Below are 144,179 nucleotides of genomic sequence, written 5' to 3'. Positions count from 1 at the left end.
AACCTGCCTTTTTCTGATATTAAAAACCAGCTGAAAGTTCAAGTTTGAAAAGGTGCACATGGAAGTCATCTGAAAAAATGATATGGCCTTTCAAGCTTCTATTATGTTTAACATATTTTAATTAATTCTCCTAAAATTATGTAAGTTATCAATTTATAAAAATCAGTTACTCAGATCCTCCAGAGTTAATTAGTCCTCTAGGTTTGGGGTGATAAGGGTGAAAAATAAAAGTTAAATAGAAGCCCACAAAATCAGAAAAAGAGAAATTACTCCCACAGTTACTACCTTTTTCATCCTCTACAGACTTAAACACCTTTCCATACAGACTGATGCTTTACTGTTTCTCAAATGTTCGGTCAGAACCCCAAAGGCCACCTTTGACACTGGTATTATAAACCCCTGTATGCCTTTACTAGTCATCTGCATTTTCACTATTAGAACTAATATCCACTTAAATCATTCATTGAGAACCAGTAATGTGTGCTACCACTTTAAGGTTTGGGATCAGATTAAACATTCAACTCTGTTGAGAAGTCTGGTTTGTTTTATAATTGGATGCCTTTCCAACTTTTGTTTATAGCACTTTTATAAATTAATGCCATTTTTCATTCTTTTAAAATTATGTCTATTTTTCATTCATTCAGCAAATATTTATAGGCCTTTTACTACATATCTGGAACTGTTCAGGATAGGAATGCAGCAGTAAAGAAGACAGACAAGATTATAGTCTTTATGAAGTGTATATTCTACTTGGGGGAGGAGTGGGAGTGGCAAGTACTAGACTGGCAAAATAAATCACCAGGTTGAAATTTTGCTTGACATAGTATTTTTCATTATTAAATAATATATTGTTAGATATAATATATTATTATATATTAATTGTTAATGACGTAATTATTGTTATATATTATAATATTTTCTTATTTAAGGATTACTATATATACATCTATATATTACTCAGTTCAGTTCAGTTCAGTCGCTCAGTCGTGTCCGACTCTTTGCGACCCCATGAATTGCAGCACGCCAGGCCTCCCTGTCCATCACCAACTCCTGGAGTTCACTCAGACTCACGCCCATCGAGTCAGTGATGCTATCCAGCCATCTCATCCTCTGTCGTCCTCTTCTCCTCCTGCTCCCAATCCCTCCCAGCATCAGAATCTTCTCCAATGAGTCAACTCTTCCCATGAGGTGGCCAAAGTACTGGAGCTTCAGCTTCAGCATCAGTCCTTCCAATGAACACCCAGGGCTGATCTCCTTTAGGATGGACTGGTTGGATCTCCTTGCAGTCCAAGGGACTCTCAAGAGTCTTCTCCAACACCACAGTTCAAAAGCATCAATTCTTTGGCACTCAGCTTTCTTCGCAGTCCAACTCTCACATCCATACATGACCACAGGAAAAACCATAGCCTTGACTAGACGGACCTTAGTTGGCAAAGTAATGTCTCTGCTTTTGAATATGCTATCTAGCTTGGTCATAACTTTTCTTCCAAGGAGTAAGCGTCTTTTAATTTCATGGCTGCAGTCACCATCTGCAGTGACTTTGGATGCATCTCTTAATACAGGTTTGTAATAAAGTTGCAATATACTTTGTTCCCTTTTGTAAGTGTGTCAGGTTAAACCACTCACATTTGACACATATATATCTTATAATTAGTATCTTAAATAATAGTTTAGAAATTTCTCAAAGACAGGTTGCACTGCACTAAAAACTGAGATACATTTATATACTTAATGCCATACTCATTGAAACAGGAAGGGATTAACCCTCACATATTCTCAAATCAAGCTAATGCCATTTGGTTTTGTCTTTTTTTTAAATAAAAGTTACATAGTTTACAATTAAATACAAAAAAAACTAACTTTGCATTGATTTGATCTTGCACTCATGAATATTTAATGAAAATTATGATATTTGTTTTCTATAAAGGGGAGAAGATTCAGTTAAGAAAAACCCATACTATCCACTTACAGTTGACTGCTTTGTATTACGCTGAAGGCATTAAGCAAAAGCAAACTGGAGATGAAAAGAATTGCCCCAAACTTTTTTCCTCTTTGATCTATGTATTGTAGCTCAAGTGACAAGGATGTGATGCCACCTTAAACACAAACGTACCCTTCCCAACCCAAACACCGAGTTGGCAGGGTAGAATGGACAGAACATTGTGTTTCTTTCCTGGCATGACATGCCAAGAAAGAAAATCTCTGCTACACAATTTCTGCATCTTCAAAATAAATCAAGTTTTCAAAGAAGAGATATTGTCACCCCTAGAAAAGTTTACCCATCAGAATAAGAAATCCCCACATGTTGTTGGTAGGAGTATCATAAAAGCCTAAAAATGCTTAAACACATAAGTAAGTGGTTCAACTTTTAGGAACGTAAGAAAATAACCTGATATTTACAAAATGATTTATGTATGGTAGTTAACAACAGTGTTGTTTATAATATTTGTAAATCAGAAACAAACTAAATGACTAATAGCAGAGATTAAGTATAGACCATCCGTATTCTGGAACTGATAATCAGATATACAAGAATATTTGAAGGTGTGAGTAAATATTCACAATATATAATTAGATTAAAAAATAATGTTACAAAGACTTCCCTGGCAGTCTGGCGGTTAAGACCCCATGCTTCTATTGCAGGGGACAGGGTTTCGATCCCTGGTCAAGGAGCTGAGATTCCACAAGCTGTGTGGCAGGGCCAAAAAAAAAGAGTGTGTTATAGAGATAAGATCCCAGTTGTATGTGTGTGTCTTGGTTGTTCTTGTTCAGTATGAGTATGTAAATGAAATGTCAAAATACGTATTCCAAAATGTTGTTAATAGTGATTTTCTCAAGGTGGGTATTTTTTCTGCTTTTCTATGTTTTTCAAACTTTTAAAAATGAAAAACTGGTATTCCTTTTATCATCAAAGAAAAGAATTGTAATTTTTTTCAAATGGAGTTCTACTTTACTAAAATTACATCATTCTTATTTCAACTTGTTCTCTCCTTATGTTACTTTCTGAGTATCTATTTACAGTCTGTACCTTTTTAATATTATCTGTCGATGTCTGATATTTATCACGGTTTCAAAGTTATAGAGGATTATGAGCTTCTAATTTATCTCACTGTATCTGTTTAACAAGTGTTTACTAAATTTAAATGAATACACCTATAAGGATAATTCTGAGACAGAGTTGCAAGGTGGAACTCTCCCTAATGGGAACTTGTGGGAGCTATAGATTAATATTATGCCAAATACTAACAGCAAAGCCACAGGCATGATACATTTGTTTACAAAACAATATTTTGAGGATGCAACGCTCCAGGCCAGGAAGAGATAGAAAATGTTCTCGAAAGGAGTGTTCCATATTTCAATGTTCCATATTCAGCCAACTGAATATGGAAATGTTGGGGATGAACTCTAGGAGAAATGTGCTTGACAGGAGACCAAAGCAGCCTTTCCTGCCCTGGTTACAGCCCTCCCCCTAGAAGACACCTTAAGAAACTGGGATGCCTTTAATTATTTCTTTTTCGCACCCTCCTTCCTCCCTTCCAATCTTCCTCCTCCCTCCCCCTTCCTTCCTTCCTTTCTTACCTTTTTAAAGTTATTTACTTTTTTTTTTTTTTTTGCAACTGTATAGTAAGAAAGGTTTTTTCTCACGGCCACCCCATCCCAGCTCACAGGTTTTAAGGTCTCAAGCACGTGAAGAAGTGAAGAGTGTTTGTGCTCTGTCAAACACTCAAGACCAAGCGCAATGTATGTACGCAGGAAAGAGTAATGGAACTGGGTTCTCTACTCCTGGGAAACAGTAGAAGCCCTCTGCAAGTGGAATTAGTAAAACGATAAGACCTATGGCTCCGGAGAGAACAAGAATAGTGAGAGTTACAGATATGCACAACAGAGGCTATGTGACGGTTCATAGCCCCCGGAGACAGAGCTGGGGCACAATCCACAGACAACTTTCATCAAAAAGCAGCTAGCTACAACTCTTGAGGGGAAGGCAATGTGCTGGCAGTGACAACAGCACCTCCTTCCATTGAGGGAACATAGAACTGAAAGCTGCAACTTGTACTTTTTCTATTCAGTGCTTTGATTTCCAGCAAGTCACGTGTTGACTAGACTTCTCTTTATTTAAAAACTGGGTAAATACTTCTTTCTCACCTTACAGGTACCTCTTGAAATTTAGTCCGCACAAAGCTGTGCTCCAGGTACTTTTGTTTTTTTAAGAACAATCCCAAATCAGCATTTTTCATCAGTCACACTGGAACAGATTGAGAGAGAACGACCAACGTTTTCCAGCTGCCTTGTTCCCCTTTATGACCAAGCAGGAAGTTTCAGAGCAAACCTCCACCTCTCAGGAAGTGTACGTCAAACTGGGTACTGACATCCTGTTTAATACAGTCTTAAATTTTTGTCCTCAATTCTGGATGCTCAGTATTTGAATTAAGATGTTTGAGTAATCTGTCCTGAAGTTGTGTTTCCTTTGACTTTCAAAAGACTCCGTATATCTGTTTCTAATGACAAATGGAGTATCTCTATGACTAATAATGATAAATGTTGAAGTTTTTCTTAGCACTAAGTGCCTATAATTATAACTATTTATTGCCCTATTCCCTACCCCTTATTCATCTGATCTCTCAAGTAGGTCCTTATTAACCACGTTCTGAGTCATTAGGTATACAGCTTCTACACTAAAAACAAGCAAATAAAACCTTTCAATGGCACATCCTGGGGCTTCCCTCCAGGACATACAATGTGATATTGAAGTAAGGGAAGTGATAGGACAGTGGTTCTGGATCTTCTAGAAACTGGCTGTATGGCTTTGGCTAAGTTCCTTAACCTTTCTGGCTTCGGTTTTCTCACCTTAAATGTGAGGGATGGGTTAAGTCTTAAGCACATCCTGCGCAACTGTACTGTGGGGAAGTGGAAATCTTTATCTCAGATACTGTCAAGTCATACTTCTTAAGTTAAAAAAGTTGATAAACCATAATGGAAAAAACATTTTAAAAAACCGATGTACATATATGTAAAATGAATCACTTTGCTATACAGATGTAATTAACAAAACATTGTGAATCAACTATACTTCAATTTTTTTTTAATTTTTAAAAAAGAATAAAGGAGAAATATGATTTTTTCTTCCTAGATGTACTGACAAGGATTTCTTATGGTTGCAAGTAATAGAAATCCAAATGAATCTTGTTAAGATACGCAGATGAATTTACTAGAAAGGCATAGAAGGATCTCCCAAACCAAAGGACAGGAATTCGGTTGCACATAAGAAGCCAGGAATGTCCACAGGACTCTCCCTGTCCTGTGTCTCCCACTTTTTGTACACCTGCTTCACCTTACCTTTTCTCTGTAGACCAGGTTCTTTCTGCTACGCCTGATTACATGATGGAAAACAGGACACCCTAGATAGTTCTTGAGTTCATAAGGTGTAGGCACATGAAGAGAGACAGCTCTCAGTCCACATGCCTTTTTTTTTTTTTTTTTTTTTCAGAAGAAGGTGCTAATCCCCTCATTAGGATAGATGCCCACCCCTGGGCTAATCAGCCACCATCCAGGTTTGGGATTGCTTGGACTGAACGTAATAGTTGCCACCACAATCCTGAGCAGGGGGAGTAGGGAAATTTCTAGAAAGGGGATATAAGTAGAATATTCAAAAGATGCTCACATACTAAAATACCACTTTACACTATTGAAGCTTTATTTTGAAATAATTATAAATTCACAGGAAATTGAAAAATCAGTACAGGAGTTTCCACCCAGTTTCCCCCAATGGTAGCATCTTGCATAACTATAGTATAATATCAAAACCAGGAAATTGACATTGTAATCCACAGACTTTACCACTCAGACTCAGACATCACCACTTTTACATGCATTTGTTTGTATGTGTGTATGAAAAATCTACACGATTCCATCACATCTTTGTAGATTTGTATAACTAACTACCGCCAAAATCAAGATACAGAACTATTCCCTCACCACAAAGATCCTGTGCATAAAAACACAGCTAAATTAATTTTCAGGACGTAAATGGACTCATGTGATCCAATTCAAAACACAAAACCACTGTCACCTCGGAAGACCTCTTCATACTCCTTTGAGTTACTGCTGTCCCTTCAGAGTAAATCACATATCATGTACTCTTCAGTATCTGGCCTTTTTTGCTGAACATTAGGTTTGTGGCATTCACTATCTTGTTTTCTGTAATTATGGTTCACTCATTCTTCCACAAACTTATGTTTTTGAATAACTTTATTAGGATATGTGAGGGGCTTCCCTCATAGCTCAGTTGGTAAAGAATCTGCCTGCAAAGCAGGAGACCCAGGTTCCATTCCTGGGTCAGGAAGACCCCGTGGAGAAGGAAATGTCAACCCCCTCCAGTATTCTTGCCTGGAGAATTCCATGGACAGAGGAGCCTGGAGGGCTACAGTCCATAGGGTCACAGTGAGACACAACTTAGTGACTAAACCACCATACACCATACATTTTAAGTGTATAATTTGATGAGTTTTGACATACGTACATACTATTGGCAATACCACAATCAAGATACTGAGCATCTCTATTCTGGCAAAATATTCTATAAATTTTCAAAGCTAAAAATAGGTCTTGAAAGACATCTTAGGACTATGTTGGCTTCCAGATCCTTTGTGGAAAGTTGGAATAGGTAATATTTACTTTTCTCTATTGTTAGGCAGACTTTAATGAGAAAGATTTATATGATATATATTCTATCAAAAAACAAATCTAGCTTCACAAGACCATAAATCTAAATAATTATTCTAAACCACCTCCTAAAGTGGCTCTGTGAAGTACTGTTATCTGTGAGAAACAAATGAGAAATCCTGACATGAGAGAAAAACAAAATTTACGTACAAACATGCACACACCCATGCACACATGTGTGAAAGAGCTAACTAGACCAAATTTCTGGATTAACCAAAAGGTCAAAATCCAACACTGTAGATATAAAAATGCTGTTTAGAATGACAAAGACTAAAGAGGATTTATCTATTTTGTATACACATAAAATTTACACAGCACTATTCTTGCCTGGAAATCCCATGGATGGAGGAGCCTGGTGCGCTGCAGTCCATGGGGTCGCTAAGAGTCCGACAAGACTGAGCAACTTCACTTTCACTTTTCATTTTCATGCACTGGAGAAGGAAATGGCAACCCACTCCAGTGTTCTTGCCTGGAGAATCCCAGGGACGGGGGAGCCTGGTGGGCTGCTGTCTGTGGGGTTGCACAGAGTTGGATACGACTGAAGCGATTTAGCAACAGCAGCATTCTTTTCTTAAATGTGTACAATGTCTAGGCAGTTGTTATAATGAATGGTTTTTCACATTTATTCACCTAGCCTCAAAACTTTCTTGGCAACCTTATTTAACTACCTTGGCTCATTTTGTAGAGAGTATATAAAGAATTTAGACTAAAGTTTAAGAGCAAGTCAAATGAGTAATCATGAAATTTAGTTCTTCATTTCATTACTTAGGCCATGAAGAACTGCCTCTTCATCTTCAGACCACATTTGCTCTCCAGAAGTAATAAACACAAACATCTGTGAAGAAGATGTACTAAATGAAGTGAGTGAAAATCTTTATATACCCTCTTTTGTTCTGTTCTCTTCATATAAATGATCTGAAAGGTAAGGTTCTCATTTATACAAAGATTTACTGAATTCCTCCTGCCCCAGGTACTGGGGATATAAAGACAAATAGTACAAGGTTCTATGCTCAGAGAGTTTATGCTCTAATGAACATATCTACTTAGAATTATACAAAAATAGTCTTTGTATTTTAATTAAAAGCATAGTGCTATCCATGCACTAGGTTTTTAAAGTTTTTCCTTACTGAAATGTGTCATAAAAACTAAGAAAAACAAGTTGAAAAATCTAAAAAAGTACAAAGACATCTTTATATCTAAAGAATGAATTTTATCTATATTTTATGTATTTTTCCATAAAAGTATAACATTTAGAAATGTCTATGGCATCTCATCACAGTTAAGTGTCTCTTAATCACTTAACAAATACCAATTGGAAGTCTAGCATGAGCAAGTCTTCCTAAGAGGAGAATAACCATTTCTAAAAATCTCATTTTACATTTAAAAGTCAGTTTTTAAATTAAATTAATCTGTGTCCAATATCTATATATTCTTTTTTTTTTAATTTTTTATTTTTTTTTAATTTTAAAATCTTTAATTCTTACATGCGTTCCCAAACATGAACCCCCCTCCCACCTCCCTCCCCACAACATCTCTCTGGGTCATCCCCATGCACCAGCCCCAAGCAAGCTGCACCCTATGTCAGACATGGACTGGCGATTCAATTCTTACATGGCAGTATACATGTTAGAATTCCCATTCTCCCAAATCATCCCACCCTCTCCCTCTCCCTCTGAGTCCAAAAGTCTGGTATACACATCTGTGTCTTTTTTCCTGTCTTGCATACAGGGTCGTCATTGACATCTTCCTAAATTCCATATATATGTGTTAGTATACTGTATTGGTGTTTTTCTTTCTGGCTTACTTCACTCTGTATAATTGGCTCCAGTTTCACCCATCTCATCAGAACTGATTCAAATGAATTCTTTTTAACGGCTGAGTAATACTCCATTGTGTATATGTACCACAGCTTTCTTATCCATTCATCTGCTGATGGACATCTAGGTTGTTTCCATGTCCTGGCTATTGTAAACAGTGCTGCGATGAACATTGGGGTACATGTGTCTCTTTCAATTCTGGTTTCCTCGGTGTGTATGCCCAGAAGTGGGATTGCTGGGTCATAAGGTAGTTCTATTTGCAATTTTTTAAGGAATCTCCACACTGTTCTCCATAGTGGCTGTACTAGTTTGCATTCCCACCAACAGTGTAGGAGGGTTCCCTTTTCTCCACACCCTCTCCAGCATTTATTGCTTGCAGATTTTTGGATCGCAGCCATTCTGACTGGTGTGAAGTGGTACCTCATTGTGGTTTTGATTTGCATTTCTCTAATAATGAGTGATGTTGAGCATCTTTTCATGTGTTTGTTAGCCATCCGTATGTCTTCTTTGGAGAAATGTCTACTTAGTTCTTTGGCCCATTTTTTGATTGGGTCGTTTATTTTTCTGGAATTGAGCTGCATAAGTTGCTTGTATATTTTTGAGATTAGTTGTTTGTCAGTTATTTCAGTTGCTATTATTTTCTCCCATTCAGAAGGCTGTCTTTTCACCTTGCTTATATTTTCCTTTGTTGTACAGAAGCTTTTAATTTTAATTAGATCCCATTTGTTTATTTTTGCTTTTATTTCCAGAATTCTGGGAGGTGGATCATAGAGGATCCTGCTGTGATTTATGTCTGAGAGTGTTTTGCCTATGTTCTCCTCTAGGAGTTTTATAGTTTCTGATCTTACATTTAGATCTTTAATCCATTTTGAGTTTATTTTTGTGTACGGTGATAGAAAGTGATCTAGTTTCATTCTTTTACAAGTGGTTGACCAGTTTTCCCAGCACCACTTGTTAAAGAGATTGTCTTTACTCCATTGTATATTCTTGCCTCCTTTGTCAAAGATAAGTTGTCCAAAAATATGGAACGCTTCACGAATTTGCGTGTCATCCTTGCGCAGGGGCCATGCTAATCTTCTCTGTATCGTTCCAATTTTAGTATATGTGCTGCCGAAGCGAGCACTCTATATATTCTTATATCGTGGAAGCAGAGTAAATTTATAATCTCCACAAAAGTTTAAGAGCACCAGTACCCAAACCAGGCATGTCCCTAATTGTGCTTATCACACTAAAAGTCTTTCACCAAATTATTTATTAAAAATCATCAGAACTGTAGATTATACTTCTGTTGTCATATCTTTTAAATTAATGGTAGGAGTATAAACTATTCATATGTAAAAATAAGGATTTTTAACCTGAAAAGTGATCATTGTGATTAAAGACCTAGTCACCGTTGATTGTGTTGGTTATATATTGTGTGTCTATTGCCAATATGTACTTGATCAAAGATCTCTACGTTTTAGAACAAAAAGTTTCCTATTTCTCCTCTAGTCACCTTCCAACTTCTTTGTAGACTCGTCAGGAAGCTCTTAAGCCAAGCAATTAAATTAAAAACAATGGATTTTTTTTAAACAATGGAATTTATTTTGTACTTTACCATTGATACAGCCTCCACATATACCATCTACCCCATTCCTCTCACATAAAGAAACTGCTCTTTGTGTTCCTGACTATCAGTCGCTGAAGAGTTGAACCTGCCTCACAACCTAGCCTGGACCAAAAAGGTTTCCACGTGAGGCCATTCCTGCTGTACATCGTCACAGTGAGGATCTGTAACGAAGAAAAGAAGGATCAAAAGACTGTAAAGCCAGAACAAGGCAATTTTTAACAAAAGAAGGAAACTATAGTTGGCATACTGTATTCTGGCAAACTCAATATTAGTATCAGGAAAATGTCTAGACTGGATTTTCACTGGTGATTTGAGAGCTCTTAAGGAGGAGACGATGATCACTTATAGCCAGCCTGCGTTTACCCGAAAAAGTTACACTACACTATTTCTTTCTCAGAGGGTATTGGTAGATTGGTAGTCAAGGAGAATGCAATACAAAGAGCATAAAACATTGAGGTCCTTTTGGAGAAGATGAAAAACTGTGGATTAGTTATAACACAGTTAGATTTTGTTTGAAGGACTTAGACCTAAGAAAGCAGATAAATGTTCTCTTGGACAAGTCCTTCAGTTAGGCTGCTGGGCTCTGTCACAGACTACATCACACTTAACATTTTTATTAATGATTTAGATAGAAACTTATATGTAATTAAGTGTGTAGATCACATGCAGTTAAGAATTATTAACGTGCTCATTGACATTAAAGAGTCATTTAATAAACCTAGTTGTAAAAGCCAGTGTTTCAATGAAAAATCAACTTTATAATTATAGTTCAGGTAAACATGTCCTTCAGTCATATTTGGAAAAACAAAAATTTAACAGACTACAATCATGTTAATTAAAATTCAGTGCTTACAGGGAACTCAGCTGGGTGCTCTGTGATGACCTATAGGGGTAGGATGAGGGCAGGTGGGATGAAGGGAGTCTCAAGAGGGAGAGGATATCTGTATACTTACAGCTGATTCACATGGTTGTACAGCACACATTAACACAACATTGTAAAGCAATTATCCTCAAAAAAAAAAATCCAGTGCTTAGAATCAGAGGAATATTGGCTCTACCTACTCTTGCTTGATCCACTCACACAACATTTTCAAATTAACACTGATAAACCAAAGTTTTCCATAGGAGGCCAACCAAGGTAATAGGATTTGGAACTATCCTATTAAGCTGGTGAAGAAATGGGTTGTTTTGGGAGAGAGTGGGGTCAATACATGTTCATGTATCTGAAGGAGAGTTATATGGCAGATGTTAAACTTAATATTTGTGACTTTAAAGGACAAAGCCAGGCCAATGCACAAAAACCAAATGTAGGCAAAGTTTAGGTCAAACTTTCTAGCCATTAGGATGTGGGCTACTTTGGGGGTGTGGTAGACTAATGGCCCCCAAAGATGTTAATCCCTGGAGTCTCTGCATCTATTGCCATAAAAAGCAGAAGAGACTTTGTAGATCCAATCAGTTAAGGCAATTATTCCGGATTACCCAGATGAGTCCACTGTAATCACAATGGTCTTTAAAAGATGAAAGAAGCAGAAAATTTGAAGAAAATATGACAGTGGAAGCAGTGGGTCAGAAAGGAAAGTGTGAAGATGCTATGTCAATGGATTTGAAAATGGAGGAAGGGTCCATAGCCGAAGAACACAGGCAGTCTCCACAGGTGGAAAAGGCAAGGAAGCGAGTTCTACACCAGAGCCTGTGGGGGGAACTCAGCGCGACCAGCACCTTGATTTTGGCCCCATCTTCATGACCAAGACAGTCATGATGATGTGATCACTAATCTAGATCCAGACATCTTGGAATGTGAAGTCAACTGGGCCTTAGAAAGCATCACTACGAACAAAGCTAGTGGAGGTGATGGAATTCCAATTGAGCTGTTTCAAGTCCTGAAAGATGATGCTGTGAAAGTGCTGCACTCAATATGCCAGCACATTTGGAAAACTCAGCAGTGGCCACAGGACTGGAAAAGGTCAGTTTTCATTCCAATTCCAAAGAAAGGCAATGCCAAAGAATGCTCAAACTACCGCACAATTGCACTCATCTCACACGCTAGTAAAGTAATGCTCAAAATTCTCCAAACCAGACTTCAGCAATAGGTGAACTGTGAACTCCCTGACGTTCAAGCTGGTTTTTGAAAAGGCAGAGGAACCAGAGATCAAATTGCCAACATTCGCTGGATCATGGAAAAAGCAAGAGAGTTCCAGAAAAACATCTATTTCTGCTTTATTGACTATGCCAAAGCCTTTGACTGTGTGGATCACAATAAACTGTGGAAAATTCTGAGAGAGATGGGAATACCAGACCACCTGACCTGCCTCTTGAGAAATCTGTATGCAGGTCAGAAAGCAACAGTTAGAACTGGACATGGAACAACAGACTGGTTCCAAATAGGAAAAGGAGTATGTCAAGGCTGTGTATTGTCACCCTGCTTATTTAACTTCTATGCAGAGTACATCATGAGAAACGCTGGACTGGAAGAAGCACAAACTGGAATCAAGATTGCTGGGAGAAATATCAATAACCTCAGATATGCAGATGACACCACCCTTATGGCAGAAAGAGAAGAGGAGCTAAAAAGCTTCTTGATGAAAGTGAGAGAGGAGAGTGAAAAAGTTGGCTTAAAGCTCAACATTCAGAAAACTAAGATCATGGCATCCAGTCCCATCACTTCATGGGAAATAGATGGGGAAACAGTGGAAACGGTGTCAGACTTTATTTTTTGGGGCTCCAAAATCACTGCAGATGGTGATTGCAGCCATGAAATTAAAAGACACTTACTCCTTAGAAGATAAGTTATGACCAAGCTAGATAGCATATTCAAAAGCAGAGACATTACTTTGCCAACTAAGGTCTATCTAGTCAAGGCTATGGTTTTTCCTGTGGTCATGTATGGATGTGAGAGTTGGACTGTGAAGAAGGCTGTGCACCGAAGAATTGATGCTTTTGAACTGTGGTGTTGGAGAAGACTCTTGAGAGTCCCTTGGACTGTAAGGAGATCCAACCAGTCCATTCTGAAGATCAGCCCTGGGATTTCTTTGGAAGGAATGATGCTGAAGCTGAAACTCCAGTACTGTGGCCACCTCATGCGAACAGTTGACTCATTGGAAAAAACTCTGATGCTGGGAGGGATTGGGGGCAGGAGGAGAAGGGGACGACAGAGGATGAGATGGCTAGATGGCATCATGGACTCGATGGACATGAGTCTGAATGAACTCCGGGAGATGGTGATGAACAGGGAGGCCTGGCGTGCTGCGATTCATGGGGTCACAAAGAGTCGGACATGACTGAGCGACTGAACTGAACTGAACTGAACTGATACTCATTTTGGACTTCTGACTACTGGAATTGTAGGATTGTATTTTTGTGTTGTTTAAGCCACTAAATTCATGGTAATTTGTCACGGAGACAAGAGGAAACTGATGCAGGAGATAATGAGCTTTCATCATCACAGGTACAGCAGTAGAGCTGAACTGTTTTGTTCTGGGGCATTGAGAATTACGGAAAGGACTGGACTAGAATTATCTATAAAGTCTTTTTCCACTTGAACTGAGCTATCTTTTTTCATTTTTGGAATATTTTCCCACAACTTAAACAATAACCTCTTGATCATATCCCAAATTCATATCTCTAGCTCTAATTTCTCTCAGTTTCTAGCTCCACATATCTTATTTGCTGACATTTTAATTTGGACATGCTGAAATACCTTTAAAACCAATAATGCCTCCGGAATGAAAAATAAGGGGATTGAGAGTTTAGAATATGGACAGATAAATGTGGTCTTTCCATGAAAGAGGAACAATAAAGCCAAGCTGCCTTCCATGAATGAACAAAACTCAGCAAAATCTGCCATGAAGAATTCTGATGACAAAGTTTCAAGTGCTTTGGTGCAGCAAACTACACAGAGGCTTTTAAACCTCAAAGAAAATAAAGTTAGAATGTTTTCCCTTAAGTTATACTTCTTAAAAATTTTTTTAAAATATTTATTCTTCACAAGAAAAAATAGACTAAATACTATCTGGACCTGATATGCATGTCTTCAGCCATCTCTCTCAGGGCTGAGTCCAGTGAAATGATAGACAATAAGCATGAGTTAAAACTGCAGGAAGCCATGTCCTACAGTGGTATAGAATGAAGGCTCTGAAGTCTGCCTAAAATAGAGTCATATTTACTGGGTGGGTAACCTTAGACAAGCTGGTTAACCTCCTTTACCTCAGTTTCTTCTATAAAATTCAGATAAACAGATTGTCTACTTCATAGGGTTGTTATAAAAATTATGGGAGATAATACAAAATAAAGTGCTCAGAACACTGATGGCACGTATCAAGTGTCCAATAAATATTAGATTTTTTTTTAAAGGAAGACTTAAAATGGAAAGCTTTTGACATCAAGTCAAAGGTAGATTCTAGTTTCTAAGTGGCATTTGTTGGCATACAAGATTTAATACAAGGATACGTTGGCATTTTCCCTTGGCAGCCTGACTCATCTTGGTCCCTAATTACTGCCCTCGTAGGGCATCATTTTTGGTGTCCTAATTTCCTGACTCATTTTGGTGCTTGACTTGATGTCAACATTCTCTCTGACATCCCAATGACTAATGCTGAGCATACCACAACTCCCTTCTGGTTCTTACCTTACCTGCTTTACTCTGGCGACCTGACCCACCTGTTCTTCAGGGCTTTCAGGAATGCATCACTCCAGTAGCCCTCTACTGCCTTCACCTTTCATCCATTTTAATAGTGCAACATTCCAGCTCTGACCTCAGCTCCAAAGGACTCTTTGATGGTTTTGGAAAGTTGTTAGGAAAAAGAGTTGAAATTGAGGGAGAGGCTTTGAATATAAGTGCTTCTGTGTCTCTGTATCTTATTGACTAAAGTGTCTAATATGTGTCATTAATGATTAAATTGGTCATGCTTCTAGGACTATTATTTTTTTCAAAAAATAGATACAATAGAAAAAATTGGTTAGCTTATAGACTAACTATATTCTCTTATCCAAATCAGAGAATATGCTAGAGAGTAAGTCCATAAAACAGGCACCACTATCCACTTGGTGGCACCTGAATTGTAAAAGTCATGGCTCACAGAAAATAATAAATTTTCATAAGGTTGGCCCTACCAAAATTAAACCTATAACATGACCACAAAAAGTCATTTTAAAGTGGTGTCCAGTGATCAATGCAATAATGTAGAGAAAAGGAAAAGTGTCAATATTGATTGTAAAGGTAAAGAAAAAGAAATAAGTGGTTATGGGAATAAATGGTCACAGTATAAGTTGTGAACAAAAGACAAATTTGTTGAAAAATTAATATTTATATAGCACTTTACAATATACTTTTTTATATACTCTACCTCATTTATTGGAATAGTATTACAATACTGATGCTGGTTATACATTGTACACTTTCATTGTACAATAAGAACATTGTTCTTATTTTAAAGAATTTTTGGAAAGACAAGAATTTAATAGGCTAAATTAAGGGAGGGGGAGGTTAGGTGATTTCCTCATGTTGACAACTTAGAAAGAGGCAGAACCGGTACTTAATTACATTTGCTCTGATTCCAAGTTCTGGACTTTCCCCATTATATCACGCTGCTTTCCTAGCACATGGACTACATTTACAAATGTATTGAAAAACTATCTAAATAATCTTTTAAAACCTCCATTCTTACGAATCTTCAAGAAGAGAATACGTTTTACATGATTTTATCCAGTGGGTAAGCAGACTCTTTAGGCATAATCATCTTGAGGTTCTTTTTAATTTTTGATGACTATCAGCCTACTTCTCACAAAAGTTTGTGACTTATGATATCCACCCCACACGTATATATTAACAGAGGGCGGCCAGAGCATCTGCTCTGAAAGGTATCATTCAATCAAAGGCAGGCCTGTGTAGGTGTCTAGGTAGGTAATCCTCTTACTAGGTCATAACCGTCTGACCAGGCCATAATTCATAACCTCACAAGAGGTTGGGTTGTCAACGTGTTCAGGGCCTTTCAGCTCCCCTACCTGCCCTAACCCCACCCCCGCCCCCAGCGACCCAGCGACCCAGCGACCCAGCGACCCAGCCTCGCTTGCTGCCCCGACTTCTGAAGATTTGCTGGGGGGAAAGGCAGAGTTAAGCTTCTGCAGTCTTTGGCGAGAGCCACTCCACATGCAGAAATCCTGTCCTAAAATAACGGTGACCTGAAGAGATCTGCAGGTCTCTTGGGGGCTCACAGTCACCCTCCAGGGTCGGGGCCCACGCCAGAGGCCTGGCCCTGCGGGAGCTGGAGCTACGCATCCCCGCAGACCGCCCGGCTTGGTTGGCGCGGAGCGAGGGCCCCTGTCGCCCGGCGGCGGCTGCCGGGAGCCGCGAGATGCGCGAGTCCGCGGCTCAAGAGGAGCGGCGGGCTCTGGGGAGGGCAGGGAGGATGGCAAGGCCCGCGGAGCAGTGGCGGCCCCGGGGCAGGATGCGAGGACCGCGTTTAGGGCGACCCAGGCGCGAGAGGTGAGCGCCGGGCCCGCGGGGAGCGCAGCCGCGCCTCCCACCCGGGGTGAGTAGCCAAGTTCTTGGGTTAACGCAGGGCAGAAAACAAAACTGATGTGCTGCGAACAACCAAGGAATGCCTTTATTCCGCAAGAGCATCAGAAGACTCCTCTCTAGACTCACTTTCTAATTATAAAAATCCTTAATGGTAGAGGCCCGGCTGGGGTCTTAACACCACTTGTTCCCAAACCTCTTGCTGAAGCACAGTGCTCATCTCTAGAGTTGACTTCTCTTCTTAACAACCTCTGTTTTGGTTGGTTTGTTTGTTGGTATAAATTCAGCCCATGGTCCAGTTCTTTTTTTCCTCACACTTTATGTCTTGTTTTATAGGCCCCTAAGATGCTGTGGTGGAGAGTGTAGTCAGCCTATGATATACAATCAACAAAAAAATGTCTATTGAATTAAAACTTACTTTTTAAATTGCCCACAGTGTAGTCATCTTTTTAACAATATAATGTTAAATATTTGCTGTGGCGGCTCCATGAACTGTAGCAGGCCACGCTTCCTTTTCCTTCACCATCTCCCAGAGTTTACTCGAACTCATGTCCACTGAGTCAGTGATGCCATCTAACCATCTCATCCTCTGTCTCCCCCTTCTCCTCTTGCCTTCAGTCTTTCCCAGTATCAGGGTCTTTTTCAGTGAGTCGGCTCTTCACATCAGATAGCCAAACTATTAGAGTTTCAGCTTCATTCAGCACCAATCCTTCCAATGAATGTTCAGGGTTGATTTCCTTTAGGATTGACTGGTTGATCTCCTTGCTGTCAAAGGAACTCTCAAAAGTGTCTTCTCCAGCACCACATTTCAAAGGCATCAATTCTTTGGCGCTCAGTCTTCTTTATGGTTGAACTATCACATTTGTATAGGACTACTGGAAAAACTATAATTTTGACTGTACGGACCTTTGTCAGCAAAGTGCTGTCTCTGCTTTTTAATATGCTGTCTAGGTTTGTCATAGCTTTTCTTCCAAGGAGCAAAAATCTTTTAATTTCATGGCTGCAGTCACTGTCTGCAGTGATTTTGGAGCCCAAGAAAAGAAAATATGTTGTTTCCCCGTCTATTTGCCATGAAATGATGGGACTGGATGCTATGATCTTAGTTTTTTAAATGTTGAGTTTTAAGCCAGCTTTTTCACTCTTCTCTTTCACCCTCATCAAGAGGCTCTTTAGTTCCTCTTCGCTTTCTGCCATTAGAATGGTATCATCTGCATAGCTGAGGTTGTTGATATTTCTTCTGGCAATCTTGATTCCAGCTATGAGTCATCCAGCCTGGCATTAGGTTTAAAACAGAATATAAGATGTAGCTATTTTGTGCATGCTCAGTTGTTTCAGTCGTGTCCAACTCTTCACAGCCCCATGGACTGTATCCTGCCAGGCTCCTCTGTCCATGAGATTTTCCAGGTGAGAATATTGGAGTGGGTTGCCATTTCCTCCTCCAGGGGATCTTCCCAACCCAGGGATCAAACCCACATCTCTTGCATTGGCAGGCAGTCTTTATCACTGAATCACCTGGGAAGCCTCAGTCATTAGGGCAACACAAACCAAAATTACAATGATACTACTTACACTACTTTAAACTCACTGGGATGTCTCTTATTTTAAAAAAATAATAGTAAATATTGGTGAAGATGTGAAGAAATTGGAATTCTCATGCATGGCTGGGGGTTGTAAAATGGTACATACTGGGAAACAATATGGCAGTTCCTCAAAAAATTAAACAGAATTGTCATCAGTTCAGTTCAGTTCAGTCGCTCAGTCGTGTCCTACTGTTTGCGACCCCATGAATAGCAGCACGCCAGGCCTCCCTGTTCATCACCAACTCCCGGAGTTCACTTAGACTCACGTCCATCGAGTCAGTGACGCCATCCAGCCATCTCATCCTCTGTCGTCCCCTTCTCCTCCTGCCCCCAATCCCTCCCAGCATCAGAGTTTTTTCCAATGAGTCAACTGTTCGCATGAGGTGGCCACAGTACTGGAGTTTCAGCTTCAGCATCATTCCTTCCAAAGAAATCCCAGGGCTGATCTCCTTCAGAATGGACTGGTTGGATCTCCTTGCAGTCCAAGGGACTCTCTAGAGTCTTCTCCAACACCACAGTTCAAAAGCATCAATTCTTCAGCGCTCAGCTTTCTTCACAGTCCAACTCTCACATCCATACATGACCATTGGAAAAACCATAGCCTTGACTAGATGGACCTTTGTTGGCAAAGTAATGTCCCTGCTTTTGAATATGCTATCTAGGTTGGTCATAAGTTTCCTTCCAAGGAGTAAGCGTCTTTTGATTTCATGGCTACAATCACCATCTGCAGTGATTTTGGAGCCCAGAAAAATAAAGTCTGACACTGTTTCCACTGTTTCCCCATCTATTTCCCATGAAGTGATGGGACCCAGATGCCATGATCTTCGTTTTCTGAATGTTGAGCTTTAAGCCAACTTTTTCACTCTCCTGTTTCACTTTCATCAAGAGGCTTTTTAGTTCCTCTTCACTTTCTGCCATAAGGGTGGTGTCATCTGCATATCTGAGGTTATTGATATTTCTCCCACCAATCTTGATTCCAACTTGTGTTTCTTCCAGTCCAGCATTTCTCATGGTGTACTCTGCATATAACTTAAATAAGCAGGGTGACAGTATGCAGCCTTGACGTACTCCTTTCCCTATTTGGAACCAGACTGTTGTTCCATGTCCAGTTCTAACATCACTTCATGGCAAATAGATGGGGAAACAATGGAAACAGTGACAGACTTTATTTTGGGGGGCTCCAATCCATTGCAGATGGTAACTGCAACCGGGAAATTAAAAGACACTTGCTCCTTGGAAGAAAAGCTATGACCCCCCTAGACAACATATTAAAAAGCAGAGACTATTTTTTGCCAACAAAGGTTCGTCTAGTCAAAGCTATGGTTTTTCCAGTAGTCTTGTATGGATGTGAGAGTTGGACTATAAAGAAAACTGAGCACTCAAGAACTGATGCTTTTGAACTGTGGTGTTGGAGAAGACTCTTAAGAGTCCCTTGGACAACAAAGAGATCAAACCAGTCCATCCTAAAGGAAATCAGTCCTGAATATTCATTGGAAGGACTGATGCTGAAGCTGACACTTCAATATTAGGCCACCTGATGAGAAGAACTGACTTAATAGAAAAGACCTTGATGCTGGGCAAGATTGAAGGCAGGAGGAGAATGGGATGACAGAAGCTGAGATGGTTGGCTGGAATCACCGATTCGATGGACGTGAGTTTGAGCAAACTCTGAGAGTTGGTGATGGACAGGGAGGTCTGGTGTGCTGCAGTTCATGGGGTCGCAAAGAGTCAGACACGGCTGAGTGACTGAACTGATTGAGCTGAAAGTCTCTTTTTTTCAACTTAAAATCATATAATTCCCTCAAGCAGTAGGCCTATTTCTGTTTGAAATATTTCTTTCCACAACCTCCTGAAGAGACTCTGCAGGTGAAAAATACAGATAATTTTATTATCAAGACAGAAATTTAACATCCTTGTTATTTTGGGCTTACAGTTAGAGTGCTAAAGGCTGACTTGGCTCAACAAACATTTATCAACAAGTCACTTGTAACATATTTTATCATCTGTCTCAAAAATCTGTCTTTCCCTACTTCAGAATAGTAGAAGGGGAGGGAGTTAATTATGATGACTGAAAGGCTAATATTTACTCCATGCCTGGAGCGCATTTTATTTGATCCTTAGAACAACCCTCTGAGGAAGGCACTAACTCCCATTACTGATCAGGAAGTAGGCACAGGATCAGGAAATAAACACAGATACACATTGTTTAGTTGCAGCTATTAAAATGCCAGAGTTAGAATTCAAACCCAAGCCTGCCTGACTTCAGGGTGTAAGTGAGAAACCATCACACAAACTGCTCTCTTATATGCTGTTGTTCTTTGCTACACTAGAAAGGAAAGGTACCTTCCTGCCTGCCTCCGTGTTGTCAGGGGGATAGTGAAGACTCAGATTTGAAATGGTGCTTGGAAGCTGCTGACTAAGCAATTTCATCCCTTGGGCTTCTCTGGTAGCTCCGTGGTAAAGAATCTGCCTGCAATGCAGGAGACCCAGGTTTGATCCCTGGATTGGAAAGATCCCCTGGAGGAGGCAACTCGCTCTGGTACTCTTTCCTGGAGAATCCCATGTACAGAGGAGCCCAGTAGGCTGCAGTCCATAGGGTTGCACAGAGTCCGACACAACTCAAGCGACTAAGCAGCAACAGCATTGTGTGTCTGTGGTTGTGGGTTTTGGTTTTTTATTTTGTTTTGTTTTTATAAAACACTCTGCTTTCCTCCAGGAACATGTGAAAAAAAGAAGAGTGAGGGGAATGGTCCTTTTCTAGGGCCTCTGCTCTAGTTTTGGAGGAGGGTTTATGGGCTCAACCATAAACCATGGAGTATGGGCAACTCACTCCAGTACTCTTGCCTGGAAAATTCCATGGATGGTGGAGCCTGGTAGGCTACAGTCCATGGGGTTGCAAAGAGTTGGACATGACTGAGCAACTTCGCTTTCACTTATGGGCTCAACAGTGCCTAGAGGGCCTATTTAAATGCATGCTTTCTTTTCTGTCTTTGGCATCCCTGCAGATAGCTGAAACAGATGAAAATATGGACATATACCATCCCTCAAATATATTATCTATATTAACTATATCTTTAAAAAAAACCTGTTTTAATTTATTTTTTAAATTTTTGGCTGTGCTGTGTCCTCGTTGCTGCACAGGCTTTGCTCTAGTTGCAGAGAGCAGATGCTTAGTTGCTCAGTTGTGTCTGACTCTTTGCGACCCCGTGGACTGTATAGCCCGCCAGGCTCCTCTGTCCATGTGGATTCTCCAGACGAGAATACTGGAATGGGTTGCCATGCCCTCCTCCAGGGGATCTTCTCAACCCAGGGACTGAACCCAGGTCTCCCACGTTGAAGGCGAATTCTTTATTTTCTGAGCCACCCGGAAGCCCAAGAATACTGAAGAGGGAAGCCTATGCCTTCTCCAGGAGAACTTTCTGACCCAGGATTCAAACCAAGGTCTCCAGCATTGCAGATGGATTCTTTACCAGCTGAGCTACCAGGGAAGCCCTATATTATCTGTATCTTTATATTCTGAGCTCAAGACCTGATTATAGGCATATAATCAAAACTGTGTACAAAGAATAACTGAGAAAGGAGAGTAAGAATATTTTTCTCTAATAACTTAAATGTTGAGTAATCTCAGTTTTCCTAATAAAAGAGATTGAAAATATAAGTATATCTTTACTTCACTATAATTGTCAGTAAGTCACCTTTCCCACTTCAGTATTGGCTCAGTTGCTGATTATGGGCAAGTTTAATAGAATGTTGAGATTATACTACTACTTTCCGGTAGGTTACTGGTTTTTAACTGCTGGGAGGAAAAAACCAGTAGAATAAATAGAATACATTCACAGCAATACGAAATTCAGCCTGTAACTTTCCAACACCAAAAAAAAAAGGTAATTAATCATTTCTTGGCTGTTTAGAACGTTTGTTATCTGTAACTGCATTTAGTACTTATGATTTGACTATTTTGAATACTGTTTGGAATCAACTGTCTAATACTCCAGCTTGTTTGAAAAATTGGGAACGAGGTGGAGTTTTTCTCACTTTATCCTTGATCACCTTTTCTGTGGCATCTTTCTGCATTCTCCACTGTTCCAGGGACTTGTGTTCTGCCGCTGCTCTCCAGACTGCCTACTGTCCCCATTGCAGACTCATTAGCTTGGAAGCTGTCCTTTCTTTCCCTTTCGGCACTGAGCTCCTGTTTCCTGCAAGTCTTCTTCAGGTTGGTAACTGATAAACTAATTCAAAACTAACATGTTAATGGCTGACAGCTGCCTTGGGAATCTGGGGAAGCGGTTTGGGGAAGGTGTCTCCCTATGGCTTTCAGATCCCACCTGGGAAACAGATTAATTAGCTTATCTCTAAGAGGGGTCCTGTTCCTAACCAAATTAATTGACAAGTACTGTATGTTTGGAAAGCCTGTATTGTTTAAATATAAAATATTTCTTTATTAAGAGGTTATTTGCTTAGATTTGATTGTGTCTTCCATGTGGGAATTTTTTTTTTTTAAACATCCGGATTTGAAGTGAGAATTAGGAAACTGATCCCAAAATCATATAGCAGAAACTCATCTCTTTTCTGGCTTTGTTATTATTAGATATATCCCTATATGCAGTCTTATATTAATGTTTCATAAAATAGGAATAAAATGTGGTCATATCCATAGAAATGTCATGGAAATTAATGATTATTCATTATATTATAAATATAAAATAAATAATTATAAATAAAATAATAATCTTGTGGTTTCTACAATATTACCATTTATAAATATAGCAGGTTTAAAGGATAAATTTATCCTTTAAAATGTGTATAATGTTAATTCATATCAATATTAAATCAGGATGGATAAATCTTTGGAAATGTTAGACCCTCAAAATGAATTTGCTGTAGAATTTAACTTTTGTGTATGTGAACTTATTCCCTACTTAGCAAGTCAATAAAATAAGAAAATGATTGGAACTTTAGCTCTAATTATTGGTTCTAAATCAATACTGCTGATTGATACAAACTGAGCTATAATTTTGTTTCATATATATATTTCAGTATATATATATTTATTTTTCAGTATATATTTCAATTGCAGACCTCATGAATCTGGTTTTAAACTGTAGTACCTAATTTGGATTTCTCCTTGAGGGAGAAATCGGGGGAAATTTTTGCATTGCTCTGAAAGCAGAATTGTTTTCAGATTATGTTGAAAGATTCTTGTATATTTTTACTACCATCCAGATACTTTAATTAACTTTCAATACTTTGTGGACAATTTGTTGTTGTTTTTTTTTTTTTTTTTTTGACAATTTGAATCATATGTACTTCTTTCAGTTAAATAAAAATATTTTTGGACTATCACATGAGCATGATTAAACATTGTGCATCATTTTAGCAAACATTTTATTTGCTCATTTATTTTGCTTATGTGAATGATGAATCATAACTTTTTGACTAATTGGTAATATAGACTGAAATGTGCAGACAATGCGGTTGCTTTTTCATTATTGCATCAAACTGTAAAAATTAAATTGGGTCTATATTTTCAGAGCTTAATAAATCAGAGATAAAACTCAGAGGTAATTTGTGAATTCTGCTTATTCTTTCCGATCCATTTTAAGTAGATTTTTCCGTTTACTTGTGAATTCTTTAAACATTTGCTGTACAATAATCACTCAGTTATTTAGCATGGATTCATTAGGTATCCTTTATAGGCACAGCACTTGGCTAAAGGATATTTGAGTATAATAATCCTATTTTCTAAACCAAAACAAAGAGGACTCATGCTCAGACAAATATCTCTGGTGACTGTGCTTCTGTATCATAGAAATAAAAACTAACTAGGACAATCTCAAGCACAATGCTGCCAAATACACATTACTTAAAAAAAAAAAAGACATCTGTAAGGTAATAATCAAGTTACTTATTGAATATCAATTATATATCAAGCACTTTGTATACAGTGTAGTGTACCTAATTTTTACAGCAACCCAGCAAGATAGGTGCAATTATTTCCATTTTATACTTGTAGAAGCTGATGTTTGGAAGTGGGAGTGAGATGGTTATGTAATTAGCCTGCTATCAAATGGCTGATCAGTGCCAGAGCTGAATGTCAAAGTCTGATCTAACATGGCCTATGGTGTCCCGGTATCTCAGTGTATTGATGCTCATGGTTAGAAAAGAATGAGGAACTCAAATATGATACTAGATGTGGGTAAAATGTTTGATAAATGAAGCAACTAAATTAAATTATGTTAATAAACAATTTTGAAACTCTGAAACGCACTATTAATATTCACATTTTTCTTTTACTCAATAAAGGAGGCTTATTTATGAGAGACTATTGTTGAACCTTCTTTTCTAGAGTAAACCTTGTAGAATTTGTAAAAAAAGAAAGAAAGAAAGAAAGGGACGGAAAGGATGGGAAAGGGAATCAGGAGTCAGACAAGTCTGGGCTGACTATTGGGTATATGGCCTCCACTACTTAGTAGCTGTCTGACTTGAGCAAGTCAACTTAACTCCTCTGAGCCTTAATTTTCTCACGAGTAAAATGGGTTTAATAATACCTATATTGAGGGATTATGAGGACTGAATTGAGATAATACATATATAGCACTGAATACAATGCCTACACATAGTGAGCATTCAAAAAATGTCATCTGTTATTTTTTGTTGTTGTTGTTATTTTTATTATTATTTCATAGTAACAATTCAAAGAAGAGTGACATTGATATATGCTAGTAAAAATGTTATTGCTGGTGAAAATTTTTATAACATAGATCTTCTGATCTCATGTAATTCTCTTTTATCAGATTTAATAATTACTAATAAAATTATTTCTGTCCATTGAGTCGGTGATGCCATCCAACCATCTCATCCTCTGTCGTCCCCTTCTTCTCCCGCCCTCAATCTTTCCCAAGATCAGGGTCTTTTCCAATGAGTCAGCTCTTCGCATGAGGTGGCCAAAGTATTGGCGTTTCAGCTTCAAAATCAGTCCTACCAATGAACACCCAGGACTGATCTCCTTTAGGATGGACTGGTTGGATCTCCTTGAAGTCCAAGGAACTCTCAAGAGTCTTCTCCAACACCACAGTTCAAAAGCATCAATTCTTTGGTGTTCATCTTTCTTTATAGTCCAACTCTCACATCCATACCTGACTACTGGAAAAACAATAGCCTTGACTAGATGGACCTTTGTTGACAAAGTAATGTCTCTGCTTTTCAATATGCTATCTAGGCTGGTCATAACTTTCCTTCCGAGGAGTATTTAGCCAGTTCAGTCGCTAAGTCATGTCCGACTCTTTGCGACCCCATCAACTGTAGCACACCAGGCCTCCCTATCCATCACCAACTCCCGGAGTTCACCCAAACTCATGTGCATCAAGTCGGTGATGCCATCCAGCCATCTCATCCTCTGTCAACCCCTTCTTGTCCTGCCCCCAATCCCTCCCAGGATCAGAGTTTTTTCATGAGTCAACTCTTCACATGAGGTGGACAAAGTACTGGAGTTTCAGCTTTTGCATCAGTCCTTCCAAAGAACACCCAGGACTGATCTCTTTTAGAATGGACTGGTTGGATCTCCTTGCAGTCCAAGGGACTCTCAAGAGTCTTCTCCAACACCACAGTTCAAAAGCATCAATTCTTCAGTGCTCAGCTTTCTTCACAGTCCAACTCTCACATCCATACATGACCACTGGAAAAACCATAGCCTTGACTAGACGGACCTTTGTTGGCAAAGTAATGTCTCTGCTTTTGAATATGCTATCTAGGTTGGTCATAAGTTTCCTTCCAAGGAGTAAGCGTCTTTTGATTTCATGGCTATAATCACCATCTGCAGTGATTTTGGAGCCCCCCAAAATAAAGTCTGACACTGTTTCCACTGTTTCCCCATGTATGTGCCATTAAGTGATGGGACTAGATGCCATGATCTTAGTTTTCTGAATGTTGAGCTTTAAGGCAACTTTTTCACTCTCCTCTTTCATTTTCATCAAGAGGCTTTTTAGCTCCTCTTCACATTCTGCCATAAGGGTGGTGACATCTGCATATCTGAGGTTATTGATATTTCTCCCGGCAATCGATTCCAGCCCAGCATTTCTCATGATGTACTCTGCATATAAGTTAAATAAGCAGGGTGACAATACACAGCCTTGACATACTCCTTTTCCTATTTGGAACCAGTCTGTTCTTCCATGTCCAGTTCTAACTGTTGCTTCCTGACCTGCATATAGGTTTCTCAAGAGGCAGGTCGGGTGGTCTGGTATTCCCATCTCTTTCAGAATTTTCCATAGTTTATTGTGATCCACACAGTCAAAGGCTTTGGCACAGTCAATAAAGCAGAAATAGATGTTTTTCTGGAACTCTCTTTCTTTTTCCATGATCCAGCAGATGTTGGCAATTTGATCTCTGGTTCCTCTGCCTTTTCTAAAACCAGCTTGAACATCAGGAAGTTCACGGTTCACGTACTGCTGAAGCCTGGCTTGGAGAATTTTGAGCATTACTTTACTAGTGTGTGAGATGAGTGCAATTGTGCGGTAGTTTGAGCATTCTTTGGCATTGCCTTTTGGGATTGGAATGAAAACTGACCTTTTCCAGTCCTGTGGCCACTGCTGAGTTTTCCAAATTTGCTGGCATATTGAGGGCAGCACTTTCACAGCATCATCTTTCAGGATTTGAAAGAGCTCCACTGGAATTCCATCACCTCCACTAGCTTTGTTTGTAGTGATGCTTTCTAAGGCCCACTTGGCTTCACATTCCAGGATGTCTGGCTCTAGGTGAGTGATCACACCATCGTGATTATCTTCGTCGTGAAGATCTTTTTTGCTCAGTTCTTCTGTGTATTCTTGCCACCTCTTCTTAATATCTTCTGCTTCTGTTAGGTCCCTACCATTTCTGTCCTTTATCGAGCCCATCTTTGCATGAAACGTTCCCTTGGTATCTCTAATTTTCTTGATTAGATCTCTAGTCTTTCCCATTCTGTTCTTTTCCTCTATTTCTTTACATTAATCACTGAGGAAAGCTTTCTTATCTCTCCTTGCTATTCTTTGGAACTCTGCTTTAGGTCTTATTTAAAAAAAGAAAATCTACAGCATGGAGAGCTGCTAAGAGAGAAGGAAGAATAACTACAGGTGGAGCAAGAGGGCATGGAACTTTTTGAAGCCAGGGATGATTGGTTTGCATTTGGATGCTGTCCATGGTGGTGGTAGGAAAATTAAATTTGATTTGAGTGATATTTAAAAGAAACAAAAAGTTTTTTTATGGCATGGATCATAAGAATTAAAGGACAATGAAGTAAGTGGTTTTACCATGAAATATAGGCATGCTTTAGAGATAAAGTAATTTGGGAGCTAATTGTATTCACAACCACCACAGCAATAAATCAGAACAAAAATGCTCCTAGAATGTAGCTGAAGACTAAATGCTATTAACAGATAAAATATTTTATCTACACATTATTGACTATAAAAAGCATTAGTAAAAATCTAAATTATTTCTGTTTTTTGGTGGTAGCCATGATGTGGAACATTTACATGTCTTCTTATAAAATTTGAAATGGTATGTTAGATGTACTTTCAGATTCGCACATGCAAATTGTGACTGTACTCTTCCTAATGATGCATTAATCTTGGATCATCTTTCATCCCAGCATGGTAAAAACCTTTGCAGGTATTAAAATTCACAACCCCTCTGACAAACATTAGGTAATTAAATGCTGTGATCTCACTTGATATATGATTCGTGTGTGTGTATGTGTGTGTGTGTTCAGTGGCATCTGACTCTTTGCAACCCTGTGGATTGTAGCCCGCTGGGCTCCTCAGTACATTGAATTTAGGTTGCTATTCCCTACTCCAGGGGATCTTCCCAACCCAGGAATTGAACCTGAGTCTCCTATGTCTTCTGCACTGGCAAGCAGATTCTTTACCACTGAGCCATGAGGGAAGCCCCAATATATTAATCAGTTCCTGGTTAATATGCTCTCTTACCTATTTAGAGTGAAATATTAAAATTTAAATAACAATAATGACACAAGTCACAGAGAAATGCAAAGGAGTCTAAAATAACTAGGAAAACTCCTTTATTCAACAACAGAACTCCTTTATAAATATGTGAAATCTTAAGCTTATACTAGTTCACGGTGGACCTAAGACACTGAAAATTAATTCATTCTTCAAGAAATATTTATGGATGTCTATAATGCATCAGACATGTGCTGGAGGGGGTAATACAAAGATGCATAAATACAGCAGCACTGGCCCCTGTCCTTGAGGAGCTATGAGGGGAGCCATCAAGTAAGCAAATAATTACACTACAAAGTGACAAGTGCTATAACAGGGGTGTTTACAAAAGTGCTATCCTACTGATGCATAAGGATATTGTCACGTGAAAACAAAAAATACCTTCCTGAAAGTGATAACAATCACTTCAGAGACTCTGTTTATGATACTAATTTTTCTAAAGCACGAAGCTGTTTTTGTACAATGAAATAATGTGAGGGGCATCACAAAATCTATGAATAAGCTGGTTCTGTGTCAAGCATCTAATTTAAACCTCTGATTTTATAGATTCGTTAACCCACCACTGAGAAAACTGAGTGCCTACCACTACCAGAAGTTTAGTGGATAGAGTTAATAACAGAGACTAAATCTCTCTGGAGTGGGTAGCCAATACCTTCTCTAAGGATTCTTCCCAACCCAAGGATCAAACCTGGGTCTTCTGCATTGTGAGTCTTCTACTTTGCAGGCAGATTCTTTATCATCTGAGCCACCAGGGAAGCCCACTGTTTAAAACATGTACTTACTTCAACCTTGTTCTTGATTCAAGAAAGGAAAAACTACTTCAAATTTCTTTAAGTTCATACAATAGAGATGCAGAAAATACAGTCCAGATTATTTCTAGTGTTTATTCGTTCATATTCCTTTGCTCAAGATATATTAAATGGGGTCAGGTCTTATTTTAGGGGAGGAAGGCCTACTCCCATCCCAGGAATACTGACGTTACAAACAAGTGGATACAATGTGTTACAGGAGCTCTGTAAGAGAGTAAGGACAAAAAGAAAGAGACTTTCAGCATTATGGGTGTTTGGGGGCGGGAGTACAGGAAGTGCTTCCTTGAGAAGATAATGCTTAGTCTAATATGTATTCTTAATCTGTACTTGCAAAACAAAGGCTTGGTCTATGCAATTATATCTGACTTGTACAAAATTTGGAGGCAATAGTTGCCTTTTTTCGGGCCAATTTAAGTTATGTAAGAACTTTCCTAGGTCCTGCTTATTTTGGAAATTTTGGCCCTAAGTTATTGCAATTTATGTTTTCTCTGACTGTTGACACACACTAATGAGCTTTTGTTCTTGAACAGACTGGTTGCAACAGCTTTGGAATGTGTTTGTTAAGTTAAAAGACAAACAGAAACACTACAGTTCAAATTTAGCTTTCTATTAGACCTGCTACTTTGCTTCAGACTTTAAACTGTGCACAGATAATGCAAAAAACAGATAAGTGCAAGCTGCTGAGAACCTTCTGTGCTGATTGCCTTTTGGGAATCAACATTTGAATATACTTCCCAAGGTCTGAACATACAGTAGGAGTGGACTCCGGAAGATACAGGTGCCTACCTAGTTGTGAAACCCATTATTATGAAGAACAGAGTCACAGCCAAGTGAAAGTTTAGGCTGTCCTTGAGGACGTACATAGAAAGTTATGTTACTAATAGATGATTTGTAAGCCTGAAGCCGTTCAAAAGATTCAGGCAAGATTCAGGCTAAAACAAAAACTGCTACTTTGTTAGAATACAGAGAATATGCTTTTTGTTGTGAAGCTAAGTCCTAGGAGAGTCAGAGACTAAATAAATATAGATAGCAAGTCCCATAGAATCTTACTTTTATACTGAGTGGCAATGAGCTATACCATCTGAACCAAGGTGGCAGCTGTTTAGCTGCTCAGTTGTGTCCGACCCTTCTGTGACCCCGTGGACTGTAGCCCTCAAGTCTCCTGTGTCCATGGGATTTCCCAGGGGAGAATACTGGAGTGGGTTGCCATTTCCTACTCCAGGGGATCTTCCCAACCCAGAAATCGAGCCCACATCTACTACATTGGCAGGCAGGTTCTTTACCACTGAGCCACGAGGGAGGCCCAAGACGCAATGATTTTCCTAGAAAAGTGAAGTGTTGCTGTTGCTATAGCATAGAAGCATCAGAGTGATGTTTTTAGTGAGTTAGATCGGGGTCTTACAGGAACTCTGAGGAAGAACAGAACCAGCATAGGAATAGAGCTGAAATGTATGAATGGGGGTGTAACTTTGAGGGGAAGACACTAGAACAACGTATAGACAGGGTTGGGCCCAGATTGTGTTATAATGGGTGCCTGCACAGCCTTTTTTGACCCAGCATTTTTTAAAAGGTAAAATCAAGTTAAAATGAACATGAAAGCCTAAAAGTAGAAAAGAGATCTCTTAGGCTGCAGAGATAAGGCATGATTAGTCCACTCTTGGTGGAAGGGTGACTAAAAACATTAACCACTGATTTTGCTCCTACGTATAATAGAAAGGGCGGCGTGTCTATAGTAGAAAAGTAGTGAGTTCATGACGGTATGGGCTTCCCTGGTGGCTCAGGAGTAAAGAATCTACCTGCAGCGCAGGAGCTGCAGGAGACCTGGGTTCGATCCCTGGGTCGGGAAGATCCCCTGGAGGAGGACATGGCAACCCACTCCAGTATTCTTGCCTGGAGAATACCGTGGATCGAGGAGCCTGGCGGGCTACAGTTCATGGGGTCACAAAGAGTCAGACATGACTGAAATGACTTAGCACACACAGGATGGTATGATAATTCGATTTAGAATAGAAAACTTGCATTCCAGATAGGGCAATGAACCCATCTATCTCTATGTGTTGTTTGTTAAGTCGCATTTTTCATTGGAAAGAGCATTCTAGGTGCATCTGGTAAGGGTCTGGCACACCACAGATTCTACAAGTTCTTTTTCTTAGCTTCCACTGGTGGGGTGTGTAACATCTTAAACTTTTTATTTTGAAATTATGGTAGAGTCACGGGAAGTTGTTTTAAAAATGTACAGAGAGATCCTATGTACCCTTCACTCTCAGTCTGGGCACTTTGTGAGTGGGATCTTTCTTCCTTTATATTTTGCAAATGGTTACTGCTACTCTGTGGGAAAGTTCTCTTGTAACCAAACATTTTTCTGAAACTCTCTTAGTAGTAGTAATAGTTTTTTAGTTGACTCTTGGTTTTCTGGTTTTATGTCATCTACACATAGTCATATTCTCTCTCTTTTTTTTTTGAGACTATAACTCTTATTTACTTTTTTTTAATCTCATTTATTAACTAGCTTCCTGAACAAATATGAGGAATAGCAACAATTATGGGGATTTTTTCGTTTCTATTTTGGTGGAAATGTAACCAAAATTTTAATGTTAAGTTTGAATTTTTGAAAAAAAGATGAGTTTTGCTTTATAAAACATAAGCTTTATTGTGTCTTCATTTACCCTTTTGTTTGTTTACAAACCAGGAACAGACATTGAATCTGATCAAATCCTCCTTTGTTCTGTCTCAAAGCACTCTTGGATTTTTACTCTGTGGATCCATTAATGTGGTGAAATTAATTTATTGATATCCTAATGTTGAACCATCTGTTCATTCTTGAAATAAGCCCCACTTGGTTAGGGCATGTTATTCTAATACTTTACCACTGAATTTGGTTGCTAGTATTTTATTTGGGAATTTTGGCATCAGTTTTCATAAATAGTGTTAATCTGCTGTTTTCTCTTTTTTGCCACTTTATTTTTTTTAATTGAAGGATAATTGCTTTACAGAATTTTGTGGTTTCCTGTCATACACCAGTAAGAATCAGCCATAGGTACACCCATGTCCCCTCCTTCCTGAGTCTCCCTCCCATTTCCCTCCCCATCCCACTCTTCTAGATTGTCACAGAGCCCCTGTTTGAGTTCCCTGAGTCATACTGTGGCTTTCTTTTGTGTGTATGTGTGTGTATGCTGTGTGCCTCAGATTTTGCTCTCAGATTATTCTAACTTTATAAAATGAATAACAATAAAGCTTTCCATAGCATTCTGTTTTCTAAATTAGATATTACTGATTGTAATCTACGTATACCTCAAAGTTTTGGTTGAATTTGTGTAGAAATATTTATGAGCCCGGAATCTACCTCCACTCTTTATAGATAAGGAAACTTCATTTCCCAAGGCTTGGTGTACCAAATTGAAAATTAAAACTCCCATCTTACCAAGGCATTTTCTATCTGCAACAGCCTGTTGTTTCTCCAGCATGATGAATTATCCTGAACTATTAAAAGGATATCTGGCAAATAAGGGATTCTTCTCATCTGATAGGATAGACTTTACCAGAAGCTTCAATAATCTGATGTGGAGGGGAAATGAAACTTCTGTGTTTGTGAATTTCCCATATATGATCACCCAGTGGTTAGCTGTCCCTCCCATCCCAGCCCCCATTTGCAGCTTCACTTTTAGCCAATGGGGGAGAACCAGTCAGGCTTATACTCTCTCTTGAAAATACTCTTTCTGGCTTTGAGACTCTCTGCTGCTACCGAAAACCACTAGAAACTGACTGAAGCCCATTCTTTAAGCTAATGCCTTCTCTCTCAACAGTATACCTCTGGCTGTATCCTCCTTGTTCTTTTAGATGCCACAAAATTTACCTAGGAAGCTTTGAAACATAGACAAATTTCTCTAACGCCTATTAACAAAATAACATTTTCTCTATATTTGCTGGCCTTAATTTGAGTCAGTAGAAACAATAACTTTCTTTTGCTGTACAGAGAAACTTTGGGTCTTTTCTTGCCTTGCTCAGAGAGCCCAGAAGCAAAATTAACGCACTTTTAATAGCAGTTCTTTAGTCCCCTTCCACCTAACAAAAATTATTCTGTTTATTTCAACCACTTACTATCAAAATCTTTTAAAATGTAAAGAATTATCACCAAAGAAAAATCTAAATGGCCAATAAACTTATAAAAAGATAATTAACTTCATTAGCAATCAGGAAAGTGTAAATTTAAGCTACAGTGAGGTGTTATCACATACTCACCAGAATGGCTAAAAAAGAGACAATACCAAGTATGAATGAAGGTATGCAGTTACTAGAACTTATATAATGCTTCTAATGAGAATGCCAATTTGTATGACTACTTTGAGAGAGTCTGACTTATCTAATAAAGCTGAAAATATGTATGTCCTATTTCACTCTTATCTGCACACTCACATGTCCAAGAAACATGCATAAGAATATTCATAAGTAAAAACTGCAAACAACCAATATTAATCAACAGAAGAATGGATAAATTATGGTGAATGCCATATAGTGATGAAAATGAATAATTATGTATGTACACACTGAGACTCTTGAACAGTATGTTGAATATCATTTTGTCTTTTCTTAATGATTTAGAGGCACTAAGTTGTTGTAGTACTGGGCTGAAATAAACTTGATTTTTGTGGAACTTTTTGTCCTACCATTAAATGACTCCAAATCCATGCTTTTTAAATTCTTGTATCTGGTTCTGAGTGTATTACTTGAGTCAGAAGCAGTCTGAGTCACCTTCTGAGTGGTAGAAATGATATCTGACTTTTATACTAGCTTGTAGTTATCTCTACTTTTCAGTAAAATGTATGATACAGTAACTATGAATATGTATTTTCTTGTTTGTAGAAAGCTCTTAAGATGTAAAAGGAAAAATTCCTCTAGATGATTTCAAGAAAAATTTAGCTAATTTTCTTATTCAACATCTTACTGTGATGACAGGAGATGGTCCTAGTCTCTCTTAAAGATACTCTTATGGATGTAGAAATATAGTTCTTTTAAAGCCAGGATAAACGGACTTCTTATCAGTCAAGGAAGGAGTTTTCAGGAGTGGTCAGAATATTTAAATGTTGTAGACAAATTGAGAGGCATGAGGACTGCCAACAACCTTTGGAAGGAAAAAGAGGTAGCAGAGGGTTAGAAGAGTGCTGTGGAATATGGGGTATGGTGTGGGATGAGAAAAAGAAATGAAAACAGGGACATAGAGTCATCTTTCAAGATGAGACATGACATGTATATTTAATGTGGTTGGATGGATCAGTGAAAGAGGCAATAATGAAGATGGGTTTCAAAGACTTGTGATAAAGGTGATAAAGATCAACAGCCTCAGTAGAAGGGTTAATCTTGGGAAAATAAATTCATCTTTATGTGTGTAGTTGGTGGCAGGCGAGAAGACAGAGGCGTTGTCAGCTAACAAATATTAATGCCAACAATGCAGGGATCTTGTTTTCTTCTCTGATGAAGCCCAAGTCTCTAGAACTGTATCTAACATATAAAAGGCACTCAGAAATATTTATTGAATAAATAGACTTTGATATCTAATCGATCTGAATTCTAATCCCAGCTCTTCTACTTATGCAGAAGAGGGCTCTTGGGTGATTTCTTTACCCTGCTATCCCTCAGCTTTATTATCTCTAAGACAAGAATAATAATATGGAGTGTAGTTCTCCTATACATGTTTGTGACATAAACCTTTAATCTGAGTCATTATGACTTTCTTATATTTAAATGTTAAGAAAGGTCAGTGCTTGGCAAAGACCTTTACACCTAAAAGTTGCTCTCTAAAAGATTTAAATTTAATTTTTATACTTAATTAAGAGGAATAAACTTGCTGTATTATAGATCATTATATCTTTAGATATTTTTCAGGCGTTTTCTAGCTGTGGGGCCTTAATTTTATTGAGATAACATTAAATACACACTTTATTTTTGTGAAATTACAAAAATAACTTTTTCTAAAAGTTGGTTATACAGTTAGTTTTCACACAGTTCATTCTTTAGCTCTTAAATCCAAATAATTAGCAATACATTCCAGCATTTTCTCTAACTTCATCAACAATTAGAAAGGCAGTATAGTGGACAAGGGTGAAAGGTATCTATTTTTTTTAATTAATTTACTTTTTAACTGAAAAAAGGTAGCTTTTTATGCTAGAAGGAGAATAAGGTATATGTGTAGAGCAGAGAGGGGAAAGCACTGTCAACTTTCCTGATAGAAAATTCTAAAATGTAAATCACTTTTACGAAGTAAGATTAATTGTATCTAAATTAATAATGGAAAAAATTAGTATTGTCATGATGCCTTCTAAGTTTAAAACTGGGATGCCCACTTCTCGTGCATCTACGCTTGTTGCTATAGGGATCGCCCAAGACTCGTGCTTATGTTCTTAAATGAGTATAATTGCTATTGTTACAGACATCAGAAAAATTCTGACTTATGACTAAGAGATAACCATCACATGACAACTCTAAGTGCAGTTACAATTTTAACTCCTTGGAAACAGATAAAGGCAAAGTAGTGCTACATTATTTATTGTTTCTTAGAAGTCAGCCTCCCAAATCTCACAATTATTTCTTGATTAATCACAGCTGAAAACATTTTATGATTAATTTACCATATAATTTCTGCCCTACTGAAACTTAAATTTTGGAGTCTGCAAGACAAACATATAGGATATACATTAATAAAAATGCTCTAGTGAGAATTCAAGCCACTATCAAGATGACGTGGTAAAGTTTATATTAGTAACACCAAAAAGGAGTAATAAGTTGATAGTTCTGAGGGAATCAAAGTGAAGGAAAAAAAGGTTTTTTAAAGGACAACATGGGCTTGAATTTGTTAGCACGTCAAAAAAGGAGCAACTGAGGGGAGATACTAAAGAAACAAGCATGGGATAAGATCCTAGAGGTTGAAAAAAATATGGTCAAAAGCACAGCTGTAGCCTTGGAAAGAAGACAACAGAGGAGGAAAAGAGGGTGAGGTGAAAAGAAAATTTGGGTTGAGAACAGAAGTCATACTGAGTGGCCCAGATTTTGTAAATAAATGAGGAGGCAAGATGCAGCTAGGAAAGGAAGATGAGGTTGGAGTCTTGAGAAAAATGAAGAGGTTTAGAAAAACTGCTGTAGCGTGGTCAGCAGAGATGGCTTTAAAAGACATTAGCGTGTCTATGAGGTCCTAAGATTAGAGAGCATGTGTTTCATAACACCTTCCAATGATAGATCAGGGAGAGGCAGCAGAAAGCAAGTGCTGGGGCTGATTCATGGTGCGAATACCAGTGAGGAGCTCTGGAGTGCTGGTGAGGGTCTAGAGCATCCTAATGCTTGGGTTGAGCACCTCAAGAGCAGAAAAAGAGTATCAAGAGTTTTATTTATTTAGTATTATTTACTTTTGTATACCCATCAACTTTGTGTGTGTGTGTGTGTGTGTGTGTGCGCACTCAGTCGTGTCCAACTGTTTGTGACCCTGTGGACTGTAGCCCGCCAGGCCCCTCTGTCCACGGAATTCTCCAGGCAAGAATACTGGAGTGGGTTGCCATGTCCTCCTCCAGGAGATCTTCTCAACCTAGAAATCAAACCTGGATCTCTTGCATTTCCTGCAATGCAGGTGGGTTATTTTCCCCTGAGCCCAGTCTTCCCAATACCTGGAGGGCATCACTGCTTTGATATTCCGTGTCTAAAATGCAGTGCTTCATCTTCCTCCCAAACCTATTGCTATACCTGATTGCCCCAACTTTGTTAATTATGACCTTTCTAGTCTCCCATGTCTGAAATTTCTGACTCATCTCTGACTTTTCTTCTCTCTCCCTTGATGTGTAATCAAGTTCTGTCACTAAATACATCCACTGAAATATTTCTCCTGGCTTTTCTTCCTTTCCATTGCCAAGGCAATATTCAGGCTGTTGTCATCCCCTCCTCGTCCTTCTCCAGTGTCCTTTCAACTGGTTTCCCTGCCTCCAGGCGCTACTCAATACAGTCAGTCTTACCTACCACACCTAGATTAATCTTCATAAAATGTCAGTTTGTTGACTCATTCCTCATCTCAAAAAATCTTCAAGAAGCTGTGGTGGAGTCCCCAAGGGAACAGGAAGACCCTAGAAAAGCTCATGTTTCAGTGAGAATAGGGGCAGTTGATATAGTCAGGAGATGTTGGTTTAGAGAAGGCTTCCCTGAAGAGTGACAGGTGAAGAGAATGGAGGGAAGAAAGCTGGGAAGCACCGGGGTTTAGGGAATAGGCTGAAGAGAAAGGTGATGGCAGAGACACTCAGTTCAGTTCAGAGAGATAGAAGGAAAGCCAGAGTAGAGTGTGTCACAAAGCCGAAGGTAGGAGAGGATGCCGAGGAACAGAATGAATAAGGTGGACTCCTCCTTGGTTAGAGTCTATTGAATTTGGCAGTTAGGGGTTTAGAATCAAAAGCAGCTTCAGGGAGGAGTATGGGGAAGCTACAGAAGGTTGAGAAATAAAGAAGTAGAAACAAGGAGCGTAGGTTTCCTTTTTTAAATGTTGGTTGAGAAAGAGAAATAGTGCTGAAGATCAAGAAAGATGTACTTAATCTCCTCCCCACCCCCACCCTCAGGAAAGAAACTTGCAGCTAGATTACAGCCGAAGGGCAGAGATCTCAGTAGTGAAGGAAAGCCTAATATGGATAGAGGGAAGATTGATGGAGCAAGAGCCTAAGGAGGGCTGAGGAGATAGAAACTAATGAGGGGGAAAAGTCTTTGTTCACCGACAATCCTCTTACTATATACTGCTGCTGTTGCTAAGTCGCTTCAGTCGTGTCCAACTCTGTGCAACCCCATAGACAGCAGCCATAGACAGAATCCATTCCTATGCCTCTTTTAGCTTCTAGAGATCACTGCATTCTCTAGTTTATGGCCCCCGTTCTCCATTCCACACCAGCAACATCATATTCCTCTGACCTTTATGCAGTCCTCCCTTCTATCTGACCACACCCAGAAAAGTTTCTCTACATGTGAGCAGTCACATGATTAGATTGGGCCAACCTGGATAATCCAGGCAGCTTGCTGCATCTCTAGGCCCTTAACCTTAATCATACCCGCAAGTTTCTTCTTGAGTCTGAGGGAACTCTGGGAGTTGGTGATGGACAGGGAGGACTGGCATGCTACGATTCATGGGGTCGCAAAGAGTCAGACACGACTGAGCGACTGAACTGAACTGAAGTTTCTTCTGCCATGTACAATAGCATTCAGACTCTGGGAAATAGGCTGTGGACATCTTTGGGGGCTATTATTCTCCCTACCACACTGGAAACAAGAGTGAGGTCTTTATTTTAAGAGGGAAGATTGAAATGGAAAAAAAGAGAGGTATTTAGTATCGAGGAATTTGGTTTTTGTTCCTAAAATAGGCAAGATGTTTATTCTGGGAGGTAAACTAGTTTCTAGATGCCAGGAATGTGGGGTCTAGATGCTAGGAAGTCATTGAGAAACATCTTACTGATAGTTGAAAAAGCTTTTTCAGCTGAAAAAGATAAATTTCACTTGTGCTAAGATAATAAAAGATAGGCGTTTTGGCCTAAACATTTAGACTAGAGAAAAAAGGATAGCAGCATGACTGCTGGGTTCTAGGTATGATGATGGCAATGGAGGTAAGAGGGAGAAAATCCTAAATGTCTTAGAGTAACATAGCATGTTTCACCAGGAACTCTTAGATTCAAATTAAAAGTTCAGAACTGATTTCTGAATTTTAACTGTCTTAATTCTATCTCATCATCCATAATTGCCAGGCAGTCTGTGTATACATTGCAATATGGGGCTAGTTATTGGTGTCAAACTTACAGTATGCTATGAATACCATGCTTCAACCATTTGAGCTAACTAGTGAAAAAGGTGGTGGTCCTAATTACAAATATTATAAATAATAATCATTTAAATATTATAAGGAAAAAATGAAAGAATTTAGCAAATTTCTATAATAGGTTTGAGTGCCTACAGTGTTCCAGGCATGGTAGTAAATTTTTTTTTAAGATTTTTAAAAATACATAGTAATATTTTAAATGATATCTGATGATAATAGGTTGTAGCCTGAACACTAAAGAGAAAGAGGAACAAAGTAGTATATTCCGGTATTTTATATTCAGTATTAACAGAAATTAGTAAATGAGATGGCAAATATTAACGCAACTTTTATCTGGTAGCTATTTACTACAGATAAACTAAAACTTAAAAATTAGTTTTGCAACTGATAAAAATAAGAACCCTGTAATTCAAATTTTAAAACTTTCTACTTGTTCCTTATATGTCTTATTTTTAAAAACAATAATTAATCTATTTGGCTGAATATAGTATAACTTTTGCTGTAAATTGATATAGAGATAATAATTAACATAGTCTAGAGAGTTTCTCGGTTGTGTGTAATCTAAATTCTATTTCTAGGATAAGATGAAAGCAGGCATCCATCCGACTTTGTTCTTTCACTGTAATCAAATTTTGTATTTTATATATCCATTTAACTTCTCATTCATCCAACAAATATGTATTGAACTCCTGTCATGGAAAAAGCACTGTGCTAGGCCCTGTGAAATATTTAACAGACACTTTTTACTTTGTATTTGCAATTGTAAACTTATTTCCAATTGCTGTGTTGAAGACTTTATTATATTAGCTATCTGTCCTGACCTGCCAGCTTACCATCTAATCTCTGTATCTTAAAAATGTTTATTCAACTTTCTACAAGTGAAAAAATCTTCCTTTGATCCCTGTCCCCAGCAACTCTTTTCCCAGAGGCAACCAGTGTGTTATTTTACAGTGTCTTTCTAGATGCATTTTATGTTTCAAGCAAATATGTATATATATTACTGCATTTAATATACACTAAATGCAAATTTCAATGAACTTTTTTGTTACTTTCTTATTCTTTCTTATGTCTGCATACCATTCCATTGTATGAACACATCATACTTTAATTATGGACATTTCTATTAATTTTAAGATTATGCTATTTCTAACAAAGCCAAAATAGAGCCTAATATTCAAATATGGGATATTTTCCTAGAGATGGAGATTTTATGTACATTTGTAATTTTGGATAAATATTACCAATTTGCCCAGACTTACCAACATATGATGATGATCTTTGCAAATCTGAAGGATGAAAAATGTCATCTCTGTGTAGTTTTAATTTGCATTTCTCTTATTATGGGTGAGATTGAGAATCTTTCTATATGTTTTAAAAGCCATTTATGTTCTTTCTTCTGTGTATCTTGGCTTATTGTGATTTATTATTATGACAGGAAAACAGGAAGTTATACATTAGGGAAATCATCCCTTTGTCAATGAGTTGCAAATAATTCTTTTCCCAGTTTGCTATTTGTCTTCCAACTTTGTGGTAGCCTTTGTCATGCAGAGACTTTTAATTTTTATTTTATAGAATTATCTTTATGGATTTGGGACTGTGAGTTATAATACTTAGGCTTTCCCTGCTCTGAGATAGTTTTTAAAATTCTCCATGGTTTCCTCTAACAAACGTTCTTGATCATTACAAGTTCTAAATGCATTGTTTAGTGCATTGGCTCAATTTCCCTGCTTCAGTTTATATCTGAGCAAGATTAGCAAATCAGTCCCTTGGAAATATAGAGTGGTAGTAAGGAGTTTGGACTCCATAGAGTTGATAATTTCATTTTTTCTGCTCCTGGGCTATCTGACCTTGAGCAAGCTACTTAATTATCCTCTCTGAGCCTCAGTGGCTTCATCTGTAAAGTGGAAATGATAAATAGTACTTTGTTGAGAGAACTGCATGAGATGATTCACTGAAAGCCCTTAGCACAATGCTTGACAAGCTAGAAGCATTCATTAAATGTAAACTATTTCTGTGATGATGATGATGGCTACAGACATTCTTTCAACTCCTACTTACCATCCCATAATCCATATCTTTAAGGGGTTGAATAAAAAATGAATTAAAAAATTGCCAGCATTCCTACTTCAGCATTAACAATCCAATCTCCTCTTAGTAGTTCTCAACTTGGCAGTACATTAGAATCATGAATTGATTTTTAAACCCCCAAAACCGGGGTCCCTACCCCAGAGATTGTTTTAATTAGTCTAGGATATGATCCAAGCATCAGTGTCTTTCAAAAACCCCTCTGGTAATTTCAATGGGCAGCTAAGGTCTAGCACCTCTATCCTAATACAAGGCCAATGGTTTTGGGTCCTCATTGCTTCTAAAGAACAATATATAAAAATCTTTTATAGGCAAAATTGCCATGAATTATAAAGACATTAAAAAGAGATCAAGATCCCCTAGAGGAGTGCTTGGCAGTTCATTCCAATATTCTTGCCTGGAGAATCCCATGGACAGAGGAGCCTGGCAGAATACAGTCAATAGGGTCGCACAGAGTCAGACATGACCAAAGCAACTTAGCAAGCATGCATGCATGTTAAAAGAGATCATAGAGTTGAGACAGGTGTCAGAGATACTAAGGAAAGGAGTTATGAAGTTGAACATATTCCTTGAATATATTTATAAGACACCTTTCTCAGCTATCCTCTAAATACTTGTATAACTGCTGCTTAGAGACAAGGGACATTAAGTGTTTATATTTGTTAGATGTGTTTACTGAAGCATGGAGATAGGTCTTGTCAGCTCTTCAACTGGACAAATTAAGGATTTGTATTACCCCGATTGCTTTTCTGGATAATTCTCAGAAACTACTGTTTCTGATCATGAGTAGTGTATCTTACCCCCTTACACATTTTAGCAGTTTAGGAAGGATCTGTAATAGTATTTTAGCTCATTTATAGATACAATGCAAGTAGGGTATACAAGAAAATTAAACATTATCAAATCCATGTCTAAAGAGACTAGACAAGGAGTCAGGAGGCCTAGATTTCAGTTCCTGAACTTCCATTTCTTCAGCTGCAAAATGAGAGAATTGAGTTCCCAAAGCTTATTAAAAATAATTTTTAAAAAATGTGTTAAAAAAAAGAGTTCCCAAAGCTTTCTTTCAGTTCCAGATAATTACTGTCTCACAAAATCACCTAAGTAAAGCCTTTTTTAGTCAGTCAATAGAAGACAGGCAAAGTATTCTAGCTCAAGCTTTAAAAAAAATACATATTTCATAGTCTTATGTTTATCTATCCAAGGCAGTATAGCCTCTCAAATATTAAACTAGTCTTGATGGTATTTAGATTGGTGTACGTCCTGCCTAACTAGTATATTTACACTTTACATTTAAGTGGGGGCCACTGGTTTCTTCATCCAGAGGGGTAATGGAGTGGAGGGTTGCATCTTGAGACTTGAGAGGAGCATATGCTGGAACGTGAGCTTTCTATTGCTGTTCAAATCATGCCCTGTGTATGACTTCATTTAGGACCCACCCTGGGTCCCCCTTCTATATTTTCTTTTAATCTTTTCTACGTCTCCTTTTGCATTGTATTACTCTTGGTCATTAGAACTCACACAATTCTTGTATTAGTTATTTGCCCTTACATCATATCTTTCCTACAAGATTATACATTTTTTGAGGTCAGGATACATTTATATTGTATCACTTACATAAGCTAGTACAGGGTCTTGGCACATAAATGGAGGACAAATGTTTAACTGAATTACATTGATAAAATTTTAAATTAATTTCATTGTTTTCTCTTTTTTTCTTTGTGATACTCTTTCATAGTTTCCTTTACAATGTTTTTAATTTTTTAAAAACACAAAGTCCTATTTCATGACAGTATCCTTTGCTTTCTGAATACAGCAATCAGCTTTTCACTCTCAAGTCTAGAAGTAGTAAAGAAGCAAGAAGGTGATCATGATACTAATATATGAAATTAATAATACATTAGGTAAGTTTTCAGTAGTAAACATGTAGGATAATTTTAGGAGAAGTGTTATTTTGAGGTACCTTAGCCATGCTATTGATTTGATCAACTATAAGCATATAAAAAATAAACTGTGAATGTTAATTATAATTTACTAAACATAAAAATAGTAACTTCTAAAATAGTAACTATGTATAACAATGATTAAATATCAGAAATTAAAGTAAATCTTATGTATGTAACTCAGAGAACTGAGTTATGATGGTACTGAAATTTGGGTATGGTAGTTGGGAAAATTAGATGGTAGTAGTTTGAAGTAGAGTAAAATTTTAATTTTAGGTTAGTATAAAGAATCCAGTTGTTTAAAAATTTGTATTTAATAAAAGTAAAATCAACATTACTATTTTTGATCATATTAACATGATTATTTTAGCTTAGCAAATAGTGAGATCTAAGAAATATAAAGACTATATAATCAGATAAAATTTCATTTTAGCTTAACAGTTAAGGTGGGATTTTGAGTTGTGAGAGTGATGGTTCAATATTGGTTGAAAATTATCCATTCTCTTATCCTCATTTTGAATTTATCTTTGTGGGTTCTAACATTTTTATCTGGGAAGTTACTGTATAGGTAGGGAAATCTATATTATCACTCAGTGTACTAATTGGAGACCAGTTTAAAACACCAAATCTTTGCATTCATAATTTTTTGAAGACTTTATCCAGGCTAAAGAATATACTTACTACTGAGAGCATTTCCAAGCTTCAACTGTACACTAGGTGCATTAATTTTATTAATGATTTTTTAATCACGAAGTTTTATTTTGCTAGCCACCATAGAAGTATCTTAAAAGAAGTTAAAAATAACTCTTGAGATTTGGATAGAATTCTAACATTTTCTGCTCCAATGTATATATGCACTTAATTTGAAAATACAGAGATGATCCCACATTGTTTCTATAACTGAGATCATTTCATAGTATTTCTGCATCCTTTTTTGAATGACTTCTTCAGACTTACTGTCTTTTAGACCCATTCTTACATGTTAATTTGCGAATAAGCAAATGTCAAGGGCAGCAGCAAAAATGACCATTTAATACAAAGATGGCAAACATATTTTGACAATTCTTTTTAATTCATAAATCACATGTATTATATGCATTAAAATTAGTTTCACAAATAGAAATCACAGAGATGGGAAAGTTGTTTTAGGGGAAATTTCACTAGTAAATTCATAATCTTTGAAATTCTGGGTGATTGAACTAAATATTGATCCCTTGCATATATTTTCAGCGGCGTATTCTAAACATTACTTTTTAAAGGTGTGGTTTTTAAATATGTGGGGGTCGTCCTACAGGCATGATGACATTTTCTGACGTATACTTTTCTTTTTGGTCTTTTCTTCTGCTAAATCTTTGAATTATCCTAAGTATTAAAGAGCACGGCTGTCAAGAAAAGTATCTTTTTTTCGAGATGAATGTTTACACTAGCAAAGTATTTTATTTTAGACATGGGATTTCTAATTCTGAAGAAGAAAATTTCAAAAGGTTATTCATTTCTTATTCCTTATCTCTCGTCCCATCCTTAAAATACAAGTTAAATCTTAATCGGAATCCTTTTCCCATCGTGGAACCAAGCGCTGGTGCCAAACTTGAAGAGGAAGTCTTTTACTTTGTTAGCCATGTGTTTATGAAACCCTAGCGCTCTCCCCAGATCTTTGGGCTGATAATCGCAAACATGGAGGATGCTTCTGATTCTTCACTAGGGGTTGCTCCATTAATTAATAATGTAGCTCTCCCAGGCTCTCCGCCGTCTCTTCCTGTATCAGTGACAGGCTGTAAAAGTCATCGAGTAGCCAATAAAAAGGTAGAAGCGAGAAGTGAAAAGCTCCTCCCAACAGCTCTTCCTCCTTCAGAGCCGAAAGTAGATCAGAAACTTCCCAGGAGCTCCGAGAGGCGGGGAAGTGGCGGTGGGACGCGATCCCCCGCGCGGAGCCAGGCCGTGGCAGCGGGAGAAGCGGCTCCCAGCGGTGCGGCGGGGCGGCGAGAAGCGACCCCCCGGGGGGACAGAGCCTCCCCTCGCCGCCTTTGTAGTTGAGAAGGTGGAGAAGTGGCAGCCGGCGTGCTCGCAGGTGAGGGGCTCGGTGTGGTCGCTCGGTAGCTGGCCGGCGCCGGCAGGGAAGTGTAGGCGAGCGGGGGAACAAAGCGGAGCGGCGCCGGGGTCCGCCCGCAGCGAACTCCCTCGCGGCGTCGGGCCGGCCGGCTGCGCGCCGAGCACGTTGTGAGCCCGGCGGCGGCGGCGGCGGCGGCAGGCAGGGAGCGGGCGCTGGGGGAGGGGGCCGCCGCTCCCGCACCGCCCGCGGCAGGGCGTCCGGCCCCATTGTGAGCCGGCAGCCGGGCGTGCGGAGGTGGGGCGGCTCCGCCGGTTCACTACCCTGGTCGCGACAGCAGCCACCTCGGCTCGGGTGGCAGCCGCGGTAGGTCAATCACACAAAAGGCAGCCGAGCTTCCCCTGGCGCGCGGACCGGCCCACGCCGCCGCCGCCGAGCGCTCCCTACCTTACCGGCTTTCCTTTCCCTCCAATTTTGATAGGGAAGCGGGGCCGGCGCGGGCGGCCGAGGGTCCGGGTGAGCCCGCGGGCGGACGCGAGATGCCGCTGCTACACCGAAAGCCGTTTGTGAGACAGAAGCCGCCCGCGGACCTGCGGCCCGACGAGGAAGTTTTCTACTGTAAAGTCACCAACGAGATCTTCCGCCACTACGAGTAAGGGCCGGGCCGGGCGCGGGGGGTGCGAGGGAGTGTGGGGACTCCCTCCCCAGCGTCCTTTTGTCTCTCTCCTTTTCCTCGCCCCGGGCTTCTGGCGGGGCGACTCGAAAGTGACGGGTGGCTGCGGGCCCGTGTTTCTCTGGCCCCCGGAGCCCGACCTGGTGACTGCGCGGGGACCCCCGGCGGCCCGCCCGGCCGCGGCGCGCGTGAGGGACAGCCGGCCGGGGCGGAGGAGACTTTGGTCCCCGCCGGCTGCGGGGACCGCTTCTAGTCGCGGCTGCCACCCGGCCGCCGAGCGGCGGAAACTCCCCGCCTCGCCCCTCCCCGCCGCGGCCACACGCGCGCTCCGGGGCCAGTTCCGGGATCCCCGCCCGGCGGCCGAGGGGATCCCCTCTCGGGTCAGCGGCACGGAGTCGCCGTCCCCCGGCCCGGGGAGGGAATCCCCGCCCCCGGGGGCAGGAAACGGCCGGGGCTGGGCGTCGTTTTCCCCAGTCAGGAGTGGAGCCTGACGTTGGAGCTGCCCCGGGTAGGGGCGGGGGTGCAGTGGGAGCGGAGTTGAGACTCGGGGAAGAGGGGGGTCCCCGACGGGCTGGGGGCCGTGGAGCGCGGGACACCAGAGCCTCGGCCGGCCGCCTCCGGTCCCGTGCGGCTAGGCCTTGTAGTGTGCGAAGCGAGCCGTGCGCTCTGTCACCGCCTCTTCTTGGTGACTAACTCCCGGCCCCGGGGAACTTGGCGTCTCCGCCCCCGGGAGACCGGGTGAGGAAGAAGTCGGGGCTGGGCGGGGGAAAAGGAGGGGGAGAGAGCCGAGCCCTGGGCGCCCCCTCGTTTTCACTTTCCCGTAGCCCGGAGCGCGGCGGTGGGAGTTGGGGGAGGGGGTTAAGACAAGTTCAACTCCAACCCTAACCAGCCTCCTCTTTATCCCCTTGAGCATGTGGGCCGCCTGACATGTGCCACTCGCTATTGTTTTGATAAGAATCCGGAGCTGCTGCGTGTGTAGTTTCAACCCCTAAAATTTTAGTCCCTTGCCTGATGTATCCCAAGAGATCGCCTTGTCCTGTGACACCTAACAGCGGGGGTGTTTCAGATCTCTGTGTTTAAGCAGGATCTCCAAGTGAGAACCTGAATTGATCAATCGCTCAAACAGCCGGACCCTCCCTTTTTCTTATGCTTTATCCTCTCCACTCAGAAGGAATCCTTTTGTGGCTTAGAAACCAAGTGTTATAGCAACCAAATAAATTGTGTGTAGGAGGCACCTTTTCTGAGTGGGGGCTTGATGGAAGGAGGGCTTTAGGCATCTGCACCTGTCTAAGGAATGAGCAGTGGTTAGAAAAGACGTTTCCTTTAAGCTTTTATTTTTAAGCAAGTCCTTTTCTCCAGCTCCACAGGAGTTACACGTAAACGTGATACATCTAAAGAAGTTTTTCAGCACACAATACTTTTAAATAAATAAGAGTGCACATCTTACTCTGCTCCTGTACAGACTTGTTTTGTTACTCAAATAGAGTTCACTCTTGTAACTACTGAAGTGAATTTGGATTAAGTAACTTGACAAGGATGTTGTCTTATTTTTAAAGAAGATTTAAGTTAAAATCCTTGGTAATTCTGAATTTTTTGACACAGTTGTATTTAAAAGTGCCAACAAGATAGGAAATGGGGTTAAATTTCAAACTTTCCTTCTTTCATGTAAGCAGTCATGATTTTTGAGAGGCTCTTCTTAGAAGGGAGCATAAATATGACCATTATCCTCTTTGAATTAAAAACTTTTCAAATACTTAGGTTCTTGATAATTTATTGTTAATATAATCATGGAGAAATCCAAAATGCCAAATAAGGGAAGAGACTTTTGGTATTCCAAACCTACTTTCCATTAATGTTAAGGAACTGCTTCCTTTATTGTCTTATGACATTAAAAAGAAAAAAAAAACAGTTTTTTTTTGGTTTGTTTGTTTTCTGTTTTCTCTGTGCTGAAGTGTTTGGATTTTTGGAAATTACGAGCAGTTTAGGGGATAGGATTGGTTTGGGAACAAAAATATTTAATCATATATCCTGAGCAAAGCAAAACTAGAGATGTTCTTGGCTATTAATGTTTATGACTTTGAATTGGAAAATTGGAAGAAGATTGGCATTTGTGTTAAAATTTATTTGAATTACTTTCTCTTATATGATTACAAAGAGATTTTTCTAAAAATACGTTCATGATGAATGGTATATGGTAGTCTGCAGATAATGGTAATCTGACCCTTGCCACAAGTCTGGAGAAACTGTGATGGAAGCTTCTGTTTTCACTAATTCATTAAATTACATATTGATTTATGTGAATTTGTTTGAAGGTTATCCTTTAAGTGCATAAATTTGAATATTCTTTTGTATTTGTCTGAAGATCACTATGCTTACCTATTTGCTCAGGTTTTTGATTCCTTGAATATAGCTTTAATCAGTCTCAAAGATTTTTGCAACAGCTCCCCACCTCATTCACTTCCCAGGCAAAGTAACTGCCTCTAACTCAGGTTAATAGAGGTTGCCAGTGACCTTTTAATTGCTAAGTAATGTTTTGTCTGTCTTACTTGATATTATAGCCTAACACTTCCTCCTTTGTCCTTCCAGCAGCAGTGGTCACCACCTCCATTTTATCTAGTGTAACATCTGCAGTTATTGCTCTGTAATGTAATGTGTTTGTTGCATCACATTTTCTCTTTTTCTAGACTGAATTCTTTGAGACAGGGACTATGACAAAGATGTATTCTTATCATAAGTGTAACCACTCATGCAGTTCTTTATTTTTGAACTATATACTCTTTAATTAATTGCTAACTCTTGTTTGACCTGCTTTCCACAAGTGAAGAAGAACTAAAAAATAGCACATTAACTGTAGGCAAATGCATAAGCTAGAGTGCAAAAGAATGAAACTGAGCCACTGTCTTATGCCATAAACAAAAATTAACTCCAAATGGATTAAAGGCTTGAACATAAGACCTGAAACCATAAAACTCCTAGAAGAAAACATAGGTGGTAAGCTCCTTGACGTAGGTCTTGGCAGTGATTTTTTAACTCAATACCAAAAGTAAAAGCAAAAATAGTGGGACTACATCAAACTGAAAAGGTTCTGCACAGCAAAAAAGCATTAACAAAATAAAAAGGCAGCCTACTAAATGGTAGAAAATATTTGTAAATCTTATATCTGATAAGGGGCTAATATTCTAAATATATAAAGAGCTCATACAATTCAACAGCAAAAAATAACAAAACAATTAGATTTTAAAATGGACAGATCTGAATAGATAGTTTTCCAAAGAAGAGATTCAAGAGCCAACAGGTGCTTTACATCATTAATCATAAGGGACAAATGAAACCATAATGAGTTATCACCTCACACATGTTAGAATGGCTGTTATTATAATATCAGAGAGACACAGTAATAAGTGTTGGGGAGGATGTAAAGAAAAACAAACTCTCATGCACTATTGGTAGGAATATAAATTGGTATAGCCATTATAGAAAATAATATAGGGGTTCCTCAAAAAATTACAAATAGAACTACCGTATGATCCAGCAATTCCATTTCTGGGTATTTATCCAAAGAAAATGAAAACACTAATTCTTTTTTAAAAGATATATGCTGCCCCAGTGTTCATCGCAAGATAGAGAAACAGTACTAAGTGTCCACTGAAGGATAGGTGGGTAAAGAATACACAATAGGATTTAATTCAGTCTTTAAAAAGAATGAAATCTTTCATTTGCAACAATGCCTATGAATCTTGAGGGCATTATGCTAAGTGAAATGTCTGACAGAGAAAAGCAAATACTATATGATCTCACTTATATATGAAACCTAAGGGAAAAAATATAAGAAAAATGAAACTAATAGATAAAGCAAGCCAAATAAAGTACATAATTTACTCTCCTAAATAAACATTTATTCTATAATTTAGTTAGCGGACAACAATTTCATTAAAAATTTTTTTTGGTCTGTGGAAATGGAACAGTTAGGTCTGAATCCAAGAAATCCTAGTTTTGTAGGATAGGAAAATGATTTGTATTACCTAGTGACTTGACTCTCTTTAATAAAGTGACTTCTCTTTTTAGGCATTTAGACTCTTGGAATGTGTTTCCCATCTTTATGTGAGTCACATTTTTCATACACAATGCAGAAATCTCTTCCACAACATCACTGACAAACCAGCTTTATGTTTCAACCTGACTGCAATGAAAAGTGTGACTCGTTTATAAAACATCCTGTTTTCATTGTTCATCAGCTCTTCCCTTGTTGATTCAATCCTTTCTGTCCTCTTTTTGCAGATGAGAAAGCTGGGATTGGGGTAAGAAGAATTAAGTCCAAGATCAGTGTCCAAAACTACCTGTCTAGCAATTGGTGACAGTAGAGTTCTCAATCACATACCTAAGACTAGAGTTTGTGTTCTTATTTACCAACACATAATGCTTATTATATGTTCCCTGGTGGCTCAGATGGTAAAGCGGCTGTCTACAATGCAGGAGATCTGGGTTCAATCCCTGGGTCGAGATCTCCTGGAGAAGGCAATGGCACCCCACTCCAGTACTCTTGCCTGGAAAATCCCATGGATGGAGGAGCCTGGTGGGCTGCAGTCCATGGGGTCGCTAAGAGTCGGACACGACTGAGTGACTTCACTTTCACTTTTCACTTTTCATTTTCATGCATTGGAGAAGGAAATGGCAACCCGCTCCAGTGTTCTTGCCTGGGGAATCTCCAGGGGCAGGGGAGCCTGGTGGACTGCCGTCTATGGGGTCGCACAGAGTTGGACACAACTGAAGCAGCAGCAATGCTTATTATATGTTCCCTGGTGGCTCAGATGGTAAAGCGTCTATCTACAATGTGTGAGACCCAGGTTCAATCCTTGGGTCAAGAAGATCTCCTGGAGGAAGAAATGGCAACCCACTACAGTATTCTTGCCTAGAAAATCGCATGATCGGAAGAGCCTGGTAGGCTACAGTCCATGGGGTCACATGGAGTCGGACATGACTAAGCTACTTCACTAATGCTCACTAGTGAGAAGTGAATGTGTGTCTATAACAGTGATATAAATCACATATGCTGTGGAGCCAGTGTAATGGAAACATAGACAATGGAGCTGAAAACTGCTGGGGAGATGAGGAAGCCCTCAAATAGGAGATAACATCTAAGTTGGGTCCTGAAAAATGGAGCCGTAATGTTTCACCTTTGTTGATTTGTACTTTAGGCTTTGTGTCTAGGTTTTAAAAATCTATTGCTATTCCTCACCTTGCACTCACGCAAAGTCGCTTCAGTTGTGTCTGACTCTTTGCAACTCTGTGGACTGTAGCCCACCAGGCTTCTCTGTCCACGGGATTCTCTAGGCTAGTATACTGGAATGGATTACCATGCTCTCCTTCAGGGGATCTTCCCAACCCCAGGATCGAACCCTGGTCTCTTGCATCTCCTGCATTGGCAGGCAGGTTTTTTACCAATTGCGCCACCTGGGAATCCCATTCCTCACCTTAGGGTCATCTGAAGATTTTGGGAGTTCACCTTGTATGTCACTATCTTAAGTCTAACTGAGGCAGCATTAAGTGCAAAGTAATATCTTGTTAAAGTATCTTTAAACTTTATATTTTTAATTGAACTCCCCCTCACCAAAACAAACGTTATTTTCCTCTTGCAGCTCTTTCTGTCTATAGGACATGTTTAGTCTACCATGCCCATAATTAGCACCTAATCTGCTCTTGTAACCCCTTCAGTGAAAGCAATTGTTAGACCAACCCATGCTGTCTTTTTAAATAGTTACTACTTTTCTAAGTTCATAAACCATACTTTCCATCCATCTATTGCATGCCATATGCTGTTTTAGTCAAGTTATGTTAGTTTTTGACCTATGGATGGGTTTCTCAGTTACTAATTATTTTGCAGATGGAGGAGTTTGCTTATGTCCCTTAGATTTTTTCTGCAGTTTTGTGCTGAATCTTCCTTGTTGTATGTCTAGTTAATAGTTTGGGCCATTAAGTAAATAGAGTATGCTTTGCATTTATCTTTTCTTAATTGTATTAGGTTTCTGTTTTTTATGTCACTTTGTTCTTAACCTTATTCTACTAGGTTTTTAGTTTTCTGGATACTCAGCAAGTTAACAGAAATGTTGCCCTTAGAAGTGTGTTCTTACCAGTACTTGACCTGGTAACTCAGAAGCAATTTTTCCTTACGAAATAATAGTAAAGGGCAGGGGTCATTGAACAATTTCTTAAAAGGTCAGTTAGTCAGTATTGTAGGCTTTCCAGGCTGTTAGGTGTCTGTTGCACCTACCCACCTCTATGGATGTAGTGAGAAAGCAGTCATAGGCAATACCTAAATATATTGTGTTCCAATAAAAATAGAAAAACAGGTGGAAGTCTGGATTTGACCTCTGAGCTAGTACTATGCCCATTTCTAGTAAAGAGAATTGTTTATATTATATGTATTATAGCAATCAGTTGGAGACATAATAATCTATATTAGTCTAAACTGATACAAAATAGTACTTTGTATTTTATAAATTTTTCTTCACAATAATAAAAATGTGCTTCTTGAATTTTTCATTATTTATAGCCTTATAATATTGAAATTGAAGAGGCACTGTAACCTATTCCCTAGAGTTCCCACACATTTGAATGAGTATGATGAATGGGTGAAGAGCAGAATTGCGCAAGTGGAAGTAAGTGAAGGTATATAATGTTAGAGATGGTGCCATGTTGGTAGGGAGTGTTGAATAGGGAGAGATAGCTTTGGGCTTTATTTTCCCTTGCTTCCCACACCACTGTGGTAGTATGTCCTGCCTCCCTCCTCCTAATGGTGGATTTTGTGCATAGCAGGGCTATAATGTAACAGCAGCTTTGTAGAATAGATACGCACAAAGGAAACAAACAGTAGAAACCCTTTACAAGAGGCTGTGGAAACCTGGTGAAGAAAGGTAGCTCTACATCACTGGTTGTTGTCTATTTACATGTTTAGTGGAGGCTTGTGGTACTTATACCATCCCTCTCCTTGGTGCTTTGAACAGTGATAACAAATCTAAATAATGTTTATTCAGGGAGCTCAGCTCCCTGCTTTGTGATGACCTGGAGGGGTAGAATGAGGGATAGGGTGGGAGGGAGGCTCACGGATGAGGGGGGATATATGTATACATAAGCTGATTCACATTTTTGTACAGCAGAAACTAACACATTATAAAGCAATTATACTCCAATAATAAAAAATTAATCAAAATAAATAAGTAGTGTTTATTGCAGCTCAGTCTAAAGTCTTCCCCCTGCCATGGCTGCAAATACCCCAGCCTGTTAAATACCGACCTACAGTGGCTAGAGCTGTGTTGTCTAATGCAGGAGCCATTGGTTATTAAGAACTTGAAATGTCACCTGTCAGAATTAAGATGCACAATAACTGTAAAATACTTATTGGATTTTGAAGACTTAGTACCAAAAAAAAAAAGTAAAATATTTCACTACTGATTACATATTGCAATATTTTGGAATATATTGAGTTAAATAAAATGTATTGATTTCGTTAGTATTTCTTTAAAAGTTTTTAAATGTGGCCACAAGAAAATTTTAAATTGTATGTGTAGCTACCATTTTGTTTATAGTGTCTTAAACTAGTTGGGCTTCCCAGGTGGCTCAGTGGTAAAGAATCCACCTGCTGATGCAGGAGATGCAGGAGACGCGGGTTCGGTCCCTGGGTTGGGAAGAGCCCCTGGAGCAGGAAATGGCAACCCACTCCAGTATTCTCGCCTGGAATACTGCACATGGACGGAGGAGCTTGGCAGACGACAGCCCGTGGGGTCGCAGAGTTGGACGTGACTGAGCAGAAGCAGAGACTAGTTAATGTTTAAAATAGCTAGATTTGAAGTATATTTTTCCTTAGAGTTGGGGCTTCCCTGGTAGCTCAGTTGGTGAAGAATCTGCCTACAATGCAGAAGACCCCGGTTCAATTCCTGGGTCGGGAAGATCCGCTAGAGAAGGGATAGGCTACCCACTCCAGTATTCTGGCATGGAGAATTCCATGGACTGTGTAGTCCATGGGGTTACAAAGAGTCTGACACAACTGAGAGACTTTCATTTCACCTCACTTCCTTACAGTTGACTGTGAATAAGGAGAGCTGATTGTAAAGTTACATGCAGATTTTTGACTGTGTGGAGATTAGCACCCCTTCTTCCTCTCTCCTCATAGTGCACAGGTCACCTGTGAAAGTGAAGTCGCTCAGTCGTGTCTGACTCTTTGCGACCCCGTGGATTGTAGCCCACCAGGCTCCTCTGTCCATGGGATTCTCCAGGCAAGAGTACTGGAGTGGGTTGCCATTTCCTTCTCCAGGGGATTTTCCTGACCCAGGGATCGAACCCAGGTCTCCTGCATTGCAGGCAGATGCTTTAACCTCTGAGCCAGTAGATATAGCTTAAATTATTAGAATATCTGATGCACAGTAAATATGTGGCTTGGGAACCTACGTTTGTTTCCAAAGGCAAAAGTTTAAAACTTTTTATAAGCTTTCTAAGTGAACTGCAGTTTTAGGCAATAAAAATTGAATAAGACCTCTTCCAAGATCTATCTGTTCATTCATTTTATTCTGCACTGTTGATAACCCTTGATTGGGTCTGTCTCTTGCCTCTCACTTAGCTAATAAATTATTTATCTGACATAGATTTTATTATAAAAATCAGATTATATTCATTGTTTTTTCTCTCTGACATATTTTTTCTTCAACTCTACTTTTCCATTTCATCCTAACTGCCACTTCCTCCCAAAGGTGTTTCCTAGCATTTCTTGATCTTTTGTGCCTGTCTCTCCTTGTTCCCTTCCTCTGAATTCCCAAAGTATATCTGCCTCTGTCTAGTAAAGATAATCACTTTTTACTTTGTATTTTAATGATGTGCACCCATTATCTCCATTACTCAAGTGTACATACTTCAAAAGGATTTTCCTTTGTACTGAATTAGTCTGGGTTTTCCAGATGGCGCTAGTGGTAAAGAACTCGCCTGCCAGTGCAGGAGACCCAAGAAACGTGCGTTCAGTCCCTGGATCAGGAAGATCCCCTAGTGGGAGGGCATGGCAAACCACTCCAATATTCTTGCTTGGAGAATCCCATGGACAGAGGAGCCTGGCAGGCTACAGTCCACAGGGTCTCAAAAGAGTCAGACACAACTGAAATGACTTAGCATGCAGGCACAGTCATATAACTGGGCTTATATGTATTATCTCTGTAGATCTCATTTATGTTAAGGTATGATTAGTTTCTCTTTACTTCTGTAGGTTTTATTTTTTGTTGTTCTTATAGACTACAAATATACAAATGAAACTATCTTAATGGAATTACTCCAAATCTTCTTTGGAAATCAGACTCTACTGTAAGGGTAACCCATACAGATATACTAATGAGGAAATACGCATGTAATGGTTTTTAACAATTTTTAGAATGACAGTAGAAAGAAAGGTGAATCTCAGGAAGGAGAAAAAGTTAGAGAATTGTGAGTTATGTTGGTTACATATAATTGCTGAAAAGGAGACCAAAATATAGAAGAGGGCAAAATATTTACCCAAATCCTGCCACTTAGAGGCAACTATTGTCCATCTTTTTTGCATATTTCTAACCTTTTCCATTTAAAAGTATTTTTGTTAACAAAAACATAAATCAGTTCAGTTCAGTCGCTCAGTCGTGTCCGACTCTGCGACCCCATGAATTGTAGCACGCCAGGTGTCCCTGTACATCACTATCTCCTGGAGTTCACTCAGACTCACGTCCATCAAGTTGGTGATGCCATCCAGCCATCTCATCCTCTGTTGTCCCCTTCTCCTGCCCCCAATCCCTCCCAGCATCAGAGTCTTTTCCAATGAGTCAACTCTTCGCCTGAGATGGCCAAAGTACTGGAGTTTCAGCTTCAGCATCATTCCTTCCAAAGAACACCCAGAATGGACTGGTTGGATCTCCTTACAGTCCAAGGGACTCTCCATAGTCTTCTCCAACACCACAGTTCAAAAGCATGAATACTCATCATAAAAATTCAAATAGGGACTTTCCTGGTGGTTGAGTGGCTGAGACTCCACACTCTCCATTGCAAGGGGCACGGGTTCAGTTCCTGGTTAAGGAACTAGATCCCACATGCCACAAGTAAAGATCCTGCATGCCTTAACAAGGATCAAAGATCCCATGTGTTGCAACCAAGACCTCGAGCAATCAACTAAATACTTTTAAAAATTCAAACAATATGGAAATATTTAGAATAACAAATTTTCTTTTCTTCCTTCCCAGTTCCTCCTTTCTCCATAGGGAACATCTGTTTATGGTATTTGTATAAATGCAAACCTTTGCACATTTTTGCTATTATTATATTAATGCATGTGGAATTATATCATTCAGTGATTGAGTTTTTTCTACTTAATATACGTTAGAAGTCTATCTCTATACTAGATCTCTTGCATTTTAAAAATGACCGAATTAAAGTTTTAAAGAGAAGTCAGTGCCGTAGTAAGAAATCCCAGCAGTGTAGAAAAACACTGAGTAGAACAGTCCCTTAATCCCATCCCCATTCTGTAGCTGTTACCTTGATTTTTGTATTAATATAACATATAATATATTTAGTATAATAACTCCAGAAATATTTTATGCTTCCTTAAGTCATTTCTCTACTTTCCTTCCATCTTTCTTTTTTTTATTTTAACACAGGTGGACCATATTCTATATATTGTTTTGATAAGCTCTTTTTATATATTTACTTATTACATTTTTTGGGGAGTATAGTTGATTTACAGTGTTGTATTAGTTTCAGGTGTGCAGCAAAGTGACTCAGTTATACATGTATGTATATCTACTTTAGATTCTTTTCCTATAATAGGTTGTTACAGAGTATTGAGTAGAATTCCCATGCTATTCAGTAGATCCTTGTTAGTTATCTATTTTATATATAGCAGTGTGTATATGTCCATCCCAATCTCCCAATTTGTCCCACCTGCTTTTTCTCTTGGGAACCATTAGTTGTCTTGGTAAGCTGTTACTCTGAAAAAAATATAGGATGGAAGCAAACTGGAAAGTTGTCTTTCCTGTTTACATATTTAAGAACTCTCATACTGTTTAATGACTGTGAGTTTTCATTGTATGAAGTACTATAATTTATTTAATTTTTCTCTTATTGCTAGACGCAGTTTCCCAGACGTAGATTTCCCAGTTTTTCACTATTATGTTAAACCCTTTCAAAATTCATAGTCAAGTGCTTGAATTCAATGTTCAACTGCTTTGGAATAGAAAGCTTAAAAATTAGAAGGAAAAAGAAAGGCTGAGTTTATTTTGTTTCACTCAGTTTCAAAACTGATAGAAATCACAGTCCAATTTTGGCTGAATGTACCTTTAAATTGAAAACTATAAATGTCTAGTTTAAATATACTTTTTCTTATGTTTGTATTAATGTATAATTTTTGTATGAGTTGTATGCTTCTGTATAATATTTTGCAATAAAGTCTCAATCCTTTGTCAGCTTTTAATATAAAACTTGTGAAATGATAGGTAATGCATTTTTGTTTTTGTTTTTGAATCAGTGACTTTTTTGAGCGAACCATTCTGTGCAACAGTCTTGTGTGGAGCTGTGCTGTGACGGGCAGACCTGGACTCACCTATCAGGAAGCACTTGAGTCAGAAAAAAAAGCGAGACAGAATCTTCAGAGCTTTCCAGAACCACTAATTGTTCCAGTTTTATACTTGACCAACCTCACCCATCGTTCACGCTTACATGAAATTTGTGATGATATTTTTGCGTACATCAAGGATCGATATTTTGTTGAAGAAACTGTGGAAGTCATTAGGAACAATGGTGCAAGGTAAAGTACTTTTAATTTTTTCTTTTGATATACATACATTCCCATTGCTCAGATACACAAGCAGATGAAATGAGGAAAAGCTTACTTTCTGGCTACCATGTTATCCTCCCCTCAAATAACCCTTGTTTTAACAGTTTCATATGTATTTCTCCAAAGCTGATTTGGTATAGACCACCAAAAGCGTGTACACACACGCATACACACACACAGTCTCGTGCTGCTTTCAATGCAAAAGGTAACATACTGAATTTTATACCTTGTTTCACTCAAAATATCTTGAAGATTGGTCTATTGCTTTATAAACCATTTTCCTTCTCTTTTTCATTTACTGTGTGTTCTATTATATCAGAGTTTCATGTCTCTTTTTTACCAGTAAAAAGATCTTAGATAAATGTATCTACTATGTTGTCATTATATTATCTATTAAATATGCCTATATTTCTTGCTGGGTTTTAGTAGTTCTTGATAAGATGAGGACTACGTTTTTGATAAGATGAGAATTTATGCTAAGTTCTCTTCTCCTTTACCCAGAAAAAAGTGGATTTTTCATATATGAAATTTGAAATGAGTTTATCTGTGGCAGTAAGTTAAAAATTACCTGCTTTTCTGAAATGTTAAGAATTTATGATTGGCTAGTCACTGATACTTATTATAGTAATCTATTTGCATTAAAACTTTTTATATCCTCTTTTGAGGCAGTGACTCTTTTGGGATGCCTTTTTTCCCCTTTGTTAATCTGAATGCAAATTTCTTTTTGAATTTTAAACTTCAGCAGCCAAAACTTATTATATATGTTCTTAATTATATGTCAATAATTATGTTCTTTATTATTTTATTTTGGAGAATCATCATGAATTTATGTGTAATTTCAGAATAATATCTTCAATATAATCCATTTCACTTATTAAATGCTACTCTGTATGAATGTTAAAAAGCCAAAAGATATTTATGTTTGAATTTGATTTTGGTGAATTACTGAGCAAGTTCTTTTTTTAACTGTAGAAGTGAAAAATGGTAAATATTGAAGCATTTTTCATTTGTCTCCTGACATTTAGTAAAAGACATATCTTTATTTTCAAGAGGAAAGATTGGTATGTCACCAGTAATCCCACCAAGAACATACCAATCTGTATTACGAAAAGGGCCTATTTGGAGATGAGGGCAATTTTTTTCTCCTTATAGTCATTATTTTATTTGACTTATGCCAATAGTGTTTTTTAACTTACAAATCATTGCGATACATTAATCTTTAACACTAGGTTAAATATGACTTACATCTAGGAATATAGTTGTTTAGTGTTTTTTGCATAGCTTTTTTTAGTTGTACCAACTATCTTTAGGTTCAGGTAGTTATTGCTTTAATCACAGTAGTAAACTAGGATACATTGTAGAAATGGGAAATCTGAGAGTCACAATTTTGTTGATTATTCATCAGAAACACACTTCTTCTGCCTTACGAATCTTTTAAATGGTAAAGTATAAGAAATTGATATTTTTCTGAGTAATTTAAGGCTTTATTTTCATAATACATATTGGCTGTTCTTAATGTGCATGTGAAAGGAGAAATCATTGATGACTCAATCTTTACTTTTTGCCTTTAGCAGCTGGGTGGATGATAAGATGCAGAGGCCTCAGGAAGTAATACTGTCAGAGTCTAGCCTTCTTCACTGTCATCTCAGGCGTAGATATTTCTGATTGCTCTGATTTTGTCTTTCATGCACATACTGCTTAGGTGATTCATGAGTATCACTTAGAGGGTAGACGCCAGTTATTGGGGATGTAGAAAGCATTAAGATGTCCTTTAAGAGTTCAGTTAAGGGAGAGACAAACATGCCAACTTGTGGGATATTAAAAAACATATGAATGAGGTGATTCAGGAGCAACCAGGTCCAGAGTGCCTGTAGAGGCTAGGCCTGGGTTTCTTCACGTTAACACTGGTTATTTTGGTCTTTTCATCTTTGCCAGATTTGATGATATCTCAGTGTTTAATATGCTTTTCAAGTCCTTCGCTCATTTTTCTTTTGGTTTGTCTATGATTAGTAGATTTCTGAGAGGGCTGTTAAATATGAGGCATATTAAACTTTGTCACTTTGTTGCAAATATTTTTGTTTCATTTTTTGCTTTTTTAAAAATATTCAGTAAATGTAAAGTTAAAAGGACTTTAAAAATATGTATAAGGAATACTAGTAGAATTAAGGAATAATGAATAAAAATTCTATAAATACACATTCACCACTTGGTTTTAATAAAATATCTTTGTCTTTCATGTTTGTTTATAGTTTGAGAAAAAGTATAATTTTTTAGTTTTATAGGAAGCAGAATTGTGTGATATACTGAAGGTTTAGGCTTTGGAGTCAGACTGACCTTGCTGGACAATGACATCTTTTCAGGTTTTTGTGAGGCTAAAATGAGAGCGTGGCTGGAGCGATGGCGGGGGGCGGGGGATTTGAATTGCTGTATAAATAGAATATAGTGGCATTTTACTGGGGGAATAATGCTGCTGTTGGCCCACAAGTCTTATATGGAAGTTAGTATTTTTCTTCTATTATTGGCTAGTTTTTCTGTTACTTTATATTATAATTAAGCTTCAAGCCTGACTTGAGATTTCTGCAACGTTAGGTACTATTTTCTGCATACACCCTTATCTTTTTCACTTAAATTTCAGTTTAAATAACTTTAATATATATTAAACTTGACTAAATTTCCTTTGGTTGGAATTGTACCACCCCCATCTATTTGTTATGGGCATGAACTTGGACAAACTCCATGAAATTTAGGGGAGAAGCCTGGTATGCTGCAGTCCATTGGGTCGCAAAGAGTTGGACATGACTTGGTGCCTGAACAACAACATGTATTTGTTACTTGTGCCCATGTCTCCTGCATTGGCAGGAGGATTCTTCACCAGTGAGCCACCCAGAAAGCGTTTGAATTCAGTTCTGAGGTGATGATGCTAAGTGGTAAGGTTCTGGTGTCCTCTGGGTAGGCTAGTGCAAACCTAGCTTCAGTGATGAGAGAAGCGTTACATTGTTTCCTCAGTGTCTCTGTTGACTTTAACTGCAGGCTCCTGTGGCCTTTGTACCTAATTGTGTCTTGAGGCTTATCCTTAGGAGGCTTATTTGGAGAATTCAGTGGATTTCTTCCAGTGGCTGAGAAATAGCAGGCACTATCTTCATGGGGATCCATAGGATCCACAGTATGAGATATCTGTGTTCTTACTCCCACTTGCCACTCTCTGAAAGTTAGAGTGTGAAGTTAGGAGAATTTTCTTCCACAGTACATATATTTTTATCCACCTTTGCTCTTAAAGTTTATTGAGATATAATATTCACACACTGTAAAATTCACCCAGTGTACAACCCAGTGGGTTTTAGTTATGTGACTGTTTCTGCTATCTAATTCCAGCATATTTTCATCACCCCGGTAAATCCTGTACCAATGAACAGGCCCTCCCAACTGCATTTTCCCTCAGCCCCTGGCAACCACTAATCTATTTTCGGTCCCTATGGATTTGTCTATTCAGGATATTTCATGTATATGAAATCATAAAGTATGTACCTTTCTTTTCTGTGTTTGATTTCTTTCTCTTAGTGTCATGTTTTTCAGGTTCATCTGAGTTGTAGTATGTATCAGTATTTTATTTCTCTTTATTAATAAATTCTGCTGTATGGCTCTATCACATTTTGTTTATCCATTCATCAATGGATAGATAAATTTGAGTCATTTCCATTTTTGGACAATTATAAATAATGTTGTTACAAGCATTCCTGTACAAGTTTTTGTGTGGACATATGTTTACAGTTTTCTTGGGTATATACATAGAAGTAGAATTGTTCGGTCATATGGTAACTCTATCTTTAGCATTTAAGGCATCTTCCAACTTTTTTAAGCAGCTTCATCATTTTACATTCCTGCTAGCAATGTATGAGAGTTCCAGTTTGTCCACGTCCTCACCAAGCCATACATATTTATTTATTATTGTAAATCTTTTTCTAAAAACATTAGTTTATTTTAATTGGAGGCTAATTACAGTATTGTGGTGGTGTTTGCTATACGTCGACATGAATCAGCCACAGGTGCACATGTGTCCTCTGCATCCAGAACACCCCTGCCACTTCCCTTCCCACCCTATCCCTCTGGGTTGTTCTAGAGCCCTGGCTTTGAGTGCCCTGTTTCATCCTTCAAACTTGCACTGGTCATCTATTTTACTTCTGGTAATATACATGGTTCAGTTCTATTCTCTCCAATCATCCCACCCTTACCTTCTCCCACAGAGTCCAAAAGTCTGTGTCTCTTTTGCTGTCTTGCATATAGGGTGGTCATTACCATCTCTCTAAATTCCATATATGTGCATTAATATACTGTATTAATGTTTCTTTTTCTGACTTACTTCATTCTGTGTAATAGGCTACAGTTTAATCCACCTCATTAGAACTGACTCAAATGTGTTGTTTTTTATAGCTGAGTAATATTCCATTGTCTATACGTACCACAACTTCTTTATCCATTTGTTTGCAGATGGACGTTGTCCATCTGTTTTGTTTTACCATCCTAGTGGGTGTGAAGTGGTTTCTCTTTGTAGTTTTGATTTGCATTTCCCTAGTGGCTGATAATGTTGAGCATCACTTTATGTGCTTGTTGGTCATTTGTATATTTTCTTTGGAGAAATGTCTACTCTGGTCCTTTGCCCATTTTAATATTGGGTTATTTATCTTTATTACCAAGTTCCAAGAGATCTTTGTGATTTTGGGTACAAGTCCCTTAGCAGATACGTGATTTGCAAATATTTGCTCCCTTTCTGTGAGTTGTCTTTTCATATTCTCGATGGTACCATTGCAGCATCATTTCCCTTTGCTTTTAAGCTTTTGTGTCAAAAGTATCTACCTTTTGTTTCTATCTCTGTTGGCAGAATTTAGCAGTAGTCCTAAATACCTCTTCATCTATTAGAATTAGATTTACTGGAAAGAACATGCTACATTACAGAGAAGTGGATGGGCCCCTTCTTAGGCTGAATTATTTCAGTATGGGTACTCTGGATCTCCTCACTTGAGTATTCTTATTGTCTTGTTTAGTGTTGGATATTCCTCCCTCCTTTCTTTTTTGCATCTTAAGATTAGGGGCTTCCCTCCTCACCAGAACTTTCTGTTTTGAAATTAGCAATCAAGCTGACGGATTCTTCTAGAAGATCCTTTGTCATTTCTGTGTTAGATAAAGGGAACAGCAGGCTACCTTACTGAACCACACCAGTTTATTTCTTTATACAGCCATCTGCCTTAACCACCAGCTTGCCTGCCAGTCATGCTGAAATGTTTTCTGCTACTTCCTTGGAGCCTATGGGAGAAGTGAAGGGATGAGTGGTCTTGTGAAAAAACCACCAAACAGTCAGGTCTGTGAATTCTTAAATAACTACCAGATGTTTGTATATACATTACATCAGCAGATATGAAGCAGGGACTTATGGTTTCCATTTACAGATGAGGAAACAGATCCAAAGAAGTGATTTTGGGGGGGGTAATTTTTTTAACATATATATACTGATACCTGCTATTTACTTACACTGGTTCCAGATACTGGAGATTAAGCAGTGTACAGAACAGAGTCATGGACTGTCCATTCCAATCTTACAAGTCATAAATGGTAGGATTTAAATTCAGATAGGCCTGGCTTACAGATTATTTCTTTTTCTGTATCACTGTGTCCTTGCTTTTGGATTCTGCCATCTGTGACTAGCTGTGTGGTTCTGTGCACATGATTTAAACTCGAAGTTTCAGTCTGTGTTTCATGTGTTAAATGGACCCCTGACTTACAGGGTGACCTCATGGGATAAAATGGCATAATGAATGTGAACTTTTAAAAGCTATGTTAATATAATATAGCTGTAATATAATATAATATTGCTGTAATTGTCTTGTTAGCATTTGAATGTGTTTATCGGTGGCCATGCAGTTATGTTTTTTTATTTATTTTTAATTGAAGAATAATTTCTTTACAGTATTATGTTGGCTTCTGCCATACATCAACATGAATCAGCCATAAGTATACATATGTCCCCTCCCGCTTGAACCTCCCTCCTACCTCCCACACCATCTCACCCCTTTACGTTATAGAGAGCCATGTAGTTTTACTGTTTTATTTTTGTTTGTTGGCACATGCTAGTAGTGATGTGAGGCTAAACAGTAGGCACCTGACACTGTAACTTTGAATCAAATTTCTGTTACAACTCTGAAAGGAAACCCCACAGTGACATCCAAGTTTCAACTAACTTTACCATCTCTTTTTTAACCACCTTGATAACCATTGTTTAATGAAAGGTTAGGAGGATGATGAGCTAGAGCTCAAATTCTTGCATGATAAACTCATCTTTTGTCCCTAACCCTAGAACTAGAGAAATTAGGAAAAAGGAGGTAGAAATCACACAACAAATAAACATTTTGGACTGTTGAGTCATCATTCAGTGTAAAGAAACACCTATAGAGTTTGAAAGAATTTTTTAAAATGAGTCAATTATAATTTTATATTTGGTAATTTTTTTTTTAGTTAAAGTAGGCTTTGGGCAGCTTGTTTTCAGGCATTTTACAAGCACAGTCAAGATGTTCTGGAAGCTGAAAGATTCATAGGAAATGTGAAGCAACAGGTGTGAGAAGGTACTTCTAAAAGTAGATATACTGACAGCAGCAAGAAATGGCACCTTATAACAAAGGAGGAGATCAACTAAACATTAACTCCAAAATATACTGACCTGGCTCAGTATATACTTTGATAAAGTTTGAAGACATTGTAGAATGGCAGTGTGCTAGATGCTTTCATTTTAATTCTCATGATATTGATGGGTGACTCAGAACTTCTGAAAGGTTATTTTCATGTTGGTATTTACCTAAAAGAGTTGAAAACTTATGTCTGCATAGAACCTGCACATTATTGTTTCTAGCAGCTTTATTAATAATTGCCATAAGTTGGAAGCACCAAAATATCCTTTAGTCAGTGAATGGGTAAATAAATGGCAGGACATCCAGACAATGGAATACTAATTCAGTGCTAGAAAGAAATGAGCCTTCAAGCGTGAAAAGACATGAATGAACCTTAAATGCATATTACTAAGTGAAGCCAATCTGAAAAGGATGCATATGGTAGGATTCCAACAATATGACTTTCTAGAAAAGGTAAAATGTGGAAAAGATCAGTGGTTGCCAGGGGTTGAGAAGGGTGAAAGGGAGATGGATAGGTTGAACTTGGAGGATGTTTGAGGCAGTAAAAATACTTGATGTTGCTATAATAATGGACATATTTGTCCAAACCCATAGACTGTACAGCACCAAGAGTGAAACTTAGTAACTGTGAACCTCAGGTGATAATGATGGTCAGTGAATGTGCATTGATTATAGCAAGTGTTACTTCTCTGGTGTGGGGTGCTGAAAGAGGAGGAGGTTATTCATGTGTTGGGCAGGGAGTGTATGGGAGATTTTTGTGTCTTCCTCTCAGTTTTGCTGTGAATCTAAAACTGCTTTAAGAAAACATGGTCTTTAAATTTTAAAAAGTTATATACTCTGCTTATTAAGACTGAACTTTCTCATTTTTAAAAAATCTGCTTTTTTTCCCTATAAAAATTCACATGTAGCAGAGAAAAGTAAAAGGTGAAGGCCTGGAATATATTTCCCAACTGCTCCTTTCAGAGGTAACCATGGTCCAAAAAAATAGTGCACAGCTTTTGGGAGGTTTTTTGTATATAACACTAAATTTTTTTCTTTTAAAATAACTTTTTCAGTTAGTGATGGTTTGGATAGTTTCTTATATTAGAAAACCATGCACACTGTTTCTAGCTGATTTTTGCATGAACTAGCTAAACTGTTTAAAAAGCTTAATTGGAATATTGCTTTTTCTGAGGGTGGAGAAAGTTACTTCATTTGTTAAACCTTGTGTGAATTTGCTCTTTGAAAATAATGACCTGCATTTTCTTTCACATAATCTGTGACTTAATGACAGACCTTTTCTCCAGTGTAGGTTAAATCAGTACAAAAGCAGAATTAGATTTGCACCAGAGTTTCCCCTGTAGCTAGATTTTCCAAATACTATCCCCATACTGTTTAGATTTAACGTTTCAAAATGTTCTCTAGTTAAGCATAAGAGATATAGTTCAGTATTGTTTTTAGAACTGCTTTGTAAAATGAAGATTATGAAATTCCTTTTAATCTTACAAACTGATATCAATTTTGGCATGAAATAGGGACCAACCACCTAGTTCCTAGAACTCTATTCAGCTATCAAGGTGTATTCCCTGTGGCTTTCTATGTCGCATTGCTGGGTTGCTTCAAGCACTTCAGTCTAATGAAGTAAGAGAAGATTAGCACATAAACCGAAAATATAGAAGGTAGGTCCTTATTATATATTAGAATTGGAAATGAGAAAATGAACTTTTTATCTTTATGCTCTTTTTTGTGCTAACCTAAATGATATTAGTGAATCATAATGCATTAATTAAAATGCATTAATATTAGGACAAAGGGAAATACTAAATATATTGAGATAAGAGGAACATAAACGGTATAAGTAAGGAACAATACAGTTATTTTTATTTTAAACGATATGTGCTTGGATATCAGTGACTGGATCCGGATGAGATTAATCCAAGGAGAAGTTTTCAGAAAAGTGTTTTTTGACTAGAAATTTGAAGACAGAGAAAAATAAAAATTAGCAGAAAGGATTGAGGGGGGAAGGCTTCTTCTTTAGGTACTGAGATAGAGCGTATAACTTTTATTGGGCACACCATGCGGCATACACAACTGCCTTGACCAGGGATCGAACCCATACCCCCTGCAGTGGAAGTGCAGAGTCTTAACCACTGGACCACCACGGAAGTCCATAGTGTATAAATTTTAACAACATATATTAGTTAAGTTTATTATAGTTCTTTCAGATAAAGGCTTTCTATTGGTCAGCTTACTCGGCTGCCCTTTTAAGATCAAAGTTCCTGGTTCTTAGGCAAGGAGAGTCCTAAGGAACATCCCCAAATTGATGTTTCAGTCTTTAATTGCTGATGACCCTAGTATGTTGATGATAAATAATTATAAATAGGGGAAAAAAGGCTGTTTGGAATAGCTGTTCGTTCTTTGGAATTCTAAGTTAGAATGGAACCATATTCTTTAGATGTAAATTATTGTATATACCAGAGACGCAGACTTACAACCTGACTACCGTATTGTTGCAAGCTTAACAGTTAAAATTTAGAATTCTTATTTACTTGTATAATAATGTAAATTGAGAGGCCATCCTGGGAAACACTTTTTATACCCTAAAAATCCCTATTAAGTAGTCACAAAAATAAATGAATTTGTCTTTCTAAACATGTTTAATTCAAATAACATATAAAACTTCTGTTGTAAATTTTCTGTATGGACTCAACTGCCTGATGCTTAACAAAATAGTTCAGTTAAGTTTGGACTGATCATACAGACGTATTCATTTTCTTCAGTGTTCTAAGGACCTTCACATTTGCATTGGCCATTAGGAGCATCTGTCTAATGCCTCTCAAAAGTCTTTGGTAAATATTGGAGGGTAGTTGGTGCATGTGTGCGTGCTAAGTTGCTTCAGTTGTGTCCAACTCTTTATGACCCTATGGACTGTAGCCTGCCAGGCTCCTCTGTCCATGGGATTCTCCAAGTAAAAATACTGGAATGGGCTGCCATGCCCTTCTCCAAGGGTGGTTGCTTCTGTGGCAGTTTCTTTATTAATCCCTTGTGCTAATGCGAAGTCCAAGAGTCAGCTGAGTCTCTACCATGGCTTATGATCTCTATCAAGGGAGTCTTACTTATAGTAAGACAAAGTGATAAAGATAGGGGATGGCAAGTAAATTGAGGTCACTTCTTTTCTTATATAAAAGGAAATCAGTGTTTACTTCAGTTCATGTCTTGTTTAACTGATTAGCAGCAGGATGTCTGTAGAGTGGTAGTAGTCCTAAAGTTCTTAGTTCACTGTGGCCAGAGAATATTAGAGACAAATCTCACAAAAGAGAGGAGACTATAGCTACTTCTGCCCTGAAATCTCTGTTAGGAATAGAAGGGAAGTCCATTTCTGTGTGGTTGTTACACAGGCTCAGGTCTGGGAAATTAGAGGCCTTCTGAATAAAATCTCTCTCCTACATCATCTTCTACTTCCTATCTGGTCTGTTCCATTTGGCCAATATAAGATCACAATGGTTCCAAATAACTGTTTTGAAAATGAAGTTATCTGTCTTTCTTAGACCAAGTCAGAGACTATCCAAAAATAAAAGTTAAAGAGAACTTAGAGAAATGACATAAGCTAAAATAATTTCCAGTGAACGGAAAAGGGGTGATAAAAGTACAGAAAAAGTCTACTCATCACTAAAGGCCAGGCAAGGTCCTTTGTTTAACTTAAAAACATATGCCAAGAGAGTGATTCTGAGCAGATATTGGCACACCTTTTTGAAAATAAAGAGCCAGATAGGAAATAGATAGACTTTGATGTCCATATGGTCTCCAGCACAGCCAGCCATAGATAATATATATGTGAGCATGGCTCTATTCTAGTAATTATTTATGGACACTGAAATTTGAATTTCATATTATTTTCATGTGTCACAAAGTATTCTTATTTTTATTTTAAGCCATTTTAAAATGTAAAAACCATTCTTGGCTCATAAACCACACAAAACAGGTAGTGAGTTGAATCTGGCCCTTCAACCATAGTGTGCTGATTCCTGGTAGAAAGGAAAGATTACTTACTGCTTTAAAAAGGGTTCTAGAATAAAGTTTCCAGAGATCCCCTTTTAATCTGGAACCTCAGAGTATAGCATAAAGAGGTGGCTTTGTGTAGTGGAAAAACCTTTTGGAACCAACCTGAGTTACTGGTGTTGGGAATCTTCTTTGCTCATCTGTAAAACAGTGTCTCCATTCGTATAGAGGTTGTATTTGGTTAGCTTTTGCTGCATAACAAACCATCCCCAAAATTTAGTGGCATAAATCAATAAACATTCTCATGTTTCCTAGTTGACTGGAATGTTCTTATTATCTGGAGCTAGATTGTCTAAATTGCTTACTCTGGCCCTACATGTCTGGGGCCTCAGCCCAGGGTGGATATTTTCTTGTGGCCTCTTATCAAGAGACTAATCCAAACTTGTTCCCAGAGTAGGAATAGAGTTCCCAGCAGCAAGAGAAGGCAAAGCTGCAGTGTGCAAGCACATATCAAGCCTCAGCTTGCTCCATGTTTGCTAGTGTCATAGACCAGCAAGTCACATGAGCAAATCTAGAGTTAACGTGCGAGGGGATCAAGGAGGTGGGGGCCATAACTGCAGTAGTCTGTCACAGTGGTTAATATTTTTTGGCGCCCAGCATAGTGCCTGGCACATGAAGCACTCAGTAGATGTTAGGTCCTTCCTGCACTTGTCAGAGACAAGTACTGCCAGCTGTGATGACTCATCTTTTCTTGTAGCCAGTCACTAATTTTCTTACATCATAGTCGCTGTTCTTCAGAGTTCACTATATGACATTTTAGGGAGATGATGGCAATACCACTAAGCTTTTGAGAACTTACTGTATGCCAGGCAGTGTTCTAATCTTTTAACTTCGACTATCTTATTTAATTCCCACAGCAGCCACATGTGATAGGTGCCCATTTGCTCATTTTACAGTTGAGGAGTTTATGCACAGAGGTTAACTAACTGAAACTTGCCTACGGTCACAAGCAATGATGTTATCAAGCCCAGGCAGTTCTCCTCTGTAGGAGGAATGAATGTGAAAAAATACTAAAAGAGAGCCCTTAAGCAGGGTTGAAAGATTATAGCTTGAATGTACTTATTGATTACTATTTACTTTTCACTTTACTTAAGCATTTTATAATTCTGTCAAAGTGTGAAGCAACATAGGATTGTATATGATGTGGATAGATTAAGCTTTTGCTCATTTACTCTTAAGACTGACCCATATTGTTGAATGTCTGAAAATTAACACTGTCTTATGATCGTTGATTCAAAATGAAGAAAGCTCCTGCATTTAAACAGGTTCTTCTGTTTATATTTTTAACCATTGTACTTATCAAGGTGCCTTAATGATTTTACTTCTGCATTCTGGCTATATAAGCTTTCTTCTCTTCAAATATTTTGCTTGCAGATGGAAGAATGCTTTTGAGTGGCAACAAAAGGTGAAAGTGACTGCAAACATGTGGGAAAATAGAATTTTTATTTATGTATTTTTCTGTCTTTTGGTACAGTTTCAAGGGATGAAATATATAACAGTGTATGACTTTTTCTTACAGGTGGTAGGGAATATTCTGATTTAGTATTATACAAAGCCAAATTTTTTGTAATTCATTTATTGAACATTGCATGCTCAGTTTTGTTGTAGGTATTGGGAAGAGGGTAGTGAATAAGACAAGGACTAGTGACTTACACTCAAGTGCAAGAGAGAGAAAAACAAATCAGGATAATTTCAGATACTGATGAGTGCTGTAAAGAAAGTAAAACTTGATGGAATAATTTTGAGTCATTTTTTGTTTTAGTCACTTGAATTCAATTCTATGAAAATCACTGTGTTAGAGGCAAGTGGTTAATCAAGTGTCAGAAAAGCATTAGTACTTACTGTTCTCTCAGCATTATATAGCCTGTTGGTAGTAGGAGTAGAATTTTTAGGGCAGAGGTAAGCAAAATACATATGAGTGACGAATGAAGAACTGAATAAGATAAATGCATTACGAGGACATAGAGGGAAGGAGAATGAAGGAATGGTAGTCAAAAGGTGGGCTTCCCTGGTAGCTCAGTGGTAAAGAATCCGCCTGCCAATGCAGGAGATGCAGGAGACGTGGGCTTGGCCCCTGGGTCAGGAAAATCCCCTCAAGAAAGAACTGGTAACTCTCTCCAGTATTCTTACCTGGGAAATCCTATGGACAGATGAGCCTGCTGGGTTACAGTCCATGGGGTCACAAAGAGTCAGACAGGACTTAGGAACTAAACAACAGCCAGAAGGTACACACTTCCAGTTATAAGATAAATAAGTACTAGGAATGTAATGTACAACATGATGACTATAGTTAACACTGCTCTATGATATACAGGAAAGTTGTTAAAAGTAAATCCAAGAATTCTCATCACAAGACAAATTTTCTTTTTTTTTTTGTCATTTATGAAACACTGGATGTTATATGAAATGCTGAATGTTAGCTGAACCTATTGTGGTAATCATTTCACTATATATGTACATCAAACCAGCATGCTGTATGCTTTAAGCTTATATGGTGATACAGGTCAATCCAGTTCAGTTCAGTCGCTCAATTCTGTCTGACTGTGACCCGATGGATTGCAGCACGCCAGGCCTCTCTGTCCATCGCCAACTCCCGGAGTTCACTCCAACTTATGTCCATTGAGTCAGTGATGCTATCCAACCATCTCATCCTCTGTCATCTCTTTCTCTCGCCTTCAATCTTTCGCAGCCTCAGGGTCTTTTCAAATGAGTCAGTTCTTCACATCAGGTGGCCAAAGTATTGGAGTTTCAGCTTCAAAATCAGTCCTTCCAGTGAATGTTTAGGACTGATTTCCTTTAGAATGGACTGGTTGGATCTTCTTGCAGTCCAAGGGACTCCGAAAAGTCTTCTTCAACACCACAGTTCAAAGGCATCAATTCTTCGGCACTCAGCTTTCTTTATACTCCAAGTCTCACATCCATACATGACTACGGGAAAAACCATAGCTTTGACTAGACGGATCTTTGTTGACAAAATAATGTCTCTGCTTTTGAATATGCTATCTAGGTTGGTTACAACTTTTCTTCCAAGGAGCAAGTGTCTTTTAATTTCATGGCTGCAGTCAACATCTGCAGTGATTTTGGAGCCCAAGAAAATGAAGACTGTCATTGTTTCCACTGTTTCCCCATCTATTTGCCATGAAGTGATGGAATCAGATACCATAATCTTCGTTTTCTGAATGTTGAGCTTTAAGCCAACTTTTTCACTCTCCTCTTTCACTTTCATCAAGAGGCTCTTTAGTTCTTCTTTGCTTTCTGCTGTAAAGGTGGTGTCATCTGCATATCTGAGGTTATTGATATTTCTCCTGGCAATCTTGATTCCAGCTTGTGCTTCTTAAAGCCCAGCATTTCTCATAATGTACTCTGCGTATAATTTAAATAAGCAGGGTGACAATATATAGCCTTGACATACTTCTTTTCCTATTTGGAACCAGTCTGTTGTTCCATGTCCAGTTCTCGCTGTTGCTTCCTAACCTGCATCCTGACCGGCATTACAGTATGTTTTATTCATTCTATTTGAATGTTAGTGATATATTCACTAGCCAAATAAGACTTCTTATGCCCCTTTTTCCCAGTTTTATTGAGAAATAATTGAACAAAACTAGTGAAGATGATGAAATTCCAGTTGAGCTATTTCAAATCCTAAAAGATGATGCTGTGAAAGTGCTGCCCTCAGTATGCCAGCAAATTTGGAAAGCTCAGCAGTGGCCACAGGACTGGAAAAGGTCAGTTTTTATTCCAGTCCCAAAGAAAGGCAAAGCCAAAGAATGCTCGAACTACCGCACAATTGCACTTACCTCACATGCTAGTAAAGTAATGCTCAAAATTCTCCAAGCCAGGCTTCAACAGTGTGTGAACCATGAACTTCCAGATGTTCAAGCTGGTTTTCGAAAGGCAGAGGAACCAGAGATCAAATTGCCAACATCTGCTGGATCATCAAAAAAGCAAGAGAGTTCCAGAAAAACATCTACTTCTGCTTCATTGAGTATGCCAAAGCCTTTGACCATGTGGACCACAGCAAACTCTGGAAAATTCTGAAAGAGATGGGAATACCAGACCACCTGACTTGCCTCTTAAGAAATCTGTATGCAGGTCAAGAAGCAAAAGTTAGAACTGGACATGGAACAACAGACTGGTTCCAAATCAGGAAAGGAGTACATCAAGGCTGCATATTGTCACCCTGCTTATTTAATTTATGTGCAGAGTACATCTGGGCTTTTTGTTTTCATCAAGAGTCTCCCTAGTTTTTCGCTTTCTGCCATAAGGGTGGTGTCATCTGCATATGTGAAGTTATTGATATTTCTCCCGGCAGTTTTGATTCCTGCTTATCCTTCATCCAGCCCAGTGTTTCTCAGATGTACTTTGCCAAACAAAGCCTTGATGTACTCTGCAAAGCCTTTCTTTGGGATTGGAATGGAAACTGATCTTTTCTAGTCCTATGGCCAATGCTGAGTTTTCCAAATTTTCTGGCATATTGAGTGCACCACTTTCACAGCATCTTTTAGATTTGAAATAACTCAACTGGAATTCCATCACCTGCATGAGCTTTGTTGGTAGTGATGCTTCCTTCCTAAGGCCTGCTTGACTTTGTATTTTGAATAAAAGGTACTGTAATACCAAATTAATTTAGTGCATTATAATTTCCTGTGATTAACACTAGATGGGCTGATGTTTACCATTTATCTTTATAAAGATGTGTTTGTATTTTTATCTACCTCTTAGTAAGTGATTCAGCATGTTGATTTCATTGTTATCATATTAAAAATGCTTATTGACCATAAGGATAACAAAAAATATTCAGATTATTTAGTTTGAGCTTCTAGCTCAAAGAATCTGAGAATGCAGGGAGTAAAAGTATAATTTTGTCATCTTAACTTGTTATATAAAAATCTCTTTGCAAATTCTTGTAGTTTTTTTTGCACTGTATTTTTATACACAGAAGTCATCAGATTTTGTTTAATTTGGCTATCTTGAACTTCTTTCTATGAAAAATAGGGATTTTAAGATGAATTTTTGTGATGTTGAAATGGAAAAAATTCTAGAAAAGGATTTGTTACTCCCTTTTTGCATTACAAAGAACTCTCTGGCTATCTTAAGTATCTTAGAACCCATCTATATACTTCAGTGAGATCTAACAAATAGACCTACTTCAATTACCCATTTTCATATATATTGTTTTAAGAAGAGCAATAAATATTTTTCTTTTATGTTAAAGAATAAAATGAATAAGTTATATTCACATAGGGCTTTATCCTAAGTAGTAAACTAATTAATTTTAATTGAGGTACATTGGGCTTCCCTTGTGGCTCAGCTGGTAAAGAATCCACCTGCTGTGTGGGAGACCTGGATTCGATCCCTTGGTGGGGAAAGATCCCTTGGAGAAGAAAAAGGCTACCCACTCTAGTATTCAGGCCTGGAGAATTCCATGAACTGTATAGTCCATGGGGTCGCAAAGAGTTGGACAGGTCTGAGAGACTTTCACTTTCAAGGTACATTACTTTCTTCTGATAAAATTTATCCTTTTTAGTGTATAGTTCTGACTTTTGATGCATAGTTGTGTAACCCATCCCAGTAAGATATAAAACATTTGTAGTATTTCTTAGTGTCTGTTGTTACTGACCACACTGATCTTAGTTCCCCAGATCATGGATCGACCTCTGCCCCCTGCAGTGGCATTTGTGCTTCTTTGTAGTCATCCTTTACCTCCATCTTCTAGACTCAGGCAACCAGCGATCTGTTTTCTGTCCTCGTAATTTTGCCCCTTCCAGAATATGAATGTAAATAGAATTTTGGGTCTATCTCTCAACTCCCTTCTATTGAACTGTATGGCTGTCCTGCCAAAACTACAGGGTCATTCTTTATTGTAGCTTTTTAGTGATACATATATATTACTTCCATCTTTTACTGATTTTTCCCCCATGATGTGAAATGAATGCTTTTAATTGGAGTTAATATTTTCCTAATGTTTATCATTAGCATTTTTAAACTGAACTTTCTTTTTGAGATAACTGTCAAATCACATGATGTTGTAAAATAATACAGAATAATACAGAATTTCCCCCACTGGTGCAGTATCACAACCAGGACATTGACATTACTATAGTCACAGTACAGAATATTTCTATCACTGTAAGGATCCCTCATATTGCTCTTTTATGCCAGACCCACAAATCAGAGGTTGTTAAACTTATTTTCCTACTTCAGACTTTGTTTTCTGGAACAAATCTGACTTGAAAAATCTGTATTGCCAATGACAAAGTAACTTTCAAGTTTGAAAATCTTAACTCAGCTTTTTTGGCTGAATTGAAGAATACAGTACTCTGACTCAAAGTAAATTTAACATATATCAAGTTATAAACTGATTACTATTTAATAAATAGAATACCTGATGGATTGCTCATATCACTTTTCCTTATCAGTTGGTATTTGACTCGTGTGCCTATAATAGGACAAATATTAGTGGCATTAACAAAATTTTAATGTTTAATATTTTAATTTTAATGTTTTGGTTTTTTCTGATCTGCATATGTTGGTCTTTCCTCCTCACAAGGTTATCGTTTCTGTTGGCGTCAACATAAAGCTGAGCCCACAAACACCTTACTTGAATGCAGTAGTTGAAATTTTGTATTAAGTATTTTAGTGAGGCTTTCATTAATTTGATTGATACTTTAACCAAACTTAATCATGTGGCTAAAACATAATTTTGAATACTAAAGAGTTTAAACAGCATATTGATAATATCCAGGTGTTTGAAACTTTGGAGATATGTAGGATATAGCCGATATCTTAAATCTAGAATTCTTCTTTCTAGAGATTTTTATTTGTTATATATATCTTTTAATAAAAGATTTGGTCTTCAGTAAAAATCTAATGATTCTAGTTGTCTTAGGATATTTAGGCTTATAATAAGTCAAATGCCAATTGGAGAAATAATAAGATGTGGTTCTCAGGTCCACAAAGAGCCTCAGAGCAGTTCAGGATGAAACATTCTTTGAGCTACTCTGATCAATTTGTCTAAAAAGTGAGAGATTACAAACAAAGCAACCTTTCCTGACCTCTTCTTCCCCATTGACAAGTAATCAACATAATTCACAGTCTTTTTGTTTGAAGTAGCAAACTTGTTGAGTGGTCTAGTTTCCTCCACTTAAAATGACGTGTCACTTAACCTTTAGTTTTTTTAAACTCTAAACTTCAAATTAAGCAGGTTTTACTCTGTTTCTACCTATAAACTTGAAGTAATTATTCAAGCATAACATTTTTAAAATAAATGTTCTTGGCACCTGGATTTTGAGGGAATAAAAGGTAGCACAGGTGAGCAGATAAGCATGCCATCAGTTCAGCGTTTTCCATTTTTAGAGACCCAAACAGAGAAGGGCAATCTTTTATGTCAAGCAGGTCTCCCCGAGTTTCTAGTCTTCTTTTCTTTTGCTGTTAATTATTTATCTTCTACCCAAATGCCTTGTAAATGCATGTTTCAGTTCTAGAATTTCCTTTTATATTAATTTGTATTTTGGCACATAAACTGAACTATGTGCATGCATGTGCGCAAGGTGCTTCCGTCACATCCGACTGTGACCCATGGACTGTAGCCCACCAGGTTCCTCTGTCCTTGGGATTTTCCAGGCAACAGTGCTGGAGTGGGTTGCCATGCCCTCCTTCAGGGGATCTTCCCAACTCAGGGTTCGAATCCACATTGCTTAGGTCTCTTGCATTGGCAGACATGTTCTTTACCACTAGTACCACACGGGAAGCCCCAAATTGAACTATAACTATTATTAAGTGACTATTAAAACAAAAACAACTTTTGTGGGGAAAGACATATACCATTCCAGAATATTCTCGTAAAAGACTGTTTGCATTTGAGCTGGTCACTATTAGAAGTTTATGACTAACTTCTGCTCTATCCTCATCGTGTGCTTGCTGCTGTTCCACAGACTTGCTTTCTTTCTGAAACATGTTTTAAGTTTGAAGTGTGTTTGGAGAGGCTCCAAAAGTGCCTCTTGACTACTTGGGCTTAAAGCTCTGAACTGCTCTTGTGTCAGTATAGTGTTGTGTTCCCCTTACCTCCAGTAATAGAGTGGAAGATTGGAAAATATATGGGCTTCAGAGTCACATCATACCATTATTGGTTGTGTGACTATAAGCAAATGATTTAACTTCTCTGACTCTGAATTTCATCTGAAAAATGTGTCCCTTGAGGAGCTGATATGAGGAGAGAACTTTGTGTGTTAGGTACTTATCTGGCGCACAGGAGCTCTAGTAATAATAAGGACCATCTCTTGACTGACATTCTCTCCTCTGTCCTCAAATAATGGAGCATAATTTTAGAGTTGCCATACTCTCCAAGACCCACTAGCTGGGTCTTAATTCATGATCCTTTAACCTTTTTTTAAACCCCAATCTTTTTTGAACTCCCTAGAACTAAGAAATTACAGCAAGTGGATTTGAAAGAGAGTCTCTTTGGAAATCTATTAGAACATGTTGACTTGACATCTTGCAGTTAACTGAAGTTTAGACAGGCACCAATGAGAGGCCCAGCCTTGATTAGATTAGCAAAACTTGACCTATGTTTTGGGTGTGGTGCGAAGTTATAGTAGCACTGATAGTAACTAGTATAATTTATATGTAAAACGTTCACTACATTATAAGCAGTGTCTGTTGGAAAACTCAGCCGTGGTCATAGGACTGGAAAAGGTCAGTTTTCATCCCATTCCCAAAGAAAGGCAATACCAAAGAATGCTCAAACTACCACACAATTGCACTCATCTAACACACTAGTACGGAGAAGGCATTGGCACCCCACTCCAGTACTCTTGCCTGGAAAATCCCATGGATGGAGGAGCCTTGTAGGCTGCAGTCCATGGGGTCACTAAGAATCGGACACGACTGAGTGACTTCCCTTTCACTTTTCACTTTCATGCATTGGAGAAGGAAATGGCAACCCACTCCAGTGTTCTTGCCTGGTGAATCCCAGGGATGGGGGAGCCTGGTGGGCTGCCGTCTATGGGGCTGCACAGAGTCGGACACGACTGAAGTGACTTAGCAGCAGCATCAGCACACACTAGTAAAGTAATGCTCAAAATTCTCCAAGCCAGGCTTCAGCTATACATGAACCGTGAACTTCCAGATGTTCAAGCTGGTTTTAGAAAAGGCAGAGGAACCAGAGATCAAATTGCCAACATCCGCTGGATCATCAAAAAAGCAAGAGAGTTCGAGAAAAACATCTATTTCTGCTTTATTTGACTATGCCAAAGCCTTTGACTGTGTGGATCACAATAAACTGTGGAAAATTATTCAAGAGATGGAAATACCAGACCACCTGACCTGCCTCTTGAGAAACCTGTATGCCGGTCAGGAAGCAAAAATGAGAACTGGACATGAAACAACAGACTGGTTCCAAATAGGAGAAGGAGTACGTCAAGGCTGTATATTGTCACCCTGCTTATTTAACTTCTATGCAGAGTACATCATGAGAAACACTGGGCTGGAAGAAGCACAAGCTGGAATCAGGATTGCTGGGAGAAATATCAATAACCTCAGATATGCAGATGACACCACCCTTATGGCAGAAAGCAAAGAAGAACTAAAGAGCCTCTTGATGAAAGTGAAAGAGGAGAATGAAAAAGTTGGCTTAAAGTTCAACATTCAGAAAACTAAGATCATGGCATCCAGTCATATCACTTGATGGCAAATAGATGGGGAAACAGTGGAAACAGTGGCTGACTTTATTTTTTGAGGCTCCAAAATCACTGCAGATGGTGACTGCAGCCATGAAATTAAAAGACAGTTACTCCTTGGAAGGAAAGTTATGACCAACCTAGATAGCATATTCAAAAGCAGAGAAATTACTTTGCCAACAAAGGTCCGTCTAATCAAGGCTATGGTTTTTCCAGTAGTCATGTTTGGATGTGAGAGTTGGACTGTAAAGAAAGCTAACGTCGAAGAATTGATGCTTTTGAACTGTGGTGTTGGAGAAGACTCTTGAGAGTCCCTTGGACTGCAAGGAGATCCAACCAGTCCATCCTAAAGGAGATCAGTCCTGGGTGTTCATTGGAAGGACTGATGTTGAAGCTGAAACTCTAATACTTTGGCCACCTGGTAAGAAGAGCTGACTCAGTGGAAAAGACCCTGATGCTGGAAGGAATTGGGGGCAGGAAGAGAAGGGGATGACAGAGGATGAGATGGTTGGATGGCATCACCAACTCAATGGACATGAGTTTGGGTAAACTCCAGGAGTTGGTGATGGACAGGGATGCCTGGCCTGCTGCGGTTCATGGGGTCACAAAGAGTCAGACACAACTGAGCGACTGGACTGGACTGAACTGAACTGAAGCAGTGTCTCTATAAAGCTGTACTGATTTCCTTCTCTGTTATTTCGCTGCCAGGGAATTGTTTTTCTGTCTGTTAATTTTCTGTTAGTTTTAAATTAATTAGTTCTTAAATTATTGTAGCTCTGTGGGCCCTACAGAATCATAGACTATTCCCTTCAGTGGGCTGTCAGACCATTTAGGCACCACACCAATGTCCCTGTGCCCAGCATAGATGCATTTATTTTTTCTCTGATGGCCGCCACTCCGGCCACTTAGGGGCACGCACCTGGACTCAAATGAAAACCACCCCTTTTTCTAATCTGAAGAAGCTTGTTGCAGGTTCATGAAAAGCCTCCTTTATCACCTCCTGTAACTCTGAGCCGTATAATCCCTGCATGTCATACCTAGGCCCTTCAAAGTTGGTTCCATTTGATTATTGCTTATTTTTGTGCATTCATGTCACTAAATTACAGAACCTTTTAACCATCAGACTACATAATTTCCTGTAGATGTTCCTCTTTAGAAACACTGTTTTGTTTCTATCAGCCAGTGGTGAAAGTTGACCTGCAGTTCTTTTGACACCATTTCCATTTGCTTGGTAGGCTTGGTAATTGGGCCTTCTTCAGCTTTACTGTTGGGACAAAAAAAAATTGTTTTTTTTTCTCAGTTGTGGTAAATAAACATAAACTTTACCATTGTAATCATTTCTAAGTGTATTAAGTACATTCACAGTGTTGTGTAACCATCACTATTTCAAGAACTTTTTCATCATCCCAAACAGAAACTCTGTACCCATTAAGCAATAACTCCCCATTTCTCCATCCTTTCTGCTCCTGGTAACCTTTATTCTACTTTAAGTCTCTGCGAATTGCCTAGATACTTAAATAAGTGAAGTCATACAATATTTGGGTTTTTGTGTTTGGCTTATTTCACTGAGCATAATGTTTTCAAGGTTCATCTGTGTTATAATATGTATCAGAATTTTATCCCTTTTTATGGCTAAATACTATTCCATTGTATGTGTGTATACTGCATTGTTTAAATCTATTCATTTCTTGATAGATACCTGAGTTTTTCTACCTTTTGGCTATTGTGAATAATGTCATTATGAACATTGGTGTACATGTATCTGTTGAGTTCCTATTTTCAGTTCTTTGGGGTGTATAAATATATGCATACACATATATGTATACATATACACACACATATATGTATGTATACATACACATAGAAGGGGAATTGCTGGGTCATAGGATACTTCTCTAATTTCTTTAGGAACTTTCATATTGTTTTCCATAGCAGCTGCATCAGTTTACATTTCCACCAGTGGTGTACAAGGGTTCCAGTTTCTCTATCCTTCTCAATACTTTCTTTTTTTTAATAATAGCCACCTTAGTGGGTATGAAATGGTATCTCATTGCAGTTTTGATTTTTCATTTCCTTTATGACTAATGATGCTGAGCATTTTTTCATGTACTTATTGGCCATTTGTATCCTTTTTGGAGAAATGTCTGTTTAGATCCTTGGCCCATTTTTTAGTTAGTTTGATTTTTGTTTGTTTTTAGTTTTAAGGTTTCTTTTGTTCTTTTGTCTGGTTTGTGTATCAGGGTAATGCTGGCCTTAGGAAATGAGTTAAGAACTGTTCTCTCCTTTTCAGTCTTTTGGAAGATTTTGAGAAGAATTAGTATTAATTCTTTAAAAGTTTGGTAGAACCTACCAGTGAAACCATCTGGTCCTGTACATTTCTTTGTTGGGCCTTTTTTGATTACTGATTCAGCCCTTGTAATAGTTACAGATCCATTTAGATTTTCTATTTCTTCTTAAATCAATTTGTGTGCTTCTAAGAACTTATCCATTTCATCTAGGTTATCCAGTTTGTTAGCATATAGTTCATGGTATTCTCTTATAATCTTTCCCAACTTTTACTTCTGGTTTTAATAATTTGAGTCTTTCCTCAGTTCTTTTTTAGAATTTGATTAGTAAGGAGTCATATATGATGCTTGAAATGAATTGAGGGAGGAAGATAAAATGCTTGAGGGTTTTGTAGTCACCCACATAGTCTATATTTTATTGATTCTTAAACCTCAGGGTTCTTCTATTTGTGTACAGTGCAAAATTCCTAGCAGAGAATCCATGGTGTTGATTTCCTCTGCCAGCCCACTCCAGTATTCTTCCCTGGGAAATGTCATGGACAGAAGGGCCTGGTGGGGTATAATCTATGGGGTTGCAAAAGAGTCGGACATGATTTAGTGATGAAACAACAACAAATAGCAATATTAGATTTTGTTGGGGATACTTAATGTTCTCCTAAAGGAAAATATAAGCAAGCATATGCTAAAATTTACATTAATGAAAATAAGTTCAGTTATCTTGTAAAAATCAATCAGCTTCCCAAAATGAATCAGCTCTAAATAAACTGTCTTTCTGGAATTGTGTGCTTCTATTTTTACTATAAATACAACATTTTATTTTGAAAATGTAGGCAAAAGGCCAAATTATCAGTTTATAGGATCAAAGGAAAGATTATAAACAAGTAAACTTGAGATTGGGCTAGATGCAGCAAGAATAAGGGAACAAATTGCCTCTAGAACCCTTGCTGTCTCTCCTCTTTTCTCTCACTGCACAATGACCTGTTGCACATGGCAGAAAACATGGCTGCTGGCAGCCCTGGAATTTTACATCGTACAGATTCCATGATGGGAGAGGAGCTGATTTTTACTTTCTTGATTGCAAATGTTTAAATCTTGGAAAAGATATATTGACTCAGAAAAAAGGTACCCTCTGGGTAGCAACTGACTCTGGCCAGGGTCTTGTGGAAGCATGTCAGCTCTACTATTAAAAAGATGGAGTGTGGAGGGAATGAAGTTCCTGGAAGAGGAGGGCTAAGTGGACAGGCAGCTTTAAGAATGCCCACAATATATCATAACTTGCTTATGGTATGGTATAACCAAATGAATGATACAGTGAGTAGAGTGTCTAATTTTGAGCCACTGTTTCTCAGAGACTAGGGGTTTATCCCATTGGTAAGTGTATATATGCCTTATATATTCTTAGTTAATACCTTGGATTGCCTGAGACTTGTAGAGGTGCCATAGATAAAATTCCAGAAATGCCCTCTCTTTTTTTTTTTCAGTTAGTGTGTGTTAGTCACTCAGTCTGATTCTGCAACCCCATGGACTGTAGCCTGCCAGGCTCCTCGGTCCATGGGATTTTCCAGACAAGAATACTGGAGTGGATTGCCATTTCCTTCTCCAGGAGATCTTCCCAACCCAAGAATCGAACCCAGGTCTCCTGCACTGTAGGCAGATTCTTTACTCTCTGCACCACCTAAACCTTGCTATTACTTGTGACTTTTGTTTTTTAGCAACTTAAGATATATTTCACATACCAGAAAAGACACCCATTTAAAGTGTATAGTTCAGTGGTTTTTTAGTATATTCATAGAATTGTACAACCATCACTACAAACTAATTTTAGAACATTTTAGAACTCTCCACAAAGGAAGCCTATACTCACTAGCAATCACTGCTGATTACACTCCTCTTTCACTTTCTCCCTTATTCCCCTTTACCTTCAGGTTCCTTGAAACCACTCATCTACTTTCCCTGTTCTGAATGTTTCATATAAATGGGACCTTTTCAGTCTTGTTTTCTTAATTTACCATAATGTTCTAAAGGTTCATCCATACTATAGCATGCATCAGTATTTCATTCCTATTTTTTGCTGAATAAGGTTCAATTGTAGGGCTATACCAAGTTTAAATTACTTATCAATTGAAAATTGGCACAGTAAAAATGAGGACTATTTCAGTTGTGGTGAGTGAGTCTGAAATTGCAGCCCATAAAATCCAGATACATCAGGCAGAGGTAAGGGAAGACGAAATGTTACTATGAGAAAGGTTATGATCAGGAGAATTTCAGAATTTAAAATATTGAATGCTTAAAAAAAAACTCTCATAATACCAATCTGTAGAATGAGATATTATGCAGTAATTGATTTTCTAAACTTTAGTGATAAATATAATTGCTAAGAATCTTGATAAACTGACTTTTAAAATAAGTTTGTATTGTTTTAAATTGTAGCTAACCTTCACTTAAATTGGCTGTTTCTTAAATTGACGGTTTTCTTTTGTACTAAATTGGTTATATTAATCAGCCATAGTTTCTGCAAAATCACTTTTTACTTGTTCAAAATAGATTGCTCTGAAATGTTTGATTGTAAAATATCAAATGACTTATATTTTTAAATGTCCTCTTTTCTTTCAGATTACAGTGTAGGATTTTGGAAGTCCTTCCTCCGTCACACCAGAATGGTTTTGCTAATGGACATGTCAGCAGTGTAGATGGAGAAACTATTGTCATCAGTGATAGTGATGATTCAGAAACACAAAACAGTTCTTTTCAAAATGGGTAAGCGATTTTTATCAACTTTTTAAATGTACGAATTCTTTGGCTGTCCACATTTTCACTGCCAGGGGCCCAGGTTCAATCCCTGGTTGGGGAACTAAGTTCCCATAAGCCACACACAGCTTAAATAAATAAACAAATGTATATGTTATATATGTATGTATGTCAGATTGAGTACTGGTAACCCATTGAAGTAAGTTTTTCTTCTTTCTAGCCATACACTGGTATATACTGTGCATCTAAACCATGTGATTCAACAACACATGTTAGAGTTTGCAAAGTTGAAATTTACCTAGTTAACTCTAGTCAGCTATTGAAGATCAATTGAAGCTCACTTCATTCACTTATACATTCCACTTTTGTTTACTTGGAAAAATTCATTCTGTACTTTATTTTTCACTTTATGGTGTATATAGTAAAGAAACTATAACTTTCTGAGCTTTATGTTTCACTTTATAGTGCAGGTAGTAAAGAAACTAACTCTGAAATTCAGTCAGTTGACAGTTTTGGTCAGCTGAGTGTTCCCGGAGAAAGTCATATGAATCCAGATAGATTGACTCTGCAGTGTGTGTACTGTATTCGTATCACTTTGTATCTTACTTTCCTTGCCCAGTGCTTCTCCTTATCATCCTTTCATATCATTTTTTTCTCTATAACCTCCACTTATATCCCCTTTACATTTACACTGGCATTCTAGAGGCACCTTTTCTAGAATCTAACCATTTCTCTCTACTACCATCTTATTCTGTCCTGCCAACATTTTTTCCCATTTAGTCTATTGCATTGCAGATTTCTGATATCCCTATTTTCACTCTATCCCCCTGTTCACAGCCAAGATGATCCTTCAGAAGTATTAAGTTAAATCATCATCACTCCAGTATTCAGAGTCCTCTGGTGTCTTTACTCAGAGTAAAATTAAAGCCCTTCATGGTGACCCCATCATCTGTCCCTGCTTTTACCTCTCTGACTAGACCTTCTTTTTTTTCTCCCTATTTATTCTGCTGCTTGTGCAAACCATGCGTGCTTCTCTGTCAGGACCTTTACGCACTCTTTCTCTCTTATTTTAAAAACTCATATCCCCAACGTTTTTCTCATGAGCTGCTCACTCATTTTTTTCAGATCCCTGCTTACATGTCAACTTTTTGGAAGGCCTACCTGGTCCGTTTATTGGGGACCATCACCCTATATGAAATAGGAGCCTTTCACTCTGTACCCTATTCCCTCCATAGCAGTTAACCACCTACCCTGTTGTGTATTTTGTTTGTCTCCTTACTGTATTTCTATTTTGCTCACCACTGAATCCTTAATCTTTATTAGTATTTGGCACACTGTAGGCTCTTAACTAGTTAGTGGATGGATGGATGGATGAATGAATGAATGTACCCTCAAAGGGCTGGAAAAATGAGAAATTGGTGGGGGTGGGAATTAAATGTGTAGCCTTTTGCTAGTTCATGAAACAAGGTAAACTATAATATCTCCACTTTTGCTCTTGGACTACATGGCTATGAAGAAGAAAGTAAATCTAACAAGAAGTAAATCCAGAGCTGTTTGTTTGTTTATAAATTTTTCTAACCTAAACTGGGTATTCTGCTTATTTATCTGTAGTTAATTTCTTCACTCAAGGAAAACTTACTGAATGAGCAATTAAAGTATCTATCTAACAAAATAGCACTTTGTACTATTTTGGCTAATAAAATAGTGAGGCATATCAGTAACATAAAATCATAATTATGCATTAAATTCTGTTACAGTATGTTTTTCAAAACTAGATTTCATTTAAAATATTTTGTTTCCAAACAAATTATTAACTTAATCGTATCTTTGCTTTTTTTAGAAAGAAAAAAGATGCAATCGATCCCTTATTATTCAAGTACAAGGTGCAACCCACTAAAAAAGAATTGTATGAGTGTGCTATTGTTAAGGCAACACAAATCAGGTAAAATTCTGTATCTTCTCTATGCTGGCTTAAAGTAGAATAATTATATTGTTCAGTTTATGGGCTAATGAATAGTATAGTTGAGATGACCAGTGTTTTCCTTATTCATTACTGAGTTTTTTCTTTTTTTTTTGCTTTTAGCTCAAAATATGTTCTTTATATAATGTAACCCCGTATTTAATATTTTTCACATTTTTATTTAATTTTTGACTTATACTTTTCAATATAATTCTGCTAGATCAATTACGGTCTTATTAACTCATTTTCTTCTTAACTGGTGAACCAGAGATTATAAGATGGGAAAGTTATGCTTGATAATAGAAGATTTAATTGACTTGCAGCTCTTTGTTAGCATCAAATGATAATACTATTCCTATAATAAAAGAGATAGTAATATTCCTGTAAGGTAGCCTTACCATGATAGAGTAGCTCTGACAAGGAGGACTTCCTTCAGTAATAGAAAGGTTTTATGGGTACTATCTAGTATGGTGGAAGTGTGGCTAGTAATAGTGCAGAACTGAAGTTTTTATTTCAATTTTATTTAAAAAATGGCTAATAGGTGCCATGTAGAACAATACATTTGTTGAGGACTAGGATATTTAGTTAACAGTCAAAAGATAATTACTCTCAGCTGGTATATGGTGCTGGGCTCCTTTTTTAGACCTTTTTTTCATGTAGTCCTTCCTATAGTTTAGGAAAAAATACATATTTTGGGGAGGACCACTACTTAAGAACTCCTATATTGTTTGTTTACTCATAGAAACTTTTAGCTTTTTCTTAAAAGGAATACATTAAATTCAATTGAAATATTTGCTTTCTTTCCAGAACCTTTCTAGAAATACTTGTATGTTTATTTTTTGTCTTCTGTGTGTGGTGATGGCACTATTGTGGTTGCTGTTTTTCAACTGGGGCCTAAGGAAAATGAAAAATGGTGTATTTTTAAAGCTTTAATCATTCTAACTCTTTAATTTTAATCTCATGAATTTGCTGGTTGCCATATGAAGTTTAAATACAAAATATTTTATGATTTGATAAAACCCATGTTCACTTCTGTTCACAATATCCATTTGAATGTTGGTTTATGTAGCACTATGTGATACATGGTAGTCTGTGAATTTTGATTATGTTAAGAACTTTAATGGTAATATTTATAGGGATGATCATCTAATTTTATAAAATTTGGTTTACTCTGTGTAGTATATTTTCCTTGAGGTTTATTTGATTTCTAAGTGGTTCCCAAGCAACAAATGCATATACTGTTTTTGAAATAGACTTTTATGGTAGATCCACTCAAGTAGATCTTATAACATTCTACATAAATGCTTCGTTACATATAAATATATATATTCTCTCCATCTTTTTTGTTTAATGAAATAGTAATGTAAATACTTCTATATAAGTTTCTTGTAACTTATAAATACTATTGGAAAATGTTCTTTTCCTAGGTTTGAAATTTAATTATGGATCTAAAGAGATTATGGAGCTCAGATTGAATTCTTGCATATTAACACTTTCTTCTTTCTCCTCCTCTTTCCATATAGCCGGAGAAAACACCTATTTTCTCGTGATAAACTAAAGCTTTTTCTGAAGCAACACTGTGAACCACAAGATGGAGTCATTAAAATTAAGGTAGTTAGAATAGTGATATTATTTATTGAAAAGAAGGAAGAAAGATAAAAATGAGTAGTGTTATAAGGTTGTAACGTTGCAGAAATGTTACTCCGAAGTTGCTTGAAAATAGCTCTTTATCTGGAGCCAGTTTTTGATAATTTCCTTTGTATTCACTGGATTAAATACTGTTTATATGCAATTGCTAGAGATGCTAGATGCCTCAGTTACTTCCACTGTTCTCCTTGTATAAAAAGGTCAACCCCGATTGATGAGAGTAGATGGAAAACTATGGGGGAAATTCCCTAGCAGTACAGTGGTTAGAACTCTGCATTTCCACTACAGGGGGCTCAGGTTCAATCCCTGGTCAGGGAACTAATATCCCACAAGCTGCACAGCCAAAATAAAGGTGAATGGGTAGGGCAATTAGAGTTTTCTAATAGTATAATACTGGCTCAGAAAAACAGATTCAAAGAACAATGCTAAAATAGATCCCCATAGGTAAGAAGATAATATGTATAATAAAAAGAATCTCAGAGACCAATATTAAGCAGATAGATTATATTTCATTAATAACTATTTAGAGGGAAAAAATCAAGTTTAGAAACCTCATATTGTACAAGTAAAAAGTTAAATGATAAAACTAAAACTAATTTTTTTTAATGAGAAATACTTATATTGGGAGAGAGAGATTAAGTAAAACAATAGAATGGATTAGAGAAATGTATGCATGTGTCAAAAGTCAGTTACTGTATGCCTAAGATTTGTGCATTTCATCATATGTATATATTACATCAAAAGAAAATATATGAAGGAAAAGGGTATTTGAATTTATTTTAAAAATAGTATTTCACATATCTAGAGACAAAGATAAATAGAACTGGGATACTTGGTTAACTACTTGGAAAATAGTTGGGTCTATTTGGAAAAATGTTGGGTCTACCTCAAAAAATAAAAAGGACATAAAATAAATCTTAATGTTATTTATGCTAAAATACTTAGGTGGAGCAATAGAAAAGAAATACCAAAGATGAGATTGATTTGACAATATGAATTTATGTAGGATTAAAAATGTCATGAACAGATTTGAAGGGCAAGTGCTGGAAGAAAGATACTTTCAGTGAATACATTGAGGAGCTCAAATCAATTATAAAACATGAGTACTCCATTAGAAAAATAGACATGATCAAATTTTACAGTGGATGAAATATAAAACTTGAAAACATGTAAGATCATCTGAAAGAATTTTTAAAGTATTTGTCTTGATAAGAGAACATGATTTAAGCATTCTTCTGTCTATAGTATTGAACAGGTGGTCATGTAAAATGATGCTTAAAAAAGCTGATGATTTAGACACTTGTGATAAATGGCTAGAACAGTGCCTGACATTTGATAGACAGTCAATGAATATAGCCGCTTATGTGTATCATAAATAGCCAGTTGGCCAGTTCACCTAATTTTATAAGATTTCTTCCATATCAGCGAACAAAAATAGCCCAAATAAGGAAAAAATGATGACAGACATACGTTTTCACCCAGGAAAATAAAGTCAATAAGTTTGAAAAGTTCAACTTTACTTAATAAATAAATAAAAATTAAGGTTATAGTAAACATTTTTCTCTTATGAGTATAATGAAAGATGGTTAGTGGCTATTCTAGTATACTTACACACACACACACACACCCTTAAAACAACCAAGGTTGATGCCAGTATGGTGAAAGATGGTTAGTGGATATTCTAGTATACTTACACACACACACACACACACTTAAGACAACCAAGTTTGATACCCAGCTAGTAGATATTCTAGTATACACACACACACCCTTAAAACAACCAAGTTTGATACCTAGTATGGTGAAAGATGGTTAGTGAATATTCTAGTATACTTGTACATACACACACACCCCCTTAAAACAACCAAGTTTGATACCCAGTATGGTGAAAGATGGTTAGTGAATATTCTAGTATACTTGTACACACACACACACACCCTTAAAACAACTGAGTTTGATACCCAGTATGGTGAATGTAGACTGTTGTTAGGAATACCTGCAAGAAAACAAAGATGTGGGATTTTTTTTATTGTGTGTTGTGTGTGTGTGAATAAGGGTACCTTGGCAGTTAATATACTAAAGCCTATTTGATCCTTTTTGGGTATGTGTTTCAGAAGAAACCATCCACTCATACTTAAAGTACTGTTCTCTATGAAGTGAAAGTTGCTGAGTTATGTCTGACTCTGCAACCACGTGGACTATACAGTTCATGGAATTCTCCAGGCCAGAATGTTGGAGTGGGTAGCTGTTCCCTTCTCCGGGGGATCTTCCCAAGCTAGGGGTGGAACCCAATCATGCTCCCACACTGCATGTGGAATATTCACAGGTTATATAAGTGGGACAGTAGACAGCCATCTTAATGGAATTTAATGTGAAATCTTAATGAATTATTCATTTACTGTGTTAGGTATTAAAAGCTATGTTCTACCAAAAGTAAAAATACTATTATAGTAAATTGAATTCCCAGTAGAATCAATCCTATTTTATTAATAACTTAAAATTTTATATCATCACATTTTCTGTATTTCTGTAAATAGCATTTTTTTTGGAGAGGAAGAAAGAAGATAATCTTTGCTGTTAGACCAAAACTTATCTTCAGAATTGCTAATCGAAAATAAGAAGTTTAGAGTTGGACATGGATGAAAGTAGAAGGAAAGAAACTCTTGATTTTAGCAGATATCCAGGAACCACACAACTTACAGTAAAAATGAGGTTGACTTCTATGAACTTAAATTTTGAGTTCAAACTTTATAGAAGTTTATCAATATTTCTGCTTTTATCCAGACCAGCTTTAAAATTTGATACATAAAAAAGTATTTAAGTTATTATTTCAAAGTGGAGGGGGAAGTCTAAATGTTCAGCAGTTAGGCTAAGAAAAATTTATTGATTTAATATAGTGGATTTTTAAATATTTAATATATGGATTATTTATTTACTAGAAAGCCTCATACAAAATTAGTCAAAACCAAACAAAAAAGATTATTGTATAAGTGAAAATTTGAGATAGTTTTAGAATTCAGGAAACTGTTGAAGCATTCTTGAATATTTTATGGTGAAGGAATCCTTCGAATTCTGGTTTTCTTCCTGGTAAAGCTGATTAATTATGTAATTTTTAAAAGGATCAAGAAATAAAATGTATGTTACTATACAATACACATAAAATTCTAATGCTTTTGACCTGGTTTTTAACAGTAATCGTATGACATGTTAGAGCTTATCTCTATATATGATTTACTAATGTGTTATTATTGTACCCTGTGTCTTCTTTTTTTTTTTAATGAAGCCATCATCTCTTTCAACATATAAAATAGCAGAACAAGATTTTTCTTGCTTCTTCCCTGATGATCCACCCACATTTATCTTCAGTCCCGCTAACAGAAGAAGAGGGAGACCTCCCAAACGAATATCTGTTAGTCAGGTAAATAAGAGAATAGATAAAAAGTACACAGTAATTCTTAATAAAACTAACCAAAATTAAGAGTAAGGTTTGGCTCGCTTCACCCCTGGGTGCTGTAGGAAGGAACACTTTCCTTCACACAAGAACAGGGTGTACTGTATTTTGACAACTGCTTAGCAGTGAGGCTTGTAGAAGTTTCAGGTGTGAGTTAGACATGAGTCTCATGCCACAGGGGTTTTGTACTGAAATGTAAGCAGTTACTAAAATGTAAAGCAGGATGAAATATAGGGAATAAATTATGGAACTGAAATGTAAAGAACATTTAAAACATAAAATATCACAGTTAAGCAAGCTAGAGACCTTAATCTCCCAAGAAAGAAAGTAAAAATAAACTTGATATCTTTAATATTGACTACAAAAATGTCTCTGACGTATCTTTACTTTGCCTCTTTCTTATTTGATGTCTAAGACTCCAGCTAGTTTAAGTTCCCTGAAATATTTTTGTTTGTTTTTCTAATGCATATTTTTAAGGCTCCCCTTATGTATTACTGGTTGTTTTTTTCTGGGAGGTTTTTGTACTGATTTGTAGAACTACAGAATTAACTGATATTCTATATGTTACTATAATTAGAGTTATTAAAAGTTCAATTATATTTTAGAATAAAACCTTAGTATAAAGAAAGTATAATTGATGAGGGCTTTAAATTTGTTCATTTTTTAAGTGTAAGAAAAAGGAAACCAGTTTGTAAAAGTTGTGGTTACAACTTTAGTTTCTTGGTTTTTATGTGTGTGTTTTGTTTTTATTTTTTTTTAGGAGGACAGCATTGCCAATAAACAGACTATTGCAGGTTATAGGAACAAAACTACTAAAGAAAGAGACAAACTTTTAAAACAAGAAGAAATGAAATCACTGGGTGAGTTTTAATGTAAAGGATATACCAAAGATTTTGGCAAACAGAAGAGGCTTAATAAATGTCTCCAATTCCTTCACCGTCATTTGTTGTCGGCCCTCTTAATACTTTTTTTTGTCTCAGAAAAGTGTATTTCTCTGTGCCTAGGTAGGGGATGTTTCTAAAATGGCTTATTTCTGGTTTTGTCTTTCTTAAGATTAGTTTTTTCCCTCAGATAACTATTAATTTCTTTGATAAATGAGACCTCTGTTTATCTCTTAAAACAACATTTTAAGGTATAACATATCCTCTGTTAAACTGACCTAATGCTAGATTAAGCACAAGTTGGCAGTTTCTAGCCATTTTTGTTTGATTCCTACAGCCTTATAAAACATTGTTTCCCAAATGTGACTATATACATGAATCACTTGGGAATCTTACTAAAATGAAGATTCTAAATTAGTAGGCCTGGGTGGGAGAAAAGATTCTGCATTTCCAACAAGATGCTACCTTGCTGCTGGTCTTAGGGCCACACTTTGAGTAGCAAGGCTTTCAAAGGCAAGTTTGTGTTTGTCCTATAGCAGTAGTTTGTCTTACACAGAGAGGACTTGCTCGTCCCATTTTAATCACCAGCTGACTCCCTCTGTGAGTGCCTCTTGATCTCACTTAAACCTTAAAATACTTCTGAGGTTCTTTTGTTACATTTAAAAAGTGTGTTATTTTCTGTGTACAATTCTAAGTCTGATCTTCTCCACAGCTTTTGAAAAGGCTAAATTAAAAAGAGAAAAAGCAGATGCCCTAGAGGCAAAGAAAAAAGAAAAGGAGGATAAAGAGAAAAAGAGGGAAGAATTAAAGAAAATTGTTGAAGAAGAGAGACTGAAGAAGAAAGAAGAAAAAGAGAGGCTTAAAATAGAAAGAGAAAAGGTATATCCAAGTATATTAGTTATACTCTCCACAAATAGTAAATAGTATTCAACACTTTATATATTTAAATTCATGGTTAATTTTAAAATTCTTTTATCACTTCCATTTACATTTATAGTTGTGCATAGAGCACTGATAAATGGTATTGGGATATCTCCATTTTCCTTGGAAAATTTAATGAATGATTTAAGATTCAACATGTATGAGTGACTTTATACCTCAGAGCCTCTTCAAAAGTACAATTCTAATGTTGCTTTTCTTCATTGTTTAGACTTCCATATTTAGGGAAATAAAACTTTCAGAAGTAAACTACATTGTTAGAAAAATACAATAAAATGTATGAGGATTAAGAATTAGTGTAGTGTTCTTATTTTCCTTGAAGAATAAAGTATCTTTGTTTCAGCAAATCTTTTATTATCATCTTTAATAGTAGATATTAGAGAATTCTATAGCTGGTTTCTTCTGAAGTCCATCATTGTCATTGGTTTTCTGGATATTCACAAGTACCCTTGGAGAAGGACATGGCAACCCACTCCAGTATTCTTAACTGGAGAATCCCATGGACAGAGGAGCCTAGTGGTCTACACCCCATAGGGTCGCAAGAGTCGGACATGACTTAGCGACTAAACCACCACAAGTACCCTAGGTGATCATGTTTGTTCATTTTAATTGCATGTGTTTCTTGAATTATTTCAGATAGGCCCTTGCGTGGAAGTAGGGAGTGTCTGATATGTATTTACTCCAGAAAGTATAGAATACAAGGGAAAAAAATAAAAACCACTTGTAATCTAAATGGTAATATTTAGAAATAGCATTATTACTTTGATTAATTTATTTCTTATCTTTATTGTGGCACTTAAAGAATAAGGTCCAGCATTTATAATTTTGTATATATATATTTTAACATTATTATAAACATTCTGTCCTGCTACTAAATAAGAAATGTGAAATTTTTAGTGACTGCATGTAATATTTAATCAAATAGATACAGGTAACCACTTTACAAATTTTTGCTCGTAAACAAGGATACTTTGTTCAAATTTATGAACAAAAGTCTTTCCTGTTTTTGGATTGTGTCTCTGGATTAATTTGTAGAAGTGAAATACTAGGTCAATGGGTAAGAACATGTTAAAAACTTTCTGTACCTGGTGAACATAGGTATTTATTTGTCAAATCTGTTGTACTTATGTATACTCTTAGCAACAGTGAATGAAAATACCCATCTTATTACACCCTACAAGGATTATTTGGGCGGAGGGAGGGCTTATTTCAGCGGGCCACTCAAAGCACAGTTAAATTCTGTAACTATCTAGGTGTTTTCTGTTAAACTTGAGAAGTGTACATCTGTTTACTTTCAGTGTTGCTAAATTTCAAAGAAAGAATATTAACATGCATTAAATATATGTATTATTACATAGTTAACATATTTACTGGAAATAATTTTAACAAAATATTTTGTTTACATTCTGCTTTACCGGAGACTTTTTAGGGTCAATATTTATCCTGCAGTTTCAAATACCAGAACCAAGAAGAAAAGTTGTCAAAAGACCAACTGAGCAAAACGTTCACCAATTGCACTCTAATATTGCTGTTACTTACTGTCCGCTCTGTGTGTCTCTAGGCAGTTAATTAGGTTTAAATGAATCTTGAAAACTAATGTATTACAAATATAAGGGGGGTAGTTATTTAGGTACTCTAATAATCTCTTATCTCTTCACTTGAGATCTAATTGATTTAAAGTGGAGAAAGCACTGCTATAGACAAGGTCAGATTGAATTAATATTTATCCAGGAGTTGCTATGTGTCAAACATCTTTCATCTTTGTAGCAGTTCTATCAGATAGGCATTGTTTTGATCAGTGGTTTTAACACTGTTATGTACAGCAGAATCCCCAAAAGAGCTTATTTTAAAACATCAATTGCTGGGTCCCAACCCTAGAGTTCCTAGTTCAAGAGATCTAGGTAGGGCACAAGTATTTATGTTTCCTACTAGCTCTGAGGTGATGCCGATGCTGCCTTATAAATAAGAATTTTTATTGACCTTTCATTTTAGGAAAGAGAGAAGTTGCGTGAAGAAAAGAAAAAGTATATGGAATACTTAAAACAGTGGAGTAAACCCAGAGAAGATATGGAATGTGATGACCTTAAGGTATAAGCACCTTATGTGATTTTCACATACCTGTGTAACAGAGGAGATAGCCAATTAGACAAATATGTATATTTAGAGTTCCAGGATAGCATTGTTAGTATTTTATAACAAGCTTTGATAATGATTCTTATCCTGTGGAAATAGTTGGTCATCTGTGCTATCCTTGGTAGTCCAGTAACCACTGAAGCCAGGCAAACATTTAATATGGTTACTGGACAAAGATTCTGCCTGTCTCCAGAAATAACCAAAATATACCAAACTCATTCATCTCGTTTTACATGGAACCATTTCTAAGACAATAGATGGTGGATTAATTTTATTCCATATCCTAAGGAAAATACCACATTAGAGATCATACTGATATGGCTTATGCCTTGGCCTCAGAATCTAGGTTAGAAGTCGCTCGTAACTGGGAGATGTAGTCAGAAGTATAGCTCAACCTAAAGTTATGCTGTTAGTTGAATGAAAGAAAAAATAATTTAGTAAGTGATTTAGAGACTGTGATTTAGTGTAAGATAATAAGGTTGAATTAAAGCCACAGCATCTATAATTTTTAAAGTTCTAAAAGTGATTATAATGAACATCCAAGGTTGAGAAATGTGAAATAGTTCTTAGGTAAAGAATATATCGTATCTGTCTTTATACAATTTTCTGTGCTTGATTCAAATAGTTATATAAATTGTTTAATTCAAATGGTTACATAAATTGTTTAATCTTGCAGGAACTTCCAGAACCGACTCCAGTGAAAACTAGACTACCTCCTGAAATCTTTGGTGATGCTCTGATGGTTTTGGAGTTCCTTAATGCGTTTGGGGAGCTTTTTGATCTTCAAGATGAGTTTCCTGAGGGAGTGACCCTAGGCAAGTGCTACTGCTGTGTGATAGTTCACCCTAAAATTAGTGGTTTAAAAGAACAAATTATTCTCTCTCAAAGTTCTGTGGAGTCACTGGACCCAGCTATCCAGGCCTCTGTTGGGGTCCTTCATGCGATTACAGTCACAGTGGCTGGGACTGGAGTCACCTGAAGGCTCACCTGGCTCGATGTTCAAGGTGGCTTCTTCACATGCATGCCTGGAACCTCGGTGTTCCTCCACATGGTGTCCCGCTTCAGCAGAGTAGCCTGTACTTCCTGTGTGGCAGCTGAGTGCTCCAAGGGGCTGGAAACAGAAGCTGTCACTTTTCTTAAAGGCCAGGCCTAGAACTGGCAAGCCTTGCTTCTGCCATATTCCATTAGTTAGGCCTGCTGGGATTCAAGGGGGTGAAGGAATAGACCTCATTTCTTGAGGGTGGCATGGTATGTAAGTGCAGGGAAGGGAGGGATTGACAGCCATATTTGAAGATAAATTACTGCCTAACTTTTAACTTGTGATTGCTTCTCCTCTGCACTTACATACTGTTACTTTGTATGTACATTATTCATAAGAGCTAAGTTAGTATGAGAAGGGCTTTAGATCCCATTTTAGATTTTTAGCTAACCAATAGAAAAATAATCTTCTTTAGATCCAAATAAAAATTCTAAAAGAATTTTAATGCCGCTCTTATTTTATCGACTATATTCTTCAGGAGGGCTTTCACTTTCCCTTAGTTTTTCTTTATGAGCTAGGTGAGGCATGAATCACTGTGCCTTACAGATCAAGAAGGTCTAAACAACGCTGGTTGAGGTAAGACATTTAGGGTAGGTGAATTAGATGAGAAACATTTATGACCTGAACACAATATTAGGATTACAGCTAATGCTGATGATTACCTCTTATGTGTACTATTTGGTAAACAGTCATGTCCCACATAGCTCTTGAGAACACTGGGACAACAATAATATCTTTGGTGTGATTACTCAAATTAGAGTAAGATTATAATTTTTAATATATGACTAATTTGCATCTCAGGCTTAAATTTAGATGAAATATTGTATCAACTGAGGCTAATTTGACTTTCTTTGAATGCAGTGATTTTTGGCTTATGATTTTGTTGTAATTACTAAAAATTATTTTGTGATTTTTGCCTTAAATAATAATACTTGGCTTTACCTGATGGGCACTTAAGAAAATAGTTACACAGGGTATTGTTGATTAAAATGTTTATTGTTCCAATGGAGTTGTTTTTCCAGTACGTGACCAGAACTTTAAATTCATTTTAAACATTTTATTCACAGAAGTGTTAGAGGAAGCTCTTGTAGGAAATGACAGTGAAGGCCCACTATGTGAATTGCTTTTTTTCTTCCTGACTGCCATCTTCCAGGCGATAGCTGAAGAAGAAGAGGAAGTAGCCAAAGAGCAAATAACTGATGCTGACACCAAAGGTCAGAATTCAGTATTATTGCTGGCTGATAGTAGCTTTGTAGTGAAATAAACTTTTGATTATTTAAATTTTAAATTAACTTGGCTTTTACAGTTATAAAACATGGTTGTTCAAGTTACTTGATTTTTGAGTCATATACTAGCAACACATTATCAGTTGTTTTACAAAAGCTTTGTTTTAATATATCCTGTTTCTGATGACCTTAAAAATGCTGCAACCCCCACCCCGGTTCTTTTTTATTCCTTTAGATTTCTCCTGTGATTTAGGAACCTTACAAATTTCATTGACCAGTATCTGTAAATCCAAGAAATTTACTGAATAGCACTCAGTTTTTGTCCCCATCCAAGAAGATACTTCAGTTGTTGTTATTAATATTTTAAGTTAAAAGTATTACTGATTTCATTTCATATCTGATAATTTTTAGATCAGAGTTAAGTAACATTTAATTTTTTTAAATTTTGCTAGTTTGAACTAGAAATTTCGCTCTTTAATTTCTGTACAGTTAAGTATCTTGAGTCTGTATGGTACATATTAATGTAGGAATAATTCTTGGGGAAATCTTGTTTATTTTTAATACAGAGTAACTCTACTGTTTTATTTAGGATTTTATTTAGGATTTACCTCAATCAGAGGAATTGTTAAGCATTTATATTAACAGGTTGATTTGACTTCCTGAATAATATTCTCTGTGAATTTTGCCACCTATGAGATAGGACCATTAAATAAACTTAAGTGTATTACGTAGAAATACACGATAAATAGTTTGGAGCCATCTTGATAGCATAATCTTAGTAGGAAAAAAAATGGAACATTCCTCCATTCAGGCATGGTTGGCCTTAGATAATTTGAGCTAATTCCTTTATGCCTGGTCGATGGAGCAATAGAGTCATGAGGATGTAGTCAGTTCAGTTGTCTTTTGATTTTGCAGCCTAAGTTCAAGCAAAATACATTCTCTTGCTTGAGTGCTAATCACTATAGCTCCCTTATCAAGGCCATTTTAGCAATGTGGTCTTCGTTGTCATCTCAGATGATTTAGTCAATTTCATAAAAGGGAAGGGAGAGGGGTATATCCGTTTATAAAACATCCAAAGATTTTCTAATGATAAGTACCACCACTAAAGATGGATGATCTAAGATAGACACCATATATGTGTTGTTTTGTGTAACATATATTCATTCTTTTAGCCTTTAGGTTGTCTTAATGACCAATAACATCACAGGGTTATTGACCAAATTCTGACCTTAATACAAGACATAAAGCTTTCTTTAATTCAGGATTTGAATTAGGTGAATTTTGTAGTTTTGGAAGCCTTAATGATAAAAAGTGGGGTCAAAAGGAAGTTGTCTTGGAAAAGCAGCTAATATAAAGGAAAAATATATGTAGCTGTTGATGTTTGTATTGCCATTTTATTTTCTATTCATGATTTGTTGTTCCTGTAATTTTTATAGCTCTCCTCCTATACCAACTGTCTATAAAGTCTACCTCAGAATAAATATTGACCATTAATAATGCTTCTTTTGGAACTATTTAAATGTTATGGAGGGAGAAAAAATTACTTCAAAAATTTCACCCTTCTCTCATTTGCCTATTACCACATTTTAAATGGTGACTTCAGTTTCATTAAGGGCCCCAGACTGTTCCCCCAGGTATTTTTCATATATTCTCCCATCTCAGTAACAAAAAGGCTTTTCCGTAGTCTTCCTGAAAGCACCTGAATAATCACATGGGATTAAATATTATTTACTTCTTTATTAGCTGGCCTTACGTAAGGTGTTTCTTGCTCCTTTTAGAAATGGGGAAATTGGGCAGACAATAAAAGCATGTATTTACCTCAATGATGAAAAAACATGAGGTTCAGTGAAGTCATTTACTGAAGATCACGTAGAGAGTAAGTGATTGTGTAACTAGTAAGACACACTATATGTGTTGTTTTATCCTCATACCACCATTATAAGGAAGATGTAATTATTTTCTGCCTTTATATGTAAAAGAAATTTAGTCTTAAGGAGTTTAATTAACTTGCCCAAAGACATGTGGTTAATAAGAAGTGATGGATACAAACTCAGGCTCTCTGGACTGGAGCCTCATAATGATTACATTTTATTACCTTATAATATGGCAAAGAAGTAATTATCTGTCAAGAACATGTAATTTTTTTGGCCTCCTTCTTTTTATATCAAATCTTAGAAATTTTGACCAGTAGTTCTTTAACTCTTACATTATAAATATCATTTCCTCTCTTTAGCCTTACATCATGAACTTCAATGCATTTCACAAGTATAGGGACAGAAGCATTCTCCTGATATGTAATAGTTTTGTGTGTTGCTGAGATGTTATTGTTTAGTGTTGAAATTATGTGTACCTGATTCTAGATTATGATGATGATAAATGTATCTGTTTCAGGTGGTCATCCCCCACACAGTTCAGCTGTATTCTCTTGGTATGATGTATCCAAGTGACTATCTCAGCAAATAAATCCTAGAATGATATTTATGGTTTCTTGAAAGAGCAATTTGGTAGATAGTTGAGTTGAAGAATATGTATTTTAGCATGTTGAACACAACTAAAAGTAAATTGTCATGTTGTTGGTTGGCCATTTCCTGAGGCCTTTACAGCCTTTGTCCTAGGAAATTATTACTTACTATAGATAAAATAAGTTGAATTGCTGCAAAGGAAGAGAGCCAGTACACTTATACAGCTTTTTAACTAGGACTTGTTAATTTTAGAGTGCCTATATTAATTTTAAATTTGTTTGGCTTTATATGTAAAATGAAAATTGAAAAAAGTTTTACATCTAGTATTTCCCTGGCGAGGAACATTATAATGTCTGTCATTTCAACTAAATTCATGGCCTTGTAAAAATAACTTAGGTATATATGTAACATTTAGTTAGGTAACTTCACCTGTGTGGTGCTGTTTATGCTTCAAATGCCATGGAATTGTCAGTAGCTGTAATCAGACATAATCCCAAAGGGCCTTTTTCCTTCAGTAAAGAACAGCACTTCTTTTCTCTAAGGTTCATTTTTTCAGCTTCTGAACTTTGAGGAGGGAATCATAAAGTAGAAAATGAAGGAACCACAGAACCAGGTTAGCTCAGTGATTTCCCAGCTCTAATCCATGGAGGCCTACAGATTGTACAGGGATTCCTCCCTGCTAGTGTAGGAGAGTTGAAAAGATGAATGAGCAGGATTATCATCTCCATTCACTTTCTATGGTGCTTCCAAGAAATACTTAAAGAATTTGAAAACTGCTGATCTTGACTTAGCGCTATAAAAAAAAATGAAGCCAATTAAGTGCCTGATTTAAAGGATACATAAGTAGGAACTAGGGATGGACAGAGCTAAGAGTAGAGTTTACATTATCTGAGACTTAGTCTGAAGCTGTGTCTACTGTGGTAGAGCAGAAGGGCTTTTTATCAGCTTAAAGTTTTTTCATTGGTGACATTTTAATTTTATTATCTATGTAAGGAATAATTATATATCCTAATGGTTTAAATATATTTGTGTCAGTAGACTTGCTCTTTGGTTCTATTTGTAGCTTAAGCACTGTTTTCAAAGCTGAAGCAATTTACTTAGAAAATACAGGGATATCTTCCTATTGTTTCATGGATCAGAGAGTTTTCAAAGTAAAAACAGGCAATTTAAATGAAGAGATAAATCTGTGGTTAAGTGACAGTAGTATTGTCTTTAAGTTCTTTTAGCTCTTTTTCTGTGTTGGTTTTGTGATGATTGCAACTTATACTTTGTTATGATTGAGTATTCGTAATTGAATATTTATGAAAAATTTGGATATCTTCAAATAGATTTTGATTTTCAAAGTAGACTTTTTTTTAAAGTTATATTGAGCAAGGAAATTTGTCTTTCATTTTAAAGTGTATTTTACCATTTTTTTGGAATGTGTATGTGTATCTTGTTGGTAACTTGGAAATTGTCTTCTCTATGTTAAGTAAGGGGAAAATTAGTGTGTAGTACATGTCTTAGGATTTATAGTTTTAGTTGGCGCCTAGGCAGAATGTGAATGATGCTTGTGGTTCCTAGTGTCAGTTCTTTTGAGGTTCCTGAATGTTAAGCTGTTTGCTGTTTCTTTCATCATTTTAAAAGGGCATTATTCCCAGATATTCAAGCTTTGATTTGCACTAGAATAAAGTATTTATTTCCTTAAAGATCTAACAGAGGCTTTGGATGAAGATACAGACCCCACAAAATCTGCACTGTCTGCAGTTGCATCTTTGGCAGCTGCATGGCCGCAGTTGCATCAGGGTATGTGTGGGTTTTTTTTTTTTTTTTTTGATTGCCTTTTTACTTTTATAAAGGTATATTTTACATTACTGAAGATTTATTGTTTACATTCTAAATGACTGTTTCATTTTTAACGACTATAGGCTGCAGTTTGAAAAGCTTGGATCTCGATAGCTGCACTCTTTCTGAAATCCTCAGACTACACATCTTAGCTTCAGGTGCTGATGTAACATCAGCAAATGCGAAGTACAGGTATCAGAAACGAGGAGGGTTTGATGCTACAGATGATGCCTGCATGGAGCTTCGTTTGAGCAACCCCAGCCTAGTGAAGAAACTGTCAAGCACTTCAGTGTATGATTTGACACCAGGTAAACTTTGCAAGTTAGAATTTGTATAACCTTCCTACTTATGCCCAGAATACTCGGTAGCTGATGAGAAAATTTTAGATGACACTCAGTTTTAAAAGAGAAAGAAAGAAAGCAGTCTTTCTTTAAAAAAAAAGTCAGAATACAAATGGTGACCTAAATTAACTATAGTTGTTATTCATATTAACTTTAATTATTTATGAGTTTCTTGTCTTTTTTTTCTTTGGATTTTCTATTACTTTAAAAATGTGTGGTTAGTTTACTACATCTAGTACGTCTAGAAGGATTGTGAGAATTAGCTAGCTTTAATTTTTATTTATTAATATATCAGAAATGTAAGCTGTAGCTGCAGAATTCTAACTTTCAGTTGACTAAATGTTTGAGCAGTGAGGCACAATATTTAAAATAAAGAGTTATTTTTTACTTCCTTTTATAGATAAAAGTAAAAATTGTAATGTACAAGTATATAGTATTGAATTTATTATGCTTATTTAAGGAAACATATAATAACAGTACTTAATTCCTAAGAGTCATGTAGTTTAAAAAATTTTTATTGTGGTATAGTTGATCTAACATTCATATAATTTTTAAAAGTTATGGTAGTGTTTTTGTACAGTCTTTTCTGAGTAGCAGTTTGCCTATTGCCATTTGTGCATGTGTGTGTGTGTGTGTGTGTGTGCATGTATGCATTCTCAGTCACTTAGTCATGTCTCTTTGCAACCGTGTAGACTGTAGCCTGCCAAGCTCCCTCTGTCCAAGGGATTCTCCAGGCAAGAATACTAGAGTGGGTTGCCATTTCTTACAAGGGATCATCCCGTACCAAGGATCGAATCCATGTTTTGTGTCTCATGTGCTTATAACTTAGTTTTGATTTGAACTTCATACATAAGCTACATAACCCTAAAATTAAAACTTAAAAATTAACTCTTTGCAATTAGAAAGTTTGTCATGTCTGTTTAACTAGTAGTTATTAGTATTTGAAATGCATTCAAAGTTGTTTTTTTCCATAAATGCCACTAGCCTAGTTGATTTTAAGAGACTCTTCCGTAGTCTTTATTAAATATTTTCACATTGAGCCACAAATTAAATTTTTTCTTGTCATTGATAATCTAGAAGTTTTTTACCAATTTTTGGCAGGAGAAAAGATGAAGATACTTCATGCTCTCTGTGGGAAACTACTGACCCTAGTTTCTACTAGAGATTTCATTGAAGATTATGTTGACATATTAAGACAAGCAAAACAGGAGTTCCGGGAGTTAAAAGCAGAACAACATCGAAAAGAGAGGGAAGAAGCAGCTGCTAGGTGAGAGATAATTATAGTCCATTGTGCTAATGAAAGCTGTTTATTTCTTTTCTTTTTAATTTTTAAATTTTATTTATTTATTTATTTTTTTGAAAGCTGTTTATTTCTTTGCCTCTAAAAACATGTTGGGGACTTTCTTGGCAGTCCAGTGGTTAAGACTCCACACTCCCAATGCAAGGGACATGGGTTCAATCCCTGATCAGGGAACTAAAATCCCATACATGCTGTACAGCACAGCAAAAAATAATAATAATAATAAAATTTATTAAAAAAATAAAACCATGATGGGCTGTAATGTGGCACTGGCTTACCACTGAAAGGTTATGAATAGATTACTTTATAGTTTTGTGATAACATTTGGAGCATTTTCTGTAATTGGATGGTTAAAGATAAAAAGTTAGAAGTATCATATGGACTGTAATATTTTATTTTAACTTTCAGAATTCGTAAAAGGAAAGAAGAAAAACTTAAGGAGCAAGAACAAAAAATGAAGGAGAAACAAGAAAAACTAAAGGAAGATGAGCAAAGAAATTCAATCGCAGATATATCTGTTGGGTATGGTTTGAATTACACTGCTTATCTCTACATAAAGAATAAAAATCAGCACCTTAAACTCTCAACTGCTTTCCAAATTTTTAGAAGACTAATTTTCTGTAGTTTTGTAATAGTGTCAGCAAGCCTATGAAGTTTACATACAGAGAGTCCTCAGATATACATGTGTTAGTTTTTTTTTTTAAAGCACTTTCAGGGAATCTAAAACTCATTCCAGTATTACTAATAGTACCTCTCCCTTCCACCACCATCATCACAGTTGTACTCTGTGTTTCACAGAGTTCCTTCAAGCTTTTTGAGGAGGAAATTGGAGCTTTTGACAGAAGGTGGAGGGAGAAGATGTCAGCACCTTAAATAATTCAGTGATTGCCTAAAGTATTTTATTGCATATTGACATATTAGGGGTGAAGATTGGCTGTGAAGACAAGTGGGAATTTTTCCTATATTGTAGATGGCAAATCATATTCAAAATTAGCAGAAATAATCACTCTAAAATAAAATCTGCAAAAGAAATTCTAAAAACCTCAGTATTCCAAATTTAGTGTATTAACTTTTGATTATACTTACATGTAAAAATACCTGTTACATTTCAAGATCATAGGTCACAAACTTGGAACAGTTGTATTTTATATGACCATCAGTAATACTCTAACGAGTTTATTTGGATACCTTAAAAAGTTAATAATAGATATGACACCTAAACTACAAGCAACTAAACAAAAAATAGACTTCACCAAAATTGGTGCTTTGTGCTTCAAAGAACACTGTTGAGAAAGTTAAAAAAACAACCCAGAGAATAGAAAAAATTTTTTACAAATCGTGTATCTGATGATGGTCTGACATCCGGAATGTATAAAAGAACTCATACAACTCAATAGTAAAAAGACAACTCAGTTTTAAAAATGGGCAAAGGATTTTAACAGGCATTTCTTCAAAGAAGATCTGTATGAAGCACATAAAAAGATGCTCAACATCATTAGTCATTAGGGAAATACGATGAGATATACTTCACACTTACTAAGAAGGCGGTGTTTCATTTGAGGGATGGTAACATATGTTGGTGAGAATAAAGAAATTAGAACTCTCATACATTGCTCACAGGGATGTGTAAAACAGTGTGGCTGCTTTGGATAAGTTTTGACAGTTCATCAAACAGTCTAAACCATATGTTACCATGTAGCCAGCAATTCCACTCCTAGGTATGTACCCAAGAAAATTAAGAGCATACATTCACCCAAAAATGTATACATGAAAGTTCATAGCAGCATTATTCTTAATAGCCAAAAAACAGTCCAACCCAAATGTCCCATCAGTCCATCAGTTGATGGATAAACAAAATAATATACTGCTTCTGTGGTATATCCTTATAGCAGAATGTTATTCAGAAATAAGGAGTGGAATTCTGATACACGCTATAACATGGATGAACTTTGAAAACATGCTAGGTGAAAGAAGCTAATCACAGAAGACCATATGAGTATTCCATTTATAGGAAAAGTCCAGAATAGGCAAGTCCAGAGCAGAAAGTACAATCAGTGGTTATCAGAGGCAGTAGGGAAAAGGAATTGAAAATGGCTATCCAGTTTTTCTTCTGAAATGATGAATTAGATAGAGGCAGTAATTGTACAACCTTGTTAATATTACTAAAAACCACTGAGTTGTACACTTTAAAATGATGACTTTTATGGTATGTGAACTATGTCTCAAATTTTTTTTTAAACTTTACAAACATTTTTCCAATTATGTCAGTTATACATAAAATAGTGTATTCATTTAAGGTATATAAAATAATGATTTGATAAATGTATATATTGTTAAATGATTACTATAATGTAGTTAATATTCATTGCCTTGTAGAGTTGCAATTATTTTTTCCTTGTGATATCTTCAGTTTTTAAAAAAAATAAATCAGGCATGTAATAGATCCCACCACTTCATATGTTTGTACTCATCTAACCTCACTCATTTACATTATCCCTCTGGCTCCTGAATACATTGAGTTTGGAAAACTCTTTGAATGTAGAACATAAATGGTGGAATTCAAATTCCGTGCAAGTTTAGTTTTGATTTGGACAATACAGTGATAAAACATCCATATTGTTCCTACTTACTGTATCTGAATTTATCTACTTCTCCCCGATACTGTTTGTCTACTTATCTCCTTTTATACTCTGAGCCACCATTACCTCCCAGCCAGCTACCTGGACTAATTACAGTGGCCTCTTCACTGACCTCCCCTCATCTGCTTTCTATCTCAGATTTTCCACATAGCAGCAAGAGTACCTTCTAATCATGTCATTTCCCTTTTCTAAACTCTTCCACGTTTTCCCTGTAGCTTCTCCCCACCTACCCCCATTGCTCTTTGAATAATGCCCTACAAGGCCCAGTATGATCTTGCCCTGATTTTTCGAATTCGTATCTTAAATTGCGTCTTTTTTGTTTACATTCCTGTCTAAATTAGAAGCTCCTTCCTTTTCCCTTGAGCTCAGTGAATTTGCATGTTCTTCCTTCTTCTAGAAACAAAGATTTCTTCTTACCTGCCACCTCACCCCTCCCAGCCTCCTTAGTCTTGCAGTTTAAATGTCACTTCTTTAAGCGAGCATTACTTGATCCCTGAGACGAGGGATCAAGTTCTCCTCAAAATGCTTTCATAGCATTTTGAATTACTTCTTTTTTAGTATTTATTACATATTTTAATTGTACAATGATTTATATAATTATCTGTAAGACTATAAACTCTGTATTATCTTGTTTACTACTTCCTGAAGGATAAACCCTGGCCCTTCATACGCAGGCAATAAATAGTTTGTGAATGGAATTATAAATATTTTTTTCTTCTTAAGGGAGGAAGAAAGGGAAGATTTTGATACTAGCACTGAGAGCAAAGAAATAGAGCAAAAGGAACAAGATCAAGATACAGTTACTGAAGATGAAGATGACCCGGGACCACATAAAAGAGGCAGAAGGGGTAATACAGAATTTCTTAAGGGCATGCTTGCTTGTTTTTAATTGATAAGGCATTTTATTAATTCACTATTCTGAAATATATATTAGGTTACTTCCATTTGTGATTCCAAGGTGTGTTGTTGATTTATTGTATTTGCTATTTTATGTTGACCAAGTAGAAATTTTTATTCTATAGTATACCAGTTCAGCATTGAATGCCTCTTAGATGCTAGAGATGCAAAGATCAGTAATGCTTTAACTGGTGTCATATTGCTGAGAATGGAAATCTCTGCTGCCTTGAAGTAATCTCATAAGTTGCTGGATCAAAAGAAATACATTTTTTGAAAGCTTGTGATACAAGTTACTTCTGAGGATCTCTAACCATTTTAATTTGATAACTGTTAAGATACTTAAGTTTATTCTGTGCCTCTAGTTTGGACAGTATCTTTTTTTACATTATTTTTTAAATAATTATTGTAAGTGGACAGAAAATCTCTTAAACAATATCATGGAGGCTGTATTCTCTGACTACAATGCAATTGATTTGGAAATCCAAAACAAATCTTAAACTATTAGAATTTAGAACATATTTCTAAGTAATTAGAGTTTCAAAGGAGAAGCCCTAATAAAAATTTTAAAATATTTAAAGCTAATTAATACTGCATGTTGATGGATATAGTCCATATAAGTCCATACTTGTTGGATACAGTCCCTCTACTTAAAGGAAAATTTATAGCTTTAATACATATTAGGAAAGTAGAAAGGCAAATTGCTCTAGGCATTCATTTAAGAAGTTAGAGGTAAAAACTAGAATAATCTCTCTCAATATAAGGAGACAATAGATATAAGTAGAAATTAATAGAAAATAAAACTGTAATAGAGAAAAACAATAAAGCCAAAAGTTTGTTCTTTGAAAAAGACACAAACTAGACAAACCTTTGTTGAATTGACTTTTAGGGAGTGAGGGGTCACAATAAACAAAATTAGGACTAAAAATTGAAGCAGCATAACTAGAGATAGGGTAGAAATTTAAAGATAAGGGGACAACATAACAATTTAATAGCAGTAAATTTGAAAATAGAGGGCTAAAAGCAAAATCCTAGAAAAACTGCAAATTATAGAAATGAATTAATACAAAGATTAAAAATGTGAATGGTCCTAAACTGTTACAGATCTTGAATTAGTATTAAAAACCTTATTATAAAGAAAACATCATTCCTAAGTGACTTTATGAGTGAATTCTGCCAAATTTCAAAGAAGCAGATAATTCCAATCTTACACAAACCCTTTCAGTCAAAAGAAAGAGAAGAAATATCCCCCAACCATTTAAACAATTTGGCAATGACTGAAACAGGAGAGAAGTCTAATGCTTCGACATAGTGTAAAAGGCCAGCCGAGTCTAGGCTCCTTCTGTCTTGTTGGTACTGTCATCCTTGAGGGTTTGCTGCCATCCTCATGTTCCAAAATGATTTATCACCCTGTCTCCGTTCTGTCTATGGAAAGGGGAAAAAGAGGCATAACCCTGAGGTTACAGACAGTGCTTCTCCTTCCATCTCTTTGACCAATAATTTCTCATGTAGCCATATTTACTGGGCAAAGAGGGTCTGGGAAATGTCCTTCTCTTGGATTGCTGCTGATGCTGCTGCTGCTAAGTCGCTTCAGTCGTGTCCAACTCTGTGCGACCCCATAGACAGCTGCCCAGTAGGCTTCCCCATCCCTGGGATTCTCCAGGCAAGAATACTGGAGTGGGTTGCCATTTCCTTCTCCAATGCATGAAAGGGAAAAGTGAAAGTGAAGTCGCTCAGTCATATCCAACTCTTAACGACCCAATGAACTGCAGCCTACCAGGCTCCTCCGCCGTGGGATTTTCCAGGCAAGAGTACTGGAATGGGGTCCCATTGCCTTCTCCGTTGGATTGCTGTGTGCATGCTAATAATTAAGGCTTCTGTTACCTTAAAGCGGTGGTTGTTAAAGTACAGCCCATTGGCCAAATCCACCCTGCCCCGTTTTAATATCACGCATGAGCCTGTGAAAGGGTTTTTACATTTTTTAATAGTTGGGGAAAAAATTAAAATGAGTGATACTTTGTGACATGTGAAAATCACATGAAATTCAGACTCAGTGACCATAAATAAAGTTTTGTTGAGTATAGCCATGCTCATTCATTTGCATATTGTCTGTGACTGCTTTCGTCCTACGGTGGCAGAGTTGGGTAGCTGTGATGGAAACCACATGACCCACACAGCCTAAAATATTGACAACCTAGCCCTTCATAGAAGTGGTTTGCTAACTTCTGCCTTAGAAGAAGGACTGAATGTATCTTGCAGAATAACTGACAGACTCTGGCACACTCTCTAGTATGGAGACAGAAGGTTTTATCACAGTCCTGGAGACTGGAGGTATAAGATCAGGGTGCCAGCAGGGTTAATTTCTGGTGAGGCCTTTCTCAGCTGGTAATAGCACCTTCTCACTGCATCTTCATATGACCTTTCCTCACCCACAAGTGGAGACAGAGAGTGCCCTGGTCTCCCTTCCTCTTGCTTAAAGATATCAGTCTGACCTTAGTTACCTCCTTAAAGGCCCTGTCTTCAAATTCAGTCACATTGGGGTTTAGGACTTCATTGTACAAATTGGGGGTATGTGGGAGTGGCACATAGTTTACTCCATAATATATAGTAACTTGGGGTAGCTTGGCATGTTTTTCTAGTGAAAAATTAAAATATGATGGTTTCAATGACAGGAAAAAAGGGACAAAATGGATTTAAAGAATTTACGAGGCAAGAAGAGGTCAACTGTGTAACAAGAGAGCCTCTTACTGCTGAGGAGGAAGAAGCTTTAAAACAGGAACACCAACGAAAAGAGAAAGAGCTCTTAGAAAAAATCCAAAGTGCCATAGCATGTACCAATATCTTTCCCTTGGGCCGTGACCGCATGTACAGGCGGTATTGGATTTTCCCTTCTATTCCTGGATTGTTTATTGAAGAGGATTATTCTGGTCTCACTGAAGACATGCTGTTGCCTAGACCTTCATCATTTCAGAATAATGTACAGTCTCAAGCACCTCAGGTATCCACTAAAACTGGAGATTCTTTGATGTCTGAATCTACCTCCGGCATTGACCACAGTCTGTGTGATGATACTGTGCAGCTGCCAAAACCGGTGCATAAGCCGAATCGGTGGTGCTTTTACAGTTCCTGTGAACAGCTGGATCAGCTGATTGAAGCCCTTAACTCTAGAGGACATAGAGAAAGTGCCTTAAAAGAAACTTTGTTGCAAGAGAAAAGCAGAATATGTGCACAGCTAGCCCTATTTTCTGAAGAGAAATTTCATTTTTCAGGTAAATTTTCAGTGAAACCTGTTTCCTTTATTTTTCTTTTCCTGTAATCTCTGGCTTAGGAGTAAACATTTTTCAAACTTATCAAAAGCTGTATTTAAAACACTTTCTCTTTCCTCTGGACAATGCTCTCAGTTCTTGAGTTAGAGAAATTTGCTGGTTAGAGAAATAAGGTTTTCTAGATTCTCCTGGGTTCCACTTGGATTATGAGAAACACATCTTAACAATATGAGAAGTTACATACTCTTTCTGAGCTCATTGTTTGATCAGTAGATTGAATACTTGAGGCACTAGGGTTACCATCGAGTTTTGAGATCTAATAGTGGGTGAGGTCACTCACTGAAGGTATTAGCTGAGGGTCCAGGGACAGGTTCTGTTCAGGATCACACCTTAGCAGATGGGCTGCAAGGACAGTTCAGGTAGCAGTATTTCCTATTTGCTGGCTGGTCTGTTGATGACAAATAAGAGAAGTAAGGCATTTTTAGGTGTAAATGGGGTTTTCTAGGTAGAGTGAACTTAAGTTTAGGGTTATATTATTACCATGACTACTTTAGTTCTCTAGAAATTGTTGATCACAATTCTTTAACAGCTTTTTTGAGATTTAATTCATTTATCATACAGTTCACCCTGAAGTGTACAATTCAGTAGTTTTTTACATATTCTTAGATATCTTACACAGTCAATTTTAGAACATTTTCATTATCCCCAAAACTGGTATTGTGTAATATATGGTCTTTTGTTACAGGCTTCTTCTACTTAGCATAATGTTTCCAAGGTTCATTCAAGTTGTACTATATATCAGTACTTCATTCTCTTTATGTTCATTGTATACTACATTTTAGTACATTTTACTTATCCATGTGTTAATTGATGGACATTTCTACTGTTTCTGCCTTTTGGCTGTTATGCTGCTTTGAGCATTTGTGTATAAATTTTTGCTGACATATGTTTTCATTTCTCTTGGGTATATACCTAAGAGTGAAATTACTGGATCATATGGCTTCGTCAATGGCTCAAGTTGCAAAGAATCTGCCTGCAATGCAGGAGACTCAGATTTGATCCCTGGGTCAGGAAGATCCCCTGGAGGAGGGCATGGCAACCCACTCCAGTATTCTTGCCTGGAAAATCCCATGAGGAGCCTGGTGGGCTACAGTCCATGGGGTTGCAAAGAGTTGGGATGCACACATTATCACTACACACTATGGTAATTCTGTTTAGTCATTTGAGGAACTGTCATCAGACTGTTTCCTGAAGTGGCTCACTATTTCATATTGAAGGTTAAATTTCTCCACACCCCTCTCAATGCTTGTTATCAGACTTTTTTATTCTAGCTATTGTAGAGGTGTGAAGTGGTATCTCATTGTGGTTTTGATGCGCATTTCCCAAAGGACTAATGTTGTTGAGCATCTTTTCATGATTTTATTGGCCAAAGAAAAATGTGTTCAAGGAAATTCCCTGGTGGTCCAATGGTTAGGACTCAGCACTTTCACAGCCATGGGCCTGCGTTCAATCCCTGGTCATCAAACTAAGATCCTGCAAGCTTCATGGCACAGCAAAAAAAAAAAAAAAGCGAGAAAGGAAGAAAAGTGTGTTCAGATCCTTTGCTCATTTTTTAATTGTATTATTTGTCTTTTTATTGAGCTGTAAGAGTTCTTTATATATTCTGTTGGATAGATACAAGTCCCTTATGAGATAAATGATGTGCAAACATTTGCTTCTTTTTTTCCCCATACTTGAGGACTTACTAGGAGTTTTTATATCCACTGTCTCACTATCATACAGTCAAATGGATAATTATATTTTTTAACAACAAAATCATAATAAAGATGTTTGCTAACTATTTCAGACAAACCTCAAACTGATAGCAAACCTACATATAGTCGGGGAAGATCTTCCAGTGTGTATGATCCATCCCAGATGTCTGCAGAAAGACAGCTTGAGTTGAGGCTGAGAGATTTTCTTTTGGATATTGAAGACAGAATCTACCAAGGAACATTAGGCGCAATCAAGGTTTGTACCTGTTCCCATTTTTAACTTGCGTAATTACCAGAATTTTGGTAACTTATTTGATATTTTATGTTTGTTAACTTATTTGATATAGTCAAGGCATGTATGTTCTGAATAAATAGCAGGAGTGATGCATTTTTTATAATTAATTTTATTTCCCTGTATCAAATTATATATAGATAGATAGAAGTCTTGCTTAAAAGCTTTTTTAATATTAGCTTTTGGTATTTAAAAAAGATCTGTTTTACAGTATTTTCATCCAAGATGTTGAAATGTATAAGGATATTTTCTTCTTCCTTGACTAGCTCCTGCCTGCTCTGCTGAGTCTGGTTTGTTTATTGGTTTCTTTGTTACCTTTTTAAAATCTGTAAGTAATTCATGCTTGATATGTGTGTTCTATTCATTCCTTTGCTATCATCTGTCACTTTTTACTACTGTCAGGTGACCAACCTTAGAGTCATTTATAATTCCACTATATAGAGAGTAAGGTATTAAAGCTTCCATCTATGAATGATATGAACTCCATTTTGGTCACTTAGTAACCTTATTTTTAGATCTCTTTTTGATTCACAATCTGTTCTAGAATATTCATGAATTTTTCATATGTACATTGAACTTCATACTTCTTAGGAAAAGTACATGTCATTTTTCAGTGTTAGTAAATTTGGGTTTTGTTACAGGTTACAGACCGACACGTCTGGAGGTCAGCATTAGAAAGTGGACGGTATGAGCTGTTAAATGAGGAAAACAAGGAAAACGGGATAATTAAAACTGTGAATGAAGAGGTAGAGGAGATGGAAATTGATGAGCAAGCAAAGGTCATAGTAAAAGACAGGTACAAAAAAGGATTTTTCTAAAGTAACTGTCACTTTTTCTTGCCATTTTATGTTTGTTTTTAAGAAAATGTTTGTTTTTCTTCAAAAAATTGTCTTAAAACCTTATTGTGAGGACATTAATATTTATAACCACTGAAATGACGATTTTGGTAAACCGCAAGTTCTCTGTTACCTCTCTTAGTACTAAAGCAGCCGAAAGACAACTTGTTAGGATGATGATAGTTATTCAAGTTTTTAAAAAGTCTTTGAACTTAAAGTTTTATTAATTTCAGAAAGTAGCTTTACATTATCCATTTTCCTTTTCTGTAAGAAAACTTGGTAAACTGTAACAGACTAAAATATTATTTGAGCTATTAATCAGAAATGATTTCTCTATAGACAGATACTTTTACTTTTTCAGATAGCATTTGCCCTTAGGATAAGTTTATTGTGTAGAAGGAAATGGTGGAGGGACCTAAAGCTAGCAATTACAGAGCAGTGTCAGAGTTCTGGTAAAAGTAAATACCCAGTGGAAATGTAATATTGATACATAGGAGAATATGGAAGACAGCAAAGGAAATGCTAGAGGAAGTGACTGTGAAACTGACACCTAAAGGTGGAACGGATATAAAACTGGGAGGGAAGACATTATACAGGTTTTGAGTAAATGGGCTTGCATTTTTAAATGATCATTTTAGGTGCAACATGGAGATTTATTGCAAAGGGAGTAAGATTGGAGGCCAAGGAACTAGTTAGTTAGGAGGCAGCTATAAGTAAAAGTTAAAGCACGAGAAATAGAAATGAGCTGCCTGAGCTACTCCTCCCTTAAGGCCCATCTGATCCGTCTAAGGCTTCTTTCCTAAAGCCTTCTAAGCCTTCTCTCATCCACCTTCCCTCCTCTCTGTATTTGCCCTTGTGATGTGCCTAAATGACTTGATTCATGTTTTTCTCTCCCTTTCCTGGTGGCTTATGAGAACTCCTAGAGGTTGAGGAAACCATTTCTTACACAGGTATAAGTAAGGATCTGGATAAGTCAGTGGACTCAAGTTTCATCTAATAGTAGTTTTAAGTACTATAAACTCTTCAATGTTTTAATTGTAGACTTTTGGGCATAAAAACAGAATCTCCAAGTACTGTCTCAACCAATGCAAGTACACCACAGTCAGTGAGCAACGTGGTTCATCATCTTGCAATGGCACTTTTTCAAATAGAACAGGGTATTGAGAGGCGTTTTCTAAAAGCGCCACTTGGTAAGTATCTGTTTTTAATTCAAAATATGTTATATTTTAAATGCTTTTCAATTACCCCTTAATTAATAGAACTTTACTGGCTGACAGAATAAAATTGATCAACTAATTTGAAAATTTTGAGATTACATTTTCATTTTAAAATATAAGTTCTTTCAGGTGAGATTTATTTAATAATACTTTAAAAATTTATTCTAGGTATTCATTCATTTCAATGAATGTCTGTTTAACTATTTCTATCCATCTCTTTTATGAATGTTTCTTCCAAAGAGATTACCAAGTCCTGTGACTTGCCAGACCCTGGATAATCAAACACTATACATAAATGTATTGTCATTTAAAACAGAACCTAAAAGAAACTACTTAAATGCCCCCCATTAAGGGTATGGTTTAATAATGTGGGTCACTCACCTGAGCATGTGTACGAAGTGCAACATCAGAAATACCAAGTGTTTCAGGGTACATAGATGAGGATGTGCTCTACAATCTATGGTTAGGATGACAGAAATAATTCTGTCGTGAGTATGTTTCAGTAGTTATGAAATTAATGTGCTTTTTAGGACTAATCTAGGAAACATAATCCATATGTTTTTAGGAAAATTTGTTTCAAGTTCCAAATCAGTTTTCATATCATAACTGCCTCTAGTTTGCTGTGGTGTTTCTGAAAAACTGAATTAATTTATAATTCATTATATTGAGATAGTTTATATCTCAATAGTGAGGTACTAGAAGAAACAGTTGTTTTAAACCTTATCTTTTTGATCTCATATTGAGAGAGTCTTGAGTAGACGAAAATCCTTTAAAAATGATTTGAATGTTAATGTTTTGAGTAGTAAGAACAAAGTTTTCACAAATATATGGTGCTTGAAACATTAGTATATTCGTAAATCATCTCTTTTTAAAATGAAGAATTTGCAGTTAGTATCTCATTGTTCTAATAAACCTGTCCATATTTTAATTTTCTTCTAAATTGGTAATTCCTCCATGAGCTTAATAACTCACTTTTCACATTGAAAGTAACGTTTGTAAGAAATAAAATACATATAATCACAAAGATTCAAATTTGTGTTTGTTGTATCACTGTTGTCTTCAGTATTTCCTAATACTTTCTATGTCAAAATCAAATTATGTATATGAGGGATCTCTGTATTGTTTTTTACAAACACATGTGAATTTACAGTTATTTCAATTAAAAGTTATTTGTAAGTCATAGGACTCTTACAAATATAAAATGTTATTACTACTATTAATTATATTAATTCTGTGATTCCAAAAGGGGTATGGGAATAAAATGTAATTCTGCTGATTTTTCCACTTCTGAAATTGCCATCAATTAAAGCTATTTATAGGTTTGGTGAGGGTGGATCAAATTTATTATTTAATATGTTTGAATTTTCATCAGTACCTTTTATTAAATATTTAGACAAAGGGAAAACGTTGACACTGAGAGACATTGCAGTTTACATCTAATAGATTATACAAGAGCAGAGAACTATAGTGTTCCCTATGCTTGTTTGTATACAGCAGTGTTTAGATATTCATTTCATCCTGAGACATATAAAGGAAAAAATAAATGAAATAAGACAAATTCAGCTTACATTACTTATTTTGTAAGTGTTCAGCTTACCTTACTTTGTAAATGTTGGTCAGAGTAAGATGTTGATCATTTGTAATAATGGATGTTACCATCTACCATTGCTGCTTCAAAGCTAATAGAACTGGTGTCTGTAATTCTTTAAGCCTTTGAATGATCTATTTTGAATGAAACAGCAGGAAATGGAAGTACCTCTAGGGTTTTAAGGTAGTCTAAATATTTGGAGAAACATAATCAAGAATATGTACTTAATCCAGGAGAGAAAAGGGTGTTCCACTTTATGAATGTTTGAGATAGAAAACATTAAAGTTTCCTATTTTTGATAATTTTTCAACATAGCAAATTAACTATAGTAGAAATTTTCCCAGTTTAACTTTAGAAATTATTTCAGTTTCTTGAAGAATCAAGTAAGAAATAAAATTTCTACTTATGTTCCACCTTCTCTAGATGTCCCTCTTATTCTAGTGATCAACCACATTGATAAAACTTGGCTTTTTTAACTTGGGGAACATAATCATACTTCACTTAATTTTAGGTAAGATGTGATAATTGTTTCAGGTTGATAATTTAATAATTTATTAAGTCATGCTTATGGTTAAACCCTTAAGCTGTGAGGGGAAATTGTCAAACTATCAATTTGAAACTTGGTAGCACAGAAATTAATAAAGATCAAAAAAAGGAGATAGAAAAAAAAAGGGAACAAGAAAAAGAGGAAGATCAATCTAGTGTGAGAGATGATAAATATTTAACTTTTTAAAGAATTTTATATTTTTAAGGAATTATGATTTTACTGTTGAATATTGATTTACATTTTTAGCTTTTGAAGGAAAAACCTTAAATTTGGTTTTTTGGAGAGAATAGGGTTGAGGGCAAGCTTATCAAACTGACTGGATTGTATGAATCTTCTTAAAATTTTTCTTTCTCTTGATACATTTCATACCTCAGCTAATCAAACTCTTTTACCCTGTTATATAAAAAACTGACATTGTTGAAACTTAGTATACTTAGTTATTGTTAAAGAATGAACATCTATGGAATTTACGTGTACTTGTTTTACATATAGTATTTATTCACATTGTTTTTTCCTTTATGAGCACAGGGAGAATTCTGGAGTAGCAGTCATTGTTTTATTTCCTAGGGAAGCCTGCATGGCATGGTGACATGAATTACTGTATAGTGGCAGTTAACAGCATAAAATCTCCTGGTGTGATATTTGATCATATGAATCTACCAATATTTTATATTAGTAAAATGCATTTAATTAGCAATATCTTGAGGAATTTATCTCTGCTAGCTTAATGGAAAATGAAAGACATTTCTGCCCTTGAGAATTGTATAATCTAGAGAAGCAAAGTTTAAGATGAGAAAACAATTAACAGAAAAAATGGAATCAATTTTATATACTATTTTTTATCCTTTTTAAAGTAGTTATATGAAAATAGAAAAATATGGACATCCATTTATATTTCATGTTTAGAACATTTTAAATGGATTGGAGTAGGTAGGATAAAAATGGAGCTACCACTGGGTTAATTTTCTTAAAACACATCTTTGATCAAAACTCATAGTTTCACCAGCCGTTGAGTCAAGAACCAGTCAAACTGACTTTTAATGTTCCAAAGGTTTGTCGTAATTTTTCTTCCATTCTTCCACATTGGTCTCTGCAATCTTATTTCTTGCCATTACCAATAAGAATACCCTCTGATTTACCCAGAAATATTTCTTTAAGATCTTTGAACTAGCAGCACTTGTTGCTTTCTTCCTTGGAGAGTCCCACTTAGGCCAGAACTTTCCAGGAAGACTTACATTAGAAAATTAGGATAAAGAGAAGCACAAAATGAGAGGATGGAAGTAAATCACATGAACTATATTATTGCATTTATGTCCCTTTTTGCTAATATTTCTCTTTAGCTTTGTCTGAAGTCATTTGACCCATCCATTTTTCTCCTTCTCTCATTGAGTTATACATCTCAATTATTTTTAGAGATCTAGATGCTTTTTCAAATGGCTTGGTCATTTATGCATATTTTCAAGTGTTTATTTCTTAAGACATGTTAAACACAGTTATTTTATATAGTGTCTAATTCTGTGTCTCATGCCTCTTTATGGATCAGATAAGCAAGCAGGCTGTTGCTTATAGTGTTTTGTTTCCACATGTGCCTTGTGGGTGTTGACTATTAACTCACTCCGTAGAACTTAATCTGCAGAAGTTTCTTCATTGCAGAGATTTGCCGTTGTTTCTGCCATTCCTGAGGTCACCAGGTCAGTTCATTCGCTCAGTCGTATCCGACTCTTCGCGACCCCATGGAATACAGCACACCAGGCCTCCCTGTCCATCACTAATTCCTGGAGTCCACTCAACTCATGTCCATTGAGTCAGTGATGCCATCCAACCGTCTCATCATCTGTCGTCCCCTTCTCCTCCCACCTTCAATCTTTCCCAGCATCAGGGTCCTTTCAAGAGTCAGCTCTCCTCATCAAGTGGCCAAAGTAATGGAGTTTCCCCTTCAACATCAGTCCTTCGATGAATATTCAGGACAGATTACCTTTAGGATAGACTGGTTGGATCTCCTTGCAGTCCAAGGGACTCCCAGTTTGAAAGCATCAATTCTTCAGCACTCAGCTTTCTTTATAGTCCAACTCTCACATCCATACATGACCACTGGAAAAACCATAGCCTTCACTAGATGGACCTTTGTTGGCAAAGTAATATCTCTGCTTTTGAATATGCTATCTAGGTTGGTCATAACTTTTCTTCCAAGGAGTAAGCGTCTTTTAATTTCATGGCTGCAATCACCATCTGCCATGATTTTGGAGCCCCCAAAAATAAAGTCTGACACTGTTTCCACTGTTTCTCCATCTATTTGCCATGAAGTGATGGGACCAGATGCCATGATCTTATTTTTCTGAATGCTGAGCTTTAAGCCAACTTTTTCACTCTCCTCTTTCACTTTCATCAAGAGGCTCTGTAGTTCTTCTTCACTTCTTGCCATAAGGGTGGTATCATCTGCATATCTGAGGTTATTGCTATTTCTCCCTGCAGTCTTGATTCCAGCTTGTGCTTCTTCCAGCCCAGCATTTCTCATGATGTACTCTTCATAGAAGTTAAATAAGCAGGGTGACAACATACAGCCTTGACGTACTCCTTTTCCTATTTGGAACCAGTCTGTTGTTCCATGTCCAGTTCTAACTGTTGCTTCCTGACCTGCATATAGGTTTCTCAAGAGGCAGGTCAGGTGCTCTGGTATTCCCATCTCTTTCAGAATTTTCCACAGTTTATTGTGATCCACACAATCAAAGGCTTTGGCATAGTCAATAAAGCAGAAATAGATGTTTTTCTAGAACTCTGGTCACCTGGGCCACTTTAAAATCTTAGCGTGTTTTTTTTTAGGTTTTAAACCTGTTCAAGGCTTTGCTTATAGTTACATAAAATAGATGTATTTCCCCTTTCCACCCAATATCACACTGTAGATGAGCGGATTTCCTTGCCTGCTTCCTTCTTTGTGGTACCTGTTTCCACCCTGACACTTATAGGTGCGGCCTTTTGGGGCCCTAACTTTTAAGGGAAGATTGACCACAGTGAGTGAGCCCTAGGTTTCATGTCCTGTCTCTCCCTTCTGCCTAACAGTCAAAACAAAAGTTCAAGATCTGCTGGTGTTTGATAGATCTTTTGCTTTATGACTTCCCCTCATTGTGTACATCTTCATCCTCCCAGCTATATTAAAATTTTCTTAAGAGCAGGGGTCATAGAGTAGACTTGTTTCATATCTTCTAAAACGCTGCATATTGGAGGGAAAATACAATGCAGGAATAATAACAATAGTAGCATTTACACTGTGACAGAGAGAGTGTACATGTCTTATGTGTATTATCTCATTTAATCAGCGGTATAAGCTAGCCACATACTGTTAGGCACCTGAGGCACCTTAAGTATCTTGCCCAGCTGTATAGAGAAGCTAGTGCTCACCTCAAGGCAGACTGACTCCATAGCCTATGTTTTCTTAACTGTCATGCTGCTATCCATGAGATTCCATTTGAGGATATATCTTGCAGAATTTTGATGTGATGTGGTAGGCACTTTACAGTTAAGTATAATGTCTTAGGAAAACTAAGGTAGTTGCAGTAGTGAAGATGAATTTGAGGTCAGTATCACATGCCAATGTAAAATGATAGACTAGCTAGATTAATAGCATCCAGTCAAATGATTTTTAATAGATTCAAATGTTTCTGTATAAAAATTGGTACTGAAAGTTATTTTTAAGGGGGTATTAACATTTTTTAAATTTATCTTATTTTAAAAATAATATTTTCTTAGATACAGGAGGCAATATAGTTGGCATTTATACATAATTGATATTTTTAGTAACAGTTTCATTGAACCATATTTCACATATATAAAATTCACCCTTTTTAAATTGTTCTGTTCGGTGGTTTTTAATGTATTCACAGTTGTACAGTTATGCAGCGCTATCTAACATCAGAGCATTTTCATTAGCCCCAAAAGATACCCCAAATATGATTGAGACTTAACTTAAAGAGCAATCCGTCTTTTATCTGCAAATGAGGCAGTGACATTCTTGATTCATATGAATAGTAGCTGACTTGTTATTGTATTTAGCCAACTTTCTAAATAAGATCAAGATTTGATACAAAGAACTAGATTGCTAGATTGAGAACACATTGCCCTAAGTTATTTTTCTCTTTTAACTGTTGAAATCCCCAAGCATTTGTTTTACAGATTTAAGTAGTTCTTCATGTCATAAACAAGGTGTGGCTCAGCAAATTTTCTTTATCATGAATTTTTTGTTTTTAATATCAATATGGTCTTTTTGTGAAGTATTAGGAGAGAAGAACTCTAAATTCTTACCTATTTAACAATACCAAGAGAAATAGTTCTAGGAGATGTCTAGGGTTTGCCTAGGAAGTTTTAATTACTTTCCCTTTCATTTAAGATGCCAGTGACAGTGGGCGTTCTTATAAAACAGTCCTGGACCGTTGGAGGGAGTCTCTCCTTTCTTCTGCTAGTCTGTCCCAAGTCTTTCTTCATCTCTCCACCCTGGATCGTAGTGTGATATGGTCTAAATCTATACTGAATGCCCGTTGCAAGATATGCCGAAAGAAGGGTGATGCTGAAAACATGGTACTTTGTGATGGCTGTGATCGGGGTCACCATACCTACTGTGTTCGACCAAAGCTCAAGGTATTTTTTTTTCTTCTTCTGCTTCTCAGATTAGAATTGAGATTTTGAGTGAGAGATGATTACTGATCATTTATGTGATTTATCAGACTGTGCCGGAAGGAGACTGGTTTTGTCCAGAGTGTCGGCCAAAGCAGCGTTCTAGAAGACTCTCCTCTAGACAGAGACCATCCTTGGAAAGTGATGATGAGATGGAAGGTAGTATGGAAGGTGAGGATGATGAAGTTGATGATGATGAAGAAGAGGGTCAAAGTGAAGAGGAAGAGTATGAGGTAGAACAAGATGAAGATGATTCTCAAGAAGAAGAAGAAGTCAGGTAAATCCTAACATTAAATAAAATCAGAGTTCGTGAGTCATGACTAGGCAATCTCTTGACTTTTCAAATACAAATGGAATGGTTGGGCCTCTAATTTTTAAAAAACAAGTGTGCAGTATAGTGTCGTAAAGTTCCCCTTGTTTTTTATGTATTATAAACATATGAAATTATTCCCAAAGGAGTATAGTCCTTGTGTGAACTTAGCCAGATAACAAAGTCAATTATGAGTTTAAGTTTGGATAGGATGTCAAGTCAGAGCCTCATTAAGGTTATTACTTTAAGGTTTTTACTTTAGCAAATAAGCAGTCCAGAGGACAGCTAGGAGACACAGATGAGCACAGCTCTGGATGCATGTTTTGCTTTCTCAAGAAGTTATACCCAAATATTGGTGATCTTAGTAGTCAACAGAGAGAAATGCCAGGAAGCATGTTGTATTTTTATACTCCTGCCACGTCAGCACCTACTACACTACTACACTATACTGGTGCATAGCCAAGTATTTGACAACTTAGCGCAAGCTGTGTCACCCAGACCTAACGAATGGATTTGGTTATTCTTGCTGGGAAGTCTCTTCTTGTTTGTCTCTAAGACTCTCCATCTGTTTTCAACATTTGAACTCCATTCATGTGGAATCGCTTCCCAGATGGTTCAATGGTAAAGAATCCACCTGCCTACACAGGAGATGCAGGTTCAATCCCCGAGTCGGGAAGATCCCCTGTAGTAGCAGATGGCTACCTATTCCAGTATTCTTGCCTGGTAAATTCCACAAGAGAGGAGCCTCGCGGGCTATAGTCCATGGGGTTGCAAAGAGTTGGACAGGGCTGAGCGACTGAGCATGCACACATAACACACGTGGAATCAAGAAAGTGAGTGTGCAGCAAGGGCAACTGGAACTGACACAGTCCAAAAAGGTCACAACCTGAGGGAGATGAAAGAGAGCCAGCCCCTCTATTTCAAGCAAGTTGTTTAGTAGCACCAACTCAACAGTATTATATTAAGCATAAAGACAATAAAGAACTTGGAAAATTCTTGGAAATATTTTAGGCAAACCAGAGGTTCAGGTATATGGGGAGATGGATATAGGAGGCTTAATGGGGTTGTATCATCTTTATCTGCAACATAAAGGCAATTAAAAGGCTGGATATAGTTTGGTATCTTACAGTAAACATCAAAATACAGCAAAGAGATTCTTGGCCTGGTGTTGAGGAATAGTAGGTTTAAGGCCTACTTTTGTGGGACCCATTGGCCAAAACTGTAGGTTACCTTAGTATCAATAATAATGAAGAGTGACAGTCTCCTGAAGCATATGGAAACTAAAGATTTGCATTTTAAGTTTTCAACATGATCAAGTCCATTTATTCAGTTCTTCTGAGGATCTGATTGCAGTTTATTCATGACTTCGGATTTGATTTTCATGATGATGTGCTGGAGTTATACTGAGAAATTATTACAGGTTCTCCTTGCATTACAAAGAAATAAATGAAAGTACATTTTAGATTTCGTCAGTTCTAAGTTTAAAAAAAAAAATGAAAGATGGTCACTCAGTCATGTCCAACTCTTTGCAATCCCATGGACTATAGCTCTCCAGGCTCCTCTGTCCATGGAATTCTCCAAGAAAGAATACTGGAGTGGGTTGCCATTTCCTTCTCCAGGGGATCTTTCTGACACAGGGATCAAACCCAGGTCTCCTGCATTGCAAGTAGATTCTCTACCCTCTGAACTACCAGGGGAAAAAACTGAGTAATAAGGATGTTACTTATCCATGTGTTACTGAGGATAAGTCTCAGTAACACATAAGTTATGTGTGTTAAACTCATTGGCTGAATAGTAGAACAAGGGGATGGAAGTATCATATGTGCATCATTGCTCTGTACAATAATTGTTTTCTAACACTGTTTATAGCCCACCAAAACGAGGAAGACCACAAGTTAGATTACCAATTAAAACAAGAGGGAGACTTAGCTCTTCTTTCTCAAGTCGTGGCCAACGACAAGACCCTGGAAGATACACTTCACGGAGTCAGCAGCAGAGTACACCGAAAACAACCATTTCTTCTAAAACTACTGGTAGAAGCCTAAGAAAGATAAAATCTGCTCCTCCTACAGAAACTAAATCTTTAAGAATCTCCAGTCGTTCTACTCGCCAGAGTCATGGCCCACTGCAAGCAGATGTATTTGTGGAACTACTTAGTCCTCGTAGAAAGCGCAGAGGCAGGAAGAGTGCTAATAATACACCAGAAAATAGTCCCAATTTCCCTCACTTCCAGGTGATTGCCACAAAGTCAAGTGAGCAGTCAAGTCCTCTAAATGTTGCTTCAAAACTTTCCCTCCAAGATAGTGAATCCAAGAGAAGAGGCAGGAAAAGACAATCTGCAGGTATGAAGATTCTAAATTAATCTGTTTTCACCTAAGAAAATTGAGTAATCTGGAATGATTGAATGTTGAGATAGTTTGTATCATTTTCGAAAGGCTGTCCACTATACAGAGTTTTTAGGCAGCAACCTGACCTAAAGCATAATGTTCAAGGAAGGGGCAGCTCTTTGGGGAATAAAGGTAAACTACACTGCTAGTGTTTGTAGTAGTGTAACAGAGTACTTGAAAGAAATTCGCTAACAGCGTTTTGTGATTAATGGAGAAATTTGGCCAAAACTTGAATGCTGAGGTCCAGCCTCGGCAGGATCCAGGGGTACCCTCAGGATGAATGGCGTTGACAAGAGCAGAGAGAGAGAGAGACCAGACTAGGGTGTGCAGCAGGGTCTGCTGGTCTGCTGCCGCAGCTTTATGTTTCACAGTTGTTTTTATACCCTAAGTTAGTACATTTCTAAAGGGAAATGAGAGAGAAGCGTACAGAGTTAGTCCAACATTACATCAGTTTGTCCTTTATGACACCCAAGATGTTTTCTACATACTTCTTTGTTTATGAGAGTCTTTTCCATAGTAGACTTTTGTGCATTATCTTCTGGCCTTGAGCTTAACAGAAAACAGAAAAGTTGCAGTCTCATAGGGTAAAGGTACAGCAGGTTGCAACATAGTAGAAACGTAACATAAAGGTCAGCTCTCTTGCAAAAGTCACCATCTAAATTTATATTCTTGGCTAAAATTAACAGTTGTTTTATTGTTTTCACACTAGGGCTAAACTCGTATCTTCTAAATTCCTGACAATAGTTTTTATTGTACAACCTCAGCACATTAAGAGCAAGAACACAGCAGGCAAGCATTGATCCAGTAACAACTTTATAGAATAATATTTTTTATGTTTTCTAATAGGGCTTGCTCACCCCCGCAAAGGGCTCTGTGCCTATTAGGGCCTTTTGTGTGTTCAGGTTCTTTATGATTAAGGTGTTGTGAACAGTCATGTGCATTAGTATCAAGGGCATAAACACATTTGTCAAGCAAACTAAAATGCTAGCAAAAGGGGTTCAGATTGAAATACTCTTCTCATCCCGGATAATCTTATAGGATGCCACTATCCAGGGGGACATATTGATTAAAGTTTTAAGTTGATTTTGTTCTGAAAGAGATTGGGGAAGGCCTTCTGCCTGTGTCACAGAAACTAGGGAGCAGTCTAGTATAGCAAGCATCAGAAAGATAGATATCATCTTTAAGGTGAATGCCGGGGCAGCTTTTCGAAATCGCTGGAGTCCTGATCTGCCTTGCTTGTCAGGTCTTCTCCTCATGACCTTGTCATGGGTGGGATCTCGGGTGCTGGCTCCCGGCGTCTCCCCCTTTTTTATTTTTTAAGACAACCAGATGGATCTCGAGCTTCTGAGTGTTCTGTCAGAGAGTTTGTGACCAGCACCATAGGGTGAGGTGGGCATTGCAACACCACAAAAGAACTAATATTATATTGAGGGGTTAGGCAGGATGAAAGCATGCATTGTTCACAGTAGACTATATTCGGTCCTCCTGAGTAGTTCATCTGTATATGAAGCCTTTTGGAGTCGTTAGTGCATAGAAAAGTGTAAGGGGAGGGTAAGCAGGCAAGTACAGAATAGGTAGAATCGTTTTCTGGCCGGGATAGGGTGACAAGAGAGGTGGCAGCAAGGGCTTTCCAAATTTCTGGTTGCCAAAAGGTCTTGCCCTTAGCTGTATAGGACAACATGGGGGGAACAAATTGATTATGGTGCCATCTGTTGGCTGCCAGTGGCCATGGGATGGAATGATCTTTCCAATTACTAAATTTAGTGGTATAGCCATGGACAGATTTTGGATCTTGACTTGGGTTTGGATTGCTCCAGTCTTGTGCCGAATAGTTTCCGCCTCCCAGTATTATATAGTCTGTTCTTAAGTACAAGATTTCCATGGCGGGTATCCTAGGTGGTGGTCAATAGTTTTCCCTACGATGTCTAAAGGAGCAACATCAATACAATTTGGATATTTCCTTGGAGCGTTGAAAAACAAGGATTTATAGGGGTCAAGGACCCTGGGCATACGAGCTTGTAATATCCAAACTGACCAGTCCCCTTTTTTATATGTAAATTTTGATGTTGGGGAATCTGTCAGAATTGCCTTTTTGAAGGCTCCAATACATCCGTTTTTAGTGGGAATAATAAAGCTTTTTGTATGGCTAGGAGGGAAGTTAAAGCAAACTGGAAGATCATCTGTTAATCCCCTAAAGGTATAATTAAAATTAATAGGATAATGATCTTTATCATAGGAAGTGGAGGATCCTCCCAAGAGATGAGGCTGGTTTGTGTGGACCCGTATAGGGTCCTGTTCCAAGTAACTACTTGGAAGGTCGGGGAATCAGGGAAATATGCCCATTATTTTTCCAATGTAGAAGGGGTAGCACTTACCTGGCAAGATAATAAAGCAAGAATAGCAATAAAAACCTTTTCAGGAGAGGCTGAAGATCCCTGTAGAGAAGCTATTCCCTGCGCTTGGTGGCAGAGTGACTTAATTTGCCCCCACATGGTTATAGAGGCTTGTTGAGTTGCCCGCACAGGACGTCCTGGTGGTTTCCTGTGATGTAAAGGAATAGGGGGATCATGGTCTTTTATGCAAAGCCGTGACATCTGCTTAGTGGGTGGTTCTACCATTTGTTCTTCCGGGATCTCCACTGCTGGTTGTCTTAGAGTCTGCTGGACTTCCCAGGTGGGTGGCGAAGGCAGGGGCAGAGGAGTGCCCTTCCTCTTTTGTGGTCGAAGCAATGGGGGAACCAGATGTCTGGGGGACGGTCACATGGCGAATATATAATCATTATATTTTATATATATACACATATGTAATTATATAATATATATACATATATATACACATAAAACATAAACTATACATATATTATACATACAGTTATAATTATATATATAATCATATATATAATTACCATTGGATACCATGGATTCAAATATATATTTGTATTTATATATTATGATGTATTATGATCTATATGTCAATTATATATGTATTGTATATATAATATATATCACAATATACAATACAATATACAACTTTATAAGAAAGTAAAATATAAATTTTACAGAAGGCGTAATTGGAGATGTATCTCTTAGACTTTTAGGAGCATTTTTAGCAAAAAAGGACCAATCTTCACCAGAATGATAGCGAGCTGCTGCTGCTTCTAAATCTTTTTCATCTTGGGGCGAAAGCTGTTCCTCCTTTTCATCCCCACTTTGTAAATGACTGTTGGTGTTCATGGCAGCCAGCATCTCCCTTAGCTGTTGATAACTCAGTTTAGAATCAGTATCTTCTTCCTCCCCTTTAACTTTTATTTTTTCAGATTCATGAAGGGGGTCTAAAGCATCTCTAATCATGTTCCATAAAGAAAAGGTTTCATTAGGAATTTTTTCTGGTCCGTGCAAGGTATAATAAGCTTTTAATTTCTTTCCAACCTTCTCCCAAGTATCTAAGTTAATAGTGCCCTCTTCCGGAAACCAAGGACATTGCTCCTGTACAAATGTGAATAATACATCTTGTATTTAACGTCTGTAATATAACCCCAATAAAAGCTGTCTTTCCTTTGATTCACTGTTGCCCATCTTAGCTGTTTCTTAAACGTGAAAAGAAGTTTCAATCCTACCCACTTGTCTTAGCCTACCTTTCTTATGCAGGGGGGCCTGTAGCACCCTAGTGGGGACCTAGCCGTCCCAAAAACTGGACAGTGAGGGGCTTACCTTTGGGTCCCTGTTCAGGCGCCACTTGCTGGGGTCCAGCCTTGGGAGGATCCAGGGATACCCTCAGGATGAATGGCTTCGGCGAGAGCAGAGAAAAAGAGAGAGAGAGAAAGACCAGACTAGGGTGTGCAGCAGGGTCTGCTGGTCTGCTGCCGCAGCTTTATTTTTCACAGTAGTTTTTATACCCTAAGTTAGTACATTTCTAAAGGGAAATGAGAGAGAAGCGTATAGACTCCATTACATCAGTTTGTCCTTTACGACACCCAGGATGTTTTCTACATACTTCTTTGTTTATGAGAGTCTTTTCCATAGTAGACTTTTGTGAGTTATCTTCTGGCCTTGAGAAAAGTTGTAGTCTCATAGGGTAAAGGTACAGCAGGTTGCAACATAGTAGAAACGTAACATAAAGGTCAGCTCTCTTGCAAAAGTCACCATCTAAATTTATATTCTTGGCTAAAATTAACAGTTGTTTTATTGTTTCACACTAGGGCTAAATTTGTATCTTCTAAATTCCTGACAATAGTTTTTATTGTACAACCTCAGCACATTAAGAGCAAGAACACAGCAGGCAAGCATTGATCCAGTAACAACTTTATAGAATAATATTTTTTATGTTTTCTAATAGGGCTTGCTCACCGCCCCCCCCCCCCAAAGGGCTCTGTGCCTATTAGGGCCTTTTGTGTGTTCAGGTTCTTTATGATTAAGGTGTTGTGAACAGTCATGTGCATTAGTATCAAGGGCATAAACACATTTGTCAAGCAAACTAAAATGCTAGCAAAAGGGGTTCAGATTGAAATACTCTTCTCATCCCGGATAATCTTATAGGATGCCACTATCCAGGGGGACATATTGATTAAAGTTTTAAGTTGATTTTGTTCTGAAAGAGATTGGGGAAGGTCTTCTGCCTGTGTCACAGAAATTAGGGAGCAGTCTAGTATAGCAAGCATCAGAAAGATAGATATCATCTTTAAGGTGAATGCCGGGGCAGCTTTTCGAAATCGCTGGAGTCCTGATCTGCCTTGCTTGTCAGGTCTTCTCCTCATGACCTTGTCATGGGTGGGATCTTGGGTGCTGGCTCCTGGCTCTTGAACAACCTCAGTATATCACATTATAACACGTTTAATTCTCATTCACCTTTGCTTCCTTCAAAACACACATACTCAACATCACCTAGACAAGCTCCAATTGGTAATTTGGTAAGGTTCCCACCTGATATACTGAATTTGGGGGCAAGGCAGAGTTGGGAACATTAATACTGTTAGGGAGTAATTACCAGCTATCTTTTTTATTCTGATAATTTTTTAAATATATATAATATATAAATTGTTTACATACTATATAGGGCTGTGTTGTTTTTATCATATTTATATGATAAATTATTTGTCATATTTATCTATGTAATCTCTTTACCCATTTGAATGCTATATCCTCTTTTTTCTTTATCAGTGGTAATAAAACCTTGATATTTCAAAAAGAAGTTACACATAAAAAATGCTACTAGTCATTGACATAAACACACTACTATTTGTAAAATAGATAGCTAATGGGAAGCAACTTTATAGCACAAGGAGCTCAGCTCTTTGCTCTATGACAACCTGAAGGGGTGGGATGGGGGAGGCAGGGCAGGCGTAAGGAAGGCTCAAGAGGGAAGGGTTATATGGATACTTGTAGCTGATACACACTGTTGTACAGCAACAACACAGCATTGTAAAGCGGTTATCCTCCAATTAAAATTTTAATGCTAATTACTGTTCTTTGAAGAATTTTAGGTAGCTTGTAGTGCATAAACGTGACAGGATTAATTCATTGGTGAAAGAATGCAACAATGCAGTCATCAGGTTGTCAGGTTTGGTGGGTTGTGGATATGAGGTAACTTTGTACCAAGATCTAATTGAGCTTTTCCTGTCCTCTTAGGTGTTTTGCTCTTCCACAATCCTGAACCCCAAGCTATTTGGAAAATAAGACACCTGAAGCATTTTTATTAAAAAAAAAAAAAAAAACCTGCTGGAAAAAAATGTTTTTAACCTATTTGTAACATGGTTCTAAGGACAAATAAACAGGGAAATGTGTGGATTTACATTTAAGCAGGGAATTTAAACACCTAGATTTATCTATGGACTATACTACCCTTTCCTACTAATTCATACACCTTAGATCTCATTATATATATTTTATGAAAAAGCATTTTGCTTTAAGAAAATTCTCGATATGAAGTTAGATTTATAAGAACAATCTTTTATTTCATCATTGAGAAATATTTTCTGTTATGCCAGGTAATTTATAAAGAGGCCAGGTTTCTAGATCTGAAGAGGTTATTTTCTTAAGGATGTATTTCAAGAAATACCAGACGATTGCTTACTTTCATCTTACTATAGTTGAAAACATATTTTTAGAACAACCCAAAAACTTTGTGTTCTAGAATTACCTTTTGTATTACACTCTTTATACACCAATCTATTCCCAATGAGTGTTTATTTCAATTTGAAATTTTTAAGATCAAAAGAAAATAATGAACACTTGGTCCAGATTTACCTGTCTCTCAGAATATATGTTAGTTTAACATCAGTGTATAGAGTGTTGATTTTCTGTTTGAATGTAGTTTGTATTTATATGCCTTATTTAACTTATTGTTAAATATTGTTAGGGAGTGATTACCAGCTATCTTTTTTATTCTGATAATTGTTTGTATTGACCAAATACTTCATTTTATCATCACCTAAAGTTAATATAATTATTTGTTCAGAATCATCCCCTATGACACTTAATCGAAGGAGTTCAGGTCGACAGGGAGGAGTTCATGAACTGTCTGCTTTTGAACAACTTGTTGTGGAATTGGTACGGCATGATGACAGCTGGCCTTTTTTGAAACTCGTTTCTAAAATTCAGGTAATAATACTGGACTGTATAAAATATATTTGTATATATTATCTGATTTAGTCTGCATGGCAACTTGATGTGGTCAAAATGCTTATTTAGTCACTGTCTGCTTAGAAGACAAGGCGAAACTTGGACAGTTGGTTCCTATATTGAAGAAAATGAAGTCAGCATAGTCTCCTCAGTCCCTTCTAGTCCTGTGAGTGATTCTTATAAACGATGACAGTGTGTTGCAGTAATCTCGCTGTTTTTATTCTGTGTAATGAATAGGAATAGAGTTGATTCAACTAAGTACCATTTTTGGTACTTCTCTTATGTAAAATAGTGTTTCTTAAACGTTAGCGTACACCAGAAGGCTTGTTAAAACACAGCTGACTGGGCCCCACCCCAGAGTCCTTGAGTCCCTAGGTCTGGGATGATGCCCAAATGATGCTGATAGTGCTGGTCCAGGAGCCCCATTTTGAGAAACATTGATATAAAAGGTACTCTTAACAGAGATGGCATAACCTAACAGAGGAGTTTGAGATGGTGGTGTGGTTATTTATATATGTATGGCAGAATATGATGTGCCATAGCAGAGACAGGACGGTGTTAAGAGTACTGTACTGGAAGTTATACTGGTCTTGCAGAAGTAGAAAAGAGAGGATGGATTTGAGCATTTCAGAGGGAGGAAATAGCAGGAATTAGAAAGTTTTTTTACGGAAGAAAAATGGAATTTCAACAGTGACAAATGGAATAAGGACATCTTAGGGAGAGAGGGCAAGTTAAAGACCTAGAAATGAGAATATGGGAATGATGGATATAGTTTGAATGCAGCAGAGGGTGTATTAGAGGGGCTCAGACACAACTGGATTGTAAAGGGCCTCATTTGTCAATATCAAGGTTTCTGAATGAAAAAGTGACATCATCAGATTTCTGTTTTGAGACTTACAGAGCCAAAATGTGAAGGGTTAATTGAAATAGCATCTTACAAAAATTAGCTCTCAGTTGGACTGCAACTTGTTTTTCCTGAGTAGTTTTTCATGCCAAATTTTGTTATACATGTTTTACTCTTCATTACAAATGTAGTCATGCTCATTAAAGAAGTTTTTTATAGATACATATATGTATATATAGAGACTTTTACAGTATCAAATAATCTTTTACAACATTATAATGACTAAAATGTATTATGTAATTTTAATGGAATAATAGTATTCAGAGGTTAATATTCAGTTGCTTTTAAGTGCAGAACTTGCATATATTTGACTACTTATCTTCAATAAATTGTCTATAGGAGAGATATATTTGAATTATTTTACAGGTCCCAGACTATTATGACATCATCAAAAAGCCCATTGCCTTAAATATAATTCGTGAAAAAGTGAACAAGTGTGAATATAAATTAGCATGTGAGTAATTTATGTTTTTCTCTGATAATTATTTTTAAGGAAGTAGAGGCTGTTTTTCTTTCAATGATGCATATTAATGTAATTGTGTAGATGGCATCCCAAGAAATCCCTAAAATGCATATACATGCATATATGGAAATGAAAGATGGATGGGAATTAGATAAGTTAAAGATATTTTATAGAATCTGATCTTAATAGATGTTCTATACAGTTATATAAAATACATCTAATTAAATATTAAGCTTCAGTTCTTCCACCTTGTTTCAGTTTTCAATTTCTAAAAAAAAAGTGGACTTACATTTTCTTAATGAGATTTCCAGATATGATACCAACAAAGATTATATTTATAATTGACTTTCATCTAATCTCATTTGGTTTTTTCATTCTAGCTGAGTTTATTGATGATATTGAATTAATGTTTTCGAACTGCTTTGAGTACAACCCTCGTAACACAAGTGAAGCAAAAGCTGGAACTAGGCTTCAAGCATTTTTTCATATTCAGGCTCAAAAACTTGGACTCCATGTCACATCTGGGAATGTGGATCAAGTTAGCACACCACCGGCTGCAAAAAAGTCACGAATCTAATTTTGTCCTTCTAAAGGATATGAAGAAATCAAATTGTTCATGAAAATGGAACATTAAATCATGCTCTAAAGCAGACATATATGTATAAAGCAATAACAACTGATTGACCACATTGAAGTGTGGCCTGCACTATATTCTCAACTTTAATATTAAGCACTCAGGAGAATGTAGGAAAGATTTCCTTTGCTACAGTTTTGTTCAGTATCTAATAAGTTTGATAGATGTATTAGATACAGTACTGGTTTACAGAAGGTTTTGTACATTTTGAGATCATTCATGTGTCCCAATATCTCAGAAAATATTTTTCCACGTATGATTTATTTTGTCATTGACCTTTTTTTAGAAGTGTGGTATTAAGGGAGATTTATCTACACAGAAAAATCTTCCATTATAGCACAGTTTAAGGAAAAGTATATACATCTAAGAATTGTTTAATGAGCACATTCTTTCAACACTACACATGAATGAATCCAATTTTATATCCTTGAAGTGCTGTACCAGTGCTGGCTGGAGGTATTGAGTCTGAGTTTATTAACTAGATATTTATTTAGCATTCAAAGTAATTTGTGAATTTGTTTTGTATTTATAAAATTTGTACCTGGAAAATGTTCTTTAATTTTTTAAACATTTTATTGTGTTTTTGTTTTATTTCTCTAACTTCCTTAATGATCAGTCAATAAAGGTAACACCCTCCCTTTTCCTTGACAGTTCTTTCAGTTTTACACAACTGTATTATAAGTTTCTATGTACAACTTTTTAAGTGTACAAATAAAATGATACATTTTTTTTTTCAAGTATTCTGAGTTTCTGGGATTTTTTACAAATCAGAATTGGGCTTCTACATGTTATAAATACAGACCATAGGAACCAATGTTTTATTGTACCCGAGTCTCAAGCTGTGAATTGAGTCTTTTCTGCCCAAACCCTTTAGGAGTAAGATACCTCCTGTCAGAACAATAACATTCTATCCCAGGGATTCTTATTAAAAAGAAAAAAGAAAGTTTGGAATATACCCACCTGTGTTAAGAAACACAATTCTGAAAAATTTTTTTAAATAAATGCAATTTCCTTTTCAGACAATAACCAGTCTGTTCCAGCCATAGAAAAAAACTGGCCTTATTCACACCCACACCAGCAAAGACAAAATAGGGAGCCTAGACCTCACCTTCATAAGGATAAAATGAAGTACCAACCCCCCCCCCCCACTGGTGTAGGGCCACAGATGACCAAGTCCAGAGATCCTGGACTTTCATCCCCATCAGCCAGGAATGAATGGTCCCTCTATCCCTGTGCAGTGTCAGTGGAGACCAGGTGTGGGGCCAGGACTCACCCAGCAATAACGAGAAGCACCCAATTTCGGGTGGCAACACAGGCTGAGTGGATAATCTTGACTTAATGCCTGCATCTGGCAGTCACAAGGTTCAGCCCCAGCTTCTGTCAGTGGGGTCAGGTAAGGCCAGCTACTGATAGACGGTTTAAATAGCATCTGGAGTCTCATAATGCAAAAAATGTCCATGATTCAATTAAAATTATACCAAGAGCTAGAAAGAGCTCAAATTGAAGGGAGAAAAAAGATGCCAACTTCCGGGAGCCAGCACGAGAGAGCCCACTCATGACAAGGTCATGCAGAAGAGACCAGACGAGCAAGGTGGATCAGGACTTGAGGGACCCCCTGGACCTGCTCGAGCATCTACCCACAAACCAGAATCTGTCGTCTGTCTTACTATTTTATGCCTTTCACCAACTCCTCTGACATTAACAGGGGCTATCCCCAACCACCTTTCTCTGGAACAAGTCAACTTAGGGCTTTAGTTAATAAGTCTCCTGGGCATGATAGGAGTGTTTCAATTCAAACCCCTCTGATGGCCTTCTAACTTGCCTGACAGGTTTATCCTGACTCTTACAACTATGATTGTTCACAGCCTCCCAACCATGAGAGGCACGGGAAGCTTAAAACATTCTAAAAATATAGAGCCTTTCGAGGAGTTAAAAATTTATTAGAATAGTATTGGTGAAGGATTTCATTGTTGAGCCAGTGCTTGCTGCCAAGCTTTCATATCTTTTATTCGTTGTGTACCTGGGAGTGCATTAATACAGTTGATATACAGAAAAATAAGCAGTAGCCTTGGTATTAACATTAGACCTTGAGTTAATAAATTCTCTCTTTTGTTGTAACCCACAGTACCTTTGATCTATGAAGAATGTAACTTTATTTAGTACTTTCTGAGAGTGGCGCCAGACTTTAGATAAAAAATCACTTTTAGAGAAAATAAGTTTTCTGGTTGACTAGGAAAAGGAGTATGTCAAGGCTGTATATTGTCACCCTGCTTATTTAACTTATATGCAGAGTACATCATGAGAAATGCTGGACTGGAAGAAACACAAGTTGGAATCAAGATTGCCGGGAGAAATATCAATAACCTCAGATATGCAGATGAGACCACCTCACCCTTATGGCAGAAAGTGAAGAGGAACTAAAAAGCCTCTTGATGAAAGTGAAACAGGAGAGTGAAAAAGTTGGCTTAAAGCTCAACATTCAGAAAACGAAGATCATGGCATCGGGTCCCATCACTTCATGGGAAATAGATGGGGAAACAGTGGAAACAGTGTCAGACTTTATTTTTGGGGGCTCCAAAATCACTGCAGATGGTGACTGCAGCCATGAAATTAAAAGACGCTTACTCCTTGGAAGAAAAGTTATGATGAACCTAGATAGCATATTCAAAAGCAGACTACTTTGCCGACTAAGGTCCATCTAGTCAAAGCTATGGTTTTTCCAGTAGTCATGTATGGATGTGAGAGTTGGACTGTGAAGAAGGCTGAGCACCAAAGAATTGATGCTTTTGAACTGTGGTGTTGGAGAAGACTCTTGAGAGTTCCTTGGACTGCAAGGAGATCCAATCAGTCCATTCTGAAGGAGATCAACCCTGGGATTTCTTTGGAAGGGATGATGCTAAAGCTGAAACTCCAGTACTTTGGCCACCTCATGTGAAGAGTTGACTCATTGGAAAAGACTCTGATGCTGGGAGGGATTGGGGGCAGGAGGAGAAGGGGATGACAGAGGATGAGATGGCTGGATGGCATCACTGACTCAATGGACGTGAGTCTGAGTGAACTTCGGGAGTTGGTGATGGACAGGGCAGCCTGGTGTGCTGCGATTCATGGGGTCGCAAAGAGTCGGACATGACTGAGCGACTGAACTGAACTGAACCTTTATCAGAAAAAAAGGGTCATAAAATGTTAGCAAGCCTCCTGGCCAGAAGATGATATAAATCACATAAGACCTTTGTGTATGGAAAGGTATGCAGAAAGAAAGCCTGGTCTCGATAAGAGTCAGGACTGCTGACCCTTCATGATTCTGCATCTTCCATTATTCTCTATATACAGCTCAGGGTATAAAAGCTCCCTTTGAAAAAAAGTTGCAGGCCTCGCTCACCAAAGCTTGGTCTCCCTGTGTCATTCTTTCTCTCTCTCTTTCTTTCTCTATCCGTCTCTTTTTCAGGCTGATCCCTTGGAGCGCAGAGGCTCTCTGAGTTCACTTTCCTGCCCGGACTTCTAAGACCCTCTCGAGAAGGTGCTCTGCGCCTTCGCCCCATCGAGAGGGCGTCTGAGTCCTTCATGAACAGAGCAAGCCCCGTGCAGGGGCTTTATTGGCTTTCTGGGTAAACCAAGGAATATCAACCTCTTCCTCTCAACATTCTTTCTCTCTTTCTCTCTCTCCCAACTGCTGCTGTGGATATAGAATATCGAGAACTTGTGTTCATTGTTGGTGGGAATGCAAAATGGTTCAGTTGCTTTGGAAGAAAGTTTGGCAGTTTCTTACAAAATGTATCAACGTAACAACTACACTCCTTGTTATTTACACAAAGAAGTTGAAAACTTAAAACATATCCACATGAAGATCTATATACTAATGTTTATAAGCAGTTTTGTTCATAATTACAAAACCTGCATGCAATCAAGATATCCTTCAGTAGGTGAATGAATAAACTGTGGTACAAATAGACAATGAAATATCATTCAGCACTAAAAAGAAATGAGCTATCAAACCATCAAAAGACATGGAAGAACCTTAAATACATAATCACTAAGTAAAAAAAGCCAATCTGAAAAGGCTCCATACTATATGATTCCAACTATATGACATTCTGGGAAAGCCAAACCTATTGAGCTAGTAAAAGGATCAGTGGTCACCAGAGATTAGGGAGGAGAGTGGGATGAATAGGTGAAGCTCAGGAGGTTTAGGAGACAGGGAAACTACTCCATATGATACTATAATGGTGCACATGGGCTTCTCTGGTGGTTCAAAGGGAAAGAATCCGTGTGCCAATGCAGGATACACAAGTTCAATCCCTGGTCCAGGAAGATCCCCTGGAGAAGGAAATGGCTTCCTACTCCAGTAATCTTGCCTGGGAAATCCCATGGACAGAGAAGCCTGACCAGCCACAGTCCATGGAGTCACAAAAAAGCCGGACATGACCTAGCAAGTAAACAGCAACAACATATCTTTATATTAATATTTCTCCAAATCCATAGAATGTACACCAAGAGTGAACCCTAATATAAACTATGGACTTTCGGTGATATTAACATGTCATTGTAGGTTCATCAGTTGTAACAAATCACAACTCTGATGGGGTATGTTGATAATCTGGGAGACTATGTATGTGAGGGTAGTGGTATATTGGGAATCTGAATCTTCCACTCAATTTTGCTATGAACGGGACAATTTTTAGGATAGGAAAGTAATCTATATGATACTCTAATGATGGCTACATGTCATTATAGATTTGTTAAAACCCATACAACACAAAAAGTGAGTCCTAATATAAACCATGGGCTTTAGTTAATAATAGTGTATCAGTGGTGACATATCAATTGTAACAAATGTACCACACTAAATGGAAGAGACTAATACAGGTAACCAGGATTAGGAGCTATATGAGAATGCTGTACTTCCTGCTCTGTTTTTCTATAAAGCTCCAAGTGTTCAAATAGTCTATTAGTTTTAAAAAGAGAGTGGCAAAATGGATTAAAAAATGATCTAACTATATGCTGATTTCTATAAGAAATCACTTCAAATTTAACTATATAGGTAGCTTAGAAGTTAAAAGGATGGGAAAGATATAGCATGCAAACATTGACAAAAGAAAACCAGGAATGGCTATTTAAAAAAAATATTTACTTAGTTATTTGGCTGCACTGGGTCTTAGCTGGGGCATATGGGATCTTCATAGCAGTATGTGGAATCTATGGCATTTGAACTCTTAACTCTTAGTCACAGCATGTGGGGTCTAGTTTCCTGACCAGGGATCAAACCAAGGCCCCCCTGTGTTGAGAGCGCCGAGTCTTAGCCACTGCATCACCAGAGAAGTCGCAACCCTGTGTCATTTAAGCAAGTTTAAGCTCTTTTTTTCTTAAAGAATTTTCAGTGTAAATTAATAAATGGGAGTTTCCTGGTGGTCCAATGGTTAAGACTCCATGCTCCCAATGCAGGGAGCCTGGGTTCAATCCCTGGTTGGGGAACTAGATCCCACATGCCACAACTAAAGATCCTGCATGAGGCAACTAATACCCAGCACAGCCAAATAAATAAAAATAAATGGGTCACTTTCTCATTGTTTCAAATTCTACCCTACTCCTGAACTTTATTCAATATTCCATCTCTTATTCATCTATATTCATCCCAAGCCTGAAAGTCTCCATTTGAAGGGTTAAAAGAAGCAATATGATGGAGTGATTCAGTCTTCTACAACATGCGGTAGCAGAAGACTAACTTTCCAAGTTCTCAGATGCTATTCTAGGCTACAGAATCAGATGATGAGAACTATGCCAGTGACATAAGCTCATCAATGAATTACTTCTGTCTGTCTCTGGGCAAAATGGAAGCTTCAGAGATAGACGAGTTTTTGATGTTTTCTATCTCATTTTATAATGGTGCTTATTTTTGGTTGTTGAAAGTTAAGAATTGGTAGAAATGAGAATGTCTCCTAAGTCTCAAGTATTTATTCTTACTTGAAAGGATAGAGAAGCAGATGACAACCAATGTACCTCTTTGAACACTTGTATCTGCTGCAAGGACTATCACTAAATTCTCTGCTTTGCCATTAGAGTTGGTAATGGGTTGGTTAAGACTTTTTGCACAAAGAGTTGGGCCAGTAAAGTACCAAACACATAGGGGATACTCAATAAAATAGCATGGCCTCTAAATCTGCAGGAAAGGAAACCAGGTTTCCTTTGTGCTGGGTTGTATTACAAGAGCATATTTAACTTTATTCTGAGATTTCCTGGATCTCAGTAAGGCTGGGCAATCACATTTTATTTCAGAGGAAGAAAAAAATTGTTTTCAAGCCATATGCTTCTTCCTTACTACTTTTCCTCCATTTCAAGTCAGAGCTTTTTCTCTCTAAAGTCTAAACTAACAATGTCAGAATCTACACTGTATTGTATTTAATTTACCAAATGTTTTGATACTTTGAACATCTCTTAGGGCAAACAAAGATAAAGGCCCACTAGTCCAGACTATTTCTTAACAATTTCTTGGAGTAAATAAGCAAACTACAAATCAAAAGAACTTCTGGAAATCCATCCCATGTAATATAAAGCAAGCAGTCTGTAACTAAAGCAGCTTATGAGTTGATGAACTCTGTCTGAACAGCTTGGCTACATCTGGTAGAATTAGAGAAAGTGTGTTGAGGGTTCACATGGGTTAGAAATCTGAGCAGATCAGTGACTCTGAGCTTGAACTCTTTGCTAGTAGATTCAAAAACATCTCCCATTCACCCCACCCCAAATGTAACAGGAGCTCTTCGTCTCTCTCAATGTATGTGTTACTTTGAAGGTAGGAATTTGGGGGGGGGGAAATATTGAAGAGTGAACTTCTGAGATGAAGGCTTTAGCAAAATTATCTTATACAGATCAATAGGCATTCATTACATTTTTAAAAATATTCTGACATCACTGAAAATGCATAAATGGTCAAAAAGAAACCAAGGATTTAAAAGTCTTTTAATAATTTCAGATGTTTCCTTTGGTTATTCCTATTTCATAGGGATTTCTCAAATTTGTGTCCAAAAGCATGTTTCTACATGGCCAAGGCAAGTTGTCCCATTAATTTGGAAAGGGCTTTCCAAAGACAGAGAAATGTCATAGGACCCAGCCAGCCACACAAGCGCTCCCCGTGATCACGTGTGGGGAGCCCAATAAAAGCCCATTCTCTGATGCTTTTCCCATTTTTCTATGATGCTCCTTCAGAGTTATCTGGGATTAAAGGTCTAAATGGAAAAACAAACTTTAACATTATTTGAAGAATGTATAGGAAAATATTTTTATATCAAGATTAGAAAGGACTTTCTCTTCTCTCTCTCTCTTGCCTAAATAATAACAAAAGAAGGAACTGGCTAAAATCATTGAGATTAATTTGGGCTGAAATAGTTCCCAATTAGAAACATATCCTTTGATACTGAATAAAACCCATCTGTGAAAGTGGTGATCCCCACCTTGGGGAAAGGGTTCAAAGACTGGAACCTTAGTTCGAGTAATCATACACGAGGACTATTAGGATAGATTTGGTTCCATAAAACAAAAAACAGTCCAGGCCAAGTAACAGCAGCTTGAATAAGACAAATTTCTCTATCAAAATGACTCAACAGTTAAATAAAGCTGGAAGACCAGAAGGGGAAGTGCTCATGCCCTGTGAGGAAGAAAGACTTTCGTGGCAAAGATTCAACCAATGAAAAGCCATAGATCCTTTGTTTAATATAGCCTGCCTACTTCCCTCCACATAAAAAGCATGGGAGGCTGGTGGGGGGCAGGGGTGTGGTCGGAGGTTGGAGTTCCCTGGGGTCTGGTGGTCAGGACACTGTGCACTGCGCTTTCACTGTTGTGGCCCAAGTTCAATCATTTAGCTAGGGAACTCAGATCCCACAAGCTGCTTGACACAGCCGAACTAAATAAATAAATAAAAAGCACTCTCCTTTCCTTGCCCTGAGAGGAACTGTATGTGGCTAGCGCCATGGCTGGGCTTCCCAGGTGGTGCTGGGAAAAAAACCTGTCTGCCAATGCAGGAGACATAAGAGACACAGGTTTGATCCGTGGGTCAGGAAGATCCCCTGGAGGAGGGCATGGCAGCCCACTCCAGTAGTCTTGCCTAGAGAATCCCATGGACAGAGAATCCTGGCAGACTACAGTCCACGGAGTCACAGAGAGTCGGACACAAATGAAGCGACTTAGCACACACACGGCAGCACCATGGTAGCAGATCCTGAACTGCAATTCTTTGCTGATCCTAAGTAAACCCATCTTTGCTGGAGAAATATCAATTTGTTTTAGGCCAACAAATATGAGTTCCAAGGAAGACTGTCCAGGACTACTGTGGTGACTCCACAGTCATCAGAGGCACTGCTCCCTCATCTTTCTGCTCCATCATCCTAGCATCTGGCTTTCATTCTCAAGGTCATCTCATGATCCAGGAGAGCTGGTAGTCCTCTATGAAATCCGTGCCACAAGCCAAAAGAAGGAAGGGCAGAGAGAATACACCTTCCAGGTGACTCAGCTGATCACATGGCCGCATCTCAAAATTCAGTCTGTTAACTGGGGGACCTAACTCCAAATAAAATGGAGATTGATGCTCTTTTGTTTACTAAAGTAGAAGGGAGCCAGTGGACACTGGTAGCACCAGTAATCTCTATTACAATCGTCGAACCCATTTGAAAGGATACAAATTTCAAGCACTTATAAAGGAGGCAGATTTCCTGGCATGATCCATGTTTAGATTTCTATTCCATTCTTTACAACCTCAAGTGAACCAAGAGTCATCAGAGTACTGGGTCCTGCCCCTCTCCACCTTTCTGTTGACAGTTTGTGGAAGGAGAAACAATTTTAAGTCAATAAAAGAAGCTCACTTCTGCTTGGGTTCTTGATTGGTCTCTAACCTTGGGGCAAACCTTTCTCTTAGGGAGGAAAACACTGGCGTTCTTAATTAGAGCTAAATCTAAAGACATTTTTGTAATTAAACAAGTAATTGAAAGCAAAATCACTTACGTAAAATGTCTAAATTTTTAAAAATATCACTTCAGTAGAAAACATCAAAGCCTCCAGCTCACTCTCCCCATTTCAAACCTTTTAATAATTGCCTGTAATATTTAGAATAAAACTCCAAAATCCTTAATAGTAGAGGCTCCCAAATCTCTGTTTACAGTGCCCTTGGTATAGTAAAGATTTCTTCACAGCACTCGTGGGCCAGAAGAAATACCTAACAGTTCTGTTTATTAAGTAGCTACATCCAAACAATGTTTATGTTTTAGCAGCTTTGCACCAGCTGGATACTGCATAAGTTCTCAAATCTTGGAATCATGTTGGACACAATCACCCTCATTTCTGGCTCCACACTGATTTTCTCGACGGACTTGCTCTTTATCACACCAACTGCGGAGAACCTCTCAGATGGAACTGTAGAGGTATCTGAAATTATAAAACCGAATGATTTAGTAGTTCCCTTTGTGTCCGACAGATGGCGCTATGTTTCCCATAAAATTTAAAGCATCTGCGGCGCCCCTGAGAGTTTGGCAAACGGTTTATAGGTCCATTCACTGGCCCTGACCACTTCTTCAGCTTCATCCTGTACTTCTCTTCTTCTCCGGAGCACTTTAGTATCACTGGCGTTCCCCCTCGCCCCCGCCCCCGGCCAAGGTTAAGCCCTGGAGAAGGAAATGGCAACCCACTCCAGTATTCTTGCCTGGGGAAACCCGTGGAAAGAAAAGGGTGGCCTGGCGGGCTCCTGCCCGTGGGGTGGCAAGGAGGAGGACATGACTGAGCGACTGAGCACGCAAAAGGCAGGCTCCTTCCTTGCTCAGTCTTTTTTTCATGCTGTGGTTTTGTTTACGGGACTCTTCAACCAGAGAAACCTTCCTCAGTTTCTCTAATCTGTTAATATATCAGGGTCCCTGGATACTTTCTCACCAGACTACAAGATCCATGAAGGCAAGGGACTGTGTCTATTTTGGTCATCTTATACTCAGCGCCTAGCACATTTCCTGGCACATAGTAGAGACTCAATACTTAAAAAAAAAAAAAGAAAAGAAAACAAACTACATTCCTACTGACGTGCTTATTAAGGAATCGATTTTCAGACACAAAAGTAACTAGTTGTGAAATACAAGGGAAATTCCTCTCTTATAGTCGGTTAAATTCATCAGCAAGTAATTAGAAATCTAAAAATTGACAGCATTTTACAATGCGATTGCCAGCATACCTGTAACAGCATTTAAAAGGCAAATTTGAGGAAAAGAATAATCTTTCAACAAATGGTTCTGAGACAACTGTATATCCACATGCAAAAGAATGAAGTTGGACCCCCTACTTCCACATACTAAAAAAGAAATCTCAAAATTAATCAAAGACCTATTCCTGAAGCTAGAACTATGAAACTCTTTAAAAAAAAAAAATAGAAGTCTACAAACCTATTAGGTTTCTTATAACACCCAATGTATATGGCATTTTTCTTTTGGGGCATAATTAAAATGTTCTAATATTAGACTGTGGTGATGGTTGAACAACTGTGAATACACTAATAAACACTGAATGTTAGTGCACTTTAAAGTGGTGAATTTTATGGTATCTGAATAATATGTCAACATAGCTGTTATTTTAAAAAGAAAACACTGCTGAAAAATCTTTATTACCTCCCTGATCTCCTGCAGAATACATTTCTGACTGTGGACTTGTATACAAGGTTCACAAGAGCTAGTACTTCCTACCATTCTATCTTCATTCTCTGCCAAGGGCATAGGCTCCAGCCGTAGCTAACAACTTGGGGTTTCTTGTGCTTTACATAGGTGCTACTGAGGCTTTGTACGTTCAGTTCCCTCTGCTTTGAAGGTCCTGTCTCTATCTGCCTAGTCAACTTCCACTGGTCCCTTCAGACCTAACTTGATCCAAACTGAGCTGATGGTCCTCTTCTGTGTTTCCAAAGCATCTTGTATGTACCCCATTGGAGCATGCATTGGATTGTTCCATATACTGGCTTTCTTGAAGAACTTATTTTCTTCAAAGCAGGAATTTTGTTATTCTTACCTTTGTATTCTTTACCCTGGCAGAAATTCTCAGTAAATGATGTAAGGGAATGAATGAATAAATGAAATGAACAGACTCTTCTCATTCTTAATTTGGTTTTTGATCTCTTGCCTACTTTTATTCATATCTGTTAACATACAGTGTAGGTATATTACATTTTTTCTGTATTACATTTCTGCATGATTCTCTAGAATATAAAAATCCACAACTTTTGTAATAAAGTAATCTAAACAAAGGCTCTGCGCCTTAAATAAATTACAAGCCAGTTTCTTTTCTCAGATGCTGTTTTTGTATGGTTTGTATAATTTAGATAACTAGTTGCTACTTATTATCATGAATTCAATCAATATTAGAAATAACTGATAGGTGGATCTGATAAATGTGCTTGTGAGTAAATAAATGGAAACTAGCATTTATAAATTTAGAGTTTGAGACCATTTTAAACTACATTTCACTACTTAGTGCATTTCACTGCTGCTACCCTGTACCTCATCATCTCTTTCCTGGACAGATGCTAAGTTCTTTTAGTGTGAGGGCATTTTCCCAAATTAGAAAGAACTAAAGATGAGACATGGAAGACCCAAAATGAATTTCGTGGATGAGGGAGTGAGTCACAGAGATCAGACTCCAACACACATTTCCCACTATGTTTATTTTCTAGTTCTAAGCTCAAATTTGGATTTAGAAAAATGAATGATTTGCCTCCTGACTGGTCTTTTAGCTCAGGCATGGGTTATGAAGATGTCAGATGAAGCAGGCATGTGGGTGGAAAGGTACATTTGGAAGTGATGAGCATCTTTACGTTTACATTTGTCTTTGTCAGGAAGTGGCTGTGGGAGCTGAATATGATGTGTCTTGACAGGGAGTGGGGCTCGAAAAGAATGTATCTACCTAATCCTCTGGATGCATCCCTTCAGTTAAGACTTGATGGGATGGGGAGGGAAGTGGGAGAAGGGTTGAGGATGGGGAACACATGTACACCCATGGCTGATTCATGTCAATGTATGGCAAAAACCACTACAATATTGTAAAGTAATTAGCCTCCAGTTAAAATAAATAAATCTTTAAAAAAAAAAAAAAAGGAAAAAAAAAGACCTGAAAAACGATTCTGAGCTTTTACATGCCACAGGAACCATATTGTCTGCTTCGTGGGAGAATATGCATTAAGGGGTGTTCACTTTCCCAATCTTCTAAGAAATCTTCAGCAAACAAACTTTAGCTGAGCCTTACAAATCAATAACAGTGAGGTTTGGGATTGCTTCATGACTGCTTCCTCTGTGTTGGAAATGTCATGCTCTCCCTTTCACTCTGTACTGGGGGTAATAGCCCCAGGGTTCCTTTTTCTGTACTGGAAGGAGCTTTACATACACTATTTCACTTGATCCTCACCACAACCCTGAGAGGGAGGTTGTAACATAATCCCCATTTCACACGTGAGGAAACAGCTGTGGAGCAGTTAAGTAAATGGCCCAGGGTTACACCACTGCCGTGTCAGAGCAGAGATTCCTTTCAGATCCATCCTCTTTGAGGTTACCCTCACGTAGTTCCTATGATTTTCTGCAGCTGTCACCCATGTGTGATCCCGCAAATGGAACATTCGAGTTTTGGTGGCACTAGTGGTAAAGACCCCGCCTGCCAATACAGAGACATAAGGGATGTGGGTTCAATCCCTGGGTCAGGAAGATCCCCTGGAGAAGGAAGGGCATGGCAACCCATTCCAGTATTCTTGCCTGGGGAATCCCAGCAACAGAAGAGCCATGGGGTCGCAAAGAGTTGGACACCACTGAAACAACTTAGCCTGCATGCACACAGTATTGTTTAGGGTCCTTCTGTCCCACCTGTTAATCTTTTCTTTGGGCTTGAGATGGCTAAAGAGAACAGATGTGGCGTGGTAGGCAGAATAACGGCCTCCCAAAGATGTCCCTGTCCTGTGAGTATGTTACCCTACATAGGCTTTGTGGATGTGATTCAGTAAATGATTTTTGAGATGAGAGATTATCCTAAATTGTCCAGTGGATCCAAAGTAATCACAGTGGTTCTTAGTGGTGTAAGAGGAAGCAGGAGAGAGGGAATCAGGGATGCC

General features: G+C 37.4%; 1 protein-coding gene across 2 annotated transcripts; it reads left to right on the top strand.

Moving 5' to 3' along the window:
- BAZ1A (bromodomain adjacent to zinc finger domain 1A) lies at positions 44,445–131,820 on the top strand. 2 transcript variants are annotated; one of them, XM_018066311.1, is made up of 27 exons: positions 44,445–44,960; positions 45,421–45,591; positions 57,134–57,412; positions 82,730–82,873; positions 84,705–84,806; positions 86,348–86,435; positions 89,755–89,889; positions 90,683–90,782; positions 91,516–91,682; positions 93,735–93,830; positions 94,552–94,690; positions 95,982–96,128; positions 100,292–100,387; positions 100,510–100,734; positions 101,869–102,034; positions 102,476–102,589; positions 105,430–105,554; positions 108,273–108,869; positions 110,713–110,876; positions 111,554–111,708; positions 112,790–112,938; positions 119,482–119,729; positions 119,816–120,042; positions 121,945–122,417; positions 128,916–129,058; positions 130,350–130,437; positions 130,827–131,817. In XM_018066311.1, exons 2-27 carry the CDS (start codon positions 45,479–45,481, stop codon positions 131,021–131,023), a joined length of 4,677 nt encoding a protein of 1,558 aa, XP_017921800.1. In that variant the 5' UTR covers positions 44,445–44,960; positions 45,421–45,478; the 3' UTR covers positions 131,024–131,817. The 2 variants fall into 2 exon arrangements, with proteins under 2 accessions (XP_017921800.1, XP_017921801.1); XM_018066312.1 differs by lacking the exon at positions 44,445–44,960 and having other exon boundaries at positions 45,425–45,591; positions 130,827–131,820.

The sequence above is a fragment of the Capra hircus genome, chromosome 21, assembly GCF_001704415.2.
Source record: "Capra hircus breed San Clemente chromosome 21, ASM170441v1, whole genome shotgun sequence".
In the NCBI taxonomy this organism is placed as follows: Eukaryota; Metazoa; Chordata; class Mammalia; order Artiodactyla; family Bovidae; genus Capra; species Capra hircus.
This window is presented reverse-complemented; position numbering and strand designations above follow the sequence as displayed.

Coding starts and splice junctions, on each gene's coding strand:
- BAZ1A (XM_018066312.1), top strand. CDS start 45,479: ATGCCGCTGCTACACCGAAAGCCGTTTGTGAGACAGAAGCCGCCCGCG. Junction 57,413..82,729: donor ATTAGGAACAATGGTGCAAG/GTAAAGTACTTT, acceptor CTTTTCTTTCAG/ATTACAGTGTAGGATTTTGG. Junction 130,438..130,826: donor GTGTGAATATAAATTAGCAT/GTGAGTAATTTA, acceptor TTTTCATTCTAG/CTGAGTTTATTGATGATATT.